The following is a 144179-nucleotide window of genomic DNA, read 5'->3' on the forward strand; positions in this document are numbered from 1 at the left end:
ATAAATCTCAGTACCAAAATTAGAAATGCAAGCAATATTTACCAAGTCTTTGGGATTATGAATGGCAATTACAAATATCTTATTAGGAAGAAAATGCTTTTTATGAAATGTTAATTTTTTCTCAGTAATTTGCCCATGTCATTATATGCTAGCTATTCGGTGATGTGGTGGCAATGCACTCATAATTTGTCTTTTGTAGAACAGACAGGTTTCCCCTCAACCAAGGGCAATTTTCTGATGAGGAGATCAGCTGTGAGCTGTTGGCAGCCAACACTCACAAGTAATAGCTGTTGTGGATGCACCAGCCTGATAAAGGGGATCTGGGTAGACCAATTCAGAGCCTTCTACAGGATATAATAAATATTTCTAAGATCATGAAATATCATATAAAATAGCTCTGAAAGAATGCTAAACTATTGGAATAAGGGATTACTTTTCAAAATTTGAATAGTTTTAGGGCAAATGTTAAAGCACTATTCTACATAATGAGTAATCATTATTACTCATTAAGCTAAGAGTGGAATAGTCAATCAAAAAAGAGTGAAGTTTGGATAAATGTATAAAGGAAAACAATTCACAAATGTTATTATATTAAGTTATAATGATTTTATTCTTTAAGATTGTCTTCTGGAAGGAGAACTTTCACTTGGAGTGTCTGTGGACAATAGAAATCTAAACATGACCTAGTTCTATGATGCCATATGTATCATGTGTATGTTCATCTATTCATTCATTTAATAAATATTTATTGAACACTTTCTTCGTACCAGGAACCATACCAAGTGATAAAGATATAATGCTTAGCAAAAAGAGAAATTTCGTGGAGGAGATAATTGTGGTCAAACCTTCACACCAGTATATATTTAAAAATTTAGGTTGAGTGCTGGAAAGGAAAAGTTCTTGAAGGTCTGAGAGCATATTGCAAATATTAGAGTGTCTGAGGGAATGATATCTGAGCTGAGATATGAAAGATATTAAAGAAGAATGTGAAGACTACCCTGAGCAGATTGAACAGGACCTACAGAAGGCATGAGATAGAAATGAGAATTATGCTTTAAAAGAATGGGAAAAAGTCCAAGGTAATACAGGGAAAGGAATTTAAAATGATAATTTAGAGGTAAACACAGGCCAGCCAATAAAGAGTCTTAGAGGCCACATAAAGATTAGATCACTATCCTAAAGGCAGAGGGAAATCATCAAAGAGCTATAAATAGACGTAAACATTGATGAGTTTTCATTTTTAAATGAAAATTGAGATTGAAGAAATGCAGGGGCAGATGCTGGGAGGGTAGTGAGGAGGTTCTTAGAGTTGAAAGATTATGATAGTAGACGAAGGATGGAGAAACTGCATGGACTTACACATTCCAAGAGATATGCAGTGTTGGGTTAGATGTGGGTGGTGTAGGGAAGGGCAAAACTGACTATTACACTTCTGCTTGCACTGCCGGATGCTCAATCTTGTAGGAATGTTCTCTGTTCTGCCAACTGGTTTTACCCTCAGATAGCAGTTTTGGTTGTAGTCATGGCTAAAAGCTAACAGAGTGGGTACAGGAGGGCAGTGCTGCCTTTAAAGTCATAGAAAATGGATGTAGGGATTTTCTAACTTTTAGTAATTCTCATTATTGTTGTATTTATACAATTTGGCAGTCATTCTTTTCAAGAGAACAGCAGTAATTCTCATAAACTCAATACAGAAAGTCATAATGAATTGATTCCTTTTAAATTATCTGAGTGATTCTAGCACGGAAGACTGGCTGGAGCATCAATATGTTCACAAAAAAAGTTTTTTGTTTTATTGCTTCCTCTTTCTATAGCAGGCAATTCTAAATGTCTCATAGGAAATTAAACTTGCTTACCCATTCCTCAATTTCTTATAGATGGGGAAAATTTGGATGTGTGTGCAGCAGAGCTAAGAAGGTTGCTTATCCAAATACAAATACTTAAAGGAAATTGCAGGGACTTGTGTCTGATCTCTTGGGTTCTTCACTCATAGTTACTGAGGGAAAGAAGACTTGGTAAGAATCATCGAATGGATGGGCTAAGTTTGCTTTTGAATAGTTGAAATTTCAGTGAAGCATTCAAGTGGTGAGGTCAGACAGACTATTCTTAGTGGAGTTCTCTAGTTCACATACATGATTTGGGCTAATGAAGTCAAATTTAGAATCATTCCCTCAGGAAGAATAATGGGTATGGTGACTATGTAACTTGTTCAAACTGCAACACCTTCGAAAGTGAAAGTGTTATTAATAATCATAATGAGATAACAGGCTCTTGAGGATGTTCCAGAAACACCAGGAAGTATAGTCACCCAAGCAAAGAGAAATCCCCTGGATTTGAATGAAATTTTCACCAGTTCCTCCACAGAGATTTTATTAGTGGAGATGGAATTGTTTTGGATTACCATTGCTGTATGTAAGTAACGGATATTCACAACTCATTAAAGTAGGGAAAAAAAGATTATTTTAAACTGAAATATAAAAAGCTCTCCCTTTCTGTTAGGAGAAAGAAAAACATTTCAGAGTTATTTATATTTTTTCTCAGGTTTTGACTTTTGGAAGAATCTTTGCAGTTATAACCATAGACAATTAAATTGGTTTGTAGAGGGGATGTGTCATTCTTTATGACTGCTCAGCACCCTTTGATTGTCCTTACTCTTCTTGCTTTTGACACATGCTTTCCCAGGCTTCCTTGCTATTATGTCATAGTTTGGGCTAAAGTTGAAATCTCCTTCAGTCAGCCGGGAAGCCTGTTGCTTTCAGTGATCAGTGATAAAAATGACAGTAGTGGCTGATAGTGTCCTTCTGTATCCCTCTCTGACTGTAGAAAGGATGCTTGTGTTGCAGTGGCAGCTATCCGTCCTTGAAAGGAAGGCCAAAAAATTGTAGATTCCAAAGACATGATACAATGAAACGATATTCAGTGTCAGCAGCTGTTTTTGTTTTCTCTGTGAGAAATGTAAATTCCTTCTCTTTAAGACACTCTTCCTCAGCGATTCTATTTCTTTGCTGCAAAAGTATTCCAACATGATGCCAAGAGTTTAGATGTGATTGCTAAACTATCCAAGAAATTCGCTTCCAGAGAAATTGTTTAGCATGGTCATGACCACTGCTCTAATCATGAATTTTAAGTTGACATACAGTAAAATTCTTCCACAAAGTGATAACTTGGGTCCAAAAATCAGTTAAGTAAAATGGAGGTAGAATTATGAATTTTCAAGAGTAATGGCATGGCTGGGGAAAATTTGTATACCAGTTGTTCATGAGGTCCCTGGGTGCCTCTGAATTTCAGATCTGTCCCTGCTATGTTTGTCACCACCTGGTAGTGTTTGCTCTGGTTTAAATATTAAAGGAGACTGTTAATGGTCCTGTGAGAGTGAATTCTGGAAATGAATCATGGTGCCTATTTCATTATCTCAATCCAGAGATTGGATAGAGAGGCAACTGTGGATGCAAGAATCCACCTACTTTATTGTTTACTAAGAAAAGATTGTCAGTCCTTCTTTCCTCTCCAAGTCTCACTTTCTCCTACACAGACCCCCTCTTATGGCCAGGAAATCAGAAATTTAGACTGTGATTGTTTGGGAAAGCATGCTGGGTGGACGATGAAAGACAAGACCTAATGCAATTAAACCTAAAATCACATTCCCAGCGAGATTTTTCAGGGGTTTCTCTGTACTCAGTACCTATACCTCAAACTCTGCACTTTGCAGCAATAAACGTTTCCCATGAAAACAGTCTGTCCTCAGTAGAAATTAAGTGGGTGTGTGGTGCTTACCCAGCTCCCCTTTAGACCCACATCACAAGTACTGACTCTTGGGGGAGAAGATGTAGGTCAGTGGTTGAGTGACTGCTCCTCATGTCTGAGGTCCTGGATTCAATCCCTGGTACCTCCTGAAAAACAAACAAACAAATACCATTCTCTTGACTATATGTCTTTCTGTGCAGATCAGGTGCCAGGTTATGGACTCTTTGTTGGTCTCTCCTCCCTAACTGCCTTAGAAAATGTTTTCTAGAAAGTCCCTTAAGCCAAATCTTGGTTTCATTTTCTAGTATAGTGTTTTCTAAATTGGGCTCTGCAAGACTGTGAAGATAAATTTGGAATGGTAACATTAAACAATTTTTTTTTTTAACTGCAAGACTTCTCGGAACTGTCATTCCTGAATCTTTAAGATGGGTAACGTATAGAATTGTATTAGACTCACTTGATCACCAAACCCTTTTTCTTCTGCAGAATATTGTAGGACTAATGTCTCATAGAACACTCAGGGGATTCTTGAAAGAATCGTGTGGTATATTTAGAGGCATACTTTCATTCTGGACGTTAGGCTTTACTATTGGTCTTCTGAGGTATCTCTTTTTTAATGTGAGGTTTAATCTCGGAGTAATCGCATGATATGATCTCAACTGTGAGAGTGGGAAATACCCTGCTCAGCTTGAGCAGTCTGGAGCAGCAATCTGCAGACCTGTGGGCTATATGTACAATATGGCAAGCTGTCTGATTGAAAAATGAAAAATTCTGTAATGAGCTTTAGAGCTGGAAGATACTTATATATCTATTTTACTCTTCTTGTTTCATATTTGAGATAACTGGTGCTCAGAAAAGTAAAGTGGTCTACTCTTGGTTAACAGCCAGTTAGTGGAAGAACCAAAATTAAACTCTTAGCAAATGAGTATATTTTTCCATTACATTGTGCTCCCCAATATCTGGAGCACAGTAGTGACTTAGTAAATGTTTATTGAGTAATAAACAGTTAGGTTAAAATCAGTAACAAAATATTTTGTCTGAAGCTTCCTCCCTCGATTGCCCTTTAGTGTTTCTAATCTTTCTTCTAGAGTTTTTTATAGCCTGTAATTTCTAATCTTAATTGTTCTGCTACATAGTCAACAGAATGTGCCAGACAAGTATCTTCTTAAGAATAACAAATTCAATAATTTGTTCCAGAATTCTTACTCAGTCCGTCACCTTATAGGATAAAGGACATGAGGAAGAAACTGTGTGCACAGATGCTTGATAACAAAGATGAAATTGAGACTGATAAACTATTCCTCAAGAAGAGATTTCCCTTTCATTTTTTACACCATCCAGCTATTGCCAGAAGTAGCTTCTGACAGTTATAGATGCATGATAGCCAAATGTATATATACAATATGGACATTATTCTGTGCTCTTAATTTATAAGGTAGCAAACTATTACCACAAATGAGTTGATTTATGAATTTCAGTCATCAGAACTCTGGGGTAAAACATAGTATGAATCCACAAATGTGTATGAAGCAGCAGGAGAAATGAAGTCTCTTAGTTAAAGAAGGCATGAAATCTATACCATATTCCATATGAAGAGGATTAATAGCATTTAATTTATTTTTCTGAATTACTTCCCTACTCCCTTACAGAACAGATTATTAATGAGAAAGTGGCACCATGTCCTTTTTGTTCCCTTCTGCCAACTTAAGGGCAGACTTTGAAGAAGACTTTCTTCAAAAGTCTTAGGTTACTAAGGGCATTATATTCAACCCAAAGATCGTAGTGTATTCATGTGGCTATGTTTGTTTATACTTGTGATTTTCACTTTATGTCTATTTAATTTACAAATATAAAATTTGCTCATCTAATCACATTCCTATGTGTCCCCACACAGTAATTTTTGTTTTGGTTTGTTGGTGCGTATGTGCTTGTGAGTGTTCAAATAGTCATCATTTAATGCAAAGTATTTTCCTTCTTCATGGGATCATCTTTTATCACAGAAACCTCTAAGGGAGAGAAATTCTAATGTCAATGCACTTATTAAACAGCTTTCTTCAACAGAAGAAAATAAAATAGAATATTAAGTTTAGACATACCAAAGGAAGATTTATGTAAAAAGCAATCATGGGAAGTGGGTATAGTTCAATAGTTGACTGCTTCCCATGTATGAGGTCCCAGTTTTATTTTTTTATTTTTTTTCTCTTTCACTTTTTATTTGTTTTTATTTTTTTCCAAATTCTACTCAATTTATTCATTTTTAAAAAAAATTACATTCAAAAAATATGAGGTCCCAATTTACCCCCACCGCCCTCACCCCACCACTCCCCGCACAGTAACACTCTCCCCCATCATCATGACACATCCATTGCATCTGGTGAGTACTTCTCTGGGCATTGCTGCACCCCATGGCCTGTGGTCCACACCATAGCCCACACTCTCCCACGTTCCATCCAGTGGGCCATGGGAGGACATACAATGTCCGGCAATTGTCCTGGAGCACCACCCAGGACAACTCCAAGTCCCGAAAATGCCTCCACATCTCATCTCTTCCTCCCATTCCCCGCACCCAGCAGCCATCATGGCCACTTTTTCCACACCAATGCCACATTTTCTCAATTATTAACCACAATAGTTCATGAATAGAATATCATCAAGTCCACTCTAATCCTTACTGTATTCCTCCTTCCTGTGGGCCTTGGGTTTGGTTGTGTCCATTCCACATCTATGTCAAGAGGAGGCTTAGATTCCACATGGATACTGGATGCAGTCCTCCTGCTTTCAGTTGTGGGCACTCTAGGCTCCATGGTGTGGTGGTTGACATTCTTCAACTCCATGTTAGCTGAGTGGGGTAAGTCCAATAAACCAGAGTGTAGGAGCTGAAGTATGTTGAGGCTCAGGGCCTGGCTATCATATTGTCAGTCCAGAGATTCAAATCCCCTAGATATATCTTAAACCCAGCACCAACTACAATTCCAGTAAAGTAGCATGAAAGGCTTGTGAAAAGAGATCACATCTGAGTCCAGCTCCATCATACAGAAACACCAGCTCCAAAGAAGGGCCAACTGACATGGCAGTGCACCCCATCTGCCATGACCATAGAACCTGTGGGTCTCTTTAGCCCTCAAAAGGACTAATACCTGGGGTTGTATCTACTTTATCTGTCTCTGAGACTCTGCTCAGGTGTGCATAAGGGTACTCCTTCTGACAACCTCCAGACTCTTTTTTAGAGACTCATAGCCATATAAACTCATTTGTCCTTTCCATTTCCCCCTTACTTTAGGTCAAACAGCATTTTTAACTCCTGTTATTATATGTAGACAGGGATATTCTGCTGGTCTGCGTTGAACCTTTAATTCAAGGTCATTTTCTAGTTACGTCATTAGCTGGTACTTGGTAGTGATCCCTCGGTGCCAGGGAGGCTCATCCCCAGATGTCATGTCCCATGCTGGGGGGAAGGCATTGCATTTACATGCTGAGTTTGGCTTCGAAACTGGCCACATTTGAGTAACACGGAGGCTGTCAGGAGGGAACTCTTAGGCACAGTGCTGCTCTAGGCCTTGTTCTTATTTCAGGTGTATAGGCTCACAAGCATAGTCAGTATCAGGGGCTCACTGTTGGACCCTCATTCCTTTCTGGTCCTTACCGTTGCACCTGGGGGACTGCCGCTGTCCCAGTTTTAATCCCTGATGCCTCCTAAAATCAAACCAAAAACCTCATAAAATTGGAGAGAATGAAGCTACACTAGAACATTCCTAATTTTTTTTTGAGGGATTATTTGATATACTGTATTAATGGATTATACTACTATTAATAGTAGGCAATGGTCTAAATAATTATTGAGGTGGGGTAAGTAGAGTCTTTAGGACTTAATTGTTGGAATTATATTAACAGATGCAAAGTTAATAGCCCTCAAACTACCATTTAAGTCAAACCACTTTTTACTTTTATGTTCTGAACTTGATGTACTTGATGCCCAATAGATTGAATCAAAAATGATTTTCGAAGTGAGATGACAGCGGTCATATTTCTTTTATGATCGGACGCCAAGATGTTTACGCACACAACACATTTACAGAGGCTGTTTTCTCAAGTAGTAATTTCTATAATGCTGGTTTTTTTTTTTATAAAAAAGTAGACAAGATGTGATTTTTGAGTACAGGTTCTCAAAAATTATGCAAAGCTGGAATGTAATTGTAGGCTGTTCTATTAACTCAAAGGCTGGCATCATTCAGCATAAAAAAAATAACAGTTATGGGAATGAGGACCCCCTTTTTTCAATCATGAAAGAGCTTGTGTATGGATATTATGAGGGATTTTCCCGAGCCTTATTCTTAAACAGATTACACTATTCAAAGTCTCAAAGAATCAAAATCATGCTCAGCTGGGGCAGTCAATGTGCAGTCTAAACATGTGACAGATGCAGAGAAAACTTCAAAGATGCCATTACAAATGCCTGTGGAGATATTTAAGGAGCCAGATGCTACTATTTCTTGTCTTCTGCAGCTCTGAATGTGTCCTGTGATCACCTTCCAAAGAGGAGGTGTGGTTCAATATGGTGAGGAAAAGAATGCCACCTAATCTTTCTATTGTTGTTTGCATACATTGTACGGCTGGGGAGTAGTGCTGAGGGTAAGGGTCCTAAGAGGGTGGATGTGTACACGAATTTGTTATTCCTTATAAAAACATTAAAGGCATGTTTTGAAAACATGAAAAAGTGAAACATGAAAGGAAATAGGTGGCTGATGTTTCTGTGAAAGCTCTTGTATCTAATAAGCATGATTTATAGATGTCTATCACCATGGAAGCATTATTTTTTCTTTAACTTTTGCCGTTTATTTAGACACTCCAAGAGGTAATAAATATAATCATTATAGTTAGTGCTTATTTTACATTTATTTCAATGTTGAGAAAGAAATTATTTGTGATGACATAGTATTAAGTGCATGTTTCATTTTCATCACTACTGTATTTTGGAAAAGAACTTAAATCATATTTTGAGGTAGCATGAAGCTCCAGGTAAATAGAAAGGTTGTAAGATTTTGCTAAAAACATCACCTGCTTTTACTTCACATTGATTTCTTTATTTTACAGTTTTCTTTTCTAAGATGAGCTATGAAAGAGTTTTCTCCATCTCAACTTTTAAAAAGCTTATTACTCAAATGTAATAAAGGGAAAATTAAGACTACTTAGAGGCAACATGTTATACAGCAAATAAATGAGAAAATTTGAATCACTGTGTAGTTTTTGGGTATTTTTTGCATTGAACAAAATAATTTTGTCCAAGTTTATTCTTTTCATTATATGAGTAATATACTCTAGTCTAGTTCTATTAAATCAAACCTGTGGAGAGATTATTTTATTAATTTTTGAATGGAAATTTGTTGCATGTTATAAAAAACAAAACTCTTCCATGTAATTATCTACATGAAAAGGGATGGCTATAAGTGGAAAATAAATAGCAAAGGATATTTTTCTTTCTAATGTAAACATCTGGCAGTAATCCTTGCTTACACAATTAATGGGCATTTAATTGGCAATGATCAGTTTATTGCTGCAATATGAAGTGAATGTTTCCCCAGGAACAAACAGCTGTTGCAAGAATTTCACAGTGATTTAGCAAACACCAGGTGATAGCTGTATCTAGAATGAAGAGTTCAGTCTCAGCAAATAGTAGTGCACCGGAAAAAAAGAACTGGGTTAGAAGTAGCATAGCTGGAGTGATATGATTGTCACTGACAGTAAAATCTATCTAAAAACCAAACTTAATAAAATAACTAATTAATTATGTTAGATATTATCCATACCTCATATATAAAGGAAAGAATTTCCCCAAGAAGCAAATATAAGTTGGCATGATAGTAGTCTATTCAAAAGCAGTATTTTATATCTTGTTTTAGAGACATAATAGTTGATGAAACACTTTTTGTATTCTAATATTTTATCTTTTTAAAACTCATAAAATTTGATAGTCATGATTCTAATTTTTTTATTAAGAAGTTATTGAAGTCATCCAACAGTTACTGACAATTATATTTTTCCTTAATAGATTTTATTCAACTGTCTAAAATTAAATGTACCACTTCTTAATTTGCATTGCTTGTGAGCTGCTTTTCAATTACCGTTTCGCATTATTTTAAAATTTAGTTTTCAAAATGGTATCATTACAAATCTCTTTGTTACATTGTTTTATTAAAGAAGTATGGGTTTAAAGAACATGCATAAAATACAGGATTCTCATATACCACCTTATTATTAACAACCTACATCAGTGTGATACATTTGTTACAATTGATGAAGTATATTTTTATAATTGTACTATTAACTGTAGCCCATGGTTTAGCTTAGGGAATCACTGTATTGTGCAGTTCCATGCTTTTTTCTTCTTCATTTTTAATTCAGTATCATACATCTAGCCTCAAATTTTCCATTTTAATCACATTCAAATATATAATTCTGTACTGTTGATTATATTCACAATGTAATATTGCCATCAGCACCATCCATGATCAAAACTTTTCCATCATCCATTAAGTTTTAAATAAAGTTTTTCATTTTTTTATGCACACTTATTACTAATTTAATAAAATTATAATGGTTGTTCAAACTTTCTGTTACTCAGCTTTTGGCATAAATTAAATTATGCATTTTAAATGTGTCACACTGGCAGACACTTTTATTTCCTAAAGCTGAGTTTCATTACTAAAGACAGTAATTTTGCTTCTGCAAAAAAAAAAAAAAAATGCTTTTATTTACTACACTATTTAGTATTAGCTTATACTAGAGTCTACAAACAATGAGCTCAAATGAACAAAGCATCAAGGGCCAATTTACAGAACAATGCTTTTATTTTTTCATGTATGCACTCTACAATAAGTCATCTCCATGACAAAAGCAGACAATCAATCATCTTCTATTGTGCTTTTCTCAATAAAATTACCATTCTTGATGTAACAAAAGAAAGCTGCCTAAGTAACAGGAACAGTTTTACATGCTCAAATCAATAAATTGACCATACTTCAAAAAACCTTTACCCATTAATATGACAATGCAGTTTGGGGTTTAACTTATCCATATTAATATTAAATTGTTATTAAATAGCATTGTTCTTTCCTTTCATTCAAGAAAATGAAAAGGATTAAGAAAGCATGTTAAAGAGATATTTTCAGGTGTCTCAGTAACAAAACTTCGTACCTTAAAAAGATTGACATGGCATCATCTTATAACTGTATGTAAGTTGAAATACATAAAATTTTGAAATAACACCACTATATTTATAAGTCCTAAAATCATATGGCATCTGTACATTGTACCAACTATTTAATAAAATCATGTAAGAATGGCAGATATGTCCTATAATACACATGGTATTGTTTGTAGAGTGCATTACTTACATTGTAAACTATTGAAACATACAAACTTATCCACCTATTTCAAAAAGTAAAATATGGAAATATGGAAACTTAAATTCAAAAGTTCAGTGCAAGTTCTCATACCAGGAAAATGAGAGAGATGAGAGAGGGATATTATAGATATAGTTATAGCTACATAGACATTCTGAATAACTAGTGGTTTTATATTCAACTAGAAGTGATAGACATTTCATATGGAAAAGTTAAAATTTTCAGAGGTTTTATAGTGATTGTAGACTACAATACTGGGAAATGTATTTCATTTCCATGCAGGTTATATGTACAGTAGTATCTTTGACCCTGAATTTCTTTCATGGAATCCAAAGAAATGACAACAAAATTTTTATGTAAAAATACAAATAATTTCTATATACCTTGCTAGAGTAATAGGACTAATTTAAGCTAATACCATTCATATTATTAATCACCCTCAAATTCAGATGACTTTAGAATCTCTGAAGACTTTCTTTAATTGTATTTTCTTTTTTTTCTGAATTAATGAGGCCAGGCCATAACATGTTTCAAGAAAATGAAATCCTTTGTTACAGAAATGCAAATGCAGGGACTTAGCATCTAAAATACTACACATTGTGGATGATTGTGAGAACAGTTTCATCGCAGTATATAGGATATCACAATAATTCATAATTTTCAATAATTTATAAACCTAATTATCTACTTAAATTGAGTGTTTTGTGCCCATAATATTTGTTTATAAATTTACAATATATTCAAGAGTTGATCCACTATGTCATAGGAACAGCATTCTAAATTTGATATTTGAAAAAAATAGATGACCTCCATTTTGTTGGATATTATTTTTTAACCTCATATCAATTAATTTGATAAATTATACTGAAGATGTAATCCTATAACCAAAAAATTAAAATAAATGTTAGTGAAAATTTTACTGCAGTCTATTGTGCATTAAATGTTTTAATGGAAATATTAAATCATAGTAGACTTTAAATTGTTGCTTATCTTGTTTCCCTTACTTTCCCTATGACTGTTAATTTATTTTGATATAGTTATCAGTGAGTGTGATGCAATGAGTTGAAAGAGTTATTATGGAAAAGCAATTCCCTTTCAGGTATCCTGGTTATTTATCTCTATATCTCACTGATTTAGAACTGATTTTAGGGAAAACTGGAAAGTTTTTTTTTAATGTTAGACTTCATTTTTGTCTTCCTCTTCTTAGCTGTAATTGTTGGAGAAAGAAAAAGCAGATGTAACAACAAAAATGCAGACTGTTGTCTTTCACACCAGGACAACATTATTGCTACATTTTTCTGAACTGTTACTTAGTGTCGTAGAGAATCTATGCCTGAGACAAAGTTTTGATCTTGTTCCCTTGTCTCAGGAAAGTGAACAGCTCTGCTTGCAATTATTTTCTCTTGTAGCTCTCGCCAGTCTCTCCTCCCCATACTATTCTTCATTCTGTGCTAGAATTTCTTTCCTTCCCCTTCCTTCCCTAATACTGTCAGTTCTATTAATATGTAAGGAATAATATCAAGATTTCATCACTGCTTTCACTTTGGAGGCAGAATACAGGGTCCCAGAAATTCCCATCAAATATGGTCATTTTACTAATCTTGTGACTCTGTTGTATTTGTTTTAACTTACTATTATCTGTAAAGCTCTTCATTTCTTTATATTATGTATGACAATATTGACTTCTAACACATTCAACAGGCAAAACTGGAGAAACTAAAGTTTCCTATGTTTATAATATGTGTGTACATAAATTATAAATATTCTATCAAAATCTAAATTTGTTTTCTTTTTACTATTTTAACAGCCTTATTCAGAACACTATAACATGTCTTTTATTTTTGACTGTACTGCCCCTGTATCTTTTTCATGCATAGTCACTCTGTCCTTGGTAGGAAATTGGTCTGAGATTGTGGTTTTTGAAAGAACAACTTCAGCAAAGAATGTAATTTCAAATCATAATTATACAACAAAAATCCAAGTTGGCCTTTCTAGCAAATCATTTATATCTAAGAGATAACTGTAGTTCCCACACATTTGGGTGCAGCAAGATCACATGGAGACTTGCTAAAACACAGATCATTGGACCCCACCTTCAGAGTTTGATTCAGTAAGGTGATGGTTGGCATAAAATTTTCATTTCTAACAAGTACCTAGGATATCTGAAAGATATTTTAAATCTTAGGGTTTTAAATTCTTACAATCTGGTAGATAAATTATTTCTGTTTGTAGGTTTTATTAAATTTTATTTTAAATACATTTGCCAAAGTCCAAATTATTTCCTATACATAGTAAGGTCATCATACCAAAGAACTTTCACAGATTTTAATCATCAGTAGGTTGAATGCATCTATGAATGATTACATCTATAATCAACTGAGGTGATTGTTTTCAACAATGAGAGTTATCAAATCAGTTGAAGGCTTTAAAAGAAGTGATTTTAGCAGTCAGAGGAGAAAATTGGAATGGGGACGTATGTGTTGATAATCGTGGGGTGGGAGCATTAAAACCCCAGATTCTGCTGAGCCTTTGCCAGATAAAACTTTAAGCGCATGCCCTGAAGAATCAGCCGCCAGACCTCCACCTGAACTGATTAACCCTGCTATGCCTGACAAACCTGTAGTCACTTCCCATGAGCAAACAGCCCTCACTCCAATGTCGGAAGAGATTAATTCTGTTTCACCAGATGAAACGGCAATGCAATGCTAAGGTAGTTGGCTTGCAAGACACTTCTAATTATTTTTATTCTCTTAACCCATTCTCACCACCCCTCTTTCATTCCAGACCTATAACTAGACTGAAGTCTCAACAGGTCCCAAAAGAAGGGATACAAAGTGTGACCCATGAGGAAGTACATTATACTACAAAAGAACTGCATGTGTTTTCCAATTTATATAGACAGAAAACAGAGGAATATGTGTGGGAATGCATGTTAAGTGTGTGGGATAACGGTGGAAGGAATATAAAATTGGATCAAGGTGAATTTATTGATATGGGCCTACTAAGCAGAGCTATTTGATTAAGTGTTGTAGGATATGGATTTAGAAAGGACACAAACCAATTGTTTGGGTGGTTGGCTAAAACATGGACCAAAAGGTGGCCAACATTACCAGAGGTTGAAATACCAGAATTTCCCTGGTCTAATGTGGGTGAGAAGATCCAAAGTCTTGTAGAGTGGAATGCTTGAATGGATTAATCATGCAAGACCTGCTCACCCACTACAGGACTGTCTAGAGAAGACACCTTTCTCATGACCGTAAGGAATACATTTCTGATAGTAATTCCATCATTTCTGAGGAGCTCTGAGGTCACTTTTCTTTGTAGGCCATATATTACATAGAAACTGCCATCACTGGCCTTGGATCCTTAAACACAATGGGAATGGTCAGATCCTGGGTTTTCAGAATCCAATTGGCAGCATTTAAGTGCCAAAGACAAGGTGGACATAGCTACCATAATGGACAGCAGATTCAAAGCAGTAATCAAAATAGTCTTACTCATGGAGAGCTAGGGCATTGGCTAGTAGATCATGAGGTACTTAGAAGTAAAATAGATGGGAAGCCTACTAAATTCTTACTTCATCTATATAAGCAGAAAACTTATAGGTCAAATGAGCAAAAGTCTAACTTGAACTCTAAAAACAGATTCACAACCACATAATCAATTTTCAGACTTGAGATAGTTTACAGACCCAGAGACCCATGAATGAGGGCAAGGCCAGTTCCTTTGGGGAAGAACCTTGTTATACTGCTAAAAATTTATGCTGTTAATCTTCCTCCTGGCCCTTCCCAAAGAGACCTACTGACATTTACCAGGGTAACTGTACACTGGGGAAAAGGAAATGATCAGTCATTTGGGGATTATTAGACACTGGCTTGGAAGTGACATTAATTCCAGGATATACCAAATGTTACTTTTGGTCCACCAGTCAGAGTAAGATGGTCAGATGATCAATGGACTTTTATCTCAGGTGTGTCTCACAGTGAATACAGTGGGTCCCTGGACCCATTCTGTGATTATTTCTCCAGTTTTAGAATGCGCAATTGGTATAGACAGACTAAGCAACCTGTAGAATTCCCACATTGGTTCCCTGACTTGTTGGAGTGAGGGCTATTTGGGTAGGAAAGGCCAAGTGGAAACCACTAGAATTGCTTCTACCTAGCAAAATGGTAAATCAAATTCAAAAGCAATATTGGATTTTTGGAGGGATTGCACAAGTGTCAAACACTTGAAGGATACAGGGGTAGTGCGGTAGTGATTCCCACCACATCCTCATTCAACTCTCCTATTTGACCTGTGCAGGAAGCAGATGGATCATGAAGGATGATAGTAGCTTATTGCAAACTTAACCAGGTGGTGACTCCCATTACAGCTGGTCTTCCAGATGTAATATCAATTCATTCCCTGGTACATATTTTGCAGCTACTGATCTGACAAATGCTTTTTTTCCTCAATTGCTGTTAGTATGGACCACTCAGAAACAGTCAGATTTCAGCTGGCAAGGCCATTAATATACCTTCACTGATATACATCACACTGTATATCAATTCTCCAGCCTTGTGTCATAATCTAGTCCACAGGGACCTTGATTGTCTCTCCCTCCCACAAGGTATCATACTAGTTCATTATTTTGATGCTATGATGCTATCATGTTGTTTGGACTTAGTGAGCAAGAAGTAGCAACTACTCTAGACTTATTAGTAAGGCATTTTGTGTGTCAGAGGATGGGAGAAAAATCCAACAAAAATACAGGGGACTTCAACCTCAAAGAAATTTCTAGGTGTCTAGCTGTGTGGAGTGTGCTGAGATATCCCTTCTAAGGTGAAGAGAAAGCTGTTGCATATGGCCCTTCCTATGACCCAAAAAGAGACACATTACCTAATTGCTTCTAGTGGCACACCATATTCTTCATTTGGGTGTGCTACTCCAGCCTATTTACTTAGTAATCAGAAAAGCTGTGAATTTTGACTAGGAACCAGAATAAGAGGAGGCTCTGTGACAGGTACAGGGTGCTGTGGAACTGCTTTGCTACTTGGGCAATATGACCTAGCAGACCCAATGGTGCTGGAAGTTTCAGTGGCAAAAAGAGACACAGTCTGGAGACTCTGACAAGCCCTTGTAGGAGAGTAACAATGCAAACCCTTAGAATTGTGCAGATAACCACTCTCCTTGTGAGGAACAGCTTTGGGCCTGCTACTGTGTCTTAGCAGAGATCAAATGTTTAATCATGAACCACCAAGTTACCATAATATCTGAGTTGCCTACACTGAGCTGGGTTTTTTCTGAACCTCCAAGCTGTAAAGTTGGACATGCACAGCAGCACTCCATCATAAAATGGAAGTGGTATAAACAAGGTAAGGCTTGAGCAAGTCTTAAAGGCACAATAAGTTCCATGAGAAAGTGGCCCAAATGCCCATGACCCCCACTCCTGTCACATTACTTTCTTTTTCCAAGCCCACATTTATAGCCTTGGAGAGTCCCTTATAATCAGTTGCCTGAGAAAGAGAAAACTCGGGACTGATTTACAGATAGTTCTGGATGATATGCAAGTACAACCAAAAGTGAACAGTCCATTTTTGGGATGCCCCTGAAGGACAGAGGTGAGGGAAAATCTCCCCAGTTGGCAGAACTTGAGAAATGCACCTGGTTGTTTGTTTTGCCTGGAAATATAAATGGCTGAGGAGCATTTGTATACTGACTCATGGGCAGTAACCAATGGTTTAGATAGATGGCCAGGGACTTGGAAGGAACATTATTTGAAAATTGGTGGTAAAAAGGTCTGGGGTAGAGGTATGTGGATCTACCTTTCTGAATGGGCAAAAAAAAAAAAAAACACCATAGAGATATTTGTCTCCCATGGGAGTGCTTACAAAAGGGTAACTTAAGCAGAGGAAGATGTTAATAATCAAATGGGTAAGATGACCCATTTGGTGGCTACCAGTCAGTCTTTCTCTCCAGCCATTCCAGTCATTGCTCAATGGGGTCATGAACAAGTGGCCATGGTGATAAAGATGGAGGTTTTGCATGAGCTCACCAACATGGACTTCTACTCACCAAGGCAGAGCTGACTACAGCTGCTGCTGAGTACCCAATCTGCCAGCAAGAGAGACTATCACTCAGTGCCTGATATAGCACCAATCCCTGAGGTGATCAGCCTGGTACCTTTGTGGCAGGTTGCTTACACAGGGCCACTTCCATTATGGAAGGGACAGTGATGTGTTCTAACTGAAATAGATACATACTCCAGATTTAGGTTTGCCTTAAGGAAGGCAGGGCACACAATGCTTCTCACAAAACTACAATCTGGACTTACAAAAGGCCTTATCCACCCTCAAGTTATTCCACACGGCACTGTTTCTGATCAAGGAACCCATTTCACAACCAATGAAGTGCAAGAGTGAGTACATGCTTAGGGAATTCATTAGTTTTACCATGTCCCCATCATCCTGAAATAGCCTTTTGAAGACTCAGTTTTGGCACCAACTAGGTGGCAATACCTGTCAGGATTGAGGAAATGTTCTCCAGGAGTCCATGTATGCTCTAAATCAGCATCCACTCTATGGTGCTGTTTCTCCTATAGCCAAGATTCATAGATCCAGGAATCAAAGGGTGGAGATGGGAATGGTACCACTCACTATTACCCCTAGTAATCTACTAGAAAAGTGTTTTTTCCTGTCTCTGAAACCTTAAGCTCTGATGGTCTACAAGTCTTAGTTCCAAATGGAAGATCACTTCCAACATGAGACACAAGAATGTTTTCATTGAACTGGATGTTAAGACTACTACCTGGCCACTTTGGTCTCCACATGTCTCTGAATCAACAGGTGAAGAAGGGAATTACTGTACTGACTGGGATGATTGATCCTGACTACCAAAGAGATATATGACTGCAACTACACAGTGGAGGTAAAGAAGGGTTTTTCTGTAATACAGGAGATCCCCTGGGGCCTTTCATGGTACTAACATGGCCTGTGTAAAGTCAATGGGAATCTTCAAAAACCCAATCTAGACAGGTCTATCAATGGCCCAGAAATTTCAGGAATGATGTTTTGGGTCACCCATCAGGCAAAGAACCAAAGCCAGTTGAGGTGCTAGCATAGGGTAAAGGGAACATGGATGGCTAGTGAAAGAGAGTTGTGATGAATATGAACTATGACATTGTGACCAGTTATAGAACTAAGAACTGTAATGGTTTTAATATTTTTTCTTTGCTTTCTTATGAATGTTTGCATATTTACATAAAGCAAATATCTTTGTTTTCTTCCCTGTCTTATCCCCTTATCATATGACATAAACTATATTAGTTTTATGTCATAGTATTTAAGTTATAGGATATCAAAAGTTTAAGAGTAAATATTGCCAAGAACCTGCCACTTATGTCTGGAGAGATTTAATGTGTTTTTCAGTTGTATGCAAGAGAGTTGAGTATTGTTAGGTGAAACATACAACAGTTATTGTTTATCAAATAGAGATCAAATATTGTTTAAGGTGGTATGTATGGCTCCCAAATTGACAGAGTGACTACAATGGTTGGGTTCAGGTATCAATTTGGCCAGGTAATGGTGTCCAGTTGTTTGATTAAGCCAACGCTGGCCTGATTGTTACTGTAAGGATATTTCATGTTCTTTAATCATGAGCAAGTTGAGTGCATCTATAGCTGATTACATCTACAATCAACGAGATGACTGATTTCAACAATGAGAGATGTCTTCTAATCAGCTGAAGGCTTTAAAAGGAGAAATGATGATTTCAGTAGTCAGAAAAGAGAATTTCCATCTCTATGTTAACCAGCCAGCTTCTTCTGGGGAATTCATTGAGGACCTTTATTGGAGTAACTGACTTTCAGCCCGTTCTGTGGAATTTGGATTTGTGTATCACCACAGTCATGTGGAACAATTCTTATAAAAATATCATGATATTTACAGATATCACGTTTGTTCTGTTTCCCTAGAGAATCCTAATACACTATTCTTCAAGAAAACCATGTTTCTAATACTTGACCCTTTAATTCCCTTAAATTAAACTTTCCTGCCTTCATTTGTTCTGCTATTCAATGTAGAGACTACTGGTAATCATATCAATCACTATTTAGCTAATTACCTCTTTTCCCATTTCTGTTTTCTCTTCAAAACTCCCATTTTAAATCAATCCAATTGTTCATCGTCCCCCTGCCTATCTCTGGGCTTCCGAACTGTGATGGAAACAAGACACACAGAATCACTCCAAACCCAAGCCTCCAACCTCAACTTGATCCTCACTGCTGTCTGGTAGTTTTCCTTTTCTTGGTTCACTTTCTTTGCTAGCCAATGTACCTATTTTAAAACTTTTCTTCTTTCAAACTTCCTAGCCAAATACTGCATTCTTTACTCTCTGCAAGTGGTTTTAATTGATACGTTACAGAGAAAATAGTAGAAATTAGATTATAACATCCTCTGCTACTCTATCCACTGCCATCCCAACAAGGAGCAAAGGAGATAGCCCTCATTCCTATAGCAAATCCCTTTTTGCAATGTATGGACCTCCCTCTTCATACTGAATCTCATTTCATCTATTATTCCTTATTATAACTATCTTTTCTCCTTCACTTTCTCCTTCATAGCAGAATTAAAATATGTTCTAAACTCTTCCAGGTTTTCCTGTTTACCGCTAGAGACCAATCTCTCCCATTCACTCTCACACTTATTGAAAGACTTGTCTCTTTTCCCCATCTCAACTACCTAACCTCTTTATTTCTTAGTTCAAGGCTGATAATTCTCTGCTAGAAATAAACTCATTTCCCTTATCATTTCCTAGTCTCTGGCATTTTTCACACTATCCTTTCTTCAAACATCATTCTCTTCTGGCTTCACAAAGCAGAGGGAATCTCATTTTTGCCTAGTCTTTTGATCCTCCATAAACAGCCTCCAGCATGGGTATCCCTCCTGAATACAAGCCTACTTATCAACTGCCAACTGGAAGTTCTCTCCTGGATACCCCTCATACTCAGTATTTCCCAAATTACATGTGTTAAGGAAGATACAGTAAATAATATTTTATTTGGAGTCATCAGACCTCAGAGTGCCACCCTACCCCAATGTGCTTTAATATGTCTTGCCACTGAAAATGACTATAAAATGAAAATGACTCTACATACATTACAATGACACAGTGAGTCACCTTTAATATCATGTGTGTGAAATGCTTCAACTAAAATACAAAATGTTGTATAAATGTAAGAATAATAATAATATCATTATTATCTATTCAAGAAAATGAAAAGTAAATAAGCACAGTTCTATCACCTGTCACTAGCATATCATCTGTCCTAAAAAAAGGGTTCATTTCTTTCTTTATGAAATTCTTAGTAGAATGACTCCTTTTTGTTGTTCTTGACTTTTTTTGAAACATTGATTTTTTTGGACTTTTAGCCTCTCGCTCTCTTATTAAAGGACCAATACCTTTTTACATGTTAATCCCTTAAATATCCCCTTTTCTTTTTATTGGGCATGCTCCTGGGAGAAGAGAGTAGCACTTACATGCCATTTCTTTATTTTATTTTGTAATATATTCTCTTCTTGCTTAGAGTTATCCTGAGTGTTAAATACCTACCTCCCTATCTTCCAAAGCATTATTGTATTACTCATATTGTGAGAATTGTGGGAGTATTTCATTCCTCTTAAGGTATCTTCTCTTTTATCAACTAATGCCCAGAAATCAAAATGACTTTTATGTAAATGCTTTTTAAAATTTGCTTTCCTAAAGACTGTAGACAAGTTTGACTTGTCTATCTCCCATTCTTGATTATCACAAACTCTAACAAAATTTAGCCACTTAATTTAAAATTTTGTGTAATTCCACAGATTTGTTTTGTTATTCAGAATTGGGTGTGAATTGGTTTACCTTTTGAGAAAAAAAATTCCAAACTTTGAAAGAAGCTAAGTTGGAATAATGAGATCGCTCACACATTTCTTATAGTCAAAGACCCTGTCACCACTGAACCTTTATTTTGGGCAAATTTGGTGTTTTCTACTGTAATTTATCATCCAGTTTCCCCTGCCATGCATTCACCCACAGATGAGTCTTCAAAATCTACAATTTTACTTTATATGCAACTCTCTCAGTATCATAGATCTCATCTACATAATATGCATTAAACTTTCAAAAATTTCAGTCAAAACACCAAGTGATTTATCATGTTACAGTTAAGCTGTGCTTAGCAAAGTATTTCAGTTTCTACTCAGTCAGTACCAACTTTCACTGGTTTAGAAATGAATGATAGTAAAAATTTTCTTGCTTTCACTAATTCTGTGAATAGATATATTAGACGCTTTAAAATACTTTATGGATATTTACTTTTTACAAAGTTATACAACTTCATTGCATAATAATAAATAATTCAGAAATGAGTTAATTTAAATGTAAAAGATTCTCCATAATCTAATTTCTCAGAAAAAGTTTCCAATAATATTTGTATGTGGGAAGCCGGCACTAAACCACTGAGTCACAATAGCTTCTCAACAATAGGATTTGATGTTTATTCTCTCCCCTAAAAATTTATCCATATACTAATAGGTGTTCTCTTTTTAAGCAGTAAAATATCATACTATTTATATTATTAGACAGCTTGTTGCACTTAATATATCCTGGACTCCTACCCTTTGGTTCATATAGATTTTTCTCATTTTTAACAGTTGCATAATATTCCATTGTGTAAATGAGCCATACTTTTTCCAATTACCATACATTTAGACTATTTTCTAAATTTTAGTACCAAAAACAAAACTGCAGTTAACATCCTTGTACACCTCTTTTTATGTTCTTATGTGAGCATTTTTATAGAACCAATTCTGGATATTATCACTGTGTATGTGTGTGCCAATTCTGATAAGTAAAATCAACCTTACATTGTTTTTAAAAGTTTGCAGTTAAAAACTTCTTTATATTTGTTTTTGCCCCTTGCGATTTTTTTCTGTTTCACTATTTCTTATTTCGTGTAAGATGATTGTAAGAGTTAGTAGTAGTATAAGTTAAACGTGGTTATATATATTTCATTCTTTCTAATATTATTTAAATTTCAAAACAGTGTATAGTATTTTACCTCATACAATTTCTATAAGAAAATGGTCTATAGTTTTCATGTTATGTTTAGAAAGGCCTTTTTATTACAATTACTTTTTCTTTATTTTTGATACTTTTAAATATGATTTTAAATATCTTTTATTTATTTTACCATAATATAGAAAGGTCTTTTAGAATTTAACAGAATATACAAAATGTCTATTTTCATGTTGCAAAACTATTTTTTCAACAACTTAATAAAGGTAATTGCATTATGAAAAGGGCTTATGACTTGCTTTAAAAAATTAAACCCTAACATATATTCACATGTCAGTTGGGTCCCCATGACTAAACATGAGTAACACTAACAAGAAAGCCAAAAAACAACTAAAATCTAAAAAGACAGATGAAAATAAAACCTATAACGAAAAGTTAATGGACTCAGATTATTAATTTTAGAGGAGAGAAAGCCATATGGTAATGGATTTTTGAAAACAAAAATAATCTCAACATCAATAACAATCTGTTTCTACCCAGTCTCCATTTCCATTTCACCATGATCTATAGGTCTAACCAAATCTCACTCTGCTTATTCACCGTCTTTTCCTTCCCCTTTTCATTCCAATCTGTATGTCTACTGTCTAATTGTGCACATGCCATTCTCACAGCCTGTAATATTCTTCCTATTTCTGCCTCTAAAACTTCTCTCATTGTTCATGTACATCCCATGAAGCCTTCCTTTCTCATCAGATGGAGAAGGTGCTCATCTGATTTCTTGCAATATGCTGGTAACATTTGCTCACTGCTTTACTCTATTTCCAGATTGTTAATTGCTCTAGGCTTGTGTCTCTTTCTTATTAATCTGTTTCCCAAAGAGCACCAGTGCTTTTCATCTAGTACAATGTTTCTCCAAAGTTGTCTTGTCACGAGACTCACAATTTAAAATGCAGGTTGTGGTTACTGGGCCTAATCCAGTTGCTGCATAAGGATGATGAGGATGAGTGATAGGGAAACTTTTCTTCAGGAAAGTTTAGGAATCACTAACATTGAAGTTCTTAATTAAAGGGTATTAAATTAATAGATGAATAGATCTATGAATCTCATTTTATTCCTTTAGTGTTTCCTATTCTAGGACATAGAGTATTTTTGCTCTGGATAACTTACTTTTCCCTGTCCTGCGATCTTCACCTGAATACAATGATTAGAAGGTTGTTAAACTAAGCAAAATTAATTTGTTTTGATCAGCTAATTGCAGAATGATATTTTACTACCCTTGATCTTAGCCAAAAGGCCGAGAAGCGATAGAGGAATGATATTTTGACCATTCTTTTAAGTCTTAAAAATTATTCCTGCTTTTGAGCATCATTTTCAGCTTTTAGACATGAATATAAAGTAATATGGTGGGGTTTGGAAAACTGCATTGGAATGTTCTTAGACATCCTTAAATCATGGTTCAGCTTCACCTGGAAGGTCTTCTTCAAAAGGTGATGCAGGACTGTGGAAAGAGCCTTAAGCCAAAGATCCACTAGTTCTTGTTCTGCCACTAACCTGGCTGTGTGACATTTAAAATCATTTAACTTTCCTGGGTCTCAATGTCTTCATCTGTAAAATGAGGGGGGTTGGACTAGCTGATCTCTAAGTCCCCTTTGAGCTCTAAATTCTCTGATTCTCTGAGTCTTGCCTTATCTGAGAATTTCATTTGTCTATGTGATTTCTTTCTTGCCTCTGCAATGATAATTGAGGTTTGATTATGTTTCCAGTCCAATTATGCATAGATCATAAAGATTTTATTATTGTATATAGAAGATTAAGGTACATGAAAGCTAAAGGAAAAATTTTTACAAACTCTAGTGATACCATTTTATCCTATGATTTTTCTTCTTTACAATGTTAAACTGTTTTTTAATGAAAAAAATTTAAAAGCAATGTTTAAAATATGGTGTTTCCATTCTTGAATAAAATAATACAGCTGGATTTATAATATATATGTATACATATTTAACATGCTTTTATATCAATTTATATTACATCATTATTGAAAGCATTGAGCCATGACAAACAGTCTATTACATCATGATTTACTGTACTGTAGCACTTGATGGATAATAGCATGTCATGTTTTGACACTCAAAATTTTTAAGACAATTAAAGATCCTTAGCACAAAAAATGTTCACATAATGTTTTAAGTAAAAACCAATTTTTTCCCACCACTCAAATTAATTTTTGACATATTAGAGGATTCTATATTTTGTCATAGAGAATGCATTTCCTCTGTGAGTACATGAGATGCACAGTAGCTTAGCTTGCAATGAAAATTATTATGTAGGATTATGAATTAAATAGCTGGTGCCACAAAATGAGAGATACAAAAATTAAAGCATATTAGAAATTCTTCACATTTATCTGTATCTCAGCTCTTATTCTTCAGTGCTAGGTCAAACATGCTCTTCTACATATGATCCCCATTTTTTAAAGAACCAATATATTTGCCTGCTGTCCTACTCAGCTGTCATTATCAGTATAAATTTGGTACCAATATATCAACTAAAACAAGGCTTAGTTGACAAGTAGAAAAAGAAGATAAATTTTACAGAAAAAGTCTGCTTTTAATCTAAAGAATAGCATGAATCATATGATGCTACTAGCTACAGATGAGAATAAAGCAGGAAAAAAATTCAGTTGCCAGAATTAAAATGTGATCTTGTAATCTTACAATTTCTAAAACATCAAATATTTGTAGTTTCAATATATTATAAATGAGATTATAGGTAATGTCTTCACTTAGTCAGAATCTCTACTTATTCTGATAGAACTAACTTTACTTAATTAAAGAATAAAATGATAAAAATATCATTAAGTAGTTAGGGTCTCAGTGTCAGACAGAGCTGAATTCAATTTTTGCCTCAACAATTTTCTAGCTGAATCATCTTGGGAAAGCTACTTAAACTCTCTAAGCTTTTTCTCTTAGGAATGCTGTGTTATATGACAAATTAAATGTGCTTAACAAAATGCCTGGCTCCTAGAATTTACTCAGTAAATTTTAGCTATTATTATTAAGTCTGTTTTGGGTATCTGCAATACTTCATACTTACTTTCTGCTTTTCAAAGAGTTTTTCTCTTTCCTTGTTGTCACCAGAGGTCTGAGGCATTCAAAGTATTAACAGGTTTGACCAACAAATTGAAATTCACTAGATCAAATCTTTCATTGTTTTATAGAGTACACATTCTCTCATACCAATATTTTCCTAATTGTATTTTTTGAAGAGTCTGAATGTTTTTAGTCTTTCTGTCCACTGAAGAAGTTTTTCTATATGCTTATCTTTTCCAGAACTTCTATAGTTTAAAATAGAGCTTAGAAGATAAAACCATAAAGAACAAGCAAAATAAATAAATAAATAAATAAGCAAGCAAGTAAGCAAATAGATAAATAAAAGACACTGCTAGTCATCAAATTATTATGGCAAATAGTTTATTTGAGGCAATACTTTCAAGTTTTTAAAATTTAGAATTAAATGAGAACTCAATTTGTCCAAGGATCTCCCTTGGTATGATTAGAATTAAAAATTGTCATATATATGACATATATATATATGAGATCTTCTATTTGATGCTCTACATCATCTTTCCACACTTCTCCATCTTGCTTTGTGCCTTAGGAAGTGATCCTCAATGGATTGTATCAATGGGCTTCTTCTCCCTCTGGCTTCTGGTTGGATTTGGCATGTGGCACTCAGCCCAGATTGGAGGAAAGGGGGAAATTGAGGTGGGGGTGTTTATTCCTCCAGGTCCTTCCCATAGGTTTCCCTTTGCCTGGCTGCATCCCTCCATCACAGATCACAGCTTCTGTCATGTGGCCCTGACACACAGGCCTCTGTCTCATCTGGCCCCTGCACCTGCCCTCTCCCTTGCCCTGAGGCCTACAGTAAAAGTGGTAATGGTGCTTTGATTTTCTCCTAGCTCCTGAATTCTACACTATCCCTTTATAATATTTTAGCTCACTGCCTTTTATAATCATTGGTTTGTGAACTTATAGGGGTAGAAATAATATGTAGGCTAAGGATTAGTGCTGAGAATGAAGTTTTTGAACTTCATAAGGTGTGAGGATATGTGCTGAACAAGAACTGAGGAATTTTTGAATCTTTCATTCAGAGAAAGTTTTCATAGCAGTGAATGTTGTTAGGACAAGCATATGGGGAAAAATTTGGGGGTTTTCCAATGTCTCACTGATGAAAGTATTGGAGTCTGTCAACTGCATCCACTATTTTAAGTTTATTGCAGCAGCTAGAGAATGGATGTGGATAGGGAGTGGTGGACAGCTTTTTTTAAATTTATTTTTTCATATTTGATGGCATGTAGGCTGATCACTCAGTTATGTTATTGAGCACAGACTAACCACTTTCCCTGAGTCCCCTTCAATAACAGCATCAAAGTGAAAGTGGACACTGAAAGTTGGTGTTTCAGTAAAATATTGCAGGGCTATTTATTTCTAATGGATGAAAAGAAATGGAGTTATCTAATCTATAATCTAGTAGAACACTCATGTATTTGATGGTCGATTTTATAGAGAAAATAGCTTCTAAAATGCCTTCGTAATCAATATAACATGGTTCAATAGATGCATCTTTGCCTATAGTTGAACAAATTTTATATTTTTTCAAGAATGTGAATATTTTGAAAAGTCTATCATAAGATATTACTATCATTGCATAATCTCAAGAACATCTCTATGTCTCACTTCTTAATTCACAGGACTGTGTTCTTGGATCAGTGAAAATCTCATGGTAAGAAGGTATTACATGGTAGTCCTTATACCTGTTTATTCCTTAACTGTACACCTGTGAAAAATACAGGTATATATGAAAACAAATTGGAGATAGGATTATAAACACATCAAACATATTTTTCCGTCTAAACCTACCAAACCAGACTGAACTCACTCCATAATTCCTTGATTCTAAATAGAGTTTGGCAGTCAAGGAAATAGAGCCCAGACAATATTTACCTTATCACAATCATTTTAACGAAGATATTTAACTCCAGATTTTTTAGCAACTGGTGTTTTAATTCAATAAACCTTTGTTGCCATATTTGGATAATTATGCAGATTTGCAATGTAATATAAGAATCCTCACAAATATCTGAATGTATTCAAGAACTAAGGTGAACATTTTCCCATGAGAAAAGAAAGCTTAGAACTTACCATTATTTAAAATTTTTAAAGCGAAAACTTTCTAAAGCAAAAGAATGGAAGCTCAGGATATGTGAGTTGTATAGTCCACTCTCCTTGGATTTCTTGAATTCCTAGAAAGAATTAATTAGGTATGCTTTTCTTAAAAAGATTATAAACTGCCTCTATCCTATTAAGTGAATTACTAAAAGTCCATTTATCATCATATTTTTGGGTTGGTTTTGTTTTGTTCTGTTTTTTTTTTTTTGTCTCAAATTCATTGAGTTTGTCTTAACTGACAAGAAAAACTCAGATATTAACGTGCAATTATATTTTACCTGGAATACTTTGATTTTATGCAGGAAAGGAAAACATGTGCCATTAAAATTTGAAATAAAGACAAAATAAATAATTATTATTAGGCAACTTTTAAAATAAACTACATAATATATTTGTGTGAGACCTTCAAATGACATATGGAGTGGGTACTGCAAAGGAAATTATGTAGAACTTGGCTCTTACTGATAGTTTGAAAACATTTGACATAGTACACACACACAAAAAAATGCTATCCTTGAAATTCAAACATGTTTTTTATAGGGAAGCAGAATACATGCCAGAGACATTTGAATATTTTGCTTTACAAAGATTTACATTCAAAGAGATGTTAAATATAAAAGTTTATCTTTTTTGCATACATATGTGACATAAGGTGTTAAGTATCTTAAAATCTGTAACATGATTACCTTCCCATATGGGAAGTCACTGTAGCAAGTTTTTATTATCACCTTGGCTTAAAATTTTGTATACTATTTACTGCTAAGATCTCTGCAAAAATCCATGTTTAACCTCATATATATAAAGAACATACATTACCTTATCTGTTTGGAGACTTTGTTTTATAAATATTAGTGTACCTATAAAACTGATCTGATCCTTTTTAACTTTACTTTTAAACTCTGATGCTCAATCTTCAGATTATGTTAACTATACAATGTTACTTAATGACTGCTCTGGGCAAAAATATGAAGTTGGTTTTCTTTATATTAGGTTTTTCTGTGACAACCTGATGAGCCCCTCATGCCTCTCAAAATAATCAAATTAAATTGAAAAAACCTGATTGCAAGTGAAAGTGAAGACTTCATATTTGACATCTCACAGAACTTCGTTTATTCATTAAATACTTACTAAGTACCTACTATGTATCAGGCATGTTCAAGGTGCTTGCTAATACTGCAGTGAACAAAAATTACAAACTCTCCTGTCCTAATAGCTTTTACTTTGTTATAAGGAAGGGAAATGTACTGGAGTTTGCTTTGGCTAATAGGCAGGCACTAGATTAAGATTTTACTGCTTGAGGCAATAAGGCTTAGTGATTAAAACAAAATTATATGCAGTGTCTTAGTGAGAGAAGGAAGAGAGCAAAAAGAATTACTTTTCAGTGATTGTCTACTATGTTCCAGACACTGTGCAATGAATTTTCTTTACATTATTTCCTTTAAACTTCTGAACATTCCAGAAAGTGGAATTGAGAAAGGGCATTAGGGAAGTGTAGAATGCAGAGCAACAAAGAATCATGGAAAAGCAAATAATTCCACTTGTCTAAAGAGTTGGATGAGAGGTAGCAAATGGTAAGAGAGAAGTAATGCTTTTATATTGACAACACTGAAGAATTTTAAGTAATGTTACTTCATCATATTTGCATATTAGATTATTTTGTCAGCAGTGTGGTGTCTAGGAGTACAAGGAGTGAGGACTGGAAATGAGACTAGTTAGGAGGCTGGGGAATCAACACATGTAAGCAATGAGTATGGCAATGAAGTGAGGCAAGTAATTGAGAATATAGGGAAGATAGACTAGATTCATGAAATATTAAGAAATTAAAAACCAAACGATTTAGTGATTATGTGGAAAAATTGGATGTGAGGTTTAAAAGAAGAGAGCTATCAAGAATAATTGCACTTTTTCTGGATTGATCAGCAGGGAAAATAAATTGCTATTAGTTAAAAAAAATAAGAAAATAAGAAAAATGTATGGATTTGGGCACCCATAAGTTTATCTACTTTTTTGATATGCTAATTTGAAAGTTTTCATTGGTCATCCAAATGGATATGTAGTTTGCATGTATAGTTCAATATAGAGGCTGATGGAGACAGAAATTAGCAATTTAACTTTTGTGGAAGACTTAAATATAGATGAGATCATGGAAATTTATAGAAATGGATTAAGTTAGGACAAAGTAAAGGAAAATAGCCAACATTGAGAAAAAGGGGAAAGGAAGCAAAATCCATGAAAGGCTATGAAAAAGCAGCAGAAAGGAGGAAAAACAAGAAAATAGCATGGAAGGCAAAGGAAGGATAATTTGAGAAATAGGGGAGAAGTTTTAAATTAAAGTGAAAGACAGTAATCAGATAAGAACATGCTCTTAGGGGGGCACAGATACAAAATGGCATAGATGAACGTTTTACGGGTCCCAACAGGAAATGAATGGCACAGAAAAAGAGCTTAGTATTTACTAGGTTGTAATTCTGAAACAAGATTCAATATTTAGAAAAACTATCTTTCAGAAATATGGTAAATATCAAGACAATTCTGGATACAAAGCTGAAAGAATTAATTACCACTAGACCTGTCTTACAAGAAATGCTAAAGGGAGTCTTTCATGTTGAAAAGAAAGGCACTAGCTTGTAAATCATTGCTTTATGAAAAAATAAAGACCGTCAATATGGGAAACTATATGGGAAAATATAAATGAGACTATTATTGAATTGTTAGTTTGAATACCATGATTTAGTTCTCATATGGCCTAAAATTCAAATGCATCAAAACAATAATAACTTTGTTATAGGGCACACAATGTATAAAGCTGTAATTTGTGAGAACAACATAAAGAGGAGGGATGGAGGAATAAAGGAATAGAATGTGTATAGGCTATTGAAATTAAGTTGTTATCAATAGTAACTACATTTTTATAGATTTCAGGTGCTAAAAGTAATAGTCATGGTAGCGAAAAGCATATTTCTAAAATGTCTTCATAAGAGGAAATTAGATTCATAAAAAATCATCTAAACAAAAAGGAAAGTAATGGAGGAAATGAGGGGAAAATTATGATATACAGAAAGCAATGCACATAATGACAGAAGACTGCCTTATCATTAATCACCTTAGTTGTAAATGGATCAAACTCTTTAATTTCAAGGCAGAGAATGGCAGAATGGAAAAACTGCATGATCCAACTAAGTGTTGCTTACAGGAAACTCATCTTAGTTCAAAAGATACAAACATGTTAAAAGTGAAAGGGTGGAAAAATATTCCATGCCAATAGTAATCAAATGAGAGCTAGAGTAGTTACATTCATATCAGACATAACAGATTTTAAGATAAAAACAGTTACAAAAGACAAAAATGGGCATTTATATTGATAAAAAGAGCAATCCAACAAGAAGATATAAAAATTATAAACATATATGCACCTACCAACAGAACTCCAAAACATATGAAGCACATAATGACAGCAGCGAAGGGAGCAAAAGATGGTTCCACATTAATAGTTTGAGATTTCATTACATTACTTCCAATAATGGATAAGATATCTAGATGGACTATCAACATAGAGTAGAGAACTGAACAACACTCTAACCTATGAGCTCTAGCAGACATATATAAATAGTTCACCCAGCAGCAGCAGCAGAATGCATGTTCTTTTCAAGTGCACTGGATTGTTATTCAGATTAGACCATATATTATGACACAAAATAAGATTCAATAAATGTTAATATATTGAAATAATACAAAACAACTTTTTTTAACACAATGGAATGAAGCTAAAGACTTAGAAGGAAAAGTGGGAAATTTACAAATGTGGAAATTAAATAGCACATACTTTAAAAAATAGTGGATTAAAGGCAAAACAGGGGAAGTTAGAAATACTAAGATGAAGGAAAACAAAAATAGATACCAAAAGTTATGACAGTGCACAGAGGGATCTTTAGAGCTATGAACAACAATATTAAAAAAGAAGAAAGATCTTAAAGCAATAGCCTAACTTCATGTCTTGAGGAACAAGAAAAAGAAGAGCAAAAAAAGCAAAGTTACTATAAGAAGGAAATAATAGATTAGAGTGGAGATAAATGGAATAGAAAGTAGAAAAACAACTGGACAAATAAACAAACTTAAAATAAAATTGACAAGCCTTTAACTATATTGTCAATGAAAAAAAGAAAAAAGAAATAAAAACTAAAAACTGAAAAAGGTAATTTCTCTACTGAACTTACAGAAATAAAAATGTTAATAAAAGAAGTCTATGAACAGCTGTATGACAACAAATTATGATAATCTAATCTAGAAGAAATGGAAAGTCCTAAAAACACACAAATTACCTAAATTGTCTCAAGAAGAAATAGAAAACCATGGAAAGCCCATAGGTTGAATCAATAATAAAAACCTTCCACCAAAGAAAAGTTCAAGACAAGGTGGTTTCAAGGATGATTCTACCAAAACATTTTTAAAAAAACTAACACCATTCTTTCTCAAAATTTTCCACAGAATTCAAGATGAGGGAGCGTGTCCCAATTTATTATATAAGGCCAGTATTACCCAGCTACCAAAGTATGATAAAGAACAGAAAATTACAGACCAATTTCCCTTATGAATATGAATGAGAAATCCCTGTCAAAATAGCAGCAAACTGAATCTAATAGAATATTTAAATTGTCCAAGTGGAATTTATCTCAATTATGCCAGAGTAGTTCAACATGTGGAAATAAATCAAACTAATATAGCGCATAAATAGAACAAAGGAAAACAATTACATGATTATTGTAATAGATATAGAAAAGGCATTTTAAAAATTCCAACACTATTTCATTACAAGTACACTCAAAAAGTCTGGAAGAGATGGAAATCTTATAAACATCATGAAGTCATTTATGAAAACCCCACAGCTAACATAATACTCATTGGTGTAATAATGAAAGCTTTCCCCCTAAGATCAGAAGCAATACATGGATGGCTGCCTTCAGTATCCAATTGTTCTGTAATGTCTAGCCAAAGCAATTAGGCAAGAAAATATAAATATAAATACCATGATGTGGTATTATATATAGAAAATCCAAATGAATCCACACAAAAACTTCTAGAACTAAAGAACAAATTCTGTAAATTGGCAGCATGGAAGATCAATTTGCAAAAATCAATTGTGTTTTTATACACTAGCACTAAAAATCCAAAGAAGATATTAAGAAAACAATTACATTTACAACAGTGCTTTAGTTTCCTTAGCTGCTCAAGGAAATATGATGAACTGGACCAGCTTAAGCAATAGAAATTTATTCACTCATAGTTTGAGGTTGGGAAAAAGTCCAAGACAAGGCATTCATCAAGGTGATGCTTTCTTCCATTAAGACAGTGGCATTCTGAGGGCTGGCTGCCAGTGATTTTTGGTCATGAGCTTCTCACATAGCAAGGCAAATGGCAGCATCTCTTGGTCTTTCCTTTCTCTTCTGGGTTCTGTTCATGTTCTGCTTCTTGCTTCTTTTGACTTTCTATCTTTCTTTCTGAATTTCATTCAGCTCATAAAGAACTCCAATAACAGGATTAAATTCCATCCTGATTGGGCTGGATCACAACTTAATTGAAATAACCTCTTGAAAAGATTGTACTAACCACGTGTTCCCATCCACAGCAATGCATCAGATTTAAGAACATGTTTTGCTGGGGGTATATATAGCTTCAAACCAGTACACTCCACTCTCTGAACCCTAGCAAGACATGTTCTTTCTATTAATACATGCAAAATACATTCATTCTGTCACAATATCCCAATAATTTAAGATGTTTTTTAAAAAAATTGTTAAGTATAAAGTTGCATCAAAATTAGTTATGAGTGTGGTCTGCTCTGGGGCACAAATCTTTTGTGTCTCTGGATCTGTGAAATCTAGAAAACAAGTTTTCTGTTTCCAATATGTGAGGGAGGAACAGGCATAGGATAGACATTCCCATTCAATAGGAAGAAATTGGAAGAAAAACAGGGGTCATGGGTCCCAAACAATTCTGAAATCCAGCAGGGTATACTCCATTAAATTTCAAGGTCTGAGAATCATCTATAGATTGATGTTTTGTTCTCCCATCCTGGTGAAGTAGCAACCCTACTCCTTCCAAGTGCTCATGCAGTAGCCAAGCTCTCCCCAAATGCTGGGGTTAAGGCTACACCCTCTCTGTACATTAGGATGGTAGTCAGGCTCTTCAAAAAACCACTGAGTAGCTGCCACATCCTCTCTGAGCACTGGTGTTGTAGCAAGACTCTCCATGAATGTCAGGGCAAAGGCCCACTGTCTCTGAGAATTGGGGTAGCAGCACTCTTCCTGAATAAAGGAACAGGAGGCCTGCATTCTCCAAGCACCAGGGCATACTCACCTTTTCCATACGTATGTGAGGGCTTACACTTTTTTTTTTTTTAAGAAATAAACTTTCTTTTTAAAGAAGTTTTAGATTTATCAGAAAAATTACACCAAAAATATAGAGAATTCCCATATAATCTCCCCACACCCCCCCACACAGTTTCCCTACTAAAATCTTACATTAATATTGTGCATTTTATACAATTGATGAATGTATATGAAAACTTTGGTATTAACCAAAGTCTATAGAAAACATTGTCATTTACACCTTGTGTTGTACAGTTTTATAGACTTTGACAAATATATAATGCCATGTGTCCATCACTGCAGTATCATACAAAATGGTTTCATTGTGCCAAAAATGTGCTTGTTCAACCCATACATCCCACCCCCTCCCTTCTGAATGCCTGGCAACCACTATCTTTATATCAATGTTAAAAGTGTTTCCAATAATACAAGATAATACCTATAATAACAATAAATTCACTTTGGTCTGTGGTTACATTCCCCTCTTATGTTTGCCCATTCCTCAATCTTGAGGGATTTGGGATTATGTCCACTCTGACTGCTTCAGGCTGGGAGGGGACTTAGATATTATGGGACATATGAAAAGAACTTGTTTTGCTTACAGTTGTAGATGGTACTTGTTTTGGGGATGGAATTTTTCCATCATCATCATTTTGTCAGTTGTCCAGGGCAAGCCTTTAAAACTGGAGTATCAGTTGACCACAACTCTGCTGGGATTCAGGGCTCAACTGGCATATAATCACCCAAAATTTAAGCCTCTAATAGATATATTTAATGGATATATTGAAAATTATAGATTCAAGTAAAAAAGAAGAAGAATGAGGTTGCTATTAAAAAAACAAACTACATGTGTTGGAGAAGACGTGGAGAAATAGAAACACTCATTCACTACTGGTGGGAATGTAGAATGTTGCAGCCACGATGGAGGGCAGTTTGGCAGTTCCTCAGGAAACTAAATATAGAATTGCCATAAGATCCAGCAATCCCACTGCTGGATATATAACCAGAAGTTGTTAAAGCAGGGACATGAAAATATTATATACAAACCAATTTTTTTTTAGCAGCATTATTCACAATTGCCAAAAGATGGAGGTAACCCAAGTATTCATCAATAGATAAATGGATAAACAAAATGTGTTATAAACATACTATGAAATATGACATACAACAATATGTGTGAATCTTGAGGGCCTCATGTTAAGTGCAATTAGCCGGAAACAGAACAGATCTTCATGAACTTACTACTATGAACCAACAATAGTGAGCAGACTCATGCAGGTGGTGTCTGGGAGATAGGTTACCAGAAACTAGAAGGGGAGGAGAGATTGGTGAGCAGATGCTTAATCTGTGCAGAATTTATAAATTATGGTGATTGTAACAGTTTGGAAATGGGTGGAGGTCATGGTGGCACAGTGGTATGAGTGTAATTAACAGTACTGAAGTGAGAGTGTGAACATGGTTAAAAGGGGAGGTTTTGGGTCATCCATGATGCTAGAAGGAAAGCTAAGATATAAAAACAGCCTTTCTTGGCCTGAGGAAGTATCATCAGTCTTGGTTTCCATGGTTCTTCCCATGAATTCATTATTCCTTCCCTATACTACCCCTTTTAATCCAGGCTGGCAATGGTTCTGTTAATGCAGATTATGCAGAAAACTTATTGGCTTTGAATATACTTTAAAAGGATCCATCAGATAGGACTTTCCACAGATTTTTCCTGGATAACTGCAACTCCAATCCTGACTTACACTGAAATTGCTGACTGGTCCCATGCTCAGTTACACTCTTACATTAAGCACTATTCTCTGAGGACTTGTCTTCTGGTAGCTCAGAATTTTCCAAATCATTATTTTCTGGTTTCTTTGTGCCCAGGAATTCAGTTCTCAGCTCATTCCTTTCCTCTCACATTTTACTATAAACTGCCAGGAGAAACCAATCTGCACTTTCCACATTTACCTCAAAAATCTACTCAACTAAATATCCAAGTTCATCACGTTCAAGTTTGCCTTCAATCTGTCAGAGCTTAATTTCACCAAGTTCTCTGCCACTTTCAAACAAGGATCACCTTTCTAACAGTTGTTAATAACACATTCATCATTTCCTTCCAAAGATTCATCGGTAGTATCTTTAGTGTCCATATTTCTATCAACAATCTCTTCAGTACAATGTATGCTTTTCCTGTTAAGCCCATACCATTCTTAGCCTCTACACATCACCCAATTTCAAAGCTGTTTCCACATTTTTGTTATTTTCAATAGCAGCACCCCAACCTTGATATCAAAATCTGCATTACTTTCCTTGGCTGTCAAGCAAATACCAGGAAATGAATCCTGTTAAACAATTGATTTGTTCATGGTTTGAGGCTGGGAAAAATTCCAAATTAAGACCTCATCAAAGAGATGCATTCTTCCCAAAGACTTGCCATTCTGGGGCTGTCTTGATCCTTGTTTGTCACAGGGCAGTGCCTCCTGATCTCTCCTGTCTCTTCTGGGTTCTGGTGATGCCCAGCTTCTTGCTTCCTGTGGCATTCCCTCTCTGTGTCTGAATTTCATTCTGCTTGTAAAGTGCTCCAGCAACTGCATTAAGAACCATCCTAGGGGAAGCGGACTTGGCCCAGTGGTTAGGGCGTCCGCCAACCACATGGGAGGTCTGCAGTTCAAACCCCGGGCCTCCTTGACCGTGTGGAGCTGGCCCATGCGCAGTGCTGATGAGCATAAGGAGTGCCGTGACAGGCAGGGGTGTCCCCCACGTAGGGGAGCCCCACGCACAAGGAGTGCACCCCATAAGGAGAGCTTCCCAGCACAAAAGAAAGCGCAGCCTGCCCAGGAATGGTGCCACACACACGGAGAGCTGACACAACTAGATGATGCAACAAAAAGAAACACAGATTCCCATGCCACTGACAACAACAGAAGCGGACAAAGAAGAACACGCAGCAAATAGACGCAGAGAACAAGACAACTGGGACGGGAGACGGTGGGGTGAGGAAGGGGAGAGAAATAAATAAAACAAATAAATCTTTAAAAAAAAAAAAAAGAACCATCCTGATTGGACTTGGCAGCACCTTAAACAAGTATCCTCATCAAAAGTCCCTACTTACCATGAGTTCACACACACAGGAATGGATTAGATTTAGGATATGTTTTTCTAGGGGTACAAATACATCTTTAGAACACCACAAATAGCATCTAGAAGAATAAAATTTCTAAGAATGAGTTTAACTATGGATGGGAAAGATTTGCATCACAAAATTACAAAACACTGTTGAAATTGAAGAAGACGTAAATAAATGGAAAGACAGCTTGTACTCATAGATTTGAAGAGTTAATATTGTTAAGATATCAATTCTTCCCAAATATAAAACAATCTATCAATTTATTTCAATCCTATAAAAATTCCAGCAGTCTTTACTTTTATCCCAGAAATGGAAAAGCTGATCTTCAAATTCATATGGAACTTCAAGAACCCCTAAATTAGCCCAAACATATTGAAAAAGGAGAACAAAGTTGGAGAACTCACACTTCCTGATTTTAAAATGTGCTATAAAGCTATACTATTCAAAATGGTATTGTATGGGCATAAGGATAGACAAACAGACCAATGGAATAGAATTTAAAGCCCAGAGATCAACGCATACATCCATGATCAACTGAGTTCCTATAGGGGTGCCCAGTGCATGTAAGGTGGAAAGAACAATCTTTTCAACAAATGATATTGGGAAAACTAGATATCCATATGCATAAAAGATGCTCTTGGAACCCTACCTGTCACCATATACAAAAAAGTAACTCAAAATGGATCAGGAACCGGAATAAAAGAGCAAAAACTATAAAACTAGAAGATACATAGGGGGAAATGCTCTTGACCTGGGATTTGGCAATGAATTCTTAGATATGACACCCAAAGTAAGAGCAACAAAAGAAACAATAAATATATTTGACTTCATTGAGATTAAAAACTTTTTCTCAGCAAAGGACATTATTAAAAAAGTTAAGGGAAACGGACTTTGGCCCAGTGGTTAGGGCGTCCGTCTACCATATGGGAGGTCCGCGGTTCAAACCCCGGGCCTCCTTGACCCGTGTGCAGCTGGCCATGCGCAGTGCTGATGCGCGCAAGGAGTGCCGTGCCATGCAAGGGTGTCCCCGCGTGGGGGAGCCCCACTCGCAAGGAGTGCGCCTGTGAGGAGAGCCGCCCAGCGTGAAAAGAAAGTGCAGCCTGCCCAGGAATGGCGCCGCCCACACTTCCCGTACCGCTGACGACAACAGAAGCAGACAAAGAAACAAGACGCAGCAAATAGACACCAAGAACAGACAACCAGACAACCAGGGGAGGGGGGGAATTTAAATAAATAAATAAATCTTAAAAAAAAAAAAAGTTAAGAGACAACTTACAGAATGGGAAAAAAATAGTTGCAAACCATTATCTGATAAGGGCTTACTACCTGGAATATATATAGAACATTTACAGTGCAACAACAAAAATTCAGACAACCCAATTAAAAAATGGGCAAAGGCCTTGAAAAGGCATTTTTTCAAACCAGATATTTGAATGACCAATAAGTATGTGGAAATACACTCAACATCATTAGAAAGCAGAACATTGCAAATTAAAACCATAATGAGGTGCCACTATATATCCACAAGGTTAACTATTATTTTAAAAACTAACAGAAAATAACTAGTGGAAAATATGCTGAGAAATTAGAATTCTAGTGCATTGTTGGAGGGAATTTTAAGTGATACAGATCCTGTAGAAATCAATATGGTTCTTCCTCAAAAAGTTAAATACATGTATCATAAGAACTGACAATTCCACTCCTAGATAAATATCCAAAGGAAAAAGGAAAATAGGTTCTCAAAAAGATATTTGTACACCAATGTTTTGGTTATGTTATTCACAATAGTCAAAAGTTGGAAACAACCCAATTGTCTGTCAACAAATAAATGGATAAACAAAATGTGGTGCATACACAGAATGGAATATTATTTGTCCATAAGAAGCAATGATATTGTTTTTTTAGTTTTTTTTTAAAGATTTATTTTTATTTATTTCTCTCCCCTCCCCTCCCCCACCTCAGTTGTCTGTTCTCTGTGTCTATTTGCTGTATCTTCTCTGTCCACTTCTGTTGTATCATCTTGTTGTGCCAGTTCTCCATGTGTGCGGTGCCATTCCTGGGCAGGCTGCACTTTCTTTTGTGCTGGGCGGCTCTCCTTATGGAGTGCACTCCTTGTGCGTGGGGCTCCCCTACATGGGAGACACCCCTGCCTGGCACGGCACTCCTTGTGCTCATCAGCACTGCGCGTGGGCCAGCTGCACACGGGTGAAGGAGGCCCGGGGTTTGAACCACGGACCTCCCATGTGGTAGATGGACGTCCTAACCACTGGGCCAAGTCCGTCACCCCTATTGTAATTTGGATGAAGTTTTAAATGTTATGCGGAGTGAAACAAATAAGGCACATAGGGTAAATATTGTATGATATCACCTAAACAGTGTATCTAGAAATAGCAAATTCACAGAGGCAGAAAGTAGATTAGATGGTACCAGGGTATGGGAAGGGTGATGGGGGGGGTGTTTCATGGTAGGTAAAGAGTTTTTGTTCAAAACAAACAAACAAAAAGAAATAGGTAGTTTAAAAGAAAGCTATATACCAAAATTTACATTGATTTCCAAGGAGACATAAAAAACAGAACAAAACAAAATATGCTCTTAACTTTAAGCAGCAGTATATCTTAGTGATCTTGAAAAAGTAATGTCAGGAGTGTCATTAGAACAAAAGAACAATTAAGTACTTTGGAGAATGAATTAAGAGTTGATGAAATAGAGGGAGGAAAGGTAAATCACTGTATTTTCTATAGTGGGCATGATCATAGCACCCTCCCAAAAGATGCCCATGTCCTAATCTCCAGAACCTATGAATATGTTAGCCTTCCACTGCAGACATGATTAAATTAAGAATCTTGTGAAATAGGGAGATTATTCTGAATTATCTTTGTAGGTCCTATGTAATCACAAGGATTCTTAAAAGGGAAAGAGGAAGGCAGAAGAATCAGAAAAGGAGATGTAACGATGGAGGTAGTGGTCAGTGGGTGTTATTGCTGGCTTTAAAGATGAGAGTGAATTAAGGAACATGGGCAAACTCTAGTGTCTGGAAGAGGCAAGGAAATGAATCCTCCCCTATATCCTCCCTGAGAAAGACAATTCTGCAGACACTTTAATTTTAGCCCAAGAAGACTCATTTTGGACTTCTAACCTCCAGAACTGTAAAATAATAGTTTGTGTTGTAGTTGTGCTGTTTAAGTCATTAAGTTTGTTGTAAAATGTTACAGCAGCAGTAAGAAACTAATACATTACCCTCAGTTGTAGAAGAGGAGGGGGAGTTAAGAGGGTAGTTAGGCAAGTGCACGGAGCACAAGGTATATTTATATATATCTATCTATGTCTACGTATACACACACACACTTGAAGCCACCCAGTGACACTTGTGTGATATGGTATTTTGGGAATTTAATTACTGGGACATTATAATTATATGTGATTATATAAATAATAACCTTATTATGATAATTTTTCTCAGTTCCTCTCATACAGGTTTTCCAAGAACTGATGAAATAGATTTAACTTTACTTTGGGAAAATTTTATATTTATGTACTTTCATGTTGTAGTTTTATACCTCTCTACAGTCATTTCATTTTATGTATGCAAATTCCTTTCCCATGTTGTTTTGATGCATTTTAAAGAAATTTCTGTTCAGTGTGATATTCATGCTAATAGCATGTTTCGTTTTTTTTTAACTGATAAAAATAACTTCCTATGATATAATGGCACTATTTACACTTTCAAAATGAAATGAACAAGCTTTAATTTTAAATTGCTGTTCATTTTCATAACCATCTTTGACTAATTCCACTGCATTAAAATCAGGTGGGATCATATTGAACTTCTCATTGTCAAAATAAATACAAGGAGCATTGGCCTATTTTGAAGAAAAGTTCAAATATTTGTAATCACAGTAGTCAATAAAAGGTGATTAGATAATAATAATAATGATACTTATTCATTAATTCAGACTTTTACATTGTTCTATATTACAATCCCAAATTATAATTTTAGAAATTTACATCAAATGAAATAACCTTTGCCTTTAATAGCAGTATACAAATCATCTTATGTTAACCTAATAAGAAATTTCTCCCCCAGACTATTGAAGCCAAAGTTTAGTAAATCTCACACTTACTCCATCTTCATATAAATACAGTCAGATATACTTAAAGAGATTAATATACTGATATTAAGAGATAAGGTTAATTAAGTTTTCTGTTTGTAGCTGCTGTGTTTGGAGTTACAAATTGACTTGAAGTATATGGCAAGCAATGTTTCACAGCAATCTTATATGATTTTAATTTCTATTCATACAGGGTTTTTTTTTTCCTTTCTAAGCAACACTAATTTCTTTCCTCATTGTAATTGTCTATTCTGATCTTTCCATCTGCATTTTTCTGCCACTCCATCTTCATCTATCTCAAAATCCAATTATAATTTGAGCTTTCCCTACCCTACCACCCAACATTTTGCTTGTTTTTAAGGGGAAAAAAAATCCACCTTCATTTCTTTAAGTACTTAACCTAGCTCTTTGTGAACTGATCATACGTTCCCTAGTATAGAATGGAAGCTTATAGATGAGAGGAATTATTTCGTTCATCTTCTGATCAGTTTCATCCACAGTGCAGGTAGAAAATCAGTGTCGATTAAGTGAAGAATGAGGTCCTACTGTCTTCCTTTAGGAGGCTGTGGTATTGCTGTATTTTTCTTTAAAGAATTACTACCCATCTTCAAAAAGGTTAGTCTTATAAACTTCTCTCTTGGTTTTGGAGTGACATTTCTTTTAAAAGGAAGATGTTCATGAGAAATGTTTATAAATGGAGAAAGATTTTAAAGCCTGGCAACTCATCTTTACTTAAAAATACTCAGATTTGTTTCTTGATGTACCATTTATGATCTGATCATGACTTGCTGTTTATATCAATTTCACATTTCAGTGGACTTTTTCCATTTCATCAGAATTAGTTTAATCTTGAAGTGTAAATATTACATACAAAGTCTGCAGTAATGCTATGGATATATTTGCACTATCTCATGTACCTGATCAAATATAATAATAAATAATAATAAATAAATAATAAATAAAATAAAATATAAATAAAAATAATAATAAATATTGAGAAATTACTATGTGCCAAGCTCTCTATATTAACTCATTTGATATTTTACAACTGCTTGATGGTATATATACAACTATGATCTACAGGTAGTACATGAAGAATAAAACATTTGGGAGAGGGTAAGTAACATGGTTAAGTTGACACCACTGGTTTATAGCAGAGCAGGGATTTGAACCCAGAAAGTATACCTTTCAGTTACTTTATCCTAGTGCCTCTGAATCCACTTACAGGTCTTTCCTGATTTTTTTTCCAGAATGAGATTCATATCTATCTTTTCTATTTCTTTTATTTTCTTGGGGTTTGAACCTAGTATAGAATTGTTCAGCTATTATTATCACTCAAAATCTTCCTTGCTTCACTAGTCTTTGAATTCACTGATATCAGGGGCAGTATCTTTATCACCCTTCTACCCTAGTGCAACTAAATTGCATTTATAAGCTTTAATTTTCTCATCTGTAAAATGAAAATGACAATACCCATTTCACAAGACTAATGAGATACCAACTGAGATGAAGTATGTAAAATAGTCGACACATTTCCTAAAACATAATCATTGTTCAATAAGTATTAGTTCTATTTCTCCATTCATCTTTGAATAATTTGTACTTTAGAATTTGAAAACTATGATTTGTATGTATAGAAAAAAAGAGTAAGAAAACCCATCATTTTTATCTGTGAAATTTCTAAAAGAAAATGGCCTGCATTTGCTACACCCTTAATTGCTGAATGAATTTCCTAGTTCTTTCCCATATGGCATCACTAAACACTGTTCCTACTCTCACTAATCACCCACATTTTTAGTTTACTGGCTACAAATTTGGGGGGCTCAAACACAATTGAGGGGTGATGATAGATGGGTTACTGTGTGTGTGTGCATGTGTGTGTTTGTGAATCTGTATTTGTGTTTATATTCCTAGTCTTTCCAAAAGAAAGTTATTACAAGATTATTTATGAAAATGAACATCAAGGCATAATGTGTAAATTGGGAACTAAGTTTCATTCCAGTACAGTAAGGTGATTATAAGGCTTGGTTTCTTGGCACTCTTTTCCAATTTATATTTCATGAGACATAGCATGTGAATTATAAAGTATACTTTGTTCATATATGTTTATAAATTTCAGAGTTAAATAAAATAAAACAGACTTTTAAAATTATTAATTTTACAAACTCTTGTAGACTTTTGCTCCCCACTGAAGTATTATTAGCACTTCCTTGGAGCACAGTTTAGCAAATGTTGATTTGATGTGACACAAAGTTGTTAAAACAATGTCTCTAAAGTAATGGATGATATGTTAAAAGTTGTTACTGAAAAATGGAGCTATATAATCAAATTAGTCTAGAAAATTAAGAGTTAAATAATATTCTTTTACTGCAGGACTTAGAAATTTTAAAATTAAAAAATTATGTTATTAATATATCAATAATGGTAAAATTTCTAGGGGGATACTACCAATTGTAGCATAGACCTAAATAATTTGACTCTTGAATCCCTTTTCTGTAAGAATCCCTATTAACCTCTCATGGTATGCTAATATCATGGAAACACAGTTTTGGAAACTGTACCAGGCCAGGCCACCGTTTCTCAAAGTGTGGTTCCCAGACGAGCCGCATGAACACTATCTGGGAATTTCTCAAAAAGACACATTCTCGGGCTTCATCCAGATCCCCTGAATCAGAAACTCCGAGGGTAGGGCCTAACAACTGTGCTTTAACAAGCCCTCCAGGCGATTCTGACCAACATTACAGTTTGAGAACTCCTGTGTTTGTAAGATTGATGACAATAATCAGTACAAATATTTTGATTGGACTCAAAATTAGAAATCTCCTTTAAAAAATGGATAATGAAATGTCAAATGTGTTTATTAAATCACTGGATTCTTGAATTTAGAAGCAAATTTAATTGAGTTCTTTGCCTTCTTATCTTCAAGAAAGTTCATGTGTTACATTTTTGAAGAAATGACACAAAGTGTTATTGCAATTGTTCAATTATCCTGTGCTAAATAAATCTCAAGAGTAAAAATTAGAGAGAGAGAGCAGAGTTAGTAGCCCTTGGCTTATGAGTACAGTTCACTTATTTCTTTCATGTTGTCTAACTCTAATGTGAAAACTTACTTTCATACCACCTCCATCCTTTTGGTTTAATGTCTTTGCTTTTGTTTTTCCATGTAACATTTGATATTTTCTTTAGAAATGAAAGTAAGATATCATTGGACAGCTTCTAAATTATTTTGTAAAAAGTCCATTGCTTTTGTCAATTATTAGTACAAAATACATTAAAGTAGAAATGTTAATAATATGTGTGTATGTTTAAAAATATTTATCCTACACATCATTAATAGGCTTAATGTCATTATAGACTTAAATGATGTTTGTATATTGCATGGATTAGGCATTAGGTTTTTACAGTCAATTCTTTCTATATGGCTGGATGCTATGAAATTTCCTTTGCCCTGTATCTCATAATGGTCCCTGTTGATTGAGCTAATTATATACACATGGTTATACTGGAGTTTTGTGAACCTGGAGATATCTATGTTGGCTTAAATTTTCTACAAAGACAGTTTAAAACCCTTTATGCTTACCATGATTGTTTCCATAACCCTTAATTGAGGAAAGTAAGCCTTGAGGATTTTCAGATACCCTCCTATATTATGCTTCTGGCCAGAAAAATTCCATTAGAAATCATTTTTAAAAGAAGGTAACTTTTTAAAAATTCTATTTTTGAATGAGTCTTATTTTACTAATAAATGAAATACATCTATTTCTGTAAGTGTGTGTATAAATGGTCTTGCTTTATATTTTAATTTGAGGAATAAATATTTTACAAAAAAGAATAGACAAAATAAATTATATTGTCATAAGCAGTGAATAGCAAAAACAGTAATATTTCAATGCAAGGCTAATAACAACACTTAAATTACTAAATATTATGTATAGACAGCAATATTCTATTAATTTAATTACTTTAATTTCATTGAATACTCTTAAATAGTGGTAGATATGATTATGTGAATCTTAGTTTCTATTGTTCTCCATAACACATCAAGAATATCATCATGATGCTTGGGTTAAGTAATCAATGGTTAACAACATGAAATGTAATATGAAACATAGAATTTTGTATGTGATCTGCAATTTATTCTTTTCTCTACAGTTTTAGCTATTTTTGTATATTCTTTTCTGTGCATCAGTTGAAGAATAGTTCTGACAATATGATTACCCTGTTTTCTATTCAGTTCAGTGTTTTGAGGTTTTGAGAAAAAAGATGCCTGACAAACTTTGGAAACCTGAAATTGCTAAATTAAGTCCTAAAGGAGGGCAAACACACTCATCTGAAATCTAATTGTTTCAGGATAACTATGAGTTACTTAAGGGGAAAAGTAGTTTGATCAATGTAAGGAAAGTTAAGAGTTGTGTGGTTCAGAAAGTGTCAAAAATCAAACATGACTGGAGAATACTTAAGGGGTACTCGAGTGTCAAAATATATGCATGCTCATTTAAGAATAATCTCTTGTCACAAAAAATACCTTATGATTGATTCATACTTTTCTATTTACAATACCTGCAGACAGTTATAGAGCCTTTATTATTAGACACTACATTATATGCTTTCTTAATTAATCCTCTTAAGAAACTCATGAAGGAGAGAAGTATCTTTATCTTCATTTTACAGATGTGAAAACTGAGGCAAAAAGAGGTTAAGCTGCTTGCCCATGGCAGGGGGGCGGGGGGGAGCGGAGTCAGGGTTCAATTCCAGGCATTTCAGTTGCATTCTTATCTCTAACCTGTATTAACAAATGGTGGAATAATTGCTGAAGGTTTGAACATTAAGAAATTGGGACATTTTTTCTTATTAGAAGCCACACCAAACCAAATAAAAAACTCTAAGATTTTGGCAACCACTTGTTCCTAATAGGAGATAAAAAAGATCTGTTTCTATGTGGAGCTTTATATTCTGACTTATCTTTGGGTTCTTCTTAATCATTTAGAGTGTTTTAATGCAAGGAAGTTGAACTTTAAGAAATGATTTTATTTTTTTCAATATAGCTTCCAGCCTGTATAATCCAGCTTAAAATATACCTTTTCTTTTTAACACCTTCGAAATCTTCTTTTTATCTCGATAGCATCCTTAACACTCTCTTTGATGTTTACAATTAAGTTTTTTCTGTTTTCAAATAGACCAAGTGTCATTGTTTAATAAGGTTGTGATGTTTGATTGAAGAATTAGGTAGTGTTTCAATTTTTGTCTAATTGTACTTCTATACCTAAAGAGATATGAGAGAAAAATCTTGAAATAGCAGATATGTAGCTCTTCTTTAAATCTGGATTAACAGTGGTTGTCTTGAAAACTGGCTAAGTTAACAATATGAAAATGTAGTATGCAGCTGTAGTTAGTGAGTTTGCTTTCTTATGTGCATAATATGAGCTTGTAATGGAAGTAATGTCATATAGTATTTAACTCTGACATTTAGTGTTTGCCCTAGTAGATGGTCTTCCTTTTACTTAAGTGCCATTACTTTTATGTAGTCCATTTTCATTGCATTTAGTCCCATTTTAGTAATAATGCTTGCATGATTTACCAGGCAAATGCAATCTTTGCCCTGAAAGGCACAGTGCAAGAAAAAATGGAAGCTGTTAAGAGGCTGAATGGCAAAAAAGTATTATTGACCTATGCTGGCAGCCATGTGCTTCAATTATTTTCAAGAATCCATTTGTCAAATAAGTGAAGCGATGTGGGACGTCAAGTTCAAGCTGGGGTTAGTGCCTTTCTACATCTGATATGATGTATCTTCTGTAGCCATTTAATTGAATTACCCAATTTATTTTTCAAGCAACAATGCTCTACCAAGAGCCATGACATTAAACAATTAAATATGAGTTTAAAAGTCTGCATTTTCTGTAGTTCATCATTCCTGTGCAGCAGAAAGTGAGCCCAAGGGCCTGTGGATTTTGGATTCTGATATAGCAAAAGCTCAGCTTCTGAGGTAACATACTTTTTATCCCATGTGGAAAAATTTTCAAAATCACACTAATACATAATGCTTATTTCAGTAGAATAATGGGTAAACATTTAGAATATAACTAAGATCACTCCATAATTCCTTGAGCTATAACATACTATGTAGAACAGTGAACTAAGCTGTGATGGCTTACCTAATGCTCATTGAGTTTGATTAAGAATGCTTTTCTACTTGAGGTGGCTGCCTTTTGTGAATACAGAAACAAAATCCTAATGAATAATCAAATCTCCAAAAAATTGTGAAAGGAAAAATGTAGCTATGAGATACTTATGCTTTCAAATCATTGTAATAGTCTGGGCCATTTTTACTTACAAAGTTCTTGAAACTTTTAATGTGACCATAATTTCTCTATTTTGTTATGGAAGGGACAAGAAAGAGAGATTGGATGTTTAAAGCAGACATACTCTAACTTTAGTGAGGATAACTGTTGTGGAACCATTTTTAATTTTTATTTTTTACTGGGGAATTAATTCTACTCTAAGTTATATAAAAACTTTATTTTAGTTTGCTTTCTTTTGTTGCTAACATAAAGATATGCTTTTGATCTGAGGAGAATAATTACTGGAACATAGAGTACAGAAACAACTTATATTTTTTCAATTAACATTCAACAATTAAATTTTAATATGGTCAGGGAATTGTTCAGATCCTTTTGTATGGGGATACTGCACCTTTAATTATCTGCCCTCTGGTGCCAAGTCTTTTCTTTGAGTGTTTCCATAAAAGCTTATTGCAGCTAGTTATTGAGCAAATTAGTACTTGAGTTTTGGTGAAAAATGTCTTTATTAGTCCTAAAACTGGAGTCACTGTGCATTCCCAGAAGGCGTGATTTTGTTTGATGAATAAATCTAGTAATTATCCTGCTGTTAGGGCTGTACCACAAATGTCATAAGCAGATAAACAGAGGGAGTAAGCCTTCCGTAAATTCTCTAATTATCTATGTTGGACTACTTATCGCCTGCAGATGATTTATGAGCATATTGATATATCCTTAAGTATGTTCATTTGAGTTCACAGATGCAAATAATTAAGGCACTAGTCATTTACAAAAGAGGCTTCAGGTCAGGGTCATTTCATTATAAAACTTCAGCCTGGTTTATACTATAAAATGAGATATAGGTATAATCTACTTGAACAGGATATTTCCTAAAAGACATTTAATTTTCATTTCTTTTCTCCCTTTCTGTACATTTTATTAGTCTCACCTGCTATTTTATTTAAATCAGACTTTTCAACTTCCCCTGCCTCATCTATTTTTAATTCATTTAAGAAATACTAATTGCCCTATTTTAAAAATATATTTAAACTGATTGGGCAAAATGAGCACTAAGAAATACCAGAAATTCTTTAAAACATAAAAACTGATATTTTAAATTTCTAAAATTTGTTTATTTAATGGAGATGTTTTTACTTTTTTCTGATTTCACTATTTCACTTGACAAAGCTGATGACTTTCTTAAAGAGAAGACAATTTTCATAAGGAATGTTTCATTTTTATGCTTATTTTATAATAAAATAAGAAATCTAAGTGCATATATAAATACCTCCAAAATAACATTCTATTCCTTAATAAATAAAGCTAATACTGCAGTATGTAACAAAAAGAAGTTACTCTGAAACTTGGATGAGGACATTTAATAAAAGTAGTAACAGGTCTCAAACACATTCAATTTTAAACAGTTTACATGGTCTAAGATGAATGACCCTAAGATAATTATCTTGAAACTTTTTTGAGGTGTGGTTGGAAGAAAATATATGGGCTAAAGAATGGACATTGTGGTGAATTTTTTTAAACTGTTGTACAAAAGCAAAAAATAAATGAATAACTGAGCAGAAAAAAATTCTTAATTTGGTATTACCAGAAATCAAAGGACTATATAGAATTGAATTGCATGAATGTAATCATCTGTCCGATTATTTGATATGTAGAATAGAAAACCTGTTTCAGCCCAAAGCCTTATAAAGATGAAGTCAATTACATACTTCCAACGATATTATAAGGGATTATCTTCACTTTCAGGTCAATGTATTTCTCAAGGTCTGATAAAAATCAATTAATTGGAAATTTAGGTATCCATTTTAAAAGGAAAATAGGGTCATTCTAATAGGTCAAGCTCAGAGGAACTGGCTCAAATGCCTAGAATCAATCCAATCTACACAGACATCTTTATAAAATGGGTCTGCTTCCTGATATTGGATCTTGGTATTGGAGGCAAATTTGTAGCAGAAATTCTACCAGATGAAAACCAAGAAATTGAGTGCCAGTTGGACTGGCATTGAGTCAAATGCTGGAAGTGTTACTCTTCATTTGAGAGTGAATAGAAGCAATTAGAATTACCTTTATTTTATTTTGTTAGATTTTGGTAAAATGACACTTCTGCTCAATATATGGTTTTTTAGGAAAGTGCCAAAAATAAAGGTTCTTCTATTTGCCCTTCTTCCCCCCACCCTCAAATATATTCACAGAAATCTCCCCCAGCCTACTCCATCCCTTACACATTTTGTGTATAACAGAGATCACTTTTACATGTTGAGGATTCAGTGCCTACCATCTGATATTCTTTCTCTTCCACCATGGACTATTGGTTAAGTATTGTGAAGGCCATTTAAAAAGATCCAGTCAGCTTTTATTTCAACTTGTCAATAAAGATATCCTAAATGGCAACCCACTTCCAGAATTATCATAAATACAGAACTGCAGAAATGTATGTTATCACAGAAATTGTTTATCAGTTGTAAGTCACAAAAACTAAGTCTGAGTATTAGAGTTTGCAAAAATAATCACTTCTTATATTTGGGACTGTCGTATGCAAAAATCAACATCTCTATGTTTTATACTTTTGCATATTCCTTCCTGGAAAATTGTTTTTGCAGATTTTCCTGAAATGACTTGAATATGCCCTTGACAATAGTTTGATGTTATCAACAAAACTATATTTATCTACTCTATTTAGAATACAGATTTATGAATTAAATCTTAAAGGTTACTATTTTAACAAAAGCTTTCAGTTCAAAATATTATTTCAGCATAATCTTAGAAACAAATAAAATAATTCATACTTTCCAGGGAAGTTAAGTGACTTATCCAAGATCATGCAGCTAGAATAAAATTAGGATGTAGGGCTTCTGGCTCAAAGTCAATAATTTTGCATTATAACATTCTGTCTGACATACTCTCCTGCTACAGTTCTCAGGAAATATACTTTCTGCTCAACCTCATCATTCTCTGCATATTTAATAAATAATTTTAGAAATAGTATAAATATAAATTCTGTGGAATTTTTGTATTTATTGGTGCCAATGCACAAACCTAATATGAATAGACTTTCTCTCAATTATAGAAATATGATTTTATTCTATTTTGCATTTCAAAATATGACCATTAAGGCCATAAGAGGGGATCAATAAATATGCATTGAGCAAAGTTGTTGAGTGAATTAAATATAACCTCCTAAACCACCCATTCTACACACAAGCAGGATATTTAGGACATGACTGTTAGACTATGGCTGATACCTTCTAGTAAAAAAAGAAACAAAGCTAATATTAAAAACTAATATCTTCTGAGTAAAACTTTGTTATACATTTATATACTTATATGTGTGTAAATATTTGTACATGTGTACTTGTGTCTATATATCTTCATAGCAACTGCTTTCTCAGAAGTTTTACTTTCTCAGCAAGCATGTTTTATTTTTGAGAAGATGGGAAAACAAAATAAAATAAGTAACAACCAAACACAGTGTGCCTGAAATTGTGCTGAAACTGTGATACATTAGACAGTTGCAAAAGGCCCAGACATCCTGAATGAGTATAAATATATCATAAGAAACTTTTCTCCAAAGATCATCAATGAAGAATCATTGCAGGACAATGATTCTATCTAGCCACCAAACTGCTAGATAGCTGAGAGTCAGAGAAGAGTCCAGTGGTCAAGTCTGCCTTAGGCTATTCTCTTTAGTTTCCTGGGGTTGATTTTTTGACATTGTGGTCTGAATGTTTTCATCACTTGACAAATCTTGATAGAAATAATTTACTACTCACTCTTAGCTTAAGAAGTCCCCCCAAATTCCTGAAAAATTTAAATCTTTTTTTCCTATTGTGATAGTAAATGAAATAGAAAAAAAGGAAAAATATATAAGAAGTAATAAAATGTCATTGAAAGTGCTTACATTATTAAAGAAAATTGTAAAATATTATTTCATATTACACAAGCAAACAAATAAAATACTGGATACCCTTTCATTTCATGTTGGTGCCTGAAACTGGGAATGCATAAACAAGTGAACATCAGTCTTTGTATGTAGGCATTCAAACACTGTCAACAGTACATTTTCTTGAGTAGTATACTTACCTTTAAATTAGAAACAGCAAAGAAAAAGAATGACATGCTAGAATTTAAATAGTAATATATAATATATCACCTGACTACCAGTCATGCAAAAAATGGAATCAGGAGATCCTATTGGACCTATGATAGAGCTATTAACTGACCCACAAGGGTAAGAGCACAAAAGTAAATGTCTAATTCTCTTGTTCCCTGCGCAAGTAAACATTTTTCAAAAGAGCTAACTAGTCAGAACCATTGATTTTCCTTTTTGCAATTCTGTGATTCTTGCCAAGATTTGAGTTTATTCCTATTTAAGTGACTCCATTAGTTCTCACAATTTATCACAGAGAAAACATACTTGGTAAGGAAATGAATTAAAATTCAAGAATACCACAAACTATGGCAGTATTTATGAGAACTTGGTTGTTATGCCTGGCAAAAATTGCCGTAGAACTTCGGTATCAGATAAAAAAAATGTTCTCTGACCCTATTTTGCCTATTGCCCCAGGACTACAGACTTTCCTTTCCTTTTTCTTTTCAGAAAGAAGGTTACACAAACTAGTTAAAGAGGTATGTGTGTGTCTGTGTGTGCATGTCGATGCTTTATTTGTTTTAAAATTGCTGCCTTTGAATAATCTAAGAAAAAAATCAAAAGTGAAACCTTAATACAGCTCATCATCACACCGGGAATTGTTATTCTTGTTTACACCTTCTCTGTGGTTGCAATGTTTCAATTTTCTACTACCTTATTGATTAAAAACCTACATAGTTTGATCATTTTATATATGAAAGGAATTTTTTGATTGGTTTAAAAAGTTCAATCTTGTAACTATTTTTGCAAGTTCTTCACATTTATTCCGGGTTTTCTGTTTGTTTCTTTGTCTGTTTGCTGTGCTTTTTTGTTTGTATTCACCTCTTCCTTGAGAAATGTCAAGCTTGAGAGGTGTCAAAATTCAGATGAGAATGAAAACTGAAATAAAATACCAGTAATTTTCATTCTTTTTAGTGATTATTATTTGCTGAACTATGAGGAAACCATAGGTATTTTTAAAAGTTTGCAAGAATTTAAAATCTTGAGATTTACTCTCAAAAGTAGTAATTTAACATCAGCGTAAAAGTCATCAAAAGCAGAATATGAATTGGTCAGTAGATAGGATGTGGTTTGGATTTTGTCATGATTTGAATCATTTCAGCTCCACTGCTTTGGATTCTGGGTGTCTAGCACAGCCTCACCTCAGTATGTAGTGCTTTCTGCTTATCTGTTCATCCAGAACCCCATCTCCACAGCTCTCTCAGTGACCTCAAATGAGCAAGGAAGAAATTTTTATCCACCAAAAACTAGAGCTAAAGGATATTAAGGATGTGTTGTATAACTAATGAATTCAGTGGAAAAACTGTGAGAAATATATGCATTTCTTATGAGATTCTCTGGAAAATTGTGCAAATGGTAAGAAAAAAGAAGTATAAGATTTTAGGAAAAAGGATAAATAATTAAGTCATTAAAGATTTATCTTTCACCCTACACCTTTATCAAAATTATTCTCATTCTGTGGCCCATAGCCACCAATTTTCAACTTTTGTTTAAGGAAGATTGCTGGACAGGGTATAATACCTTTCCATTTAAAGTGATTCAGCATGAAATATTTTGGTTAAGTGTACCATGGAAGATTATGCATTAAATTCCAGCTAAAAGAGAGTAAAGAATTTTGACCAGCATACATAATAGCTATATACATATGTGTGAAAACTTGTTAGTGGTGCTTTCTAGTATCTTTTTTTTCTTTTTTCTTCCTTTTTTCCCCAGAGATCTATACATAGAGGGTCAAAGAGTTCTGGAACTGAGCAGGCTTAACTGTTGATATTCAGTCCTTTGAAGATGTTGCAAAAAAGACAAGAGAATGAATTAATATAAAGTTGAATAGAAAAAGGAATAACATTTAATATTTAACATAGACTTGTATGTATTACCTGAAAAAGATATTTCCTTTGTATCTTACTGCTTCGTCCCCACCTTATACTGTATTCCTAAATGTTACATAACTTTTAAATTCATTTCTTTTGATCACAAAAACAATATGTACTCATTTTAGAAAATATAGAAGAATTTAAAGAAGAAAATAAAAGTCACCCTAACCTACAACATAGAAATAAGTAGTCAAAATAATAGTGTATTTCTTTCCCTTTTCTGTTCCTTTTTAAAACTATATCTCACTCAATATTACAGTTCATACAGTGGCAGACATGTGGCAACAACTAAATAGCTTGACATCCTGATAGAATTATATTATTCATTAAACAAAAGTAATTTTTAACCTCCCACTGATAGCCAGCCATTTGAGTTGTTTTCAGAATTGTGCTATTACAAATGTATTGCACACATTGCATTGTTGTACATATATTCCCAATTTTTAAGATTTTATTTTTGTTTATATCTTTTTTTACATAAAGACATTATAAAAATATTTATTTATCAATACTAAGTATCCTAATATAATATTACATGATTTAAATTTAAATATAACTGCATTCAGGGCCAACTCTCTGTATAAATAGATTTGAAACTTCTCTGTGAGTTTTTTGAGGAATGCAGGAACTGCTCATATGCCAATTCCATTATCCCATACTGCCTGGAACTCTATCACTAAAGAATCACCTTCTAGGCTAAAGCACTTCTCCCTGAGGGTATCTCATTAAATTATTACTAGTCAGTAATACATTAGTAAAAGTTAATTTATTCTGTTTTTTTCTTCTTGACAACAAATAGAAACTAGAATATTAAAGAAATGTGAGTTAGATCAAGGAAGAGAAAATGGAAATTTCAATCTTAAGGTATGGACATAAAGGTTATTCTACTCTTTTTGAGCTTTGGTTGGACAGGGAATAGCATGAAAAATCTATGTTCTTAGCAAAAAGGGAACACTCTGACATGAAATGAGTCCAGGTACAAGATAATGTGTGATATTTAAAACAAACAAATGAATGCCAACAATAAAGTCTTTACCAATTCCTATCTTGAGAAGTGTTGCTTCTACTTGCCTGAGAGAAATATTTAAGGAGATGAAAAGGATGAGTTGTCTGCTTTTGTGACACTCATTATCTAATGTAAGACAAGAAAACCAAATATAAATACCACAAAATGCCACAGTTGTATACAGGAATATAAACCAATGCATATGTTTAATAGGTAATTAAATGTTAGTGCATGGTGGAAATTTCCTAACAGAGGTACCTTTCTTCCCTTCATTCCCAAAGAAAGTGCTCTCCACTGGAATCCCATCTTCTACTGCCTCCAGAAATGTTTTTCATTATTTAACCTCTTCTGTGTCTTCAGGGCCTCTTCTCCTTCTCCAAAAAATTCCTCAAAAACAAACAAGAAAAAACCTTACAAACCATAATTTCCTGGCCCTACTATCCTATCAAAAGACTACAATTCAAAGTCACCCTTAACCTTCAACAAAATTTGACTGAAAAAGGTGTGCATGTGATCTGAATTTCCTTTTCCATCTCTCAAGAATATATAAACATTCTATTATCAGGCTGCTATTCCTGTCAAAATACTCACTATCATATATCTCCTAAAAGTGATTGTTTTTAGGCTTTATCGCCCTTACTTCTCAGCAGCTTTTTCTACTCTCCCATGAGTTCTTGGAATTATCATTTTCCTTGGCTTCTGTTCATCATTGTCTCTTGTTTTTCTTTCTATTCTCCTTGCTTCTCTTTTTCAGACTTTTCTGGCTTCTTCTTTTCCATCTGCTGTTTAAATATAGATAATTTCTAGAATTTTACCAGTGCTTCTTTTCTGCAGGATCTGCAGGGTCTCATCTACCTGCATTGTGTCAATTACCATGCATTTCTTAATGATATAGATTCTGTTTTTCTTTAATCTACGTCTCTTCTGAACTCTGTATTTCCACCAGGACAGACACATACCTTACCTTTGAAAAACAATAGTAATGTCCCCTAATCAAATTTAATTCTTGTCCTGCATTCTATTTCTCCAAACTAGAAATTTGGCTTAGCTAATCCTTGGCCATTTTTTCTTCTTCATTCCCTACATTCAGCCAGTTGCCAAATTCTATTGCTCCAATGCCAGAAATGTTCCTCTTATCTGATTCGTCTTATTCTTCATTGCTAAAGGACACATCTAATTTTAAAATTTCATATAGATAATCTGCTAATTGACTGGAGGAGCTTGAATTTTAATTGAGGAGACATACATCATAACTAGTAAAGTGTGCCAAGATGAACACAAGATACTTTAGAAGGATAGATGAAAAAATGTGCCCAGTTTGCTTAAACCTATTATCCCTAATCTGGTCCATTGCAGTAGCCCCTCCTCACTTCTTTCCCTGTCAACTTCTCCTTTCATTCATCTTCCATCCTTTTTCATATTGCAGCCAGAGAAGTGTTCTTAAGAAAAAAATGTAATAATTTACTCCACGGATTAAAAATCTCTTTGGGTTCCTATTAACTAAGTGGGAACTCAAATTCTGGGACACTGAATGGATTTTGTGTGCCTATGAAACCCCATGAAAATGAATTACAAATTGTGAATGTATTTATGTACAAAAAAGAGGGTTCCAGATTATGAAAGCTATTCCTGACCCACAAAATGTAAGTACTACTAATCAACAATATAAAACACAAGTTCTGTACAGCCTGTGGTATACTGAGTTGTGTACTACAGTTTGGACATGTTCTTGTTTTTGGTCCACCTTCTAGTGGGTGTGGACTCATTGTACATAGGATCTCTGGAAGAAGTTACTTCAGGTCAGGTGTGGCCTAACCGTATCAGTTTGATCTTTACTTGGAATTACTGGAGTGTCCTTTACAAACAAACTGAAATTAAGACATAGAATGAGAAAGTCACAGGAAAAAGTAGAAGTCAGTGGAACCAAGAGGGGAAAGGAGAGGACATTACCATGTGTATCGCCATGTGACAGAAAGCCAAGAAACAAGGATGGTCTTCAGCCAACCCCAGAATGCCAGAGGCTTTGAGAGAAATAATTGCCTTGCAGACACCTCAGTTTTGGATTTCTTCTAGCCTCTAAACCATGAACCAATACATTTCTACTGTTTAAGCCAACCTATGGTATATCTGTTTTAGCAGCTGGGAAACTAATACCTGGCCTTAAATGATTATAAATCGGCCATGTTTTACTTCTCCTCTAGTTCCTCCTACTCCTTCTCCCCATTAAACACATGCTGTCTTCAGACATAGTAAACTTGTTACCACTTCCAAGGGCTCTCCAATTTTAAAAGCTGTTTTGCCTTTGTAGAAGTGGTTATATGGACTGGGATGGCATTCCTCATCTCTGTGACATGATTCTATGCATCCTTAAGACTAATCAGACCATTCCTATAGGAAGGCCCCAGCAGTGTTATTCATTAGATCCTTCCTGTTTTATTGTACTTTTTATCTAGTTTTGAAAGCTGAAATTTTCTAAGTCTAAGTAGAATAGTTCTCACCAGCCACTTTATAGGTGAAGTACTAGCACAACTTACTTAAAAAAAAAAAAAAAATTCTTAGTGGCTTGTAGTGTATTGCCTGACACATAAAATTCACTCAATATAAGCTAGTAAAGTTGAATGATTTAATGAAAGCCAAAGAAATGTTAAGTCTGTTTCTTATCAAAAAGCACATTTCTGGCATTAATTACAGCAGGAGGGAGGGAAAATAAAGCATGGTAAACATTAGTAGGAAATGATATATTTTGGATAAAGAGGTAAGATCTTGAGTTTACAAATATAAGTCCAAATGGATTCAAGAGTATCTTAGGAGCTTCAGAGGAAAAGAGTCCAGGTTGGATTCTGTGTTTTTGCTTTTTCTTATCTTTCATTCCATAAAAATGCTTTAATAAAGGCAATGTAGTAAGTGATAAAGAAAAGAATCTTTGAAATCTTAATCATAAGTGGCCTGTAAGCCTATAAAGAAGCTACTATAATGGTGTAAGAGTAAGGAAGTAAAAGCCTGGGAGTAACGTCATGGAAATAGGAGTGCTAGGGAAATCACAGACCCTGTTCAGCGGCCATCACCCAGACCCCACTCCTTCTCAGGGAAAGTCACACACACACAAAGCATCCATTCTCCAATCTTTCATCTACCACCCGCTCCTTTTATATTGTGTACCATTTCACAAACTGGGGGAGATATTAAACCTAATCTGGCCAGACTGTAAACCAAGAAACAGGGAATAAGCAACCCCAGATGCTTATCAAAACAGGAATTCTCAGTGGGAGGATCCCCTCCCGCTGATGTGGATTAAACAACACTCAAAGAGTCTAAGATTTGACTCTTCTATGCGAAATGTGTGGGGAGCTGCCATCTATCGACCCTGACTCAGAAAGGTTTTGGTCAACCTAGGAGACTGTGATGGGACTTGTTTCCCTACTCTTTTGGACTCTGTTCTGTGTAAGAGACAACAAGATTATTTGTCCTTCTTGAACCCTTTGTACTGTGCAACTAATAATGGGATCACTTGCTGAAAGTTTCTGTTGTGCCCAGAAACTGTGTTCCCATGACGTACCACTGTAGCAACTTGCTCCAGAATGAGGACAGCACGGTATATAGACACTACCAGGCAAGAATCAATGGGACACAGTGGTGGTTGACTGGGAGAGCTGATAAAGAGAGGAACTAAAGATAATATGAAGGCAAGACAATATGGAAGTCAGACATGCTGTCCATGGTATGTTGTATAGAGAGTGAAGTCAAAAGTGTTCTTGTGTGATGAGGAGAGGTAGGGACCAGCACAATGAAATCTTCATGGACCCTGTGAAAACTGCAATGTAAAATATTGCATAACCTAGGCAGTACATTTAGAACAATAATTTTGTTTAAAAATTGATAGATCTATACTCTAAAGTTCAGATGCATGCAACACAGCAACAAAAAATCCATATATATGAATAAATTCAGAAGTAAATAATTAAAAGAATAATGTGGTGGTCTTCACGCATGTATCATTTATTGAGCTTTTATTTAAGGGCCAGGCATGGTACTAAGTGTCATCTCCTTTACTTTCATAACCACTCTATGAGATAGCTACAGTTACTATCCGATATTACAAGTAAGGAATCTGAGGCTTAGTGAGGTTAAGCAACTTGCCAAAAACCACATAGCTAGAAAGGGGTAGAGATTTGGACATGGGTTCCTTTATTTCTACCCCTCATGTTTTCAGTTATTACGTTTACATGCTTCCTTCTTAAGCTATTAGACCTATCCATATTTACATTTACGATATAAAAGTTTATTTTAAGAATGCATTTTATGTTGATTTACATCTTGATATTTTATTAAAGATTGACACTTCAAAAATATAATATAGAAAAGGGGCTGCATTCTACATTTTTCAGAGTTTCTCACTAATTTACACTTCCATTTGAATTGTTTTCTCTTGTAATTACAATTTAAGTATAAAGACGCCAGTCCGGGCTGCACGTGGGCCGGGCGGGGTCTGCGAGCTCGCCGCCCAAGCTCTGGGCTCCGGGCGTCCCGGCCGCCCGCGGGCAGCCGAGGCCCCGGGGCGGGCGGGCTGCCTTCCCCCGCTGGGCTCCCGGCGCTGGGCGAGCCCTCTCGTCGCGCTCACCCCGCGGATTCGGAGCCTCCTCGGGCCTAGCGGCTGCGGCCTTACCTGGAGGGTGGCCCTGCCGTGCCGGGGCTCGCGGGTCAGGGCAGCGGGGCCGGTGCTGAGGAGCGCTGACCCTCTAGGCCTGCGCAGAGCCCTCGCACGTCCCCGCCGCCCTGGGAGCCGAGCCCCCGCCGCCCTGGGAGCCGAGCCCCCGCCGCCCTGGGAGCCGAGCCCGCCGAGCAGCGTGGACGAGCGCAGCGGCCCGCCTGGCACTGTCGCCCAGAACCGACTCGAGGGTGCACGCAGGTAACTGGCCTGGTCAGTCATCAGCCCCTCCTTGTCAAGGACCCTGCTCCACGCTGGGGTCCTGAGAGGAGGGAACAGGCCCAGCCCTGGGGCCACAGAACTTGGCACTCTAAGGCAAAGCCAAAAACAGACAAGGCAGGTGCTTAATGGAGGTAGGAGTTTCCATTCGCTTGACTGTAAGAGTGTGGAAATGGGTAGAGTCGATGGTAATACATTATAGTGAGTATAATACACAGCTGGTTTATAAATGAGATTGTGGCTGAAAGGGGTAGTCTAGAGATGTAAATGTCAATTGAAAGAAAAAGAAGGCTAGGGATAGACTGAACACAGTGAACCTGAAGGTGGATGAAGATTGTGGTTAATAGTACAAAATATAAAAATATTCTTCCATGAACTAGAACAAATGTATGTCACTATTACAAAGTAGTAAGAATATGGAGATGCATGGGGAAAATACAATTAATGTATTTTATGGATTATAGTGAACAGGAATATTGTAACCTGGCCATCAGTGTCAAAAGAAGATACTATATCAATGCTAAGGGTCAATAATAGGGGTATGGGATTTCTTCTTTTGGACTAAGGAAAATGCTTCAAAATTTACAGAAGCAATGACTGATGAAAGTGGGAGCCTACCCTTGGGATAGCATGTGCAAGGCATGGGAATGTATAACACTGAACCATGTGGTAGAAGATGGACTGTGGTTAACAGCACAAATATGAATGTTCTCTCACAAGCTATAGCAAATGTGCAATACATAATGTTAATAATAGGAGGTGTATGGGAAAAACATACCATGTGTATGCTAAGGACCATGGTTACTGGTAATAGTCTGATGATGTTTTTTTTTCAGAAGCTTTAACAACTGTTCCACAACAATGTAAGGTATTGGTGGTGGGGTGAGGTATGGGAATTCTGAAAATTATACATGACTGTTTTGTAAGTTCACAACTTCTCTATTAAAATATACATTTAAAAATCAGGGAAAAAAAAGGTGCATGTTCTATCTTAACTGATATTTTAGCTTCCTTTTAAAGCCACTTTAATTGTTATCCACCTCAATTCTCCATTTCTTTCTCTCTCAATGTAATTTTATCTAATTTTTTTGTGGTATGACATTTTGACATAGAATATCTAACCTTTTAAAATCACATTTTGAAAACTGCAATCAATCTGTATATTTGAGTTTATTCTCATTTCAGAGTTTCTTTAGGACTAATTATGTTTTGTGTGCATGTGTGTATATGAGTGTGTATGTGTGTGTGTTTTGAGTTAATAAGCTTAGATACTAGGGGGGAAAGAGTGGAAAGATTACACCACAGATAATTAATAAAAATCAATTAGTTTGTTAATGAGTACTCTGTCAGTACCCAAGGTGGCAGAAACCAGCTGGGGAAAGGAAATCAAGATCCCTGAATAGGACATTTAGAATGCCTGAGTCCTGCTGAGAATTTAAGAGGAAATAACTATAAGAAGCACTACTTGGGTTAAAACTGGCTAAATTTCCTCTTGAGATTGCAATTCCTCTGGCTAATAAATCTAGTAAAAAAGTGATTCACCTTTAGTATATGCCATAAAGCATTTTCTGAGGCCTTAAGTACATTGCTCGCTGCCCTGTATTAAAAACAAACCCATAGTTGTAAATGTCAATGACTAAGAATATTAGAGCCCTTGCATCTTTCTTATGTTAGCAGAAAAGCTGGAAGCACCCATTACCTTTTCTGTGACTTTTTACATCGTATTTATATAAATGGCAAAAGTCAAACATGAGCTGACAGGGAAATACAAAATCTGTCTTCTAATGGTCCTTGGATGAAAAAGTAGAAAATTCTAGTGATAGCAATTGACCTTCATAGAATGTTTTTCAGAACAACTCATACCCATTCTCCCCATTGTTAATTATCTTTACGTTAAAATTATTCCTTCTCTACCATATGTAATTATGGATCATTTATAGGAGTACAGCAAAAGACAGAATTTGCAGAGAGACATATTAAGTAATCTTAGTTTATCATAGGGTGACCACTTAAAAATATATTTATTTCCATTTCATATCCCTTCTCTAAGGATTGTGGAAGAAAAAATAAACGTATTTCAGCAGAATTATGGTTTCATTTGAATTTGTGTATAGTTTTATTGTAAATAGCTTTTTCAAGTCTCTAGGAATTGTCCTCTACAAGACTCTTTTGGATAAAGTATAACATCTCAGGGATGCTTTGGACACTGATTATTCTTTATAACAAAGTGTTCCAAAGTCTATTAGGTGGATTATAGTATCGAATAAGATACATGAAATTTCCATTGAAAATTTTTACCTAATAACTCCCCTTGAATATGTGTTAGAGTCCTAGGGGTAAAAAGATCATTGATTCGACTTATCCTACTAGTTAGCTTTCATAGATAACAAGTTCACCTAATTACGTGCAAAGTTTCTGGGTAGTGTAATGAAGAGAGACAACTCACATGTTGGTAGAACAAAAACCAGACAAAATACAGGCAGAGAAACAACTCTTTAAGTCACTTTAGACTATTTTTAGTAAACTATATAAGTTAATGTGCGTTCTTCCTCACATATGTGTTGTTAAACTTCCCTTTCAAAACATGCAGCGCTATGTACTTAAAAACTGTGTTTTACAATGAGAAAAACTGATATCTACACTCATTTAAGTAAATCAGATTATGGTCTCCTATGTATTATTCTCTTAATATGAAGATATTTCTTCTTTATCCTCTAGGACATTTTTAATTTCCTAGGAAGAAACAGTAATAGTCTCAATTCCATGACCCTGCATGACTTTTAATTCATGAGATTTTTTGAATATTTTGGCTTCTGGGTACATATAATATACAAGTACTTTTTCTTTCAAACTATGTTGAGAAATGAAGAAAGCATATTCATTTTAGTTATATAGAGATATTTATACACACAAATGAAGGATGCATCTGTGAGTAGGGGAAGTTTTAGAACACAGTTCTTATTAGATTTATCATTTTCCATTTTATCTTTATTATTCCATCTAGAATTTGAATCATGCTCTTCAAACTCGTTAACTAGTTGTGCCTTTTCATCAAGCAAAAGAAGGAATTTTGGTATTTCTTATTTCTTTGAAGTCATGTGAACCCACAACAAAAACTGATTGACCCGTCGATGACAAGATTCACTGTCCAGCCTCATTAAGAGATTGCAAGACCCCATAAGATAAGACAGAGCTACCTCAAATTAATTATTACATGATCAAAGTTTAATACAGAAAATTAAAACTTTTAGCTTTGTGATGCACTTTGTTTTTGGTCTTTGGATTTTATAGGCTTTTATGTATGTAATATCTGATTATGCAACTTCGCTTTAAAGATGAGAAAATTGAGCCTAAATTACTTATTTAGATTGGTAAGCTTGTTACTGAACCAGTACCTTTATGAGAATTTATAATAATGTAGTATTTGTAGTACATAGGATCTGATCTTAGAATTTTGAGGATTAAGTGCCAGCTCTACCTCTAACTTAGACTTACCATTTAACCTCAATGTGTCTTGGATAATTCATCTAAAGAAAGAGTAATACTTGTATCCACCTCAGAGAGTTGTTGATTAAGACAAGATAATGTTTTAAAACACTTTAAAAGTGTCTAGCATATATTACGTGTTATAAAAATGTTTCCAAAATAAATTGTTTAATCAAGTTAATGGACACACAACATATGAGACTTTCCTTTGAAAGACTGCCAACTGGTAGAGTTGCTAGAGGGAAGCATCTACTCATTCATTCGGTATTAAATATTGCATTATTAATTCAACAAATTGCACAGTCTTTAGCATTTGCCAGGATTAGTGTTAGGCCCAGGAGACTGAAAAAAAAAAATGACAGTCTGTTGAAGATGCAGAGACTGACATGTAAATAAATAATTAAAATACTATGAGATAGTGCCATGAAATAATGGTGGAGAAACTGTAAAATTTTGACTTGAAGGAAGTCTCACAAAGGAGGTTTCAGTAAATTAAAGAATTAATAGAAATATTTCTTGTGAAGAAAGAAGAAACTATAACTTCATTTTTGCAAACAGCATATTGAAAACATAGAAGGAACTGATGATTCCTCAACTCTGCTTTTCATGTTCTTTTATTCACTGGCCATTGTTGGCAGAGCAGCCCCAAAGTACAACATTCTTGTGCTTATGTCAAAAAGGAAAAGCAAGAGACTAGTCCAAATCCCATAATCAGATTTATAGCTTCTCTTCATATGTGTGTCTCATCTCCCACATTCTGTTGGATAAGGGAAATTCAATGGGGTAGACATCTATATACTACATTCCTCTCTCAAGAATCACTAGAATTCATATGTCAATAGGTACATATTAAAATCCTTTTATGGGGAAGGAAGGGAGAAATACCTGAACTATAGTATGTACTATTACAAGCATTTCGGTAGTTGTGGGGAGTTTGGTGTGGTTAAAATACAGATTATAGACTATAGTGAACAGAAAGAGATGCTGCTAGACTGTGAAATGCCTCATGTGTCTTGCTAAAATCATTTGTCTTTACCCGTGATCATAAGTCTATTTGTAGAAATAGGAGTCTGGTTGAAGAGTGGAGAAAGGCCTGATAGATGAGAGAATGGAGGTATAGGGGTTAATAAAGGGTTGAAGGATAATGATTGTGGGAAAGGACTTAAAACATATATATACTTATGATGCTTTCAATAAATGGTTGAATTGACAGAATCATATCAGCTGTGAAAGGTGAAGAGTAAGGATTAGTAAAGAAAAAAGTAAAATTTTGAAGGTTCTAGTTGGGCTGGTTATATTAGTGGGATTGACTAAGACAGAAAATACGGGGAAGACCAATCATTTTCAGTACAGATGGGGAGTGGAATAATTCCATCAAGGCTGGCATGTTTTGAAGATCAGGAGACCTCCAAGCCAATTTCATGAAATTTGTAAGTGACTAGAGTGAAAGGCATTTTTGGCAAAGGGACTGTGTATGGACATGTTTAATGGCCTGGAAAAGCATGCAATGCTCAGAAATTTTAAGATAGTTATTGCCAAAATATTGTACTTAGAATCAAACAAAAAAATAATGAGTTTGAACTTTGGGGTTCTAGTAAATGTCCATGGTCTTTCTCAATTTTCCATTTCAGAGTATAAGCTTATGTGCAGAATGAGAATGACATATATGCAATAAAAAGAACAACAATGTATAGAGAGTCTTTACTAATTGGTTAAACTCAGTATAGTTAAAGGCCAAATGGAAATCAAGTTATATTTTTGAATATAAATCTTTGGATATTGACATTACTTCTGCTTTTGGAAAAATGCTCATTGTATTTATTTCAATAATGTAGAAATAGTCAACAAAGAAATTAAAATCAATAATTAGTGTTGGGTTTCTGAATTATGCTAGCTTCAAAGATTTCGTGGATCATTGCATGCTTGCTTTGGTTGATATAACAGAGTCAATATTAATACTGTAAATATCACATGGTATTCTCATCTCATGATAACATAAGGAACAGAATAAAATTTCATAAAGGAAAATATTGTTATAATAGATTTTAAGAGAAAGGCCAGCTGGCTTGTTTGGACTGAAATGAGCAGGTCAGCAAGGTCCTAATGGATTTACCATAATCTGGAGTCAGATCCTCTGCTTAACATTTTTAGAAATTCAATTTGAAATGATATCCAGTTTCTTGAGAGCTGATTTGAGTTTAGTTATGAGCAACTAAATTCACAAAATATTAACTTTTAAGCCCTGGAGTTCATTTATTCATTCACAAAATACTGATGATTTGTATCAACAATGCACAGGAGAAAATTTTCATGGGGAACACTGTTTGTTAAATATGAAATTAAAATAAATACATTGAGATTTTTAAATGTAACTCTTGAAATTGATATTAAACTAGGTAAGCTAGACAAGCTATCCTTCTCCAGTCTAAAGATAATTTTATTTATATACTCAATATGATCAAATTCTTGTGGCCCATTCCAGATATACTGAACCAGAATTTCCAGGAATGGTACTAAAAATTGTGCATGATTCTTAACATGAGACAAGATTTGAAAACATTTCCATGGTGAAAACAATTCCTTAATTCTCCGTTTCAAATATGTTTCGTGCAGATTCCCGATTCTGGAATCATGTTGTTTAGGCTAAAGTTTACTTTATTATTATTTCAATCAGAACACTCTAGCTCCCATGATTAATCTGAGAAATAAGTATAACTATTCATTTTTAGAAAATCAGGAAGCACTGTGCTTTCTGTAGTACCACATAAAAACACACCATCAGCTGAGGGTAGTTATTTTGCAGACAATTCATCTCATTTATTTTGGGTGGATACAAATACTTTTATTTCAGAGGTAAATTTTCTCTGACGTGCTTCAGTACAGGCTAAATGTCAGTATTATTTGAAATTAGTCAACTGCACATGCACAATTTCTTATCCAAACTCTTGACACTGGATGTATATCAAAATTCAGAACCATTCAGCTTTTTAAAGAGATATGGAACATGTGTTATATATGGCACAACACTCCCAGTGTCATTAGAACTGTGCTATGTAAAAAGTGGGGAAAATCATATGTATGTCTGTATATGTAGATGTGTGTGTGTAGATGTGGATGAGTATTGTTGCTTCAGGTCAAGTTTATTGTTGGTTTACATCAGGTTTTCACCCAAAGAAGTCTGCATCAAATTTGGGGTGGTAGGAGAAAATTCCAGTGTTCATTTCTTTTATTTTGCAGTAACAGCTGAGGGATTGTAAATTTATGCGTTAGCAATGAGACAGACAAGAAAAGTAAATGTGGGTCTTTAAGTTTTAAAAGTTTCATTCATTCATTCATTCTTTGTCAGGTATTATGATTCCATATGATAATATATTTTTCTTTTAATATTCTTTTAATATTGGCATAATCTGAATTTTTTTTTTGGAAGAAAGTTTCTCTTAGTATTTGGAAAAATACAGCTATGTCACCTAGAAGTGTGTCTTTATGGTATGTCTTTCCAATTTTGTTTAGGATTAATGAGCTGAGACTTTCCTTGGGGAATTTTACTTTTGTGTTGAAGTGACAGGGAAGCCCAAGGGCCCTATCTCCTGTACCAATAGCAAAATCAGCCGCAGGTTTTGCTGAAATAGATTATGAATGTTTTCAACTACTGGCAAAGCTGAAGCCTGGCCATATCCATGTGAGGGTAGAGTAGGAATTAAAATGAAAACAGGAAATGGCAAAGGTAAAGTGAAAGATTTTGCTATTAGCCTAGTGCTTTGATCTTAAAGATTCAAACATATCTATTACCCTACATCTGTGAGAGTGTATTAAAAGGTTATTGAAGTTTTGTATATTTTTGGACTTACAACTAAGTTATCAAGTCAGCAAGTATGAAAAATTTTTGTACTGCAGAATAACCTAGGAAATTCTTTGGGGGAAAAATGAGATGCTTTTACAATTTATTTCAGAACATCCAGTATCTTAAAAACTGTTCTACACAATATTGAGGCTGTTTCAAAGGAGCTATGTAGAGCTAATCCTGTTTAAAAGGAAATTGGGAAGGCTCAAGAAAATCCTTTCTGTAAAAAATCAAGACAATAATGTACTATGATTTATATATAATTTATAGACCTTTGAATCAAATACTCACCATGTTAATAATTTCAGGGAGACAACTGCTTCACATCAGTCTGAGGCATACAGCTCACATCATAAGACCTTGCATATAATAGTGAAACTGCCATGGGTTAAATGAGCATAGCTTGAAGTATTTTTTTTAAATTGAAAGGTTGTGGCAGTAATAAAAAGGTTGGATGGTAATGCCTCTAATTGAACAGTAAGGCCTCTTTCCTATTAAGTCACTCTTTCATCTGTCTTTTTAATTATTTCATTATCATTTTGTACTGCAGTTCACAATGAAATGACCATTTGTGTTTAAGTGAAAGCTAATTATTAGGACTGAATTATTGTGCAGTTTATTGATCCCTATGGTGGATTAAGGGCTTTAAGTTCGTCTAGACAGAATAGTTAGCAAAATGACAAAAGGAAACATATAAGGCCCTTGGGAAGAATCCCTACGCTCCATAAGCAATTAATGCCTGCCAGGTAATGGAATTTAAGTTTATACTAAATCCAGCAGAGCTTTGACATTTCAACTGCCTTATAAACACATTAGTCTAATGAATTAAGACTTATGAATTGTGTTTAGACACAAGTAGAAAGAGTAGTAAGTCCAGGATATTTTTAGACATTCATTGATTGAATGAAAAATAGATAATTTTCTCTCTGAAATTGATGAAAAATGAAATGTGTTCTTCTTCATGTTTATCTTTGTTCATTCTGCTCTCTTTTGATGGATGTGTATTAACAATTTCCATTTACCAAAGAACACAGGTCTCCCTTATGGATGTGAAAAGTATGCAGCGATAACCCAAGAAAGGAAAAATATAGAGTACTGATTAGTAAGACGCCAAACAAACCATTCATCTCAATCCAGGGCTGTGCACATTTAAAAGCAATCTGTCATTACTGTGATGAGCACTTCCAGCCTGAGCTTGGGCTGTAACCCACTGCTGTTATTTATAAGAGCATGGCTTTCAGTAGACTTCCAAGAGATCTAACTCAATCTTCCAGTTATGTGACTGTTTTACCTAATGAGCTCTGTGTTCAAAGCTTTATTAACAACCTGGCAAAATAAGGGTTTTGAAGATAGTTGCAGAAGCTCTTTTTGGTATGAATAAAGATTTGGCAATAGCACTAGAAAACAACTACAAATCATTTAAGACCAAGGTGGTGTTAGTATCAAATTTCACATATTTTTCTTTCCCATCTTTGTTTTCAAGTTTCCCACAAAAATCTTGTTTAGTGGACCAACCATGATTATTTACAGATCAAATAAGATGCAGATATTTAAATTACATGCAATAAAAATCAAGTACATTTTACCTGTCTAAATCTCTAATTTTCACTTTGAATATCTTAGAGAATATTTTGGAAACAACAGTCAATGTTTCTTAAAATATATGTTGTATCAAGTTCTGTTCAATGTGTAGGTGCCCATAGTGGACTATCAGAAACATACTTTAAATATTAAAGTGTATTTGTACAAAATATATTTAAGTGCTCATTGCATAAGTTGGAATTAAATTGAAGGTATTTGTATGCACAGGATATAATCTATTTAACAAATTGCAAAAATATTTGCTTCCATTATATTTATGCACAGTTATATTGTTTGCATTTGACAGTGGCAAAGTAGCTAGTTTAATAAGGAAATGTACGTTTTTATAGCAATGGTTATGGACTTTTATGGTATTTAAACTAGATTAATCAGTGAAGCATGATAAAGTTGAAGGATTAAACAGACTGTGTGCACTTAAATATAAAATACCAATAGGGAAATCTTGCACGAGGCAATATTTGTTATTATGCAAATATAATAAAAGGATAATTGGTGGGGTCCTCCTTCTAGGAAAAAGACGGGTTCACTCAGCTTAAGAAGTCAAATTAATGCCTAGGGAAATAGGGCACCCTTATTATATGTAGACATAGTACCAAATACGTGATAGTTGTTACATTTTTTAAAATCTGAAATAAAATTTGTGTCTTACATTATGCCACTATATGGCTCAAATCAATGTCTGATCCTAGAGAAAGGCATTTTGATCATTTCCCCTAATTTTATATTTTAAAAACTGCATAAATGCCTCTGGATGTGCTTATTCAAATGTTGATTTATAATAAATTTGCATGATTGGAAAACTTTTTTTGTTTTGAAGGGAATATTTCCAGTAATGAACAAATTTGTAAATTATTTTTTAGAATGCCTGAAGTTAGTGAATGCCTCAAATATTTTAATAATGGTTAGAAGCAATAGTTCAAGAGCATAGTATTCATTCTTTTAACAAATAATTTTAAAGAGCCTTATTGATAGTAGGTAATGTGTGATTCAAAGTCTAATAAGTTGTGTTCTCCAGACTCCAGAAGTTTTTTAGTTATCTATTTCTCCAAAACAAATTACCTCAGAATTTAGCAGTCTAAAATAACAAACATTTATTATTTCATTTTTCTGTAGGTCAAGAGTCTGACCACAGCAGAACCGGATAGCTGTAGCTCAAGAATCTAATGAGGTTACAGTCACGGTGTCAGCCATGTCTGTGGACTCATCTTGACTGGGAGAGGATCCATTTCCAATGTCATTAATGTGGTTGTTGCAAGGATTCAGTTCCCTGATTGTTGTTTGTCAAAAACTCAGTTCCTTGCCATGTCGACCTCTCTATAAGGTAGTTCATTACCTGCAGCTTGTTTCCTTCAGAGCAAGAGTCATCAATTACTCAAAATGGAAGTCACAGTCCTCTTACTACCTAATATCATAAGCTCATCACTTCAGCTGCATTTATTTGTTAGAAGCATGTCAGTAAGTTCAGTCCACACTCAGTGAAGGGGACTCACAAAGTCCAGGAAGCAGGAATCATTGTAATTACTTTAGTGGCATAATTACCACAAACTTTATGGCCTGAAAATGGAGGGAAAGAGTCAACTATTATGGTAGAATATGTGATATCACAAGAATGATGTGCATATGTTCTGCTCAAAGGAAAGATATCACTTGATCAAAAGACATGATCAAAAAAAGTTTAGAAGGACCTGTAGCCTGTGGTGGATATGGGGGTAGCAGAAAAGAGCATTTCTGCTAGAGAAGGTATATAAAAAAATTTTGAAGTAAAGCTCAGGTTGACTGCTATAACTAAAAGAAAGTATATAATATGAGAAAGGGCAGGGATTAAGGCTTATATAGATAGGTAGCAATCAAGAATCTTAAGTGTTAAACTTTGGGATTTGAACTTTATCCTTACAATTTGGGAAATCACTGAGAATTATAGCAGTCTAATAGCATGGCCAGCTTTATATTTCAAAAGACTGCTCTGTTAACAGTGTGGGGACTAGATTTGAGATAGAGAATGGTTTGGAAGCACTTGCAGTTACAGAGATGAATACATGAACTAAGGCAGTAATGTGAAAACAGAAAGAACGATGAAACACAGAAAGGAAAATAAAAACTACAGTACTAATTGGACATAAAGCAGTAAAAGAGGACCATTAAAACCTACTTGTAATGAGCCATAATAAGTCAAACAATATGATTGGAGAAAAAATTTGAGTTTTGGAGCAGGAAGCAAAATTGATCTTGATATGGTGGTTAGTGTTGTTACCATGACTTAAGACTTGCACATCCAAGCGGAGGAGGCTGAGTGTTACAAAAAGTGTTCATAGGACACTGGTATAAAAAACAGTTTCTAGTATACAAGCCTCTATTTAAGTGTTAAGTATAAGATATTGGACACTGGGTATGATGTACTCTCATATTCGGAAAAATTGTTAAGCAGCAGATGCATTTTATGTTCTTTACACATTTTCATTTTCATCCCTTTGTTCTTAGAGGAAATATAGTAAATTTTAACCTCCCTCATGAAATGGAAATTTAAATATAAAAGAAGCAGGCAGGATTCCAGAGACTTTAACCTTAGATGAACTTTTAGGTCCCCAATAGTGACGATTCTGAGTAGAAGGTTCAAGCATACATGAAGAATCCTTAGAGACAGAGAAATGAAAACTTACCCAAATCTTAATCTAGGTTCTCCAAATCCAGATAATGAACTCTAATATAAATTCTCATACAATTATTAGCTTATTGTTAATTTGTTATTCAGTATGTCTTGACATCCATTGGTGCCTGATAGTCAAAGCACAATGTTGCTATGTTTTCAAGTAAAGCTAAAAATAACATCAACCTGAATCTTTAGTTTCCTTATGAGAACACAGATTGTATACATTGCTTTCAATGTATTGCAGAATATTTTATAGCACTTTACTGATATGCTCTGTGATCAAAATTGATATATGTAAACTTCACAGAAGGATGTACTATTTTCCTACAGAAAAATATTTTAAATTATGAACCTATCTTTCCAGAACTTTTAATTCTTTGGTTTTAAGGCTTTAAAGTTCTTATATCATTGAATCAGCTTTTTAACATAATCATAGTATATAAAAGATATACTAATAGGCTCAATTGAACAATGAACTTATCTGGGGATCTCCATTGAATTCACAAAAGGTCTTTAATCATAATATAGATTAAGAAATTTTTTAAAAAATCACAAATATATTAGTAGTCAAACATTGAAATTTTTATGTATTAATATCTTCTTAAGGAAAAACTATGAAATTTTCTAAAATTATAATCAAATGAGAAGCATCTGTTTAGATGTTTTTCAATCCTGCCTAAGTAAATTAAACAAACAAAAAGTATACTATAAATAAATATAATAATGTTCTTTTATAAAGTGTTAAGAATAAGTGATACATAGGAAAATTACAACTAATATAATTTATGGACAATAGTTAACAGTAATATATTTTTGCAGCACTGGCAAAGAAGATAATACACCAATTCTAAGGGTCAACAGTAGGGGATATAAGGTATATGGGGGGCGGTGGACTTGGCCCAGTGGTTAGGGCATCCGTCTACCAATGGGAGGTCGGCGGTTCAAACCCCGGGCCTCCTTGACCCGTGTGGAGCTGGCCCATGCGCAGTGCTGATGCGTGCAAGGAGTGCCCTGCCATGCAGGGGTGTGCCCCGCGTAGGGGAGCCCCACGCGCAAGGAGTGCGCCCTGTAAGGAGAGCCACCCAGCGCGAAAGAAAGTGCAGCCTGCCCAGGAATGGACTGCATACACGGAGAGCTGACACAACAAGATGATGCAACAAAAAGAAACACAGATGCCTGTGCAGCTGACAACAGAAGCATACAAAGAAGATGCAGCAAATAGATAACAGAGAACAGACAACCGGGATTGGGGGGGGGGGGGGGGGGTTAGGGAAGGGGAGAGAAATAAATAGATAAATAAATCTTTCAAAAAAAATAAGGTGTATGGGATTTTTCCTTTTGAATTAATGAAACCATTCTAAAATTGACTAAGGTGATGATGGCACAACTCTGTGATGAAAATGAGAGCCAGTGAGTGTACACTTTGAATTGTACAAGGCATGGAGCTGTATAACACAGTGAATCCTGTGGTAGAAGACTATGGTTATCAGAACAGATAAGAGAACATTCTCTCATGAACTGTAACAAGCATATAATACTAATAAATGGTGTTAATAATAAGGTGGTTTTGGGGGAAAATATACCAAATGTAAAATATGGACTATAGTTAGTAGTAATTTTTTGACAATGCTCTTTCATAATTTTTTACAAATATTTCACAACAAAGGTGTTGGTGGGATGATGTATGAGAGCCCTGTATGATGTAATGCATGTTTATTTTATAAGTTCACAACTTTTACTGTATATGTATTGTTTATATATTTTCATGTATGAATAATATACTTCAATACAAATGTTTAAATGAAAAAAAGTACATTATAGTGGTTAATACATGCTCTGATTTAGACCCCATGAGTTTGATTCCTGGTTTCATAGCTTAGTAACTATGAGATTCTTGGAGAGCAATGCCTTCTCTAAGACTCAGTGTACAAATTTTAATAATGGAAAACAACAATATTTCATAAGGAGGTTGTGAGAATTAAATTTGAAAAAAGGCATGGAAACACTTAACAGAATGCCTAGATCCTAGAAGGCAGTCAATAATTTTAAGCATTCTAATATTACCACATTTCCTTTCCAAAAACATATTCTTAATTTGGTTTTTATTTTCTATTGTATTAGTGTTTTCATAAATTAATTGAGTAACCAAGAACTTAGGATAATAACTTTTTAAGGAACATACACATGATAAACTATAATGTATTTTGATAAGGTTTTGATTCTAAGAGAATACTATTACTATTCATATTATTCATTCATTGATTTATTAATTTATTAATCAATATTTATTGGATGGCCTACTATTTGCTAATCACTAGGCAAGGCACTGAAGGTACAAGGTTGAGCAAAACCAGATATGGCTTTTACAATATAGAATTTAGTCTGTCATAAGATATTGATGCTAATCAAATAGTTATACAAAAATAAAACTGAAATGGTGATATAACTGCTACAGAATGTATTTAGGTTAAGAATAAGTTACCATATTATAGGAGTATTGAGTGTTTATTTCTCTACAGTTTTACAGTTTTATTAATAATATTAGTGAACTTTGTAAATATGCATCATTTTTTGAATATATGGTGAAATAAAATAATGCATACCACATCTATCAGAGAGCCTGGCAAATAATCAAGATTTAATAAATCTTGGGTCTGTCTTTCTCTCTCCTATCTTTCATCTATCTATTATTATGTGTTTACTTATAGGTATTACTTATAAGGGATTCTCATTTGGGGCCATGTTCAGTATTTATCACAAAATTCTACTCAATAAACTTCTCAGTAAACTTTTTGCTACCATTATGATGAATAGATACATATTCTGTCACAATAACATTCTTTAAGGAGTCAGACATAAAGGAATTGGGATTAATTTTAATAAAAATATCAAAGTGACATTTGATAATTTATTTCAGTCTTAAAATTGACTTACTCTAAATTTTCATTCAGTTCTAGAATTCTATTTCACATTTGGTAAATAATTTAGTTGCTCTTTAAAACTCTTCTGATGCCATTATCATATTATTAATATTTTAAAATTCATTCAATCCAACTTTCATTGAACACCTGTCTTGTTCATGAAATAGCTTTGAAAGTTTTTGTAATGGCTTGAAGCTATATGGGCCCCCAAAAGATATGTCTTAAAGTTAATCCATTCCTGTGGGAGTGGACCCATTGCAAGTAGGCTCTTTCGGTGATCTTAAGATGTGTTCCACTTCATTCAGGGTAGGTCTTAATTCTCTTACTGGAGTCCTTTATAAGAAAATGAAATTCAGATGAAGAGAGAGAAAGTCATGGAAGCAAGAAGCTAAAAGCAACAAAACTTGTAAGAGAAAGGAGAAACCAGCAGATGCCATCATGTGCCTTGCCACATTACCTGGGAGTCCATAATTGCTGGCAGCCAGTCTTTGGGAAGAAAGCATAACCTTGATGATGTCTTGATCTGGACATTTTTCTCAGCCTCAAAACTGTAAGCTTGTAAGTTAATAAACTCTCATCCCTAAAAGCCAAGCCATTTTACGGTATCTTCTTTAGCAGCACAGCACACTAGAAAAGTTTTCAAGCTTTATAATATACTGTTTAAAAACTTGCTGAATTAAAAAAATAACCAAATACATATATAACATAAATATGGGAGTGTCTGGATGATTGAAACCATAGGTACCCATATCAATAAAGACAATAGGGTAATAATTAAATAGCCAAGGCACTAGGATAGCAAAATGTAAATTGGAATTCCTGTCTGTTAGCTTCTAGGTCTTTCTTTCATACCTTTCACTACATAAGGATTGTGGGATGGTTCCTTCAAGATTATCCAAAGGCTAGTAACTTGTTATTTTTGTTATTTTATTAGCTGTCACACCTCTATTTCTATAAACACACTTATAGCTATATTTCTCAAATATTAAAAATCATTAAGTAGAGTTCAATACAAATACGAAAACAAACTCATTTCCAAATTGGATGGTAGAACAAAACCCAAAGAGAAGCCAAATAAAGCTTCAAAGAGACTCAAATTAAAGGAATGGGCAAAAACGTACCAGGAAAATAAAACCAAAAATGAAACGAGTATATTAGTCAGCCAAAGGTGTGCTGATGCAAAATACCAGAAATTGGTTGTTTTTAATAAAAGGTATTTATTTGGGGTAGAAGCTTGAAGTTACCGGGCCATAAAGTGTGAGTTACCTTCCTCACCAAAGTCTTTTGCCATCTGTTTGAGCAAGATGGCTGTTGACATCTGCCAGGGGTCAGGCTTCCTGAGTTCCTCTCTTCCTGTGGTTCATTTCTCTCCCAGTTCAGCTCTTCTGGTTTCTCCACAAGGTCACCTGTAGACTATGAGGCTCTCTAGGCTTTGCATCTCTCCACAAGACTAGCAATAGACTATTAGGTGAATGGCTTGTTTCTTTTCCTGGGGCCTTCTCTTTCCTCACAATTAAGCTTCTCTGTGTGCTTACTTCCCAGGGCTCCAACTCAAGACCCTAACATCAAAACTCCAACTAGCCCTCTGGTCTGCCAACAGGAGCAGGGACTCAATGTCCTACTGACATGACCCAATCAAAGTCCTAATCATAATTTAATCATGCCCAGAGGAAAAGACCAGTTTATAAACATAATCCAATGTTTCTTTTTGGAATTCATCAATAATATCAAACTACTACACAGGAGAGAAGAACTTGTAATATTGCTATGTGACAATGTTTAATTCAGACAAAAATAAAATAGTTTCGAATAAAACAAAGACAAATATATAATGGTAAAGTTCACAATTAAAATAAAGTAAATAAAATAAAGTAATAAAGTAAGTAAATAAAGTAAGTAAAATAAAGTAAATAAAAAATAAAAAAAATAAAATAAATATGGGCATCTAGGCACCAAAAATCATAATTTAGATACATAATTTAGAAACAACAGAAAATACAAAAAATAAATAGACATAAGCACAATAAAAATTGGACCATGATACAATTTTAAGCTCTTGAAAGGTCAAGCAGTCAAAATAAAGTAAGGGTATAGAAAACCTAAACAAAATTAATAAAGATTTTTTAAATATGCATTGAATTTGTACCACCAATAGTAAACAAAGACATAAATTTTAATGACCAAATATTAGTTCACAAAGGGAAACCTCAATAAGTTCAATAAAGAAAAAATAATACCAACAGTATTATCTAAACACTATAAAATACTAAAGCTACAAACAAATAATAACATTAAAACCCTCATAATTGCTTCTACTTATTAAAAAACTATTGTACCAAAAATGTCAGTATTTTTAAAAGAATAATTATAATACATGACATCAGAATCTAAGAAATACAATTAAAATGGTATCTAGAACATTATGCATAACTGTCTAAATGAATTTTTAAAAAGAATGAATAAATTCACAAAATAATGAATAGTACCTACTCTGAGCAAAGAAGGAATGAACTAATAAAGATCCAGGCAGAAAATAATTAGGAAAATAAAAGAAACAGAAATAATAAATGAATCAAATGATGGTTCCTTGAAAAGAATGAACAAAATAGTACTATGACTAACTAATTTAATCAAGGAAGTTTAAAGGGAAAAATTACAAATACACAATCAGAAATGACGAAGAAATATTTTAAAACTTAGATGAATTAGAAAACTTCCCAGGAAAATACAATACACCAATATTAACTCAAGTTAGAAACAGGAAATTAAACTAGCCTAACTTAAATTAAAAAAATAGAGAGCTATCAAAGAGCTCTAGACCACATCCCATCCTGTCTCACATTCTCAAAGAGCAGCAGGACAAAATGATATAAAATCTTATAAAATTAGCAAATCAGATAATCCAATACTATTAAACTGTTTCAGAGCTTGAGGAAAAAAGTATAAAATATTTTGATGGAAAGAAATGTTGGTGCCAATTTTATGAAAAAGCAAACAACTGATTGATGACAAAATCCTCAATAAAATATGAGCAAAGTATTCTAACACATTAAATCATGATCAGGTTTATTGCAGAAATGTAAAAAAAAGATGAATATTAGGAAAGCAATTAATATGATTCACAAATCAATTCAGAGAAGATTTCCTATTACCTCCATCAATGCTTAAAAGGCATCCAACAAAATTCATTACTTATTCCTGAAAGAAATAGTTAACCTAAGAGAAATCATATGGATATTTCCCTAACATGGTTAAATATATATACCTCATTCTGAAAGTCATAATCTTTTTTTTTTCCTAATGAGAAAACAGGCATTTTCCCTTTAGAACAAAGAACAAGGAATGTAGGTATATTATCACCACTATGATTTTATTGGAGGTATTGTAAGTGTTAATAAATGTAGTCAAGCAAGAGATGTTAAGAGAGGCATAAGCAATGGAAAAGGAGATGTAAAACTATTTTTATGGGCAGCATATGATATGATAGTTGATAGGGTACTTGGGAAAACCAAGAGACTCAATGACAATAAAAGTATTTGGTGAGGAAACAAATTTTATATTTATTAATATATTTATAGTATAAAATTTTATATTTATTAATATAAATTAATATAAAATCAATAGCCTTCTTATAACAAACAATAATCTATTAGAAGACATATGGAAGAGAATTTCAAAGGGGATGGGGTGAGGAGATAAAATATCTGGCATACAAATAACAAGTGCAAAATTTTGGAAAAAGGTAAATATGTCTGAATGTCACAATATTAGAATTGAGGGAAATAACATTCATATTCTTGCATATGAAAACTCAACATCACAGAGATTTCAATTCTCCCCAAGTTAAAAAATAAATTAAATGGAATTCCTGTAAAAATTCCCATGGAAAATCAAGCAATCAAGAATAGATAAGAAATCTCTGAAAAAGTGGGAAAATAGTTAAGGGATAGCTCTGCCAGAAATTACAACATAATATAAAGTCTCTATTAAAACAGTGTTAATTAAAATAGTAGTATTTACCATATAAGTGGGCATGGAATAGAAAGGGAAGTCCAGAAAAAGACCTGAATATATAAAATAAATGTAGCATATGATTAAACAGGCTTCTAAAATCAGAGAAAAGAGGGACTTTAAAAAATCATGAGATAAAAGGATAGTCATTTGGGAAAATATAAATGGGTCAAAAATCCATGTGTAAAATAAATGAAACCATAAATTTATTAGGAAAAAACATGGATAGGGCCCTTCGTAATCCTGGGACATGAAGAATCTCTGTAACATGAGTCAAAATCCAGAAGCAGTAACAGAAAATGTTGAATTTTTTTTTTAAAGCTTCTGGGGGTGGGGGAACTTCAAGAACAAAGTCAAATGATGAATTGGGAGGAAGCATTTGCAACATATTTTCATAAATAAGACTTATCTCCTGGTAAATAAAGAGCTCTTGAAAATTAAGAAGAGGTGTTGGAGATTTGGACCCGAAGGGTATTGGGAATGAAAGAAAGAGAAAAGGGAGAAGGAAACAAGGAGAAAGAACGAGAGAGCTGGGATCAGGGGGTCTGCGAGTAATAACTCCTCAGACAACTTTATTGTTTACAAGGGGGTCTTATATACCCCAGCATACGTGCCTATACACACAAACACTAGCCTCTGTGACATTAAGCATAAACATTAGTATTAACATAGCGAACAAAAGTGACATTACGGAGCAACACGTATTAACTATCAGCATTACCTATAGTCTAAGGAAATTTAGAAAAAAATCTTATCACAAGGTACAAAGTCTAAGTGTTCTATACATTACAAAAGTTATGAGCTCATCTTTTCTTTCAGCCTTTAACAGCTTCAGCCCATTTGCCGGGAACTCCCAATCACTGCATCCCTTAGGTTGCAAGTGTAGTCATGGAGACAGCACTAGCATGGAGACAGCACGTCTCTTCTTGAGAGGCCACTGTGCCTCAGTTTCCAACAAAGAGGACCAAAAATTTAGAGATAAAAAGGCAATAAATATGAGAGTCATGCAAAGAAAAGAAAGGCAAATACCCTTCAAAATATAAACACGTGTTCAACCTCATATACAGTAAGAAAATTGCAAATCAATATTACATTGAAATATCACTTCTTGCTAGCTGATTGGCAAAAATCCAAAAATTTTAACACGTTTAGAAAAAAATTGGAGAACAGACACTCTCATGTATGAAAAACTGAACAAATCTGCTGGAGGGTTAGTGGGCATCATCAAGAAAAATAACGTATTTGTTTTCTATTTGACCCAGGAATTCCTCTTGTAGTTCTACTACTAGGGATTCCAATTCTAGGGAAAAAAGTAAACATATCTGGATATCACAATATTAGATTTGAAATAGAAAGACATCCATACTCTTGGATATGATAACTCAGTATCATAAAGATGTCAACCCCAAGTATATGATAAACTTCCTAAATATGAAGCCACATATGCACAGGGTTTTACACTGTAATTTATTCATCAGTGCAAAAGGTTGAAAACCAACAAAATGTCCTACAGGAGGGGGCTATTATTTAGACTACCCAGCTCTTCAACTTTATGAGCCAACTTATGTAGATTCAGGATTTTTTTAAATCAAGAAATAATTCTGACTACATATCCCTGAAATTTTGTTTATTCCTCTGGAAAACTAAAAATTCTTAATTCTTAGCTTGAATTGCTATTTTCTCTTTTTATGTGCTAGCTTACTTTATTTTCAATAGTGTTTTTCTTTACATGCTAGGTAATTGTTTATCCTCCATACCTGTGACTTGGTTTTCCTTACTCTACTTTGATTGGTATTTCGTCCAGTGTGGATTTTTACTATGCCACCTTTCTCCTGCCGGCCCCTTTCCATTTTAATTCAGCCAGTTTTCTTCTTAAGGCTCTTTGCGTCTGTTTTAAAAACTCATTTTTTCCTGACTTATTTAGTAGCTTGTTGGTTTTTTCCTAAGTACATTTTTTGTGAAGGCTATTTAAAAAACGTCTTGCAATATTTGTCATAAATTCCCTCTTCTTTAAGCAGTAATAATTTATACATGTATTTTTATTTGTCTTGTGTGGGCAAAAGTGCCTGCAGGATGGATGCCCTGCCTCACAGTTCTGGTTACTATTTACTGGTTGGTAGTATGTCCTCTTATACCTCAGCCAGAAGCACTATCCCTAAATTTGATTTGTAATGGTTAGAGTAGAATACTAAATTTCTCGAGTTCTCAGGTTCTGATAGTCACCTTCTGCTGGAACTCTTCTTTGAACATTAAATGATATGTTCTTTCTAATTCTTTTCCTATCCTATCATCGTTAGAAACACACTGGCACAAAAAGGGTGATTACATCATCACCTGAGATGATCTGGAATGTAGGGTCTATTTAAAGTTAGTCTTCATCTGAGTTTGTGCTACAGACCTCTGAGAGGGGTCCAAATATTCAAAGAAGCACATTGCAGGCTGCATCCTTTTTTGGAAGGTCAGAAATACAGAATGAATTTAGAATTAGCTAGGAAAAAAGTAAAGAATGGGCATTTCATATGATATATGGCTTCTAAACTGTAAAGGAAAACATTTAGAAATTTGGAAAATAGCATCAATCAAGTAAAATGCAGGAAAGGGAAAAAACTATTAAAAACTATTATAAAGAAAAACATAAAATGAGACAATGTAAATAGGTTCAGCGATAGCAATAATCACAAAAACACAAATATCAAATTAACAAAATAAAATAAATTATTAAATTATATATATTAAATCCAAAATTATAGATGCCAAAAGCAAAATGACGCAGAAAGGTTAAAAAATACATCATTGGAAAAGGCAAATACTAAATACAAAAATGTGAACTAACAAAGTAAATATCAGACAAAATAGACTTTAAGGTTTAAAGATTCAAAAATAAGAAAAATTTTTATGTGCTAACAACTAGGATCAAATCTATCAAAAATACTAACAGGATTAAAATAACAAAATAATAATAGCAACAATAACATTTATCTATCAGAATTGATAGTTCAAACAAAAGTCAGAAAGACTAAAGAATATTTGAGCAACACCATTAATGAGAGGGATCAACAGAAAGAAAAGGGAAATCTTTCACCAAACAGAGGCTATATACTCTTTTCAAGTCACCATATAATATTTAAAAAATTAACTTACATGCTACATCACAAAAGAAGTATTAAAATTAAAGAAAAATGACAACCCACACGATCAATCTTCTTGGAGCCCAGTGAAATTAAATTAGAACTTAATAACAAAAATAAAAATATGAACTTGTTATAATAATGAAAAATATAGTATCAAGGACTTATGGTCAGTAATAGCAATAATATTTGCCTTGTGTACTTATAACAAGCCTAAGAAGCAGATCTTTTTAATACCATTTTATGGATAAAAATCTGGGCATGAAATAGCTTGAATAACTTGCCCAAAGTCACAAAATTAGTAAAAATGGCAAGAGGCAGAAATTAAACCTGTTAGACTCCCAAATCTTTGCACCAAAGAAGTAAAAATAAGCAGCTATATATTACTAGATGAACGTTTTAAAAAATGTTTTCAGTGAAACAAATATAAATGAATGAATTAATAAAAGACTTCATTGATACATGAATAATTGATCCTCAAAATTTCAATTCTTGTTAAGTGAATTTGATAAAGAAATATATATTCTAAATTGTTTCTCTCCAAATATCTACTCCAGGTGTATTTTCTTGACTGAGTTGTGATTGATTACATCCTCTCCTTGCACAAAGGTTTTAGATTAGCCATTCCAATTGTGATCCACGAGGACACCAAGACTCTTGACCAAAGTTCCTAGAGTATCTTCAACCACTTAATTATGTACAATGCAAAGCTTCTCATCTTGATCTTCATTGGTTTTGCCCAAATGAGTCTTACATATTTAAAAGTATGTGACATAGACTTTCAAACTGTCCTATTACGTATACTGACATGTTGATCAACCCAATTTAAACACACTGATCAAAAAGAGAATGCCAGAGTTGAAGTAAATGAGATTTGTTCATGATTGGAAGCAGTCAATATTCATCTCATTACTTTTCACTCAGGCAAATTATTTTGGATCACTGTTTTCTACACTGATTGATGAATATTGGATCACTTGTCAGAATAACCTCAGAACAAATGAAGGGAAATTTTAATCTCCATTATTTGCAATAAGTTGCAATTGCTAATATTGCCAGTCGACTATCCTAAACTCTTGTTGGTGAAGTTTTTTGACTCCCTCATTTCTATCCAAACTCTCAGATACATTTGTTTATATAAGAATACTGTCTTTGGGCCAGAAAGTAATAATAACATCTGGTTTTACCTTATTTTGATTGTTTTCCTCTGTGTTCTTTTTTATTTTGATGTTTCATCTTGCTTCTCTGAAAAAGATACTTTTCCACTATCATTACAATTTTGTACATTAATTTCCAGGTCAACATACATTTCCCATACCCAGTGATATATTTTCAAGAAATTCCCAGTGATTCTAACTTGTATCTGAGACAATCAAATTAATAAATTTGAATAAAGAAGTCAAGGTTACTGAGCTGTTTTTTCCTTTTCTCAACTGTGACTGAAGGTTTCTAAAGAGATAAAAATCCATACTTTCAAATCCTGTGAACTTGCATTCTGATATGCAGTGAAATTCACTTGTCTTCATTTTGCAATGTCTCACCACTTAAGCTTGATTCTTTCCATTAGTAATAAAATATGCTTAAGAAAACTAACTAGTGTTCATTTGTGAGAAATAAGGAAAGCTAGAATTTATGGATTATTAGGATGTAAGATTATCTTCCCCTTGTCTTCAAACAGGTTTCAACTCTAATAATTACAGCAAATTAGGGGACAAAATCTTTAGTCTTAACTTTATAAACTTTACTTATATTCACTACACATGATAGGAAAGCACAATTAAGCATGTAATTCTGAAAGTTAAAAATATTTTGTAAAATTTGGGTTTATGTTATTAGTTTTATGTGTGATAGTTTGAGACTGTATGTACCCCAGAAAATCATGTTTTTGGACTTGGTCCATTCCTGTGGATGTGAACCTATGATAGGTGGGACCACTTGATCAGATTATTTCAGTAGGGCATGGCCCATGGTGGACTCCTCTTACTGGAGTCCTTTATAAACAGATGACTTTAGAGGGAGGGGGCTGCAGAGACAGAGAGGAAACCCCAGAAGCTGAGTACCCCAGAAGCCAGAAGCTGAAATCAACAGAACACAAAAGCAGAGACAAAGCCATGAAGCAGGAAACTGTCCAAAGAAGTCCAGAGAGAAAACCATGAAACGGGAAGCTGAGGCGATGAAGCCCAGAGAGAAAGTCACAAAGTAGGAAGTTATGGCAATGAAGCCCCAGCACATGCTTCCATGTCCCTTGCCATGTGAGAGAGGATCCTAGGATTGCCAACAGCTGATCTTTTAGAAGGAAAAGTATCACCTGATGAAGATTGGACTTGGACATTTTTCTCAGCATTGAAACTGTAAGTTATTGAGCTAATAAATTACCATTGTAAAAGTCAAACCATTTCTGGTATTTTGACTTGACAGCCTCTAGCAAACTAAAAAAAATGTGAAAATTATTTAATTTTTGTTTCCTTTCTTATCACAATTGTATTTTTTAAAGTGCCTCTGTTGATAAATACTCCCAACCACATTTGCTCTTAAATTACAAATGAATGCCTAGCCCCAATCAAGATGGTGTAGTGAATTGGTTGATGGCTCTGTGCCCCCCACCCCCCCAGTAGAAACTGTGAACAACAACTAGCAGAAACATCTTTCTATAAGCTCCAGGAAACAGTTAAAGGACTGTAGTAACAGGGTAAGTGTTGAATCAAGAAAAAGTTCATTTAAAAGTGTTAAGCTACCATCCACTTGCCCCATGCGATCTAAGCTCCCTCTCAATTAGAAGCAGAGTGGGCATCACCACACCAAAATACTCAAGACCTCGGAATGAACAGTGGACTAAAGTAAAGTAATTATTATTCTACTATAGACTTACTATTCTTGGAATGGAAGAACTCTTATCATTGATATAAAGGCAATTGCCACCAGAGGTTTGGAGGGATGGGAGAGGCAAGAATAGGTATTAAATGGGGGCATTTTCAGGACACTGGATTTTTTCTGCATGGCATTGTAGTAATGGATATAGGCCATTGTATATTTTGTCATAACCTACAAAATTGTGCAGGACAGAGTGCAAGCTATAATGTAAACTGTGATCCATAGTTAGTAGCAATGCTTCAATATGTGTTTGTCAATTGTAACAAATGTACCACACGTGGAGGGATGTTGTTGATGTGGGGAAGTGTGGGAGGGAGAGGGAGTGGGACATATGGGAATTCCTTAACATTTTTGTAATCTAAACTTCTTTTAAAATAAAAAAAAACGTCTAAAATAGTTTTTAAAAATGTTAAACTTTCTTGATGCCCTGGCTGGCCCCTCTTCTAGCCCGTCATGAACTCAGTATGGAACTGGCCTTACTCCCAGTGTGGAGTATCAGAAGGAGCAGAGTAACCCTTGAACACACACTGGGACCAAATATATTTGGCCCCAATCTATTTGGTGGTAGTCTAAAGGACTCACAATCCAAAACTTTCCCTGCATGTTGAAGGTGACTCTTTGACCTCTCTTGCAGAATGTTAATGTAAAGCAGCCATGTTATGTTGCATGAAGCAAGGGATTGTTGGCTGTACAACAGACAGAGCAGATCTTAGAACTGTAAGGAAACTGTTTCCTAGGGAAGAGGGGACATCCCAAATTCTGTACCCAGGGGAATACCTCAGGTCAAATGTGCATGCACAAAACAAGAGGCATATGCCAAAAAGACCAGGAAGACTGCTCTTATGCTTTTCTGGAGCTGTTTTCCAAATTCATTGTATGGATAAGCCATGAAGGAAAGCATCAGCAGAGGTGTTTTCCTGGCATTCAAGAAAGCTACTGTCATAAAACTACTTGGATACAAGCTTATGAAACAGATGTCTCAGACTTTAAATTCCAGCAATACTGCAAGAAAATATGCTTTTCAAGAAAATTTACAAATAATATCAATAAACAGGAAGTGAGAGCATAGGCAAAGGAGGAGAGTTAAGCATTAAAAACCATTAATGTGGAGGATCAACATAGAATATTTTATACAAAGCCTTAAAAAAAATGCCCTATATATTATCAAAGAACTAAAGAAAAACATGGGGAAAAGATGAAAGGAAATCAAGAAAATGTTAGATGAACACAAGGGGAATATCAATAGCAAGACAGAAATTATGAAAAGAAACCAAACATAGCTGAAGACCACAGAAATTAAAAATTCCCTACAGGGGTTCAACAATGGATTGGAATTGGAAGAAGAAAGAATTAGTGAACTTGAAGATAGGAATATGAACTCTTCCATTCTAATGAGCAGAAAGAGAAATAAATGCAGAATAGGGAACAGAGTTTGAAGAACCCGTTGGACACCATCAAGCATAATCAATATATGCATTGTGGGAATCCCAGAAGGAGAAGAAAGAAATAAAGAAAAGGGCAGATAGGATGTTCAAAAAATGGTTGTTGAAAACTTCCCAAATTTAATGAAAGACATAAATATACACATCCAAAATCATCAACAAACCCCAAACAGGATAAATCCAAATAGACCCTCACAGTTCCATGTTATAATTAAAATGTCAAATGCCAAAAATAAAGAATTCTGAAAGCTGCAAGAGAGCAGCATCATGTCCTATGAAAGGGAGACTCAGTAAGATTAAGTATTTATTTCTCCTTGGAAACCATGGAGACAAGAAAGCAATGAGGCTGCATGTTTAAAATGCTGACAGCAAAAAATTGTCAAGCAAGAATTTTGTATCTGCAAAATTCAAAAATTACAAGGAAGGAAGGAGTTATCATTGTAAAAGAAAGAAAGAAAGGATAAGAAGTAATCTCCTTGGGAAGAAAGAGCATGTTCTGGAATCACCTTTTATATCCCAAACTTCATATATGATCTTAATTTGTGGTGCCATCCAATGTAATAAAAATACATTTTACATAGATTTATGGAAATGCTACTTCTTGATCCATGTTTCTTTATAACCATAATTAGTGAAATCTCATCTGGAGATATATTACCAAATTTAAAGTACAACAAAAATCACATAGGATCTCTTCTGTGTTCCACTCCTTAGATTTTGAGATTTTTATCCTGGAAAACTATTTTTATGAACTTGATTATCAGGTTTTACATCTCTATATAGTACTTCATATTCTACTTTTGATCCCAAAGGTGGTGTGTTTAGTGTTAAAATGGGTGACCACTAATTGAAAGCACTTTTTAATTTAATGAGATTGGCTCCTTGTTTAAAATTTGCAGGTTTTTAAAATCCAGATCATATCATATAGTTTCAAGCATATTTAAGTGGGTCTACATTAACTTTTTTTTTGACTTATCAATAATTTTTGTTGAATACGAGGAAATAACATAAAACTTACATAAAGTCATTGACAGAATATAAGGATAAGGAATATGACCCAACTCTTAGACAAGTCACTCTCATGAACATACATATTTAAAAATCCTGAACAAATATTCGCAAATTAAACTCAGTGATGTATATAAAGGAGATAACATCATGGAAAATTGGAAGTTATTCTGGAAATGGAAGGGCAATATACATTAAAAAAGCAATTCAATATAATCATGTTATCAGGAAAAAAAGTAAGGAAGAAAATATCATTTTTATTTCAATTGATTAAAAAAAACACATTTGACACAATTTAACTCTTTCATGATTAAAACAAAAACAAAACAAAAAAAACACCCAAACTAGCAATAAGGATAAGACAAATGGAATTCTTCTTTTTCTAGTTCATTAAAAGGCAAAATCTTCAATAACATATTTGTGACCAAGTGTTCTCAGGTAAGTTGGGTCAGGAAATCAGACAGGGCATAACATGTTCAGTTCAACTCTGTTCCACAATTTCTGAGGTCTCAGTTGTAAGACTGGTATTAAAATCACCTGATTTACTCACAGATCTGATAGTTGATACTAGCTGTCAGCTAGGCCTTTTCTAGGATTACTGGCCTGAAAATTTATATGGCCTCTCCATGGGATCTGAACTTTCTTGTAACATTGTAACTGGATTTCAAAAGTGAGCAACCCAGCAGAATAAAAAAGCCAAGAGTAAGCCATGTCACCTTTTATGGCTTAGCCTTGTAGTCACTCAGTGTTACTTCTAAAGTCAAAGCAGTCTCAAAGTTCTGCCAGGTCAAGGTGACAGGAAGTAAACTTTGTCTCTTGATGGGAAGTAGAAAGGTTTTGGAAGAGCATAAGGGACTGGACCAAATACAATCTGCCACAGGTATGATAGTAGATCAGTTAGGATTGTGTTTATCAGAAAGTTTAAAAAAAAGTCTACTTCAATGACTAGGATATATACAGTATAGTGTTTTTCAAGTACCAAAGAAGACTAGACATAGTATCAGAAATAAAGCCTCTTATGTTTTATTATTTTGCCATTTGTTTTAATTTCCTGGACTGTTCAAGCAAATATTAATAGTATGCAATGTGTTGGTTTATACAATGGTAACTTATTAGCTCATGCTTTTAAGACTAGGAAAAGTTCAAATCAAGTCATTATCAAGGTGATGCTTTCTTCCCACAGAATGGTATTCTGGGACTGGCTGCTGGAAATCCTTTGTTCTGTGCTCCTTTGTCACATGCCAATGCACGTGGTGGCCTTTCCTGGCCTCCCTTATCTTATGGGTTCCATTGACCTTCTGTTCTTGTTGCTGTTATTTATTCTCTGTCTAAATATAATTCTGCTTATAGTGGACAACAGTAATAGGATTAAGATCCATCCTGATTAATCTGGTCACACCTTAAGTGAAATAACCTCATCAAAAGAGCATATAATGGATTACATTTAAAAACATGTCTTTCTGGGGTGCATATTTCTAAACCACCACATCATCTATAACATGTGGATTTTGCCCTAATAGTCTCAAAATAACTGTTTTGTGTCCAGGCATTCTATCTATAAGCCAAGTAGAAATCAAATGGAAAGGGGAGGAAGAAGGAGAAATTCCTATATCATGGAATCCAGAAATATATCCTATGGTGCCCTACCTAAAAGAGAATCTAAAGAAACAAGTATTATTTAATTGGACACAGAACTGCTTCAAATAAAGTTGTGATTCTATTAGCAAGGTGTATTCGAATATATATTATGTGGGCAACTATACATATCTGCCACATTTTTTTTCTCTAAGCTTGCCATACAATTTTCTTAAATCTTTGATCCTTGATTATTCATGCAATTTTGTTGTTTTGGTTTCCTTAGAGGCTCAAACAAACACCATGCAATGGATTTGCTTAAACAATGGAAATTTATCAACTTACAGTTTTGAGGCTAAAATAAAAGTTCAAATCAAGTTATCATCAAGGTGAGGCGTTCTCCCTGAAGCCTGGGGCTGGCTTCTGGTGACTCTTGTTCCTTAGCTTGTTACATGGCAAAGGGCCTGGTGGCATATCCTACTCTAGCCCATCTCTTCCAGATTTTGTTGATGTTCAGCTTCGGGCAGCAATCTCTGTGGTTTTCTCTCTGCTTATTTGAATTTCATTATCTTATAAAGGACTGTAGTAATAGGAATTAGACCCATCCTGATTGACGTGTGTCACAGCGTAACTGAAATAACTTCATCAAAAAGTCCCACTTACAAGGGTTCACACCCACTGGAATGGATTATATTTCAGAACACGTTTTCCTGGGATACATCACTTCAAAGCTCCATGTTTATCTACTGCAAAACTTCTAACTCAAGCCCTGCCTTGAGTTATTCTAGACTAAACCATACTTGAACTAAGCTGCTTATCATTGTACCTGCATTTATTCCATGTTTGAGGTCAATTTAAATTCAGAATTGTGGTCCCAGTCTTTTTTTATGGCTGCCAAATTACCAAAAATGGGACAAAATTGGGGAATATTTGGTAGTTGTGTTCTCCTAAGTTTTTCTACTCTTTTTCTCATTTATTATCCATCTAAATCAGGACAATTGTTAAATTAAGTAATTAACTTGATTAACTTTGTTCTGTCAAATACCTTAATCTATTCTTTGACTCAGTATAATATTAATACTTTTGCCTCTGACCCATTTTGAAAAAAATATCCTTCCTTATAATAACATAACTCAAACATGAGCTTCAATTTTGGAATACCATCCAGAAACAGTGAATTTGTGGATTTAAATACCAGATATTAGAAGCCAAGTTTTAAAACCAATGGAAAACATCCCATTAAAATGCTTATTTTATTCATTTATAATGAAAATAATTAAAATAGACATTTGAGAATTATAGATTCATCCAAGTTTCATGACATTATTTTAATGGTATGGTAAGTCAGGCTGATTGGGCCTGAATGCTTTACTTTGGAACTCTTATAGTCAGTATTGTGAGTGACTCAGGAAAGATGTACATATACACACATATAGCCCCAAATCTACTACTCACAATTACAGTCGTTAAGGCAAATGGTTTTATTATCCTCAGTATACCTATTTGTAATTTATTCTGTTAAAAGGCAATCAATCTTTCATAATAGCCCAACATCACATACCAAAGGGTATTTTTGAATGACTAAAAGTATAGGTGGGACTGTGCTCTCAGAATGGTTTGAACCTAGATTTAAAATTACTTAAATTTTAAATTGTTCCTTGATACCTTGCTTAGTTAAAATACATGTTGGGCAGCACAAAAGTACATATGTAAATAGAAACTCATTTCCCAAATCTGTCTGTCCTGGAGATGAGGCAATATGAAATAGACCTCTGTCCTGATTACTCAATCTATGTTAGTATTATCTCTGCCATTTCATAAAGGAGGAGGCTACTTTAAATTGTGCACAAGGAGCCCATCATGTGAAATGAATGCATCACTGCTTTATAACTATTATTTTTAACACATTTATTATATATAAAATTTATTTCATTTCCCCTGTTTCATTGACTTTAAATGCATCACACAAAAACAACATAGGAGAATAATTTCAAGATAAGATGATGAAAGGAATGGAGGATACCTAGTGATGGTGTAAACTATACTTAAAATCCATTTTTACATATTTTATCTAAAATTACTTACTTCTAATAACCAGGAAAAATATCTGATTTATTACTGGTTAATGAAAATAGATTCAGATATTATTACCTACAGATTTAGTTACATCTTGGAAATGTTAAGTTTATGTAAGTATCCCACCTAGTTCATTTCTTATTAATTTATTTCTTAAAAATAAGCATGCTAATTTTTCTCTTACAAATTTATATTAAATTAGCAGCTAACACTATTATAAAGCACTAAGACCCCTCCTAAATGAATGGGAAAGTGATATAATGGGCATAAAAACTAGTCAATGTATATGAGGTGCAGAGGTGCCCAAAGATGTACTTACAAAATCCAATGGATGTGTCATGATGATGGGAACGAGTGTTGTTGGGGGGGGGGAGAGGGGGGGTGGGGGGATGGGGTTGAATGGGACCTCACATATATATTGTTAATGTAATATTATTACAAAGTCAATAAAAAATAAAAAAATTAAAAAAAAAAAAAGAAAAAAAAAAGGGAAAAAAAACAAAACAAAAACAAACTAGTTCTGGTATACCAATTCATTCCCTGTGCTTCAACATGTCCTTTATAATTTTTGTTTTATGTTTAGAGAAACTTTAGATTTACAGAAAAATAACGTAGAAAGTACATAGAGTTCCCGTGTAACTACCCCCCAATACACACAAAGTTTTCCCTATTAACATCTTACATTATTGTTTTACATTTGTTATAACTGATAAACCAATATAGAAGCATTGCTACTAACCGAAGTCTATAGTTCACTTTATGGTTTACTTTGTGCAGTACAGTTTCATAGGCTTTGACAAATGTATAATACCATGTATCCATCATTACGGTGTCATACAAAACAGTTTCACTGCCCTAAAAATGTCCTGTGTTCCACCTATTTATCCATCCCTTATTGTTCTGAGTCCCTGGCAACCACTATCTTTATATCAATGTTACAAGTTACTCTGTTAGTACAAGTTAATAACTGCAATAACAATAAATCAGTTTTGGTCTGTGGTTACACTCCTCCCTTATGTTTGTTTATTCCTCAATCTTGAGCCATTTGGGATGATGCCTGTTCTGACTACTTCAGGCTGAGGGGACTTAGATATAGGACTGAGGGCAGGAATTGTTTTGCTTGCAATTGTAGATAGTCCTTGTTTGGGGGAATTTAGTTGTTCAGGGCAGACAAAAGAACTGGAGAGTAGAATCTGGCTGCGATAATCCTGGGTTTCAGGGCTCAACCGGCATGTGAACAATCCAAAGATATAAGTCTCTGAGAAATATATTTAACGAGTATATTAAAAATTATAGGGTCAAATAAAAGAAGTAAAAGGATCATAATTAGGGGGATTACAAATGAGTATAACTATGTTATATTGGGGAACTAGATTTTCATATATTCTGAAATAGGCCCCACCAAGGGTGTGTTGATTTCAAAAGGCTGTGCACCTTGCCTCTGGCTTCCAGACATCTCTAGAGCCCTCAGGAGCACTTTTGTTTAAGGCTTTGTTTACTGTGGAATTTTGTGACATCTGCCTGAGACCTGCACAAGCATAATCTCCCAAATGACCTCCTGACTCACTTCGAAATCTCTTAGCCACAAAAACTATTTTATTTAATATTTCTGCCTTTAGTCAAGGTCTTTTTCCAAATTCATCACTGATTAACATTTGTTAAGAATGTTAAGAATCCCTCAGTGCCAGTGTGGCTCATCCCTGGGAGTCATGTTCTGTATTTGGGGAAGGTATAAGTTTGTTTGCAGAGTTTGGCTTAGAGAGAGGCAAAACATTTGAGTAACAAGGAGGTTTTCCAGAGGTATTACTTAAGAATAAATTCTAATTAGGCTTAGTATTGTTTTTACAGGCGTATGGTCCTTACATACAAGCATTAAGATCTAAGGCTTGGTATGTTGTCCTGTTCAGTTTATTAGGCATGGCTTATATATTCCAGACATTTTTGTAATCTTATTTGAGAAAATAGTAGTAATTCCCCTGGACGGAAACTTAATGTTTTGTTAGCTACTGCGTGGGTCTCTATCAATCAAGAAAACCTACCTATGACAACAAGAATACATTTACATGCCATGTAACTATTATTTAAGTGCATTTCCCCCATATATTACCCCACTCTCAATACACTGTTCTAGTGATGTAACTTTCTTATAGATCCTGAAAGAGCATTTTTCTATTTGTGTTATTAACCACACACCTTGGCCACTCCAGATCTCACTGGGTAATGCAGTTCCCTGTTTTATCCTCTGGATTTCCTTCTATTCACCTGGATGGCCCAAAACTTCCCCTTTCAACCATGTTCACACTCACTCTTCAACACTGATAATTACATCACTATACCACCATCACCTCCTTCCATTCCCAAGCAATTACAATCAATCAAATTACAAAATTGCACAAATAAAGCATCAGCTCACCATTCTTTATTCCCATTATCTCTCCTGGTAACCTATCTTCCAGACTTTACCTCCATGAGTCTGCTCACTATACTCAGTTAATATCAGTGAGATCATGCAATATTGTCCTTTTCTGTCTGACTTATTTCATGCAACATAAGATCCTCATGGTTCATCCATGTTGTTGCATGTTTTAGTATTTCATGCCTTCTTGCATATGAATAATATTTCATCATATATATATTCCACAATTTTCTTATCCATTCATCTGTTGATGAATGCTTCATTTGCTTGATCTTTTGACAATTGTGAATAATACTACTATGAACATCGGTGTGCATATATCTGTTTATGACCCTACTTTAACTTGTTCTGGGTATATTCCTAGTAGCATGATTATACCCTGTCATATGACAATTTTATGCTTAGTTTCCTAAGGAGGTGATAAATTGTCCTCTACAGTGACTGCACCATTGTACATTCTCACTAGCAGTGAATGAGTGTTCCTATTTTCCAAATCCTCTCCAGAACTTGTAGTTTTCTTTTTTTTCTTTCTTTCTTTTTTTTAGGTAACATTGAGTCTAGTAGGTATGAGATTACATCTCATGGAAGTTTTGGTTTGCATTTCCTTAATTGCTACTAGTGATATTGAGCATCTTTGCATGTGCTTTTTAGCCATTTGTATTTCTTATTTGGAAAAGTGTTCAATTATTTTGCCAATTTTTAATTGGGTTGTTTGACCTTTTGTTATTGAGATGAAGGATGTCTTTGTATATGTCAGATATTAGACCCTTATCAGCTATGTGATTTCCAAATATGGAATTTTACTGATTTCCTCCTCAGATTGTTCATTCCAAGTATGAAGAAACACTACTGATGTTTGCATGTTGATCTATTTTCTGCTACTTTACTGAACTCATTTATTATCTCTAGTAACTCTGCCATAGAATTTTCAGGACTTTCTGCACATAAAATCATATTATCTGCAAATAGTGTAAGTTATACTTCTTCCTTTCTAATTTGAATGCCTTTTTCTCTTTTCCTTACCTAATTGTTTTATCAATAATTGCTCATACAATGTTGAATGGGAGTGGTGACAGAGGGCATCCTTGTCTTGTTCTGGATCTTAGAGTATGATGTTAGCAATGGGTTTTCATATATGCCCTTTATCTGATGTTGAGGAAGTTTCCTTCTATTCCTACCTTTCAAAATATTTTTATGAAGAAAGGATGCTGAATTTTGTCGTATGCCTTTTCTGTGTAGATAGAGATGATAATATAATTTTTCTTCTTCAATCAGGTAATGTGGTGTATTATATTAATTGGTTTTCTTATGTTGAATTGTCTTTGCATACCTAGGATAAAACCCACTTGATCATGGTACATAATTTATTTGATGTGTCCTTGGATTCAATTTGAAAGTACTTTGTTGTGGATTTTTGCATCTGAGTTCATTAGAATTATTGATTTGTTATTTTCTTTTCTTGTGGCATCTTTATGTAGCTTTGGTATTAGGGTGATGTTGGCTTCATAGAATGAGTTAGGTAATGTTAAAACTCAGCTCCTGAAGGGTATGATTTGGTGAGGCTATGAGACCAAAGGACACACCTGGCATTTAGTCAGGTATAAACTTTATTGGGACTTAAAGACAGGAGAGAATTTTTGATGGTGGTCAGTCAAAGAAAGAAGTTAGCATTTTGCAAAGAGATGAGAAAATGAGGGGTGATATATAAGGGGTTTTAGAACAAGGACATTCCATAGGGTAGGAAAACAGAGTTCCTACTAGGGTCATTTGAAGGGTATGCATGGGGTATGGTGATGTTTTCACTAAGTTTGTAGGAAGGACATTTACCAAGGATGTTTACTGCTTTGGGAAGATCATAGTTTATGATAATATCTGTACACTCTCTTCCCTTTAGGGAGAGTTGTTAACCTTTAACTTATGCCTAGATCATGCAGGCAGCTATGTACTGAGGACTTAGGGGAGCCAGTGTCCCCACAGGTAATGTTTCCTCCTATTCAATTTTTAGAAGAGTTTGAGTAGGATTATTTTCAAAATGATTGGTACAGTTCACCTGTGAAGACATTTGGTACTGGACTTTTCTTTGTTGGGAGGTTTTTTATAACTGATTCAAACTCATTATTTTGTTTGGACTATTGAAGTCTTCTGTATTTTTTTGTCAGTGTAGGTTGTTCATGTGTTTCTAGATATTTGTCCATTTTTTCTAAGTTGTTCAACTTGTTGCAGACAATGTTTCGTAGTATCTCTTATAATCCTTTTTATTTCTAAATTAAAATAAAAAGATGTCTAAAGACATCAGTATTGATGTCTCCTCTTTTTCTGATTTCATTTACCTGCATATTCTCTTTTTTCCTTTGTTAGCATAGCTAAGAATTTGTCAATTTTATTAGTCTTCTCAAAGAACCAGATTTTGATTTTGTTAATTTTTGCTATTGTTTTCTCATTCTCAATTTCTTTAATTTTTCTCTAATCTTTGTTACTTCTTTCCTTCTTCTTCCTTTAGGATTAGTTTGATGTTTTTTGTCTAGTTCTACCAGGTGTGCTGTTAGGTCTTTGATTTTCACTCTCTTCTCTTTTAATGTAGGCACTTACGGCTCTAAATTTCCCTCTCAGCACTGACTTCATATATATTTGTATGTATTGTTCTCATTTTTATTCACCTTGAGCTATTAAGAGATTTCTCTTATAATTTCCTCCTTGACCCACTGATTGCTTAAGAGTATGTTGTTTAACTTTCATATATTTGAATTTTCCAGTTCTCTGCCTATTACTGATTTCCAGCTTATTCTGTGTGGTCAGAAAGAGTGCTTTGTGTAATTTGAATCTTTCTAAATTCATTAAGACTTGTTCTATGACATCCTGGAGAATGATCCATGAGCTCTAGAAAAGAAAGTATATCCTGTTATTTTGGGATGTAATGTACTGTATATGTCCATTAATTCTAGTTCCTTTAAGGTATTACTCAAAATCTCTGTTTCATGCTATCATTCAAGTTCCTGATGATTTTTTGCCATTTTTTTCTCTATCTGTACTATCCATGCAATTTCAGATGTCTTCTCTTCCAATTTGCTAATTTTTTCCTCTGTCTGTTCAGCTGTGCTGTAGTGTGATTCTAGTGTATTTTTAATTTATTCTATTGTGCATTTAATTCCCACAAGTTTTGTGTTTTTATGTATGTTTACAATTACTTCTGTATGTTCAGACTGTCTTCTGTTTTTGTTGTTATTAATTTACTTTTTTTTAACACAGTGTCTTCTTTTTTAAAATAATTTTTAAAGAAACTTTAGTTTACATAAATGATATATCAAAAATATAAGGGGGTTCCCATATACCTCCCCCACTTTTCCTCATTAACAACATTTTCATTAGTGTGACAAATTTGTTACAATTGATGAACACATATGGAAAAATTACTACTAACTAATGCAATTGTCTTGATTGCTATTGCAGATATTCTCTGTTTTTTTGGGATAGTCATTGTCCATTGTCATCATTTTGTTAGTTATCCTGGGAGAGTCTGATGAACTGTAGAGCACGTGTTACAATTCTGCTGAGATTCAGGGCTCAACTGGCATATGAACAGACCTAAGAATTGTCTCTGGTACGTATATTTAACAAGTATAGTGCTAATTTTAGGTTCAAATAAAAGGGGCAGAAGAGCCATGTATAGGGAAATTATGAATTAGACTAACTCTGTTACATTGGTGAACATATATTCCAAGGTAAGGCCCACTTACAGGGTGCTGAATTCCTAAGAATGACTTGCACTGTCTATAGTGTCTGGATATCTCTAGAGCCCTCAGGAGCACCCCTACTTGAGTCCTTGTTTACTGTGACAGTCAATGAGATCCTCCTATGATATGCATAAGAATAACCTCTAGAATGACCTATCAACTCACTTGGTACTAAGCCCTTGGTGCCAGAGAGGCTCATCCCCAGTAATCATGTCCCACTCTGGGGGGAAGGTAGTGAGTTTATATCCTGAGTTTGGCTTGGAAAGAGGCCACATTTGAACAACAAGGTGGCATTCAGAATGTAACTCTTAGGCAATATATAATATTAAGCTAAGTTTCAATTTCACAAGAACAAGGTTCATAAGTACAATATCAAGCACCTGGAATAATGGTCTGTTCTTCTTCACTAGTCACAGCCCATGTACTTGGGGGACTCTTGATGCTCTATTAGAGAAAGTAGCAGAACTTTCCAGGATAGGAATTCAATATTCTTTTGGTTTTCATGTGGGTCTCCATCCACTGAGAAAACACCCATGACCAAATGAACATATTCATATTCCATAAAGGCATGCCCCAGGTGCACCCCTCTCCACCTGTGCCCCATCACTGACACACCACACCAGTGATCCTTTTCTGCCACAGTTGTGGCCCTTCTGCAACCCAAAACCTCCCCCAAACCAAAGCCAAAAAAAATGAACAAAAATAATTTATAATAATTAAAAAAACAAAAAAATACAAAACTAAAAATAAATAAAACTTAAAAATTTAATTATGTACTTCATCTCTATAAGGTATGTTATTTTTTATGTACGGTGGCAATTTCTTCTAAATGTTCCCCCAGTCTTATTTTTTTCCCTTTATTTTCAAAGAAGCTTTAGGTTAAAGATAAGTCATACAGAAAATAAAGGGGCTTCCCCTATGCTCCACCCCTTGCCTTCTCTCATTTTCTCCTATTGATACATCTTACATGAGTAGGTAAATTACTTAATGATGGACAATTGATGAGCAAATAATGAAGCATTATTTGTTTACATTATGGATTACACTTTGCACAGTACTTTTATACGTTCTGACAAAATGTATAATGGCCTGTAACTGTCAATGCAAGATAATGCAGATCAATTCCTATGTCCTAAAAATGCCCTTTGTTCCACCTATTCTATTCTTCCCTCTTCCTCCCCTTGGGACCACTAAGTTTCAGTTTTTGAAGAATACAGTTCATAGTTACATGCATTAATTTTAAGGACTTGAGTATTGGTCTGTTTTCTTTTATTAGGCACTGCCTATGTTCCTGGGAGACTCTTACCCTTCTAAAAGAGAATATAGAAGGACTCTCCAGGTTGGGAGTTTAGTATTTTATGATTTATTGTGTGGGTCTCCACTCACTAAGATAGTACACTATGACAAGATGAACACTTTGATATTCCATAGAATATGTCCCAGGTATGCTCTATTCTACATATCCGCCCTCACCCCTGATGCCCTACACCAGTAACCCTTCCTTGCCATATTTGTCAAAAAACATTCCCACCTTCGTAGTTTTAACCACAGAGCTACAAATCATGAGAGTTCTCCTGTTCCTTTCCCCAGCTTTTACCCCATTTCCATGGAAAGACGAACCCAATCCCACTACCCTACTTAAACTCACATTCCAGCACTGCTGACCCCCTTAACATCTCTGCACCTACATCACCCCCATCCACTGCCCAACCATCCCCCTTCCACCTTACAACAGGTTTTTCCCATATTGATCATCATCTCACCGTACTCTACAAATTTCTGTCCCCTGATAACCTGTCTTCCAGACTTTAGTTCTGTGAGTCTGCTTCATTTGCTTTAGTCATATCAGTGAGGTCGTGTAATATTTGTCTTTCGGTGACTGGCTTACCTCAATCAACATAAGGTCTTCAAGATTCATCCATCTTGTCCCATGTGTTAACACTTCATTTCTTCTTGCAGTTGAGTAACATTCCCTTCCAAATTCCACAATTTGCTTATCCATTCATCTGTTATGAATACTTGGTTTGCTTCCAATTTTTGGCAATAGTGAGTAATGCTGCTATTAACATTGGTGTGCATGCATCTGCTCATGTCCCTGTTTTCAATTCTTCTAGGCTTGTCCCCAGAAGTGGGATTGTTGGATCACATGGCAATTCTATAGTTAGCTTCCTGAGGAAATGCCAAACTGTCCCCCACAATGACCGCACCATTCTACATTCCCACCAGTAGTGGATGAGTGTTCCCTTTCCTGCACTTCCTCTCCAACACTTGTAGTTCTGCTGTTTAAATTACTGCCAGTCTAATGGGTGTAAGATGATATCTCATTGTAATTTTGATTTGCATTTCCCTAATAGCTAGTGACATTGAACATCTTTGTATGTGCTTTTTAGCCATTTGTATTTCTTCTTTGGAAAATTGCCTGTTCAAGTCAAGACTCTTTCCCATTTTGTAAATGTGTTGTTGGTTGAGATGTAGGATTTTATTTTTGAGATGTAGGATTTCTTTATATATGCTGGATCTTAAGCTTTTATTGATCAAATGGCTACCAAATGTTTTCTCACATTGAGTTGGCTACCTTTTCACTTTCTTGTCCAACTTCTTTGAAGCACAAAAGTTTTCAATTTTGAGGAGGGTCCTATTTATCTATTTTTATCTTTCATTACTCATGCTTTGGTATTAAATTTATGAAACCATTTCCAGTACATGATGTTGCAGATGCTTCCCTACATCATCTTCTAGGAGTTTTATGGTCTTTGATCTTTCATTTAGATCTTTGATCCATCTTGAGTTAATCTTTGTGTAAGGCACAAGGTGGTGATCCTCTCTCATTTTTTTTTTTTAAATATAGATATCCAATTCTCCCAGCACCATTTGTTGAAAAGGCCATTCTGTCCTAGTTAAGTGGGCTTGGTGGCCTTGTTGAATAGTGATTGACTGTATATATGAGATTTATATCAGAGGTCTCAATTTCATTCCATTGGTCAGTATGTCTATTCTTGTGCCAATACCATGCAGTTTTCACCACTGTAGCTTTGTGGTGTGCTTTAAAGTCAGTCAATGTACTTCCTCCAATTTTATTTTTTGTTTTCAATATGTTTTTGGATATTCAGGTCCCTTGCCCTACCAAATAAAATGCATAATTAACTTTTTCAAGTCAGTAAAAAATGTTGTAATTTTTATTGGGATTGGGTTAAATCCGTAAATCAATTTGGTAGGATGTGCTTCTTAAAGATGTTTAGTCCTACAATCCATGAACATGGAAATTTCTTCCATTTATTTAGGTTTTCTTTGATTTCCTTTAACAATGTTGTGTAATTTTCTTTGTACAAGTCCTTTCCATCCTAAGTTAATTTTATTCCTAGATATTTGATTCTTTTAGTTGCTATTGTAAATGAAATTTTTTTCTTGATTTCTTCCTCAGATTGCTCATTATTGGTATACAGAAATGTTACTGATTTTTGCATGTTGATCTTATATCCTGCCACTTTACTGAACTTGTTTATCTGCTCTAGAAGCTTTGTTTTGTTGATTTTTCAGGGTTTTCTATGTATAGGATCTTGGCATCTGTCAATAGTGAGTTTTTTACTTCTTCCTTTCCAATTTGGATGAATTTTATTTCTTTTTCTTGCCTAAGTGCTCAAGCAAGTATTTCTAACACAATGTTAAATAAGAGCAGTGACAGTGGACATCCTTGTCTTGTTCCCAATCTTAGAGGGAAAGCCTTTGGCATTTCACAATTGAATATTAATTTAGCTCTCAATTTTTCATATATAACCATTATATGAAAGAAGTTGAGGAAGTTTCCTTCTATTCCTATCTTTTGAAGAATTTTTATCAAGAAAGGATGATATATTTTGTCAAATGCTTTTTCTGCATCAATAAAGGAGATCATGTGACATTTTTCTGTTGAAATGTTAATGTGATGTATTACTTTGATTGATTTTCTTATGTTGAACCATGTTTGCATACCAGGGATGAAACCCACTTGATCATGGTGTATAATTTGTTTGACGTGTTGTTGAATATGATTAGCAAATATTTTATTGAGGTTTTTAGCATCCAGATTCATTAAAGAGATTTGTCTGTAGTTTTCTTCTCTTGTGGTATCTTTAAGTAGCTTTGGTATTAGGGTGATGTTGACATCATAGAATGAGTTCCCTCCACTTCTATTTTTTGGAAGAGTTTAAGTATGATTGATATTAGTTCTGTCTGGGGTGATTGGTAGGATTCACCTGTGAAGCCAACATCCCCTTAGTTGAGATGTGTTTGATGACTAATTCAATCTTGTTACTTGTGACGGGTCTGTTGAGTTCATCAATTTCTTCTTTTACCAATATAGGCTGCTTGTTTCTTTTTATCCCTTCTACTGTCTGTGCAATTTCAGATGTATTATCTTTGACATCATTAATTTTTCCTCTGCCAGTTCTAATCTGCTGTTATGTCCTTCTAGCATAATTTTGATTTCTTGCATTGTGTCATTCATCAATATCAGATCTGTCTTTTTATGTATGTTTACAGTTTCTTCTGTATGTCCTCCCAGTGTCTTCTTATTATCCTTTATCTCTTTCTTCACTTCATTAAGTTGACTTGTGATATTTATTTGGACATTCTTGATTACTTTTTCCATGTTCTGCATCTCTTCCTCTTTTTTGTTTTTATTTTTCATTAGACTGGGCCACGTCTTCTTGTATCTTAGCATGGCTTGTAATTTTTTGCTATTGTCTAAGCTTCTGTTTATACTGATGGGGTTATTCAGATGGTTATGTTTTCTCTCTACTCCAGGGTTTTATTTTGTTTTGTTTGGGTTAAGTTTCCTCTTTGACACTTGATTCCACTTATTCTATATCCTTGCAGTTGTCTGTGTTTCTCTGAAAAAAAATTTCAGACCATTGAAAAGGAAAGATAGATGAAGAGAAAAAGAATAACAGTAATAATAAAAAAGAAGATATAAAAGGAACTATAAAAGACCCAAGAAAAATATAAGTGAAAAATCCTAAAATGTACAAAGATATAAGAACAAAAAAGGTGGAATAAAAAATGAAACAAGAGGAAAAATGAAACTAGAAAATAGAATAATATAAAAGACTGGAAAGAGAAGAGAAGAGGAAAAAATGAAGACCAAGCAAGAGAAGATGGAATGAAAGAAAAGCAATTGATGAAGGAAAAATTAAAGAAAGAAAAGGAATAAAGACACTAAGAAGAAAAAAGAAGGCAAAGAAAGAAAATACAATAAAACAAACAACAATCCAGGAAAAACAGGCTTCCCACCTGGGCCACTAGGAACAGTCTCAGGTTGCCAGTGATCATCAATTAATCACCTTATAACCAGCCTTCCACAGATAAGGTACCTCATTTTAGAGAATACATTAAAGAATAATTTTTTTTTAATTAAGAAATTAAAAAAATATATATATAAAATAACAGATCAAAAAAACCTAAAAAAAAAAATCTTAATCTATAAATTCCCTGTCACAAGGTACTGGAAATGCCTGGCACTCAGTGGATCACTCTCTGGATCCCTTCTCTTTAGTATTGGGACCTAGTAGATGTAGGGCAGGCATTCCCCAGCTGAACTATACACACTCCTCAGGCCCGGTAGGCTTCTGAAAGTTTATCTGTCTCCTCTCCATCTATCCCCTCAGGTGAGTTGGGCTTCTAACCTTTGTGGGCTTTCCCTGCTGGCTTCCTTCTCTCCAGGATTGTTAGGTTCTTTTTAGCCCACCCTCTCACAGATGATGTTCCTTTCTCTCCCAGAGTGAGTGTCTGTGTCAGTCTGCCTGATCTGATCCCCTCTCCCTTCTCCCTGGGTCTGTTTCAGCATTATTTGGGGTCCTAATTTTTTTTCCTCCGTTCTACTTGCCTTATAGCCCCTTCTTCTTACACTTCTCTCTCTCTGAGTTTGGTGGGTGCCTGTCCCACACTTATTTGCCCTTCAGGTCCCCCACAGATGCATCACTTGCAAACACCACTTGCTGGGCTGGCTACAGCTGAGATTCAAAGCGGGCTCAGCTAGCCAAACTCATTGAAGGGAAACCACTCTCTGCCCTCCTCCAGGCCCCTCTTCCTCCCAGGGAGGAGGACTGTTTTCCCCCCCTCTCAGATGGCTGCAGTGAGCCAGGGATTTTACTAATGGATTTTACTCCACCCTTGAGGATACGTGCTGTTCCTGGCTACAGGAACAAGAACTCATGGTTTTCATTTGGTCTCTTTGTCTCTCTGTCCCTCTGCCTCCTGGATGATGCACAGCACTCTCCTGGTCTGCAGGTCCCCCAAAACAGCTCCCTCAGATAGCTTTTTGCCCTTCCTCCCTTGTATCTGTGAGAGAATTGAGCCCAGCCTAGCTACTCCTTTGTCATCTTCCCAAAATTCCTACAGTGTCTTCTTAATATACTTTATCTCTTCCTTTGCCTCTTTGAATTGATTTAGGAGGTTTGTGTGGTAATCTTTGATTAGTTGTTACAAATTATTCATCTTCTCTGGCTTTTCAGTTTGTTCCTTTGTAGACTATAACTTCCTGTTTCTCAGTATGGCTTATAATTTTTTCTGATGTCTAGGCATCTGTTTATCTTGATGGATTTAGTCCAAAAGTCAGTTTCTCTTTCTTGCCTAGGGTTTTTCTTTCTTTCTTTCCTTTTTTTTTTTTTTTCACTTTTTTTCTTGTGTTAGGGCTCTTCCTTGACAATTCATCCCACTTATTCTAAATCTTTAGAAATGCCCATGGTGGAGGGGATTTGGCTCAAATGATGGAGTGTCTACCTACCATATGGGAGGTCCAGCATTAAAACCCAGGGCCTCCTGACCCATGTAATGAGCTGGCTTATTCACAGTGCTGATGTGCACAAGGAGTGCTGTGCCACACAGGGGTGTCCCCCACATAGGGGAGCCCCATGCTCAAGGAACATGCTCCACAAGGAGAACCACCCCATGCAAAAAAAAGTACAGCTTGCCCAGGAGTGGTGCCACACACACAGAGAGCTGACCCAGCAATATGATGCAACAAAAAGAGACACAGATTCCTGATGCCACTGACAAGAATGCAAGTGGACACAGAAGAATACACAGTGAATAGACACAGAGAGCAGACAAGGGGGTTGGGGCGGGGGAAGGGGAGAGAAATAAAAAATAAACTTAAAAAAAAGAAATGCCCATATTTACTTGGAAGAATAAAAGAACAAAAAAAAAAGAAGAAAAAAGAATTGAAGAAAAAAGAGGAAGAGGAAGAAACAAAAAAGAGGAGGAAAGGGAAAAAAGCAAAAAAAAAAAAAAAGAAAGAGAAAAAACAAGAAAGTCAACAAACAAAAAAGTAACTGTACCTCCCTCTCAGCCCACAGGTGAGAGGACCTTGCTGGCCTCCTCTGCCCAGCTAACATCCCACAGCCCACTGCTTCCCAGGTACCAAGAAGTGGAGAGAAAAAAACATGGGCCTACCTCTCAGGCCACTGGTGTCCAGCTAGGCTCCTCCTTGCCAGCTGCCCATGACCATGCCACTCCATGGGTACCCAGATCCAGATGAGGGAGAGAGAAATACAAAGAACTGAGTCTCCCTTTCAGGTCTCTGGCATCGAGCTAAGCCCCCACTCACTGGCTGGGTTGTCCACCACTCACCACTCTCCCAGTGCCCGAATGGGTAACCCCTCTCCAACCTCCCACTCTGATCACCTCTCTGATTGCCACATGGCCTCCCCTATGCCCTGCAAGCCTGCCTGTAGTCCAGCAGCTTCTGGAGGAGGTGCGCAGCCTGCCATTCCCTACCCTGCTCTTCACTTTGTGCTTTGATTTTAAAATAAGTTTTGCACACAATTTCTTTGTTTTTTTTAAGATTTATTTATTTATTTATTTATTTATTTCCCTCCCTTCCCCACCCCCAGCTGTCTGCTCTTTCTGTCCATTTGCTGTGTGTTCTTCTGGGACCGCTTCTATCCTTATCAGTGGCACCGGGAATCTGTGTTTCTCTTTGTTGCATCATCCTGTTGTGTCAGCTCTCCATGTGTGCTGCACCATTCCTGGGCAGGCTGTGCTTTCTTTTGCACTGGGCAGCTCTCCTTACGGGGCACATTCCTTGCACCTGGGACTCCCCTATGCGGGGGACACCCCTGTGTGGCATTGCACTCCTTGCGCGCATCAGCGCTGCGCGTGGGCCAGCTCCACATGGGTCAAGGAGGCCGGGGGTTTGAACCGCAGACCTCCCATGTGGTAGGTGGATGCCCTAACCACTGGGCCAAGTCTGCTTCCCTCAATTTCCTTATATGAATACATATAACCAGATGTAATATATTGATTTGAAAGCTCCCTGTAGCAGTTTGATATTGTTTAAGAATTCCAAAAATAGACATTGGATTATATTTGTAAACTGGTCTGCTGGAGGTTTCACTTTTACTTGATTGAATTGTGATTAGGGCTTTAATTGGACCAACTCAGTAGGGTATTGAGCCCCCACCCCTTGGTGGGTGGGGATTCACAGATAAAAGACATGGCAAAGGGCAGAGTTGTGACTTTTTAGCTGGAACCTAGGAAGTGAACACACAGGAGAAGAACACAGAAGAATAGAGACAACTCCTTAGATATGGCAGAAGTCCTGGTGAGAGAAACTGAGCCATTCTACAGAGTATACAGCTGGCTTTGCGAAGGGAGCACAGTAGCTGAGCGTGGAGAGAACTGGAGACCCGGGACAAGAGAAACCCAAGAATTCTGAACTCTTGGCAGATGTTAACACCTATCTCTCCCCAGTACATGACAATAGACTTTGGTGAGGGAAGTAGCTTATGCTTTATGACCTGGTAACTGTAAGATTCTACCCCAACCAAATACCCTTTATAAAAGGCAACAGATTTCTGGTATTTTGCATCAGTGCCCCTTTGGCTAACTAATACACTCCTATTTCTAATACTGAATACAGATAACATAGCAGTCATAGACTAAAACTCAGGGTAGTAAAGCACTCTTAAGCTCATCAAAATGCATGCAATTGAACACCAGAGTAATAGGTTGACAGGAAATATACATTCCCAATTGTCTTTTCAACATGTTAAATAGATTTCTTTTTTGTTTTCTTGTGAAAACTGCTATGTATGATGAGGTAGATGCTGAACAAAGTTAAGGGAATGGAGCCAAATCAAAGTTAGGAGATAGAGACCATATCTGTGAATTCTGGGTTTCATTATTTTAAAAATAAGTGACTATAATTTCCAGGTGACAAGTATTTTGTCTATAATTTCCAGGTGATAAGTATTTTGTCTTTAAGCATTTTGGAAGGCACAGGAAAGAAAATAGGGAATTTCAGTAAAATGGGATAAGTACTATATAGGTAAGCACTATCTATTATGGAAGCTCTGTGATTTTGCCAATTGAACAAATTGGAATTGAATGTTACAGGATAAATTTGCTGGTGCCAAATCTTTGATATATGAATTAAATAATGTTAAATTAATTGCATTTTTATTCCTTCTATTTTAAGAAATATTTTAGCATAATATAAGCTAGCAAATGTGAGTCTTTATAGAACTTAGTAAAGGAGATATAACTTTTATAAGAATTGAAAGAAAATCAAAGAAGATGACTAGATTAAGATCAGAGTTGGAAGTTTGAATAATAAATGAGGAAATGTGCAGTTTCTGAGAGTTTGGAATAAGGATTTGGCTTCTATATTTGATAGAATATGAAGAGAGAAAACAAGTTAAAACAGCCATTTTCCCTACAATTCTATAACCATAGTAACTCTAATGCTAAAACTGTCCTTAAAATTATGACTCATTATTTCAAATCAGAAGCTTCATTTTTTTTCATTTAATATGCCTTCTTAAATTTCAAAATCACCAAATGCCTTTCATTTTCTCTCCATATTTTTAATTGTAATCCAAGTATTTTGCCCTAAAATTGGAAAAATAACTGCATAAACTTACTACATCCAATCAAGAATGTGCCAACAAGATAATTACTTTGTGTACAAGACAAAAGGCCAGCCTACACATAGTCCTCATAGACAGACGTTTTCAGAGATAACTTCACACATCTCAAGCCCACTCTTTCTACTGCCATAGTGCTTTTTGTTGTTGTTGTTGCTGTTGTTGTTTTGTTTTATTTTAGGAGGTACCAGAGATTGACCAAGGACCTCGCACATGGGAAGCAGGCACTTAACCACTAAGCTACATCTGCTTCCCAATTTCTTTGTCTTGGGACCACCTAATTTCTGTCCTTCCCCCATATCCCCTCAATTCCCATAACCTTTTTAGTCCCCTCCCTAAGGTGTCCTTCTCCCCTCCGAAGCCTCTGAAGTTCATTAACAATTATCCTGATCCTTTTACTTCCAGGCATTCAAGGGTAAGGATAATGAAGTAGGATGTGGAAAAAGAGTCAGACCCTGCAGGTATAGTTTACTTAACACAATCATGTCCTTTACTTTACCAAGATGGTCCTCACATTAGCATACCTTCTGTGCATTTTTATGCTCATAGAGGTTCTTTTGAAAAGTCTCCCTCTCTATGTTTCTATGATAAGTAGAGACTCCTTGGGCTTACTTATAAGGAAATAAACCTTCTATCAGATCGCACAAGCCTTCTTGGAATTTTTTTCCTATGCATGAAGATGATAAAGGGAACAAAACTTTTCAAGCCACAAAATTCTAGCAAGTTTATTTACCTACTCTTCTATGTGATTTTGAATTTGTCTTTGATTTAAAAATTTTCAGCAATTTGTTGTTAGTAAACTTCTAAAAGATTGATTTTATTTACATTAAATAAAGTTTACTCATCTAAATTATTAACTCTATTAAGTTACAAGAATGGAAAACTTTATGTAGTTAATGAACATTAATCAGTGTCATATTTAAAGAGTTAACCTTGGCACTGTAATGTGTATTCTTTTTGATATAATATCTACTTGTCTTAATCTTTATATCTGAAAATATTAACATTTCATGCTTGATTTGAAGTCATGTACCTGTTTTAATTTTTGCTCTCTGTGAAGAACTACCTGGACTGTTAGAGGTTTGCAATAATTAACAAGCTGTAGCTCACTTTCCCCTGATATGCATTGGGGAAAGGCTAACTCCAGCCCCCATAAGCCTACATATCTAAGGGCACAGCATTTCCCCACAGGTTAAACAAAGAAACCACATAGAGGTGGAAGGAAAGGGAAATGGAAACCTTGCCTACCTACATAGCAGAGGGTGAAAAAATTCCTACAGAACAAAGAAACATCTGCTCCTGCAGCATTCCAAGAAACCCTAACTCCCTAACCCACTATCTTCTAGTCACTATCAGGGAAAATTTTCACCTCTAGGGCTTCCTATTGGCCCCTCCACCTCACTCAGACCCTCAACCCCCTCCCATTAACTATTATTTCCCTGCCTAAGAAAGTTCTGTATAAATTCAAATCCCCCCCTTCCAGGAGTGGCCTGAAGTCTCTCTTCAGACAAACACCATATGGTGGGGGGACTGAAGTCTGTTCTTCAGACCCCCTCTGTTGGGAGAGCTTCCTAATAAATTCTTTGTCTATAGTCATATCAGTCTCTGTGTCCCAGTAAGCACCATATTTTTCTCCAACATTGTCCAGTTTTCCCAGTGGTCCTTGGCTCCTTGCTATATGAGATTCTTCCTTTTCCATTGCCATTCTTGTTCATACCTTGAAGTGGAAGCTCAAAAATATGTCCTCTATAGAACTGAGTGACAATATCAGCCTGCTCCTTCCCTTAGATATTTGAAGGATCAAAGATTATTTTAACCTTAGGTATGTTTAGTCCAGCCTCATGGTCTCTTTGGCAATTCACCACTCTAAAACTTAGTAAACTTATTTAATTAATGCCAGTCCTGAAAAAGATACTTTCTCTGAATTATTCTATCCAATATAAAGGATTTACTATATACCAATATATAATATATTTTCCCTGATGCTTCTTAATCCACTGAAAGTTATTAAGAAAAAGGAGGAAAGGTATACCTATAGACTCTTCTTTGCCCCAAAGCCGAATTTTAATTACTTTTATCACTTCAAATATTTTTCTCTAGTCTACTGCCTAGTGTTTGGCATCTCAGCAAAGTTTGCTTGTCCCCATATTGCAAATCCCCAAATTTCTTGACTCTTTTCATTTTCTTTCATTTCAACTTGCTAACAGACAATTCTTACCCAAGCTTATCAATTAAAAAAAATACCCTATCAAATGCAGCTAACATCACTCAATGCAGATGACTGATGTTCAGTTTTTGAAACTCTTCTGGGATTAATTTCAGTAGTATGATAAACTAAATTATGCTATAACAAGAAACAACCTAAAATCTCAATGACTTAAGAAAAGTATATTTCTCATTCATGAAGAATCTACTGTAGACCTAGCTGAGTTTCCAGGGAAACTGTCCTACATGCAACAATTAAGCATTCTACAGTGACCAGAGTCTCCACCATTCTGCAATTCCAACATCTGGAATACATGGCCTCAAAAGTGATCAAGGCAAGGAAAGTGCTGCTGAGTCTCCAACAAGAATTAAATGTTTTTGCTGATTACTAGTTACATGGTTCTAATTGTCTGTAAGGGGCAAAAACTTGTAGTCCTCTAGTGTGCACAAAGGTAAAGAAGAATCAGATATGAATGTGCACTAGTGTTCTTTACCGCACTTTCTTGTACTGCCTTTATATATCTTTGCCTCTTATTTCATGAAGGTAAAATTAATATAGCCTGTGCATAAATTCAAACTTATTTTATACCCAAATATGTCTAGAAAACCAATTAAGAAGGCTTTGGATATTCAGGGAAGATGCAAGCCAAATGTGTCAAGCCTACCTGGAATTTGGAGGGTTTGTGCTAAAAGTCTACCTGGAATGTGGGGTGTATATGTTAAGTCAAGCTTACCTGGAGGAAATAACCTATCTAATACTCAGATAAAACACTAGAAGAAATGAACAAAAAGTCCTTTTGCATACAAGCACCATTTGACTCCCCACTCTTATTTCTTCTGTATAAAAGGGACTCAAAAAGTATATTTGGGGCTCAGTTTTTATCAGGACAAGAGTCCGCCAAGTCCACCTGGTCGAAATAAATCATCTTCCTTTTCAGAATTTTCGCATCCTGGCCTTCAATACAGCATACATCCAACTTCTCTCCGCCACTGCAAAATTGTATCCCTTTTGGAAAACAGATGCCAAAGTATCATGGAAATATTTGTTCTGGTCATATAATTAAAATTAAATTTTAATACAGTCAACTTACATTGATGGTTATTAACTGCAGAGTTTTAGATTTTTATTCCAGGTGTTTGTTGTTATCAGACAACATAGGAAGAACTAGATAGAGCAGACTTGAAGCCTTATGCCTAATCATTTCAAATGGTGCTGCAGTAGAACTGATTTAGTTTATGAGTTTATTTTTTGTTCAATTTTGCCATCTACATTCTGGACTCGAACATTATACAAAATGCTTTCTCTTTTCATAATTTCCAAACATACAGACACACACAAACATACACACACACATAGCACCTATTAAAAATGGCAGAATTTACTGAGAGGGGACTTAGTGGACTTATGTTTCAATAATACAAATCTCAATTTTAATACGACATCTCAATAAAAAATATCTCTTAATAAGCAATCCTTTCGTTGACTTTTTTCCTCCCTTAAATCCTTTTCCATTCTATTAGTTCCTTTCTCATTGTTGCCCTTTGCAGCAGTTTGAATTTATTTTATGAGTCCCAAAAAGAGACTCAGATTGTATTTGTGAGCTAATTGATTCCTGTGGGTATTTCATTTGGACCACGTCAGGGAAGCATGATTCAGGTTGAGTTGCTGCCCTCTTGCTGGGTCTGATAAAAACATAGACACACAGAGAGAGATAAACAGTAAAGGGGAGCCATGGTATTTAATCCTGCCATGTGAGAGAAAGGAGAGGCTCAAGGAGCTAAGGAAGGCCCAGGGAGAGAGGAGCTGTATGTCAGATAGCTTGCAGCTGAACGCAGGAAAAAAGTGGAACAGGCAAGTGTGAGAGATGAGGCCCAGTAGGACACAAGCCCTATACCTACTTGCCCACAACTGAGCTCTAGAAAATGCTGGTAGTTTCTGAAGAAGAAGGCAGAGACCTCGACAAAGATTGGTAGCCATTTTGCTTGACCATGTGGCAGCTGAGTTTGGTGAGAAAGCACCTTTTGTAGTGCCTTGAGTTGGACTTTTCATGGCCTTGTTATTGTAAGTTTTTACCCCTAATAAATCCCCTTTTTAAAGCCAAACCATTTCTGGTATTTTGCATCAGCAGCCCTTTGGCAAGCTAAAACACCCTTCTCTCTCAAGAGCAGAAAAGACATGTGTTTTTAATGTTTTTGTCAAACTGAGTTAACCTCTTAAGCACAGAACTCCATATTTAGGAATATATTCTTCCCCATCCCCTGGGAGTGGGTGTAGAGTTTCATTGTTTGATTTGCAGCAGGATGAAAACAAATTTCTTCTGGAATTGATATTTAGCCCTTAACAACTTGATTAATGCCTTCCATTCAGGCCTTAAGGAAGACATCACATAGACCTTTCTTACAAAAGTAAGAGTGTTTCCATTAAAAGGTCAGGTAGAAATATTGGAGGAAGAATGAGATTTGATTGATTCACTTAAAAATTTGTTTATAAAATTCATTTAAATTATTCTATTAATAAATAACCCCACCTCACAGAAAATAAATCATGATAAATTCTAAATTCATGTATGGAAAGAGCATTTGGGGACTTATAAGTGCACAATATATTATATCAGAATAGTCAAAATTAACATGCTTAACATCAAAAGGGAAATTTTTTTCCTGATTGCAAAGAAAACAATGTTAAACAAAGAATAACTTTATAATTTTCAATATGTATTTATTTTGACAAGGATGGCCATCTTACATTAAATGTCATCTTATCTTCGATTTAATTGCCATATCTAAAAATATATTCAAAATTAAATGAAGCAATGCATGCCTTTCATGTGACTTCTTAATGGAAAATAAATAGATTGCACACTTATGTATAAAAGGAAGCAAAATCTTGATAAAGTACATTTCCAGGTTCATTTCTAAACAATCTTTATCACCTGTTATCCACCCTATTTAAAATGGAAAATGCAAGTTTGACAGGCATGTCAAGATGAACCCCTCAAAAAGATTCATGTCAATGTTTAAATAGAAAATATCATGGAAATGCTAAGTTATAAAAAGTGCATCTATATTCTTTACATAGAAATTTTAGGCAGTGAAAGCTAATGAGCAATATCCTGGAACTCTGAACAGCCTTCTAGTGGTGATGAATTTCCCCTTCCCCAGCAAACAGCCTGCCTGATTGGGATCAGGTAACATGGACAGGCTTAATGAGAGGGTTATGAAAACTTTGAAAACTCTGTATGTAATGAATAAGTATATCACATTAAATCTTTATTTCTTTGTAGTTTTTTTTTTTTGGTCTTCCCATTTATTTTCAAAAACATTATTTTATGTTGTCATTACACATTTTAAGACCATAGAATGTCACTTTAAATCGGAAATAAGCTATTAGCTGGATGTGCTTAAAAAACATATTTTTGACAATAATTCTGTGATGTGATTATGGGCAAATGTAAACCAGGTTTAGGGAATTTTGGGGGAGGAGTGGTAGGTTAGGAATAAAAATTAGAAACATATGCAACAGTATTCCCTTAAAGAATATCATTGTTTGTTAGTATTCAAAAGCAAGCCAAGAGTCATACCCAGGGACCATATGCTACCACGTTAAATGTTAACTTTAGTTATTTCCTGATGTGTTTTCTTTTTTTTTTCCCCTGAGACGTCTGAGTCCTTATTACCTGAAGGGTCTGAACATCAGGAAAGTGGCCTGCAATACTCTTTCTGTCTTAACATCCTCTGATGGATGTGAAATTAATTGATATATATAGTACTTCAGTTAGGTGATTAAATATGGCCACAAATTGATATTATGGTCTGTGTCATATTAGGAAATGTAGGATTCTCATCCTACCCCAAAATACTAATGTATAATTAATTTCAAGTCATAATTCTTGGTAATTTTGTTAAAAGCAATAATTATACTCATAAGTGTTTTTATTTTAATATGCCTAAAACAGGTCATCATTAATTAAGCAACCTTATAAAGTATGCGGGGTTTGAGAATAATAAACAGACCCTAAAATAATTTCATATCTTTAGATTCCTTCAATATAAATGAGTCTAAGCTCCTTTTTAAACAAAAGAGGTTTAAGGTATTTCTTAAAAATATTAAAAATCAAATACTTTAACTTTTAAAATGTTTTCAGGAAAACTGAGATTACAAAAGTTATGCAGATACTTGAAATCTCCACAAATTGCTAAGAATGATGTTTCTTAAATAAAGATGGGAATAAATAATCTAGAATACCTAGATGGCATAATAATTTTTCCCTCAACTCTCTCTATTTTCTCAAACATTAAAAAAAAATTTGATTATGTCACAAAAGAAAACTTGTCATTTCATACATCCAGATGAGTTATAAGAAATAGAATTTTGGTAAAATGACAACTGCCCATCACATTCCACTGTCCAATCATGGAACCACTGTACTACCACTTTGCCAACCATGATTCACATCAGTTTCTGAGAATGAGTCTGGACTTGGCTGCTGCTGACATTTCTATACTTGCTGTTCCTATAGTTGCTTCCTTGGTCAAGCGTTCTCTTAGCAGATTGACCTAGCAGAGAGGCTTTCTGGACTACTGCCAAACAGGCAGATAGTGACATATCCACAAAGCAACTCAATTTCAAAGATTAATGTGTGTGTGTGTATATATATATATATATATATATATATAAAGATCTACCCCTAATTAGCTTTCAGGTAATCCGAGTGTTAGAATGAATTAATTCCCATGTCTTCTATTAAAAGTCTTCTGATTTGTTCTATAAGTACTCTAAATTTTGAGATATCAAGAAAATTTAAATGGGTTTAAGTGGTAGTCAGTTAAAAAAGTATTTAGCTTTTCATAATTTTTTCCCCTGTATTATAAGAGAGAAAGGAGGGCAATAGATGAGAAATTTCTTCAATAGTTTTTTGGTAACAAATTTGGTACCTAAATTAAAACTTTTATAACACAGAAATATCTTTCCAAAATGGACCTCCCAAGAAAGGATGTTTGGGATACTTATAGTAAATAACCAATATTAGTTTTATGTGTATCTGTGGCTATCATATATATATTTATGCTTGTAATTATTTGTTTCTGGACTTGTTCAGATTTAAGCCTTCAAAGTGATGTCATATATAATGTTTTTCTATCACTGTATCTTTTCAGTAAGGCTTTAATTTTACATCTAAAAATCTTAATGTTGATTTATATACTAATTTCCCAATGTATTCATTTCTAGGACACTTTTGACTCTAATTTAAACATGAAATGAATGTTATCTTAAAGAAATATTGGAAATAATTTCTGCCATTTTTGAGTATTCAAAATCTGAAAAATGGTGAAATTTAGAGAAAGGAAATTTGAGGAGCAACTTCATATTTTTACTTAATAAAATTCTTTGTAAGGACTGTATCACCCTGGATTATAAATCAAAGGAAAGGAAATGGTCATTGTATTGAGAAATTTTGGCTTTATTTATTTGTAATTTTTAAATTTTAAGGCAAACTTGATGAGCCTGGAGTAAGACTGGCTGTAGCTGGGGAGAATAATGCCTTTGTCTTGTCTACAATGTTGATAGTTGTCATGGCTGGTGTCATATTTTGTCATTAATTACTCCTAAAATAGTAAAAATCTGCACTTAGCAAATTCCAAGCAGGATATATTTTTATAGAATATGCATGAGTCATAATAGTAATTAAATGATGGCACACAGAAATTCAGAATACTTTGGAACAAATATCTGTCTTGGATAATTTAGGGTGGAGTTGATAAACTTTAAATTTTATTTCAATGCCTTTGTTTCTCTGATTCTAAAATTTTATTCCAAACCAATACCAAATATTCTTGAAAGTCTCAATGAAAATATGCCTGATTGCATATATGTGCATATGAAGACACTCACAAAACTCATGTAAATAAATAAATGATTGATAAATAGATAAATGACTTAGAATTGTTTTCATATAACATTGATGTCAAAGCAGTATGTCAGTCTATTTTTAAGTCCAGTCATCCCATGATTGCAGGAATTTCAAATATTTTAGTCCAATGCAATTTATATATATTTAGATCTTTTTAAAAATATAAATATATTAGGTTTTTCTAACATGAAGGAAAAATGGGAAATTATTTTATGATAAACCATCCCCAAATCCTCAAGATTGGGGAATGAACAATGGATGAAAGTAGACTTAGTATTCTATTATAGAATTATTATTCTAGCAGTGGAAGAACTTTAATCACTGAAATAAAGGCACTAGCCATCAGAGGTTTTAAGGAGAGGGAGAGAGAAGATTAGGTGTAATGTGGGGTCAATTTGGGGACATTGGAATTGTTCTGCATGACATTACAATGACAGATACAGGCCATTATACATTTTTGTCATAACCTATAAAATTGTGTGGGGCAGAGTGTAAACTATAGTCCACGGTTAATATCAATGCTTCAATATGTGTTTATCAATTGTAACAAATATACCACATTAATGAAATATGTTGTTAATGTGGGAAGGTGTGTGTGTGTGGGGGGCATTTGGGAATCCCCTATATTTTTTATATAATATTTAAGTAATCTAAATCTTCTTTAAAATTAAAAAAAAATTAAAAACACGCACGAAGACATGAGCAACCTTTTTGGGGAGATCTTTACTTTAAATACTATGAATTAAAAGTTCATTACTTTGGTACTGGAATGGAACAAATTTCTAATTTTTTTCTGGGCGTTGACTTTGATTCTGGATTATTGCAAAATAACGCTGGGCCTCTAGTCAGGCATTAAAGGTTGGTCTGATGCAGTGCTGATATACTATCGTTTTGTAGTTGTTCCTGGTACAAGTTAAAATAACTTAAAAAAATTAAATAAGACAAACAAATGAGAAACCCAGTCAGTATGTTTTATTGTGAACCTCATTCAACCTGAAATTTAATTTTGTTACCATGTGGATTTGTAATGTGGATTAATAGTTTTATTGTACTCTTGTGATTAGTTTCTGTTTGTTCTAATTTCTTTTTAGCTCCTTCCCTGACCTCGAGGTGAAAAAACACAGAAGATGTATTCCTTCAATTTAATGCCAGTTTGAGGTGTTTCTCCTGCATCATCAGATCAATGAAAAGTAAATAGCCTACACTTCTTGTTTCACAGTGCAGTATTGATCTTTCTTCAGCTTTTGCTTCCCTTTTCCCTGCGTCTTGTGTCTTTCAACCCCTGGGACTGAAGTGATTGCCATAGATTGGACAAGCTAACAAGCGCATGATAAGGAACCGATGTTTTGTGGCATACTCACATACACATGCTTGGTATATAAAGCCTGCTTCTGCATTGAAAGAAAGGTGCCATTTTGGGTGTATGTGGCACAAGCCAGTAAGGAAAAGAACTAGAAGGGAAAAAAACAAGGAAAGAAGATTTTATTTGCTATCCCACATCTTTGCAGATAGTGCTAAATTAAGTGATGAAACTCTTTTGCAAACTAAAAGACAAGTAGCCTGCGGGAAAATGCCATATGCTTTTAGCCTTGGCAAGTGATTGTGATGTTGGCAGCCTGTGGGTAAGTCTCTACTGTCCGTTAGTGTCTATCTTTTCTTTGTCAAGAATAATTGTAATGATGTTTTGTTTTTCTTAAGACATTAATTGCTAATCTTAGAGTTTGAAGAATGGTTATCATAATTTGGACTCCATATACAACACTTATAAATATGCATTTAAGCTACACATTTTTACTTTGCAAGGAGCATCAGGAGATATATCTGCTCCTGTAACAATCTGACTTATTTGTGGCTTTTCTTTGAGGAGAAAAAAAGTGTTTTGGTAAAGATGTGAACTGATTTGTTTTTAAAATGTCAAGTAATGGAAGGAAATAGGATAACTTTGTAAAGCTTGGAAATATTTTGTTTTCTCTCTATTCATCTTTAACATGTTCACTGTAGAAATGAAAACCTTCCAAGTTTTATTTTTGGGCCCTTCAGAATCCACATATTTCTCTGGCATTGAAAAATGGATAAATGAATAATTGATATTCTATCACATGGTATTGTCTCCTTACAGAAGTATGGTTTATGCTGTGTAGTTCAGAAGTTTTCTGACATTGCTTTAGGATGGTAGGGATCCATTTGCTTGACTCTGAGTGCTTATTAGTCTTTGGCACCATTGGTTCCCAGCTCCATAAACTAATGTATATATACATAAGCTACCCTTGATTTATTTTTTATGCTCTCCTTCCTGAATTTAGTTTGAGAATCTGCAGTCAGATTCCTATCATTCTGGACTCCATGGATGAAAGTACTTCAAATGGCAGAGGAAATAAACAAAGCTATTGTTTCTCATGGAGAAATTTTGTTAGCTCTATGTGTTAAGATGGTCTAAGGACCTGTGTAGAATATTTATCTCATTACTAATTTTAAGTAAAATATTTCTCTTGCTCTGGTTCTCGATTCCGATGTAGAAATCACTGTACAGTGATATATGAACTTCATATAGACCCTATAGCAATGTGGCTCTTCAGCACATTATTTTCAACACAAAGCTTTACATCACCACCCTTTTGTTATTTGAGTAGAATGCAGTGTACATGTACAAATTAAGCCTAATGTTGGAGCCTTAGTATCTTTCTCAGGTTTTACTGTTATTTTATACTTCTTCGAGTTGGATGATTGTTCTAACCCAAGCTATTATGCAATCCTTAGGGTAACCCCAGTGCTGATTTGAATGCTATTAATTTTCTATTACAGTGTGCTAAAGATGTTCTATAGTGTGGCACTCACCTGCATTATTGAGTCAATGACCAATTGCAAGGTTGCTCTGTGGTGGTTGGAGCTTAACTCAACCCTCTGGGATCTCATTTATTATTTGCAGATATTGATTTTGGAAAAAGAAAAAGCTAAGATGTGTTAATATAATACAGACTTAGAACTGGCCTAGAGCTATTAACTCCTAATGGTCAATGTAGTATATGTCTTCATGTGAAACTATTGCATGCTTTGTGTTTTTAATCATAAGTTATACTGTGCTCACAAAAAAATTGATCGGTATCTGTTCAATACATCTTAACTTGAGTCCCTACATTATCTTGCTGTATGTTCAGAGAATCTAAACTTAGCTTTCCTCATATTTATAATTTTATGATGTCTTATAAATACAAGTAGGAGAATAGTGTTTAAATACATATCATTAAAATATGCTAAATGATCCTCAAGTGTGCCTGAGATATTATCTCTAGTCAGTGTATATGTGTGCATGAGTGTGTGTGTATAAGTTTGTTTGTGTGCAGGGAGAATTTTAGTAATTATTTATTTATTTTTCTTAAAGAAACAGTATAGTTTGTACAGTCCATAGGGAGTTGCCTCAAACAGACTCACGTACTTTCAAAATATATAGAACATAAAAAACTGTGGGGAAGAGCTTCACCTCGAGGAATCTAAAATTCAAAATGAAGCCAGGGCTTATCTGGCATTCTAGGGTGAATTATATCTTGGCCGAATGGACCCTGAGAGCCTATTATGATATTGGTGCTCCCATAAGACTGACAAGGTTACAAAGACACACTCTTGTGAGCTATACAACAATTACCTTCCTATACCCTCAGCTTATTGGTAAAACTTACAATACGTGAATTTTCTTAAAACCTGAGTTTTCTCCTTCAAATGCCTTTGTTATTTTCATAGAGACAGCATTTCTGGATAGCCAAAGTTATTGGGAATATTTTTTTAAAGCAAATGCTATTTTAAAAACTAAACGTCATTCTTATTATTTTACTCACTTTAATTTATAACAAATGTAAAAGAGCACCTTTTTTTGGTGTGTGTTTATGAACTAATTTCACAAATAATGAAAGAGGATTCTATTCTCAACAGTCGGTTTACTGGCACAAATCACCTGAAAATAATTGACTGGCCAATGGGAAATATTTTTTAAATATTGTTTTGAGAACCCGATATGTTCAGGGACTACTCTATGCCATTACATAAATATGAAAATTGAGATCCTTTCTCCCTAGCAATCCATTTCTCAAAATTCGCCAGTCCTTATTTTCTCTTTGTATTTGAACTACTCTAAGTAAACATATAAGCACTATTAAAATTCTTTCGTTCATTCATTTTTTGTTAAGCACAAAGTTATTGTATATATTATGTACTAAGTGTGCTAGATGTTGGAAATATACAGTAAAATGATTAATAATAGGAATTCAATATACAGTACAGAAAGGAAAGGAAGAAAGAAGACCAAATCTTTATCAGCTTGATTTTAAGAAATCTTAATTACTATAGACTGAGTCCAAATTGTCTTTTGGATAGTAATAAGTAGAAGGAAGTCTAGCAGAATTTCTCAATTGATATAATTGTTTATTCAACAACAAATTTAGCAGTAATTATGAAAAAATGTCTAGAGGTTTAGAAAAAACAAGATGGATTTCTAGTCCACGCAAGATAATACATTAGAGAGGAAGACACACAAAGCCGGAATCTCCACTCACCACTAGAACATCCATTCACTGTGGACTTTTTTGCCAAACTTCAAAGAGAAAGTTTTGCTTCATCCACATATATTTTTCTAAAGGTTAAATCATAAAGAATTGACTTTAAGTTCAATTTCAAATTACAGAAAAAAACACATGATAATTTTTGGGTTTATTGATGATAATTTTGGTCTCACCTGTTTGGTCATATGACCTGCATGCTTTGGCAGGTTTTGATTAATATAAATATCGAACAGGATATGACAAGTGACAAGTCCAAGGAGACTCCCAAATGGATGATATTGAATTTGGCTTCCATCACCAAACACATAGAAGTGAAATTAGGTATAAAACCCAGAAGACACTTATGTAAGCAAAGTCACTTAAATGCCAAGATGTCTGTGTGTAACACATCATGGAAGTTTAAAGTAGAATGGGGAAACAAAATAAAAACTTAAAATTTGAATACCAAATATTTTTGACCTATAACATCACAAAAATACATTTGAATGCTGTTTTTATAACTTGAAATTATGAATGTTTTCCTAAAATTCTAAACATTCTTTTAAAGTAAATTAATTGCTGAATAGTTTTTTAGTTTGGGAAATTTATAGTTGAACATTTGAAATGGTATTTTTAATGAGTACTTGCCTTTATTTATTTCTCTGTCATCAATTGGCAGTGTCATTCAGCTGACAGTGTGCAGTCAACATTATAAATGGTTTCACATGACTTACTGTAACCTCATAATACTAGTAAATATATAAACACTACTCCTTTCAATAAAATAAAGAGAAAATAGCCTCATCACTGATTCTAATTTGCTCCTCCCTAACTTCATCATAATAATTATGAGTTTATTAAGTTTGTCTTCCTTTTCTTATATGGTGATGATAATTGCTGTTGTTATTGGTCTTCATTAGTCAAAATAAAACTAGATAGCAGAAAATAATTCTAGACATGCTTATCAAATTTGGAAGATGCATTTCTCCGGCACAATACTCTGTTCACATGAACATCAGCTTCACGTGTGAGCTGTTCCTTTTTAGTGGCCTATGAAATGGTTAGTAACATAAATTCTTTGCCAACACAAAGAGAGTCAGCAGCTAGATTTGAGACAGGCTGTCATGCAACAAGTAAGGCATTACTCAAGAGAAGCAGTTTTAGCAAAGGGTCATAGTTAGGTTCTTATGGGTGGGCAATGGATGTACAGCTTCCTTGTCACTGCCCATCCATTCAATGGAACAAATTTTTTTCTAAATTTAAGAGTTCAGAGATGCTATTAACCCTTGGTTAGAAAAGATGCTCATGCTGAAGACAGTTCTTGTTTTTGCTTTATTGTAATTTACCTACTCATATGTCTAGGCACCTATTGTTATCAGTCACCACTGAAATATAGTTGGTCTAGTTTGCTAGCTCCTTTCTGGCAAAATTCAGCCCAGACTAGATATTTTGGTAAGAAAATTATTCAAATTCTTCCCATGAATGCAATGTAATTTTCTCCCCCTTGATTTTGAACTATGTCAATCCTTAATGCTTCTTTTTTTAAACTAGGAGAATCAAAATAACATGAAGAGTGAAACTATAATAAATCCATACTCTCTAACTAGATCTTCAGTGCCACTTGACTATGCTTTTATTAAAGTTTTCATGACTCTCTTTCATATTCCCTTATGAATGTGTCAAATTAAAAACCCCATCTCCTCATACTCTAGAATGATAGATACTTCTAGTACCAGTTCTTCTCTTACCAACAATTAGGAGTCTACTACCTTGTAGTTAGTCAACCACCTTGCAGTTAGTTAGAACCAGAGTAGAAATGAATTCTGAATTACTCTCATTGGAGAACATCCAGTATTCTTCTTCCCTGCCTTTTTGACCTGGAGAACTTATGATCCAAATCGCAAAGCTACAAGGTGGTGACGGTTCTGTCAACTTGAACTGTCATGGAGGCACAGAAGAATTTGCCATCGATGGTTCAGTGGGCCAGATTTTCATGAACAAGGAAGGAAACTTTATAGTGTTAAACCACTGAGATGTTGGGGAAGTTTGTTCCTACTGAATAGCCTAGGATGCCCTGACTAATATACCTTCACATTTGGAAAATGATCTGACATTTCTATAGCACTGAAAGTGTTGAAGCCATCTGACACATATCCTCTCATGGTCCTTTCTTTCTACCACATTATAGTTATCTTTTTCTTTCAAAATATATATATTTTTGCACCAGCTACAAAAGAAGAATTGTATAGTGCCAGTCTTTTGCCTATAATCCTTTTACAAAAATCATAAGCTCTTCTGAGACAGTGTTCCATCAAGTAAACATTTTTAGGATTAAACTTTTCATAAAATATGGTCATACTTTCTTTACCTCAAAGCAAATTCATATTAAAATTCATATATTATTGATGGATGATATATATATACATCAACAAACATCCATAAGGTCATACAGCTGGTATTTACTCTAATTTAGACCAAATGTATCTGAACACAGACCCATGCCCTTACCCTCTCTGCTACACCACATTCTTCTGAAATTCCCTGTTCTCTTGGCTTATGCTAATTATTTTTTTACCTCTTAAACCTCACTTTACTTAAGCATAAAATAAAAAAAAATGTCTACTTCATAGCTGTTCATAAGACTATAAAAATACTATTCTTAGCTTGGTTCGTGATGTATATTGGCATTTGAGACATCTTAGATGTATGCTTTTTTATACTTTTGCTTATATCACCATCTCCTTCTTTGATTGACCTTTTCCAATGCCTTTGATTATCGTGCTATTATCATTTTAGACCTGTCTCAAATTCTTTCCCTTCATAACCATTTCCTGTCCTCTACTTATACTCCTTTGTTTATTATGTGCTATATTTTTTTGTTATATGCACGTTTTCTTCCCAAACTGACACTAAATTCCTTGAAGACAGAGACTAGCACATTCCCATTTATTTTTTCATCATATACATATATGATGCTGATGCTGATTTTTATGAATGACATATTCTATATGAATCTCCTAGTGGGAAAATGTTATTTATGTTAAATCATGTTTATCAAATACTTCAACTTTTGGTATCCTAATTATAATATAGATATGACACGTCATTGATGCCAAGCCACTATTATCTGTTGCTAAATTAATGTAAAGGTTTTCTAACTCATTTCCAAGAATAACATTAGTGACTTTAGGAAACAGATTTTGCCATGAATTTAGGGTTGAAGCTTTTGAACTTTTATGTTCCTCTGGTCTCTAGAATCAAATTGGTTCAATACTATTTCTTTCTTTTTTCAGAAATTTGTCCCTTTTATCACAAATATATATTGTTAATTATCAATAAATGAATGAGAAGATAAAGTTGTACCTATAATTATTTCTTTCTATCATATATTTAGATAGTAGGAGATATATCTTTAACAACAAAATAGTTTTTAAAAGTGTATGTAGTATTGTAATTGACACAAATGATGGCATCATATGAGTTACTATGAAGATGAAAACATAAGAGCCTAATCAAGTGAAATTACCTATTCCTAATATTTTTCTAGGTATTAGTAGGTTCTTAAAATAGAATTTTATGTAATACATTAGATAGCAGAATATTTTGATTCACTGATCATCCTTGAACATTGCATATGGTACTGCTACTATATTTCTATGTTTGGTGCCTTAAGTTTGTTAACAGATTATTTAAAGCTTTTAACTCATACTCTATAAGTCTACGATTTCTGAACATTTTTTGCATTTTAAATACAAAGTGCTTCTGTGGCAAGTCATGACACATGTGTCAGGAGACAGATGAAGCTGCCACACTTTTCTTTTAAGTTGAATTAATGCTCCTTGAAGATTGACATTCATGAAGTCTAAAAGTGCTTCATTTACAGGAACTAACTTCAACTCAAGAGGGACAGTCAGATCTTCTGCTACTCTGCTACACTAATGCATAACAAAAGATTTGTCAATGTCCTTGTCTCTCTTGATTCTTTATCTCTTTCCTGAAACTCCTACCAATACCATTAGGATTTAGTTGCTGTAAAGTGAAAATTTATTGGCCCACTAGATTGCAAATACAATTTCTACTGTACTTTCCTTCTCCCAAATACACTAGAGAAGTCTAAAAAATTTTCATTCATTGAGTTCAATGTCTGGCCTTGTAGTGAAGCCTGAGAGCACTGGCTCCAAAGTCAGACAGACCTGTGATTGCATCTGTGCTCTACATACTGGAAACCCTGAGCTAGTGACCTAACTAATTTGAAACTTAATTGGCTCATTAGTAAAATAAATAGAATAATAGGACCTACCTTACAGAGTTGTCATGTGACTATATTAAATGAAATAATGAATTTGTAGTTTTAAAATACTTAACATCATATCTGACACATGGTAAACCTTCAATTAATTTTGTCTTCATTATAATAATCTTTTTGTAAATCTATTTCTGTCTCTATAATTTATTTGTATTTACATTTTGTATAGGTGGTATCAATAAATAATACTTTTTGTCTAGTTTATTTCACTTGGCATACTTCCTTTCTTTTTAACCATTGATGGAAATTTATTAATATAAAATTATACACTACTGTCCATAGTTTGCTTTGGTTGTATTTTTGCCCATCATCCTGATATTAACATCTTCTAACATTAACACACCTTTGTTTCACTTCATAGAAAAACATTCTTATATATATATATACTGAACTATACACATTTATCAAAAGAGGGTTTGCTATTCTATACAATCTCTTGTTTAGATTTTTAACTTTCTTCCTAGTGATATCCATGACCTTACACTTTCCCTTTCAATCACTATCATACTCATAAATTAGAGCTTCTAATTATAAACACTTTGATGTGCCTTCATCATTTCTATTAATTTCCAAACATTTAGAAACAAACTTTTTATCAATTCTGCACAGATGATACCTCAGCTTTCCATTTTCTAATCTCATTCTATTTTCTAGTTACTTATATTCCACCTATTAACTCCATGAGTCTGCTCATTATATTCAGTTCACAGTAGCAAAATCATGCAATATTTGATCTTTCTTGACTAAACTGCTTCACTCAACATAACGGTGTCATATGCTTCATGACTTCATTTTCCCCTACGGCTTAATTATATTCCATCGTATGTGTATACAACAGCTTGTTTATCCATTTATCAGGTGATGGACACCTAGATTGTTTCTATCTTTTGGCAATTGTGAGTAATGCCACTGTGAAATCAGTGAGCAGATGTCTATGATTTCTGTTTGTGTCACTGCTCTTGGTTCTTCTGTGTATATACCTAGTAGTGGTATTTCCAGATCACATGGCAGATCTGTATCTAATTTCCTTAAGAACTGTCAAACAGTCTTCCACAGTGGCTATAACATTCTACAGTCTCACCAACAGTGAATAAGCGTTCCTATCTCTCCACATCTTCTCCAACATTATTAGCTTTCTGTTTTATTAATAGAGGCTATTCTAGGAGATATGAAATGATATCTCACTGTAGCTTTTGCATTTCCCTAATCCCTAGTGATTAGCATTTCTTTCATATGATTTTTTGCCAACTGTTCTTGCACAGATGTCTATTCAAGTACATTGACCATTTTAAAATTGGGTCCTTTGACTTTTTATTGCTGAGTTGTAGGTTCTTTTTATTTATCATGGATATTAAACCCTTGTCAGAGGTTTCCAAATATTTTCTCCCTTTGAGTAGGCTGCTTTTTTTTAATCCTTGTCACAAAGTCCTTTGAGATTCAAAAGTGTTCAATTTTGAGAAGATCACATTTATCTATTTTTTTTTCTTTTGTTGTTCATGCTTTGGGTGTAAGGTTTAAGAGAACCCCTTTTACCACAGGATCTTGAAGATATTTCCCTGCATTATCTTCTAGGAGTTTGATTGTCCTGACTTATGTTTATGTCTTTCATCCATTTTGTGTTGATTCTTGTACAGGGAGGGAGATAGGGGTGTTCTTTCATTGTTTTGTTTATGGACATCAATTCTTCCCAGCAACATTTAAAAAAAAAAATTTCCCTATCAGCACTATCTTAGCTGCATCCCATAAGTTTTTATTTTATTTTATTGATTTGCATCTCCTCTCTCTCCTTTTTTAAAAAATTCTAGCTAAGGGTTTGCCAATTTTGTTGATCTTCTCAAAGAACCTGCTTTTGGAATTTTTTATTTTCTCTGTTTTGTTGTTGTTGTTGTTTTCAATTTAATTTACCTCTGCTCTAATCTTTGTTATTTCTTTCTGCTTGCTTTAGGATTGGTTTGTTGCTATTGCTCTAGTTCCTCTAGGTGTTCAGTTAGGTCTTTGATACCAGTTCCTTCTTCTTTTTTAATAGGTGTTTAGGGCTATAAATTTTCCATTCAGCACTGCCTTAGCTGAATCCTATACTTTTTCATAAACTGCATTCTCATTTTCATTTGTCTCGAGATATTTATTAATTTCTCTTGGAATTTCATCTTTGACAAACTGATTGTTTAGGAGTGTATTGTTTAGCCTCCTCATATTTGTGAATTTTCCCCTGTCTTGCCTATTATTGATTACCAGTTTCATTCCATGACCCAAGATGTGGTCTATCCTGAACAAAGATCCATGAGCAGTTGAGAAGAATGTATAACCTGCTGATTTTGGGTGCAATATTCTGTATATGTCTGTCAGGTCCACCTCATTTATCATATTGTTCAAGTTTTTTGTTCCCTTGTTCTCCTGTCTAGGTGTTCTATTTTTGACTTGAGTTGCATGTTGAAGTCTCCAACAATTATTGTAGGGATGTCTACTGTTCCTTTTAGTTTTACCAGAGTTTGCCTCATATATTATGATTTGGGGTATGGATATTTATGACTGGTGCTCCTTCCTAATGGATTATCTCTTTTATTAGTATATAATGACCTCTGCATCTCTTATAACCTATTTCTGCCTTTAAAGTATTTTTTTTCTGATATTAGTATAGCTACCCCTGTTTTTGGGGGGGGCAGGGAGTAGGTTGTTACTGTTTACATGAAATATCTTTTTCCAACCTTTCACTTTCAGCCTATTATCCTTGGGTCTTACATATTACTACATTGTTTCATGGAAATACGCATCAATCAACTATCTATCTGGCAAAGTACAATACTGAGTTTTAATTGATTATAGGAATTAAGATTTTTTGATGTTTATAAGCCACCATTGTGTAAGAAAATATGTGAGACAGACTTCATTTATTCCTTAATCCCATTCAAACTTTCCTCTTAATAATACAAATGATCTTATATATTGGGCATATATAGCCAAATTTATTTCTCTCATTTGGAAATTAGCCACATGAATTATTTGCATTAAAAATATTGTAGGGAAAAAGTATCCTATATTATTGCGATATTTGGTACTGTCATTCAAATGAAGGAACAGAAGGTACAAGTCTTTTGGAAAGACACAGTAGGTGCCAAACCATGAAAGACCGAGGAAGCTCAGCAATTTGGATTTTGTTCCTGTCCATGGATTTTAATATTTCCTTTATCTTTTTGTCCATATATTTAAATTAAATTATTTTATTCTAATAAGATATGCACACAATGCAGGGGTTTATCAGTTTTGTTCACCAGCTCAGCACAGTTAACCTTTTGAAAAGAGATGCTGAAAATAAAACCCCTGACAATAAGGTCTTGGTGCAAATGAAAAAGTGTCCGACTTCTGTCACCAAGTCAAGAAAGATAAAACTCCTCTTATCATTTTTTTTATTGTCTTAATTCTTTATTTTATACTTTTTATTTTGGAATCATATATCTTCAACTAAGGCTTTTTTATGTACTTCATATTTAATATATATTGGTAGTTAATATATACTTTTGTGTAACATATTGTTATATATGTCATGTTTATAGATATATATTTGTGTTTTTATATAGGTATATATTTATGTTTCAGAAAGGTAACTCTGGTATTAGTAAGGAAATGAATAAAAAGATTTAAACATTAGTCCAGAAGAAAACTGATGAGAATTTGGAAAAGAGTTGGAGAATATCAAAAAAGGAGAGTTTTGAAGTTTTGAAGAAGTAGAATCAGAAGCATTGTTTGAGTATGTTGGTTTATAATAGCAAGCTTTCTACTCTGAATGTCTAGATGAAATGATGACACTATTCAATCATTGAGGCAAAAATTACAAAAACAAAAAACAAAAGAACCCAAACAAATAAATTAGTTAAAAGAGTTTGTATGTTCCAACTGTTCATCATTCTAGTGGTGACTAAGAAGAATCTGAGGTAAGATGACCAAACCAGGAGAAAGTTGTCTAAGATAAAGTAGGAGACAGTTCATTCTGGAGAAGTTTGGGACCTGGTGAACCAGGTCAGTACTTTTGGTTAGCTTAAAATGAGTGCCCAGACAAAACTAAGGAAAGTGTGTAGGGAAAACATGAGATGGATACTCAGGCTACTCTCCAGTTCCACAGGAAGAAGTACTAAAGGGCCTGACTCATTCTCTGAGATTCCCATGACCCACCCAACTTATTCCTCTATCCACAAAGGGGTAGAGAAACTATCCCTCTTGTCCTGCCTTCCTAGGACTCCATGCTGAATACTCCCTTTCTCAGTTCCCTCCAAGTTGGCATTGTGGTTACCTAACCCAGTGGTCATGGTAGTGGACCCTTGTTCTCTTCATCAGATTTCTGGCAATCTAGATCTGTGCCCTGTGCCTTTTGAGGAGAGTCTTATCCCCATGCTGCCTTGGTCAAACAGTGGGGTCATGTTACCTTTGGCCTTCCCCAGAAGATTATGATTCACCAACACTCTATATACTTCAGACTCAGAGAGTGTCTAGGGTAAGGCTGTTTTGAGTCTGAGTTTCTGTGAGTACCTGATGGAACTATCAAACAGACCAAAGATATCTAAGTGGAAACCCAGGTCATTAGTGAACCAGACGTGCATTTTTGGTCTCCAAATGTTTTTGAATTTACAATCATTTAGAAATTGGCGAATCTGCCAACATGCTGGAAGAAATTACTGGATTTGAATATCTGCTGCTCCATTTTACAGGACAGGAACTCTAGAGGCCACATGAGTCTCCAATATACCCTTTTATCTCCCCACACTGGGGCTGGGTACTATTTATCATAATTTTTCAGTTTTCTTTTCTTACAGGAGTATTATGAAAAAAGATTTTTTTGTCTCTATGAAAAGTTGGTATAAGATAGTCCAAATGGGCTACATGTTTCAAGGAAAATAGAAGTGAGCATTTTCTTGATTGAAGTGTAGAATATTACTACCTGCTTAATACGTAGAAGATATCCCTATTGAATATAGGTCATTGTGGAAAAAACCCATGTTAAGAACTTTAAATATACTTCCAGTAGGATATATAATGAAAACTTCAGTGAATTAAACAAATAATCAAAATTCTAAGTGTTTATTTTGGAATGCAAATGAGATGATAATACTGTGAAATAAAATCTGTAATAATTGATAATGTTAACTTGACACCATACTTTTGTCTTTATGGTTAAAGAACACATTGCTTAGTTGCATATCAAACTGAAATAAAAGCCCTGGCACTCAGATCGAAGTGCAAAGGAAAATGTCAGGTCTCTGGTACCAAGTCAAAAGAGTAAGAGATCTCTATTATGCTTATATTTATTAATTTTAAACCTTATATTATATAAATATAATCTCTAATTAAAATTGTTTATATAGTCTGCTACACATTTATGCAATAGTTCAATAAATATAATCTCTAAAATTGTTTTTATAATATGCTACACATTTATGCAATATTTCAATAAAAATAAGGAAATGATTATATTTTCAGCATTTATTTTTGCTTACACATTATGCATTTCACTTATTATTGTGCACTAGACCATTTCTGCATAAAAGAATATTCATTTTAAGTATTTACCACTTCTGTCATATTTAAAAGATATTTATCCATTCTAACATGCCAGACAATATCCTATGTGTACATGTGAATGCATTGTATTTTACCAAATAGACAAAGATTTGGAGAAGTTACTTTCTAACACTACAGAGTAAATAATAGAGTCAGGATTTCATCCCTCTCCAAAGTGTATGATATCTTGGTACCATGCTCCTTCTCTATATACTTCAAGGAGTATATTATCTTTATTTATACCTAAAATGTCATAATACTTTATGTATATTGCGACGGTTTGCTCGGTCGGTAGAGGTGGGGTCTGGCTGCGGACGAGGGGTCGGTCCAGCTCTGGACAAGGGGTCGGTCCCGCTTGGGACGAGGGGTCGGTCCCACTTGGGACGAGGGGTCGGTCCGGCAGCAGACGAGGGATCGGTCTCACAAGGGGTTGCGCGGTTCGGCTGACGGGGTCGCCCGGCGAAGCCGGCGACGAGGGGGTCGCCTGGAGAAGCAGGCGACGAACTGGGGACAAGGGAGGCCAGGCCCTTGTCGGGGGCTCTCAGGACTGGAGGGCGCACAGCAGAAGAACTACTACTACGGAGACGAGGTAAACACGCAAGTCCACTTTATTGAGGGAGAGGCAACAGTTTTATAGGGGCTGGGGAAGGCTGATTGGTCGAAGCCACGCCCTGTTCTGATTGGTTGCCGGCGAAAGGTCAGTGGGCGGTACTGGACGGGGGAGGGGTGGTGGTTAGGGATTGGCTGTCGCTGTTGCTGGGGGAAGGGGCAGGGTTTAGGGATTGATGGCTGCTGTTGCTGGGGTGGAGGGCAGACTTGAGTTTCCCGCCCACGCCTGGCTGTTGCTGCTGTCGGGGGAGGGGAAAAGGGCAGACTGGATTTCTCCGCCCACGCCTGGCTGTTGCTGCTGTGGGGGGAGGGGAGAGGGCAGACTGGATTTTTCCGCCCACGCCTGTGCAGGGAGAAGGAAGAAGAAGGGTGCCGCCCCACAGGCATCGTGTGGCGCCATCCCGGAGGAGGGGCGGCCGCGGAAGCATGGCTGCCGAGAAGGGGAGACCCGAGGGCACTCTGCGCCCATGCCGAGCTTCCTTCAGGGGTGGCGGTGGGCCCGACCAACCACCCTATTATGGGGGCAGCGGAATTAGGCCTACCGCGGCCGCTCCCCTCGCCAGGCCAGCAAACCACACTTCAGCCCGAGGGGTGACCGCAGTATATTATACAGCTTTGGAAAAAATCTATTTAAGTATGGCTTGAGGAATGACTTGTCAAAACCTTGTAATAGTTTATTGTGTAGCTTAAGAGAGTAAGCTCATTGTATTTGGATTTAACCTTTGTGACCAGAGGAAAGTCATTCAAATCCCCTAAACCTCAGTTTCCTCTTCTGTAATGTGGGATTGATTAATAGCCATGTCTTTCTCACTGGGTTACTGTGAAGATGATGGTAGATAATGGAGTAACTCATAGGAAATAATCAGTAAACATCCCTGATAAGAATTGTCTGTTGTATGCTTTGCAAATACTTACTTCACTTTCTTAATGGTGCCTCCTGAAGAACAAACATTCTTGAATTTTAAGTTAATTTTAAGTATAAAATATGTAGAACAAAGAGCACATATCAGCAGTGTACAGAAATAATGAGTTGTTTTAAGGTGAACCCACCATGCAACTGATACTCAGAATCTAAAAATAGAACATAATCAGTACCTCAGATGTTCCTCTCATCCCACTTCTTATCCTCACAGTCCTCAAAAGGTAACCACTATCCTGACTCCTAACACACAAAACAGTTTTGTCTCTTTTTAAAATTTATGTAACAGGCATCACAAATTATGTTCTCTTTTCCATTTGTGTCTTTTTATCAACATTCAAATATGTTGATGGACATAGTTTTAACTTGTTTATTTTCATTGCTGTATAGAATTAAATTGTATGAATATACCACTATTATTTATCCATTGTATTTAGAATTATTACAAACAGTGTTGATATGACTATTATTACACAAGTCTCTTGGAGAACAGATTTGTACATTTTTCTGGCATACATATGTAGGAGTGAAATTTCTGTGTTATATTATATGTATATGTTTCGCTCTCTTAGATATTGCTAAGCCTATTTCCAAAGTGGTTGTATCAATTTACACATCCACAAGCAATATGTGAATGTTCCAGTTGCTCCCAACTCTGTATCAACATTTGTATTTTTCATTCCAGCCATTTTGGTTAAAGTGCACCGGAGTTGCTTTGTGTTACTAGCTTGCAATTCGATATTCCATAAAGATGATCACTTTTCTTATGTTTATTGCTCAATTACATATTTTCTTGTTAGGTTCCTGTTGAAGTTCTATAAAGTTCTCTCATGTCCTGTTCCAGTCAATCCCATTTTATCTTTCCTAGATGTAAAAACTATTTGGCCTCAGTCTCCATAGATTAGTTTAGTCAGTTCTTAAAATAAACCTAAACACTGTCATATTATTTGATTCAACATAGTGCTTGTGCAATTCTACCATGTTTTCCATATGTGAGAAATGTGTTCCTTTTCATTGGTAAGTAGTATTTTATATATGAAATTAACATAATTTATTTTCCTATTCACCTGTTGGTTGTACATGTGGCCTATAACAAGTTTGTGAACATAATTTCATCTCTCTTAGATAAATATCTAGAATGGAATTGCTGCGATATAGAACAGGTGTACACAGTGTTTTTTAGTGTTTGCTCAATTTTTCTTAAAATTTTTTCTCGAAACTTTAGTCTTACTCTTTTTTGAATCTTAGCTATTCTAGTTAAGTTATAGTGGGAACTCATTGTGTTTGGCTTCCTCTGGTGCCTAAAATTCTGAGCACCTATTTATGTGCTTTACGGTTATTTAGATTTCTTCTTTTAAGTGTTTATACATGTATTTTCTCCATTGTATTATTTCTCTTCTTTCTTTGATAGACTCTTTATAGGAATTCTTTATATAATCTAGATCAGCTTTGCCCAAAGGAATTTTAAGTGTATTCTCTGTGCAGTCCAATGTGGTAGCCACTAGTCAAGTATGGCTACTGAATACTCAAAGTGAGGAGTGCTCATGGGAGGAGCTGAATTTTAAAGATTATTTAATGTGTATTAATTTTAATTTTAATAGTCACATATGGCTTGTAGCTACTGGGACAGTATAGTTCTAGATACACATTCTTTGTCAGATATATGTAATGTAAAATCTTTTCTTTCTTTTTTATTCAAGCTTTATTTCACATTTAAAAAATAAAATGAACAAAAGGCAACTCAAAAAGTTATGGAAGCATTACTCCTAAAAACTTCTCTTCAGGCCCTTTCTTTTCATCTAATTCCAACAACTAACTCAATTGTTTCTCCAGTGTTCAGAAAGATACAGAGATGAACACAGATTAGGTAAATGACAAATTTAAGCTCTCCTTATCAATGAGCAAAATGTAAAAGAAAAAAAATGCATAATCATAATCATATCTCACAAAAACAAATCCTATATTCTTTTTTTAACTTTAGCTTTAATATAGTACCTTCTTTGCCCTTGCTATAGAAACAATACAATATTGTTGTTAACTATAGCCTATAAATTACCTTAGTTATATTTTTCCCATGTATCACATTCTTAAAACCTTGTAGTAGAAGAACATTCCTGTACTTATTAACCACAGTCCTCATCTACCATGAAAATTATTGTTATACACTCCCAGTATTATACCTCTGCTGTCCTCCAACTAACAGTAATGTCCCTGGACTACTCATTACAACCACAATCACATCCATAAATCAAAAATGTTTATTACACTCATTATAATGTGTTACCATCAAGTTCACCTATTACTACATATTTACAATTGAACTTTAAATTAAACATTCTACATATATCCAGCATCATATTCCCCTTCTCAACCCACATTTCATCTCTCATCAAACTACATTTCATACTGCAAGGCCATAAGTCTACTCATTGAATTTACTTCATATCAGTGAGACCATACTATATTCATATAATGTAATGTGAAATATTTTCTTCCAGTCAGTGACTTTATTTTTCACTCATTATGACTGTGTCTTTTCATGAACAGGTTTTAATTTTTGAAAAGTCCAGCATTAATTTTTAAATTTAGTTTCTATTTGTTTGTTATTAGTTTAGAGAAATGGCAATTGATAATAATTTCCCTTTATTCCAGACCTTGTTGAATTCACTTACCAGACCTAGCAGTTTATTTCTCTTGTTTTTTAAGAATTCCTTTGGATTTTCTATATATGAAATCATGTCATCTGCATATAGAGATAATTTTCATTCTTCTTTTTCATACTTTATGATTTTGATTTATTTCTCTTGCCCATTTGCACTAGCCAGGTACTCAAAATAATGGGATAGAAATTTCCTGCTATGATAGTGAGTTTTTCTTTTTCCCTTTAGTTCTGATAGTTATTACTTCTTGTATATTGAAGCTCTGTTTTGAGAACTTTAGAATTTTTATTTCTTCTTAAATAGTTTATACCTCTAGTATTAGGAAATGTCATTTTATACCTTAAATGTTACTCCTTATAAAATGGCATTGTTATTAATATTGCCAACTCAATTTTCTTTTTGTTATTATGTTCATAGTTTGTTATTATGTTCGTTCTCTGTCCTTTTATTTTCATTTATCAGTTATAAAATATGTGAACCCTTTTACATTGTTTGTTTACCATCTTGCTATTTTTTTCTTATTGCTCCCTCTGTTCTTTTTCCCTCTGGTTTTCATTTTGTATCCTCTCTTTTATTTTAGCTACACCTTTTATAGCAGTTTCTCTGGGACTATACTATGCATCATTAACACATTACCATCCGTCTTCGAAGGATACTATGCAATTTTACATGTCATTTAAGAAGCCTGAAACAATATAACTCCATTGATCCCTACACAGGCAATTGTGCTGGTGTTGATGTCTATTTTTCTTTGACATAGTTATAAATCCTTTGATAAAATGGTGATTATTATGCTATAAAAATTCAATTGTCTATTAAAAAATAGGGAAAGAGAACTATTACCTTTTACATTTATTGATCTATTTAGAATTTCTAACATCCTTCAATTCTTATGTAGATTCAAGTTAACAACCCATATTGTTTTTTCAGCAGCTTTAAAAATTTAGTATTTCTAGTGGTTAAAATATAAATTCTTTCATATGTGTTAATCTAAAAATGTTCTTGCTTGCACTTCATTTGTGAAAGTTATTTTGGTTAGGTATAAAATTTGGATTAAATGGCTTTTTCTTTTATTAATGTAGATATGGCTTTCCATTGTCTCCCATTATTTCTGTAAAAATCTGCTCAATTTCTTATCATTTTTTCCTGAATGTAGCTTGTTTCTTCATCCTGCTGACCTCTTTTAGGATTTTTATATTTGGCTTTGGATTTTAGCATTTTTTTAAATGTATTTCAGACTTACTTTGTATCTGTACTGGTTGGGATTTGCTGACTATTCTGGATGAGAGACTAGCTTTTCATGAAATTTGAATATAAAATAAGCCATTTTTTTAATCAAATGATTTTTTCCACCTTATTCTATTTTCTCCTTCTAGTATTCCTATTATGTATGTATTTAGTCTTCTTGACTGAGCTATTTCCTGTTTATCAATGTATTTTTCTCCTTTCTTTGTTTTGGATAATTTATATTCACCACCTACAGATTCAATGATAATTTCTGCAATGTCCATTTGGCTATTAAAACCCACCCAATTTTTAAATTTCAGATATTTTATCTTTCAGTTCAGAAATTTCCCTTTTTAAAGATTTATATCTGCTTCTTGTATTTCTCTGTTAATCCATTGTACCTGTCTTTGTCCAGCAAATAGTAGAACATGTTATTAGTAGTTATGAAAATATTATTAGTAGTTATTTAAATATATTTCTACTATTTCCAATATCCAGATTATCTGTGTTTTTACTTCTGTTGATTTAGTTGTCTTCAATGTGAATCCCATATTTTTATTTGAATATCTCACATTGTTTTCAATTTATTCTGAAAGATTTTATAGGCAACACAGTGGGTTTATTTTTATTTCATTGTTTACAGAGAGTGTACTCTATATCTGACTGACAAATTATGGAGATGAGCATTCACATTTTACAAAGTGCCAAATTAATTAGGGATTGGGCTGCAATTTCATGAAATTTAGCTCACATCTTATCATTCAACTACCAGTGTTCTGTTGAGCATATGTTATTCCCTCCAATAGGCAATCTTCTTAATCTTATTTGTGGGCCTGGAAGGGGTAAGCTGAAGTTTCACCTTTGTGTTTATTGATAACATGTCCTCTGATTATCAATTTAAGCACTTTGATAATGCTTAAATTTATTGCTTTTCCAAACTCCCATCATTGGCTTTTTGTCAGTAAAACTGCTTAGTAAATTATTGTTAAAATTGTGGATCTCCAAGTCTTTTTTTATATTGGGCAATATATAATTTGGACAAGAGATCAAAGAACAAATACTAACTTCACTATTTCCTATCAGTGTATTACTTAAGCTCTCTATTCCTCAGGTTTCTTAACTGCAAAATCTAAAGGGTTGTGAAATTTAAGTGAGAAAACATATGTGAAACATCTGATAGAGTGCCTCACAGGTGGCTGGACTTCATAATCAGCTATATTTTTCACCATCTGCATTGTTGCTGTTTATACTATTATATAAATTCATTATAACATATAAATGTATGTTAATTACATGTTAAACAACTCTTTAACAGTCAATAGTGAATGAATATTAACTGTATTTGCTATATATTCATATGCTGATATGTATTTTGTGTATCTGTTCGTATATACATATATCTGTATATTTACATATATAATTGAAAATATGGATGCAGAAGAAAAAATGTAATATAAATAATTAAAAGATATATTTAGATAATACATTTCTCCTATTATGTATCAAAATGTTTTGAAGTCTAATCTTTTATCTATAATCTTATTAAGATTAATTCCTTGAGCTCTAGTTATTATATAAAGCATCACCATATCCTTATCTGGTAATAACCCTCCTTTAGATAAACTAGAATGTGGGCTTCATTCTGATTCTGACTAAATTCTTATATATGCATATGCATATGCATCTACATACACAGACATAGACATGGACATCACTGAACTGTGCTATAATAAGTTTCCAACATCTATTCTGTCATGATTATTTTGAGTATATTTACTAAAAGGAGGTACCCAAAATAGCTACCATTGAATACATTTTTGCTTTTGTGAAATGCTGAAAGCTAAAAATACATTTAATAAGTTTATTAAATTAATCAAAAAAGGAAGTAAAATTTTAGTTATCTGATTCTTAGGAAATTTTATAACTACAATTCTAGCACATGGCTTATTTCACAGTTTAACAAATAATAAAGTTGTCTTGTAACTTAGAGATTTTTAAAAATTTATTTACTTATTTGTCACAACCATGAAATTGTATTCAGATTGAAAAAAAAACCGATCTTATTCATAGATCCCAAACCATTTGACTAGAAAAGACTTCTTATAGTATTCTGAGAGGATTTTTAGGTTTCAACTGTGTTAAAAAATGGATTTCAGGTTTTATCAAGACCTTTTGAAATCAAACCAAGATATAAAACAATAAAAGCATTAAAAAGAAGAAGAATATATGTATTTCTTTAATTCAATTACTTACAAGAAGAGTTTGAATTCCAATTTATAAAACTTAGTTGGGAAGATTTCAAATCAGTTCATCAAATCCTTTGTGTGTCATCTAATGGCTGTTTTGTGTCAGTTTTTCAAGTCTCTCCCAGTAATAGGTCTCAAAGACACAATACAGAAATATGCTGAGTCTGTAGAGTCTCTGTCTAAGCCCCAAACTATGCTCCAAGTGAGTGAAGACCCTTGACACTGGAAGATTATATGAGAACATAATAAAAAGAGCTGTAGCTAGGGCATTTACAAGAGTTAGACTGACACATTAAATCTCTTGAGGCCCAAGGAGAAGATAGAGTATCAGCTAAGAATCTTTCTGGGTTACAGCTTTCTGTAGTATAAAGAACATTATTAAACAGATATGGCTTTAAAAGGTAAATTGGTTTAAATAATTAAAGCTAAAATATATACGAATAATTAAATGCAAAATAATGATATAGATTTCTTGCTTCATATAACTAAAACGAATCGTATCTGTCGAGCTTTATATCCATGGGAGGTGACGATTTCAGAAAGGAAATTTTTAATTCCTTCTCAATATTGATTGAATACCTACATAAACTTGCACTATAAGCCATATGACAAAACCTGAATCCTTTTCCACCATTCTGGTGGATGCCTCTAGCAATACCATAAACTGACTAAAATATATGATGCCATAATGCCCAATATTAAGTTGCTGCTGATTCTTAAAGTAGTAAACACTGAAGAATAAGATGTATAGCTTTTGAGGCAACAAGAGTTATATCTAGCCACTGGAATACTATTTAGAAAATTACTGTTCAGTGTGGTACATTGTGTTGGTGTTTCTTACGTATTTTCTCTGAAATCATACCAGTGTGATTAGAGCATAGAGAACAGAGAGGAGAATGGGACTAGATAAGTTGGCAAGGAGGCAAAGAGCAGCTTATAGAAAATGAAGATGGAAATGTATCTTATTGTACACAGTAAGGGAAGCCAATTAAATGATTTTAGCAATGGAATGACATTACCTGATTTAGTTGGAAGATTAATCTCTTTGCAGTATAGAATAAACAACATGAAGTGGATGATAGAGAAGAATCAAGTTTTAATATTTGCTTCCCAAATTGGATCTTTTTTTTTCTCCCTGAGTTGGACCTTTTAATAAAGGGTAGAACAAAGTAATAGAACTAAATTTTCTCATCAGGAGAAATTTCAAATGAAAGGCCTGTGGTTTATAAAACTCCAATGATAGTTTAAAGCTAGTTTTACCTATGAAATCACTGGTTATACTATTGGGAGTAAATCACTGAAAACTCCTATGTGTAGTATACAACTTGCAGAATATTAAAGATTAGTAATGCTTAAACCCCATTGGATTGCCAAGTAATTATAGCGTCCAAGAGAGCTCTGTACCAGCAAAATATTTTCCAGGTTTAAAAAAAGCATTAAAAATATCTTCAGCTCAAAGATATGGCAATTGTTAATTTATTTTAGAAATCAAAGTAGGTATCTAATTCTCCATATATATTATTATGGTAGTTTCATTCTGAATTAATGGAGGTTTACATTAATTGTGTTAACACCACGTTTTCTACAGTTACTTTTTGCCTTGTATGCTAGTCATGTATTATGTTTTTAAAAATTAAAGCATAATATCAATTCAATTCATTACTACATTGTATAAAAGCCACGGATTCTGGCTTTTCTCTCAATTCTTTCACTAAATACTTTTCTGTCTTTTATTGGCACATTTGATTTCTTTATGCTATCATTTTGAATTTTGAGAAGTGAGGTGTTGGTCTGTGGAATGGGATTAGTGTGTGGATAAGAGGGAAACTTATCTTTTACTTAATAATTTTCTGAATTGCTTGATTTTTGAAAATGCATATAATAAAACCTGCAGTATTACAAATTTAAATTGATACAATATGTTTGCTTATGTCCCTTCCACACTTACCCTCTAGCCTTGTTCTCAAATTAGGGTGGGCTTAAATTCTTAACTTTTTGACATGGGGAAGGGGTATATGAATGGTGAGGCCAGACAGGAAAACAGTAGGTAGGCCGCATTTTGGGAAGTTGAAAGAAAATGACAGTTTGCTTCAACACATATTTTCTTCTACCAAACTCCATGGACTGAGAATATATACATTAACTAGACTTGAAATTTATTAAAACAATGGCCACTGCACTAGAAAACCCAGAGGCATAGAACTTGACTCACCAGCACGTATATTTAAATTGTAAACGACAACTTCCAGGTAACTCCAAGCCATAACCTGAACCAAGGCAGATATGGAAGTCTCAGGTTGGCCATAAAAACTCATGGCTGGTTCACTTTGCTGGACTATTTAGTAATCTTTCAAAAAACCAACTCTGCAAGTTGTGCAATTGAAAGTTTTGGACTATATCTAACCCATTAATAAGGGGTATGTGGTGGTTTGGAGCTTTATGTACCTCAGAAAGGCATGTTCTTAATTTTAATCCATTCCTGTGTGTATAAACCCATTGAAAGAAGGACCTTTTGAGGAGCTTCAGTTAAGGTGTGGCCCAGAATAGGCCTTCATCCTAATACTGGGTCCTTTGTAAACAGAATGAGATTCTGACAGATAGAAAGAGAAAAGACATGGAAAGCAAGAAGATGAACATTAGTGGAACCTGGAAGAGAAGAAAGAGGCTAGGAGAGACCACCATGTACACTGCCATGTGATAGAGGAGCTGAGGCTCAAGGATAAGCGGCAGGCAGCCCCAGAGCACCAGTCTTGAGGAAGAAAGCATCACCTTCGTGATGCTTTGATTTGAGATTTCTCTTAGCCTTAAAACTGTGAGCTAATAAACTCCCATTGTTTAAACCAGTTCATTTCATGGTATTTTTTTTGAGCAGCCAAGGAAACTAAAACAGGCGATTTTCTTTAATTATATAATAACATTTATGACAAGTGAAGGAATAGGGCAAGATGTCCTCTGCATTTCGGAGGTCAACTAATTTCTGGTTTGCTAAAATAATTTTCTCCTACTTTTTTTTGATGACCTATAATACCTTTTTTTTTTTCTGTGCCCCAAGCATGTTGAATGTTGCTAATTTCCTTATGCATTATCAGCTAATATTCTTGACTAGTTAATCCAATTGATTTGATATTCTATTTATAAACTCAGATCTTACTTGTAGGAAGACATGGCCTAAGTTGCATGTATTCTTATACATGCCATAATTACTCTTTGATTTTAGAGAAAAAAATTGTCTAATTCCCTTCTCATCCTACTTGCACAAAGTCATATGATTACAATATGTCCTTGCTGATAAAGACAATGTTCATTGGTCAGCAATTATGAAATTCAGTTGATTCACATGATAGATATTAGGTCTTTTTACCAAAATATTCTTCCAGATACAGAAAAAAAATTGCATTTCCCTGCATTTTTGTTTGCTAGGCTGCTGAAGAAATATACGATGAAATTGGCTTTTAACAATGGAAATTTATTAGCTTAGAAGCTACAGTTTTGAGGCTTTGAAAATGTCCAAATCAAGGTATCATCAAGATGATGCATGCTTTCTTCCTGAAGACTGGCTGTGGACAATCCTGGACTCTTCTGTCACAAGGAAAGGAGCATGGCGGCATCTGCTGCTCTCTACCTTCTCTACCGAATTTCATTGTTTTTGGCTTCTTGCTTTTGTGGCTTTCTCTCTCTTAGTCTGAATTTCATTCTCTCTCTCTTTTTTTTTTTTTTTGGAGTTGAGACAGTTATTTAATTTAATAACTGGCATTTCATGCAATTTGAAAAATTAACATGTATTCTTGACAATATTTAAAATATTTACCATTCATAAATTTAATAGACTCCAACCAAATGGAATACTCAGTGTTTTTGCTAATGCTTATACTGTCTGCCTGGAATTCTCTTCCTCAAAGTTTTTATATTTTTATATTATTATCTGCCTCATAACTCTAATACAGTTGCATGTCACCAACCTCTGTAGTGACCCAACAACAATCCTCTTCTTCCTTTTCAGAACTCCCATAGCATTTTGTTTGTACCTATTTTGTGACATTCACAACTTTTCACTGTATATTATGATTGTTTAGTAATTTCTTCAGAGCTTCTTACAGGAATGATCCATGGTTAATTATTCTACTAAGTGCAGCGTTGTTTTATTTAATACTTAAAAAAATTTTTTTAAAGGCACTTAGATTACATATGTTATATAAAAAATGTAAGGGATTCCTATATGCCCCACTCCCTACCCCTCCCACACTTTCCCACATTGACAACATCTTTCAGTAGTGTGGTACATTTGTCATAATTGATAAACACATATTGGAGCATTACTGCTAAGTGTGGATCATTTTCTTTTAAAGAACCCCAATAAAAGGATTGAGACCCAACCTGGGCCATGTCTTAACTGAACTAACCTCATCAAAAGTTTCTACTTGCAATAGGTTCACACCTATAGGAATAGATAAGCTCTGATTCCTCAAATTTATGTATTGGTATGTATATTAGCTTCCTTGCTGTTAAAACAAATACTATACAATGGGTTGGCTGAAATAATGAGAATTTATCAATGCACAGTTTTAAGTCTAGGAGAAGTCCAAAATCCAAGTGTCATCAAGGTGATGCTTCCTTTTCAAATGTTGTGGCATTCTAGGGCTGGCTGCCGTAGATACTTGGTTGTTGGCTTTTCTGTCACATGGCAATGCATTTAGCAATACCTTTTACCTCCTCTTCCTGGTTAAGTTGGCTTCCAGAGTCTTTCTGACTTTCTCTCTGTCTCAATTTCACTCTGTATATAAACAACCCCAGTAATCCTGATTGAAGTCCAAACTGATTCAATTGGCCACAGTTTAACAAAAACAACATGTTCTAAAGGTCCTATTTAGCATCAGTTCATACCCACAGGGATGAGTTAAGATTAAGAACATATTTTTTTTTCTGGGGTACATAACTCCAGATCACCAAAGTGTGTTCATATGACTTGTTTCAGTCAATGAAATTTGGTTTGAAGTGATATATCATTTTTGCCATTCTCCATGTTATATCTTGTCTTGCAGAGGCAATTGCCAAAATGTTTGTTGATAGGGAGATGCCACAATGTTGGGGCAGCCAGGAATGCTAGATGTTGTCCTGGACAGGGAGCTGAACCCACAGTGGAATTTAAGTGAGCAAGAAGTAAACTCTTATTAAGATATGCTTCTAAGATTTGAGGGTTTGTTTCTCTACACTAACTACACCAGCCTATCCTGAATAATATAACTGAAACATTTTAATATTATTTCAGTGTCCACTAATTTTAAAATGTTATGTCTTTTATTTAAAAATGAAGTTTCAGAGTTAAAGTATGAATATAATTGACTCAGAAAATATTTGAAGGAATTATCTTCAACCAAATATTATAATATTTAGTACTCATTTATTCTCAGTATATGTTTATTACCTTGTTATCGTTACATTTTCATTAACTACAATCCTCATATTAATATAGCTTTTTCCAAATCCAAATAAACCTTTATCAGAAGCAATTACTGCATCTTTTTGTTGAAACACATTTATACAACTAAAGCTAGGAAAGATGATGTTATTTCAGTGTTTCTATTCAGTGATGAAACCTTCCCTAGAGCTTCACTCTTGAGCTTTTGACACTAAACTCAGAAATTGAACATCATAGCAAATTCTCAACAAGATCATTATCTTACATATAAAGCTACACAGTATTATTACTTTAATATAAACACACATGCTTTTTAGTGCTTTCTTTCTGGATGGCTTAATTTAAGTACCCACATCCTGCATGCCTCCTAATTGCACTTTAATATTAAATCTGTATGCAGAGAAGCCACAAAATAATGTTAAAAAACAAAACTTGTTCACATATAGTGACAGTGCTATATTACAGACATCATGGGGCTGAGTTACAAATCATATAGCATGTCAGACTCTAAGCAAAATTGCATACATTAGATTAGGGGGAATGTTTCAGTAAGAGATTCGATACTTCATGTCCTTAGGTACTTTGAATATAGAACATAGAAATGGAATGTGGAGTATTTTTGACTTTCCACCCATCAGGAAGTTTCACATAGAGTAGTTATTTTTTCTTTCCCTTCATACTAGAAAGATGGTAAAAAATTATTAGTAGCTTTATTAATTGCAATGATCTCCAAACTGAAGACATGAGAGAGTTCAGATTTATTTGAAAAGTCTCATTTTTTGTAAAGGTAATCAGGAATTATCATCAAGGATCAGGGAGACAATTCAATTTTAGCTTCTAGATCTCCACAGCTTTATGGATGAATGGAAGGTCTAGTGTGTAGTGTTCTGTAGTGTCAAGAGTATAGACACCCTCCAGAGCTGAAAGGCTTGGGAAAAAGATAGAATAAAGGAAGGGACAGGGATAGGATTTTTGGATGTGATTAAGGATGTCTATGGAAAGCTCTTACCAAACTACAGACACCAATGATTCAAGGTGGTTAAGCTTCAACAGTTCAAATTAGTTTAGCAGAATTAGCAAAAAAAGTGCACATGTAGATGCAGATACAGGAGTCATAGTAATGGGCATAGGACAGGGAACAAAAGGAATGAATGGCAAGCAGGAAGGTAATGTGGACAGTCACCTGGGACATGTAGTATTCCATATAGCAAGTTCTTTTTCACTGTTCACCACATTCTATGTGGAAGAGTTGGAAGGAAATGGGCACATGGTTCACCTATTATTTCAACTGATATCTATGAGAGTTTCCTAGTGCAGTTTGGAATAATGGTTATGAATGTTCACTGTAAAGCCACACTGTCTAACTTGGTATTTCAGCACTACTTACCAGCTATGGAATCCTGGGACAGGTTAATTAAATTTCCTCAATCTCAGTTCCCTTATCTATAAAAGGAGGATGATAGAAGTAGTACCTCTTCCCTAAGTTGGTATGAAAAAGAAGTAAGTACATTCCTGGGTATATAACAAGTAGCATGCACTGTAGTTGCTAATAGTTAACTTTTATTATTATAATGAAATAAATGCCATTTCTCTGGAAGGTAGGAAACAATAAATGGGTAGACATAATCTAAGCACAGGTATATTTTTATCATATAGATGCTAGGGATGCTATAGGATAACAACCTTGATCATGCTTCAATTTTAAAAATTCTGATTGCTAGGAACCTCTGGGAAAATTCATTAAACTTGATACAACGTAATTTTACTTAATAAAATTTCTAATTTTATTTTACAAATCTTATGTTTTCTTTACCAAGATTTCTTCATGTAGTTAGTTTAATTTTCTCTGAAAATGCATTTCTTTAAGTTACTTCAATCCTTTTTGGGGAATGTTTTAGTTTCCTAGTTGCTAAAGCAAATGCCTTGCACTGAGTTGGCTTAAACAATGGGAATTTATTGGCTCATGGTTTTGAAGCTAGAAGTTCAAAATCAAATTGTCTTCAAAATGATGCTCCTTAGCAGATGACTGTAGCATTCAGGAGCTCACTGCCAGCGATCCTTGGTCCTTGGCTCTTCTGTCACAGGCAATGCATATGGCAGCCTCTCCTGGCTTCTCCCTTCTCTTCCATATTTAATTAATGTTTAGCTCGTTACTCCCTCTAGCTTTCTCAATTTATCTGCCCTTTCCTAGAAGGTCTTAATAAAAGGATTAAGACCCATAATGGGTCAGTTGGGTCACACCCTCACTGAAGTAACCTCATCAAAAAGTCCTATTTATCAGAATTCAAACACACAGGAATGGATTAAATTTAAGGGCATGTTTTCTATGGTACATAGTCCCAAGCCATCCCAGAGAATAAGGTGATAGAGGTTTGTTTGGAGTACAGGATTTGTGATGGGTCAAAATGAAAAATGGTCTTGGGCATCAAAGACAGGAAAGCTTTGATGATCATGCTAAGATCTTTACACAATGGGGAACCAGTGAAAATATCTAAACAGGGGAGAGTCATAATGATTTTGGAAAATTATTTGGGCATAAATATTTAAGAAGAAGTAGTAAAGGCTGGGAGTGGAGGCAGAGAGGAGAGTAAAAGTGAAAAACATTGGGTCTAAGGAGGTAATAAATGCCCGTATTACAACAGTTATTATTAAAGAAAGAAGGAGGATGTAATTATGAGGGCTATTACAGAGATGAAATTAATGG

Source organism: Dasypus novemcinctus, chromosome 2 (genome assembly GCF_030445035.2).
Source record: "Dasypus novemcinctus isolate mDasNov1 chromosome 2, mDasNov1.1.hap2, whole genome shotgun sequence".
Lineage (NCBI taxonomy): Eukaryota > Metazoa > Chordata > Mammalia > Cingulata > Dasypodidae > Dasypus > Dasypus novemcinctus.